This window comes from Lygodium microphyllum, chromosome 14 (assembly GCF_053477565.2).
Source record: "Lygodium microphyllum isolate KBCC chromosome 14, Lygodium_microphyllum_v1.1.10, whole genome shotgun sequence".
Taxonomy (NCBI): Eukaryota; Viridiplantae; Streptophyta; class Polypodiopsida; order Schizaeales; family Lygodiaceae; genus Lygodium; species Lygodium microphyllum.
In genome coordinates, this window is record NC_141148.1 from 27,217,998 (window position 1) to 27,362,176 (window position 144,179).

At 40.6% G+C, this 144,179-nt stretch overlaps 1 protein-coding gene across 2 annotated transcripts; it reads right to left on the reverse strand.

Moving 5' to 3' along the window:
* Positions 1 to 1,855: 1,855 nt before the first annotated feature.
* On the reverse strand, positions 1,856 to 116,857 carry LOC148025430 (C2H2 and C2HC zinc fingers superfamily protein). Of its 2 annotated transcripts, XR_015693095.1 has the most exons (12): positions 116,555 to 116,857; positions 116,022 to 116,096; positions 115,899 to 115,929; positions 115,570 to 115,652; positions 76,590 to 76,622; positions 68,177 to 68,255; positions 68,041 to 68,093; positions 51,003 to 51,057; positions 27,929 to 28,011; positions 2,664 to 2,757; positions 2,066 to 2,155; positions 1,856 to 1,987 (listed from the first exon to the last, which is right to left on the reverse strand). XR_015693095.1 is itself a non-coding variant. In XM_087692558.1 (11 exons), exons 1-10 carry the CDS (start codon positions 116,558 to 116,560, stop codon positions 2,665 to 2,667), a joined length of 591 nt encoding a protein of 196 aa, XP_087548684.1. In that variant the 5' UTR covers positions 116,561 to 116,857; the 3' UTR covers positions 1,856 to 2,155; position 2,664. The 2 variants fall into 2 exon arrangements, 1 of the variants encoding a protein (XP_087548684.1); XM_087692558.1 differs by having other exon boundaries at positions 1,856 to 2,155.
* Between the last annotated feature and the right edge of the window lie 27,322 nt (positions 116,858 to 144,179).

The window sequence follows — 144,179 nt, forward strand, 5'->3', positions numbered from 1 at the left end:
GACTTCCTTGGTTTTCATTTGGTTTCTTTTCGCTGCATGATCCGTGTTCGTGACATGTCTTGTAACACCTCCACCGCCTTGTACTCTCAATTTCACACGCTATTACTTGCTTTCACAACTCACCAAGACAATGGGATGATAATTAAAAAAAGGGGACATGTGGAGCTTTCCATTGCCATGTCTATCACTCCACGCACACTCACACTTAGTCGCTACCTTACCTTATTTTACTTGTATGGTTAATAATCCCTAGATCAATGTTAAGGACTTTGGGTTTTCTTGGAAACACTTCAAGACTAGCTTAAGCAAGATGTATGAGCTCTAATCTTAGAAATAATAGTCAATCCTCTCTAATCACAACCCTAAAGTTGAAACTTTAAGTTTAATGCCTATCAATAATGTTTATAAGTGTATCTACTAACTCTTGAGACATGTATTTCCCACAATACCTCAAAGGATCTCTAAGCTCAAGATTGATGTGATTTTGCAACAAGGCACAAGGTCTATTTTTTCTATCATATAATACTTGCTCTACTCAAAGTTGGGTTTGAAGGAAACTTGCTATTAATCCTCAAGAGGGTCCAAGAAGATATTGTGCAAGCATTTCAAATGTTCTTGCATTGCATAGTTAAAGTGGATTTCCTTAAGACAACAATTTGCTCCAACTTTAACTCGAGGATTTCCTTAAGACAATCTACAGACACTCTGCACTCGTGGCTCTCACAGTTTGCACAATGGGCACATTGAGGTTGGCCCTCACAAACATTTGGTTGGTGCTTAAGAAGCATGGCTAGGTGAGGAGCGTGCTCGCAATGCAGTTGGACTTTTCCAAGAAGGCTTGAAGGAAAGAACCCTAGAAGATACAGTTGAAGATGCACTCCACTCCAAGCACCCATCGCCCCATGAACAACTCTAGGGGCATGTACAGGTCGAGCAAGTGTGTGAGCATGTCGAAATCTCTGGGTAGGTATAGCCACACTATATCTTGATGTGTGCATCTAGATGGAGCCAACATCCCGCAAAATTACGAGATGGTTTTACTAAAACAGTTACCTATCTACCCACAAAATTACAGGTTGCTTCTACTAAAACAGTTACCTATCTACCAGGTCAACACATTCACCATTCTATCAACGCTATCATTCTAGCAATCATCGTAAAGGCCAAGGTCCAAAAGAGTCGTTGAAATGCTCCTTGAAATGCTTCATCAAAGTGGAGAAAGTGATCTCAACCAAGCGACTACCTAAATACCTCACCCAACAAATCTACATCCATGACATTTTGAAAACAAAATAAACTAGAAGAAAAGGCCCATCAACGTCAATACTAGCCTAAGAAGAGCACAAACGAAGTATGTGGCAAGAAGAGAGAATTGCATACTGGAATGTATGATTACACGAGCAACATGATGTTCTCCAAAATGAAACAGATTCATTGAAAAACTACTGAAGAACCTCAAGGCATTTGAGAGATGCTTTTTATAATTTGCAACACAAACCACTGGGTATGCCACCTCCATAATACTATCATGTGATGGCACTTCCATTAATGCACTACAAATTGAGACCAAGTTTTTACCAACCATTCTCAAAAAAGATGAACCTCCCAACGGAAAAGTCTATACAATCCATATAATTCAACAACTCTCCACAGGCAGTGGCAGAAAACAACGCAAAAGTCTAAACAATCCATATAATTCAACAATCCATATAATTCAACAACTCTCCACAGGCAGTGGCAGAAAACAGTAAAGTACTCCAAATATGAAATCAATTCTCAACAATCAACTTAACCACCAAAGCATCTGTAATCAAGATGATGCTCAAATATGATAAGGAAAACATTAGAGGACCCAAAATCAAACACACAAGTGCTGCAATAAAAATTCTGAAATCATAAGGTTTCACTATGATAGACCATATAAAACTGCTATCCCCACAGCACAACCCACTTGCCAACCGAGTATATTCATGTTTCCCCCCCTTCCCTGCATTGCCTTCTACGTTTATCTTTGATCAGGTGAACACAAAGCACAGAACAAGCAGAGATACTACTTTTGTCTTACCTGTGCACTCCACCGCACATGCAGTCTTACAAGCACTCTTAACATAAGCATTTTAAAACGTTTCCTGATAATTTGAGAAAAACCGATAACCTGCGTGATAATCCAAGAACTTGATGAAGAAGCACATCATTTCAAATACAAAAGCTGGCTGAAGTAAAATGACAATCGAGTGAAGAACCATCCATGAAGTTACATAATACTGAAAGACCATGCTTGTAAAATGCATCATGGAATCAAATTGTCTATTTTTTGCAATCATTAAACACAAAACTGGAAGACTGAAATGTCGGTCATACTAGTGGCATATATTGGATAATAATAGTTCACTACGGTATTTGCAACAAAATTATTTTCTCTCTCATCTACTTATGCCTTTCGCATTAAACTTACAAAAAGTTTACATTTGGAAACATCACATCACATAAGCAGTCTGAAAAGAAACTTGGATACACAATAATTAACATGATTATGCTGTTGGAGGTGGATTGGATTGCATACAAATTCATCTCACAACCATGAATATACAAGGTGAAGCATTCATTTTGATACCCCACTCGAAATGAACGGATGTAGTGGCACAACAGCTGTTGAAACTTACCTCATTGTTTCTTAGTGGATCCAAATCCACCAAAACCCATCATTGCTGTCATCTCAGAATCGTCAGGTAATTCCTCTTCTTGTACCTTCTCTTTCTGCAAACACAATGCCACCACAAAATAAGAATACATCAGAAAAGGTTTTCATTTGATATCAATCTCTTGATATATCTTGGTTCCAATCTCAGCTAAAACAAGATCTCTAGAATCCCCTGAGAAAGCATTATCAAACTTTGACAAGTAATTACTGCATATATCAATTCACGCAAAGGTGACCGGGCAAGTTTATATTCACATAGCATCTGTCTCGAAGAACAGGTTTTGTGCATTTCCGCAGGAAGGATTGAATGGCTTTAGCAGCTAGTTTCCTTGTGCTTCCTTAGGGTAGAGTTCCCTGGTTTTCTCCACTGACTTGTAGGGAATTTCTTGGAGAAATGTATCTATTCCAAAGAATTTGAGTTTCAGTTGATGCAAGACTATGGTTGGTGTGGACATGGGAACCTCAATTTCTTGCTTTAGGGAGCAAGTATATCATCACAGAGTGGTTCATGATCGTATGAAAGGCCACAGATCGTGCTCATTTGGTTGGGTTCAAACTTGGTATGCTTGATGTCATGTATGTTGGGATAAAGGCCTGTTTGACCTCCGTGTAAAGTACACGCACATTATTTAGCTGTACATGTGAATGCACCCTTACGTGCCCTAAGTATAAATACATTTTATTCTTTGTGTACCAACACATTGTTGGTACACTCAAATCTAATCGTACTTTCACTCTCCCTCTCTGACTCTCTCAAACTGTCACTCTCACTCTTCTCGAACAAAGTCAGAGTGACAGCTTGAGAGAGTCAGAAGGCATATTGTTCCTAAAGGATTGTGAGGATGCTTTGCAAGAAGATAAACCCGCACTAATGTTTGATGTAGATTGGGCCACAATCAACAAAAAGGCTCTGGCTTACACTAAGATGGGTGTCACTGATGACATCTTGACAGACATTAAGGGTTTAGATACAGGTTATGCAATATGGGAGAAGCTGAAAACTACCTATGAGATCATCACCCCTGTTAATCAGGTGCATTTAATGTGCAAGTTGGTGAATATGCAACTCGATGAGTCAAAGCCCGCAGCTAAGCACTTGAGTGCATTTACAGGCATTTTAAATCACCTAAGGATGCAAATTTGGATTTTGAAGATAAGTTGAGGGCGATCTTTTTTATCATGACATTGCCTGACTCTTGGGAAACCTTGGTGGTTTCTCTCAGCAATAACCCTAATCTCTCATATGATGAGGTGAGGGGCTCAATCTTGAATGAAGAAATTAGACGTATGTCTAGTGGAGAAGGCAGCAACTCAGCTTATTATGTAAGAGCCAAGGCTGAAAAGAAAAATACAAATGCATGACAGAAAAACAAGAGCAAGAGCAAAGGAAAGAAAAAGAGTGAGATTACTTGCTATCACTGTGGTCGGAAGGGCCACAAGAAACCCGATTGCAAATATTACAAGAAGGAACAAGAGAGAGAAGAATGCACGAGATAAAAATAAGGCGGATAAGACACATGCATCTGAGGCAACCTAAGGCAAGGAAAAGACCAATGTGGCCTCTAGTGTAGTCATAGAGGGCTTTCAAATATAGAGGCTAATGTATTACGTGCAGTTGATTATGATGCCCTTATATGTCACATGTAGGATATGCAGATTACCGAGGCTCATGTGATTGATGTACTTTTGTCAGTTGATGATGGTGTCACTCAGACTTGGATTGTAGACTCTAGTGCCTCTTTCCATGTAGCTCCTTGCTTGGAGTATTTTGCTATGTTCAATGCAAGCAGTTATGGAAAGGTATATCTTGGAAATAACCATGCTTGCAACATTGAAGGGATTGGCATTGTACACTTGTCTTTAGACAATGGGCAAGAGCTTGTGTTGAAAGATGTCAGATATGTACCTGGCATTAAAAAGAGTTTACTATCTGTTGGTCAGCTTGACTTGCATGGTTACACTACACTGTTTGGTGGTGGATTGTGAAAAGTGAAAAAGAATTCTATGCTGATCGCAAAAGGAAACAAGAAGGGCACTTTGCATTGTTTGTACTGTCAAGCTTTGAATGGCAAGTTTCTTGCAGTTGCTGAAATTGGCAATCACTTGGAGTTATGAAATAAGAGATTAGGCCATATGAGCCAAAAAGGACTTGATGTCCTTGCCTCTCTAAAGAGAGTTGATGGAAAAGGCTCTAAACTTGACTTTTGTAATGAGTGTCAGTTTGGAAAGCAAATAAAAATTTTCTTTTACTTTGGTGTCTCTCATAAGTCCAATGTCTTGGACTTAGTACATTCTGATGTATGTAGTATGCCCGTGAAATCGTTGGGTGGTGCTGCATATTTTATCTCCTTTATTGATGACTATTCCAAAAAGATTGGGTATACTTGTTGAAAAAGAAAAGTGAAGTATTTGCTGTTTTTAAAACTTTTCATGCATTTGTGACCACTCAGACAAGTAGAAAGCTGAAGTGCTTGAGAACTGATAATGGGGGTGAGTTCACATCTACTGAATTCAAGTCTTTTTGTGACTAGCATGGTATTAAAATGGAGCTTACAGCTCCTTACAGCCCTTCTTCGAATGGAGTGACAAGAGATATAACAAGACTTTATGTGAAAAAGTGAGGTGCATGCTGTCCACTGCTATCTCCCTCATGAATTTTGGGGAGAGGCACTCAAAACCGTGGTTCACATTTGCAACCGCTCTCCAAACATGTCGTTAAATAATAGCATCCCTGAGGAGATTTAGTCTGGCAAATCGGTCTCATATGACCATTTACGCATATTTGGTTGTGATGCTTTTGTGCATGTTAGAGATGAGCTGAGGAACAAACTTCACCCGAAATCCACCAAAGGCATTTTCATGGGCTATGGTGGTAAGGGTGAATTTGGCTACAGAGTGTGGTTACCTCAGTCCAAGAAAATTATTCCCAGCCATAATGTTGTATTTAATGAGGCAAAATTGCTAAAACATACTTTGGCCTCTAATGAAGATATGAAAAATGTCAAATTTTAGAGTTTGCAGCCACCTATTACTTCAAAAAATGAGCCTCATGGTACTGTACCACAAGCTAAAACTGATGATCAGCCAGTTATTTTTGAGGCAGATGATGATGGACAGCAAATAGGAGCACAAGGAGATCATGGACAGCAAGATAGACTTGCTGATTATGAAAATGCAGGTCCTAGTAATGAAAATGAAGGTGCTGTACAGCATGAACACCATACTGAAAATGGCGTACAGCAGCCCATAAATGTTGAAAACAACATACCTCTAGATATAAACCCAGTTCCTGAAAATGTTGATCATTAGGTACATAGGTCTACACGCGTAGGAAGGCAACCACATAGCTTTGACCCCTCCTTGCATTATGTAATGCTTACAGATGAGGGTGAGTCTCTTACATACAAAGAGGCCAAGTCATGGGAATTCAATAGTAAGTAAGAGCTAGCTATGCAACAAGAGATTAAATCTCTATATGCAAATGATACTTGGGATCTTGTGTCGTTGTCCAAGTACAAATGGGTGTACAAAGTAAAGACAATTGATGGGAAACCCAAGTACAAGGCAAGATTGGTTGCCAAAGGGTATGCACAGAAGGAAGGGATTGACTTCCAAGAGGTCTTCTCACCTATTGTGAAGATGACCACTCTACGTGTGCTTCTTACTCTCACTGCTATATTGGACTTAGAGCTATACCAAATGGATGTAAAAACAGCTTTCTTGCATGGTGACATTGATAAGGAAATCTACATGAAACAGCTCAAGGGCTTTGTAGTTCCTGGAAAAGGGCAGATGGTGTGTAAACTAAAACGCAGCCTGTATGGGCTAAAGCAACCACCACAGCAGTGGTACAAAAAGTTTAATACTTTTATACTATCTCATGGGTTTACACACAGCCACGCAGATCATTGTTTGTACATGAGAAAGGATACAGATGGCAGCCCCATCATACTTGTTTTGTATGTGTATGATATGTTGCTAGCAGGGAAAAGAAAGACTAGCTTGGATGCTCTCAAAAATCAGCTGAAATCAATCTTCTCGATGAAAGATTTGGGGAATGCAGAGCATATTTTGGGCATGAGGATTTGTAGAGATAGAATGCAAAAATTGTTTTTTTTATCTCAAGAAAAGTACATTGACAAGGTACTGGACAAATTTAACATGGCTGAAGCTAAGCCTTTTGGAATACCCTTACCTCCTTATCTTAAGCTTAGTAAAGCCAACGGCCCAAATGATGACGTGGAAGCAAATGCTATGAAGGGAGTCCCTTATGCATCAGCTTGTGGCTCTCTTATGTATGCTATGTTTGCTACTCATCCAGACATTGCTTATGCAGTGGGAGTTGTTAGCAGGTTTATGTCAAATCCTCACAAAACACATTGAGGACTGTCAAGTGTATTCTTCGATACCTAATGGATACACAAAGAAAGTGTATTTGCTATGGGGAAGGTGCACTTAGTTTGCAAGGTTATTGTGATGCAGACATGGCAAGTGACTTGGGCACTCATAGGTCCACCAGCAGTATTTCTTTACAGTTGTTGGTGGGGCTGTTTCTTAGTGTTCCAGGTTGCAAAACATCATCCAACAATGTATGCATGATGATAGCTGGCATTAATGGCCATGATGACAGAATTGAGACATGGATAGTTGAATAAATGAGCCCTAACATTGGCATGTTTATGACAATAATGAACTTCTCAATTAGTGGAGCAAGTACAAAGTCATGCTATATTGATATCTATTGATATGATAAAGGTGTTCATTGCAGATAATACAAGAACCTAGACTAGGGTGGTGCCATTGAGGCATCGAGTTGCCATGATCTACATGCCGATGGCATGGCACCCATAAAGGCATCACCAACGCTAAGCTAGAAACATAGAAGCTAAGAATAATAATAATGACATGGAATTATCACGTGTTCTTGATGCTGATTTCGATAGAAATGTGACAGAAGCACTCTTTTTTTTTTCAAGAAAAGAAAATTCTATTAATAGCATCTCAAAGGAAAACCCATCGAGGGAAAGTATAAAATACGAGGAATTCTATAAATAGTGCTTAGACACATCACAAATGCAATGGTTGTGTGAACATCCAATCCGGTGGGCTACAAACTTCATCATCATTGACATGGAGAAAGTATTCCAAGACTTTCTCAATGAGTACAGAGAAAGCCATGATTCGAACTAACTACTTGCTACAAGAGAAGTTGCCTTGTGTTTGTGTGTGTGTGTGTGTGTGTGTGTTGATTTTATCATTAATATACTCTTTTAACTTTTATCCATGGCTCATTGTTCTTTTGCCAAAATTGTTTGTCCGATCCACCATCCATCACCCACAAGAGTTTATGAGATCTGTGCAATGAGAAATACAAGATGGGATTGATTTCATAAACTAATCTATGATGTTGCACGTGTATTGCTTCCTCTTTGGAGCAACAAACAACAACAACGAGCTTGAGGAGGACTTCAAGGAGAACACAAAACAAATCACAGGTGGCGACTTTGACATAATGAGAAGGATAAAGAATGATTTGCTAACATTTCACAATCGCTCTCACCATTTTGGCCAATCCACAACTAGGCTTTGGGCAACACACCTAGTTTTCAATCCATATCTACTATCTTGAGAGTTAAATATTGATTTCTACCTAACCTTGATCTCTTGAATTCGAAAAGAAACACATCAACATTTGTGTCTTCTCACAAGATTGTAGCTTTAGGCCTTGTAAAAGAAATCGAAGTATATGAGCTCTCTTTCACACAAAGAAGAGAAACAAACTCAAAGCAACCCAATTGTAGCACCTAATGCTCTATCATTCCAACCTCCAACTTTTTGAAAGGCACTTTTGTTCCCTTGAAGCTTCACAACTTAAACAAGGACAAAATTGAAATGGAGAAGGTGCATGACATTCCAAAAATTACATAAAACGAGCATGGCATCTACTCTATGCTTTACAAGAAGCTATCAACACTAGTCTATCACAGGCGTGGACAAAGCAGGGTCACATGGCACAAGCATAGCTTTTCCATATAGCAATCATGCATCATGTGAAGATGGGTATGATAGTATGATTGAAATGTGATTCAAGCCTTGGGGCTGAATTATACATTGCCTTAAATTCAATTCTAAAAATCAACAAAAATGTATCTAAAGTAACTACGATAACAACCTAAATAAAAAAGTAAAATTTCATTATTTCAACAGCTTTAGATTCTACAAAATAGTCACTACCAATAAGGCTTTCAATGATCAAGACATAACATTGATTTACCAAAGAAAATTTAGACTTTGATTTCAAGTCATTTGAGTCGAGACACAATTAAAGCACCAATGGTAGGCAGCTGCTCTGCACACACCACCTATTTTTAATTAAAATATCAAGTTTTGGTGCTTTTTTAAGTCATTTCTATCCCCCAAAAGTGATCAAGCTTGAAATTGGATATTATACTCTGGATTTCATACGTTTTTCATATGTCTACATAAGTCATTTCTCCCTCCTGAAAGTGATCGTTTGAAATACAATATCATACTCCGAATTTCTTACGTTTTTTATATGTCTGCATTAGCAATCATACGAATATGATAAAAACTATGCACCCAAGTATGTTTTCTAAGTTTTGTAATATCTATGCATATTGCAACTTTGTTACTTGCTCAACGCTCATTGTGTAACTCAAAGTAAGCAAGGCAAAGAATGTGAGAATGACAATACCTTGGACTTAACCAACTCGATCAATTATCACCATGAAAATTAGGAGAGAGAGAGAGAGAGTGAGAGAGAGAGAGAAGTTTACAACATATCGAGAGGGGAATCAGCCCCTCCCCCTTTACAAAAGTTTGTTGAAAAAAACCATGGGCACCAAGTGCATGAACCATATACAAAAGGGCCGCATTGCTACAATTCTGAAAATTAGGATTTTGAAACCCTAATTTCTACAAACTCGGGCAACAAGCTGATTTACTTCTTTAGTATCTAGATTAGATCAAACTAAGTAAAAAATGTTTCTTGGATGAGAGATAGATAAAAGAATACAAAGAATATGGCTAAAATTTCAACATGAGAGCTTATTCCAAATATAAGAAAAGATCTCCAATATATAGGTGTGGAGCTTGGGTGCTCAATAGTGAAAAGTAAAGGCTACAAATGACAAGTGTTTGCTGAAATTGATAGCTGTAGGAACCTCAAAATGACATGTCCTCTTCTAGATACTATATGTCACTTTTCTAGAGAAAGTAACTTCCAAACCTTCTACTCTAAAAATCTCTCAAATGGTTAAGAATTTGAAATAGCTACTGATGATAAAGTTGTTTCTTGCAAAATTTCGAAACCTTTGACGGAAGTAGAATTTCCATTTAACCAACTTTTAAAAATAGTAACCTCCTAAATTTTAGGAGTCGCCAAATTTAGCTTCTAAAAAACTTCATTATATAGGTTCACCAGTTCATGGTTTATTTCTTCAATCATGAGCATTTGGTTTTACTTTGTTAAACTACTCATTATATGGGTTTCTAGTCAATATATTATCTAAGTATAAAAGTCTTAGTCGTCTCAGTCTTTTGGTCTGACCACCCCCAACTAAACTTTTAATTTCTCTTGGATATCTCATCAATCACAACCAAAGTACAATTATAGGGCGTTTTGGCCATTGGCCATCTTTAAATAGAAAGATGAACATTTAATTATATTTTGAAACACTTAAATAATACAAATCACCTTTCAAAGTCCATGAGCATCAAATTAATTTATAATCATTAAGCCAATATATATTGGTAACAATTGATATATAAAAAATTTATTGAATCCCTCCCTCTAGAATTTGATCTTGTCCTCTAGACATTGCTTGAAGTATTTCTAATCCTATAACTTCTTCATAAGCTATAAGTATTTCTAGATAGTCTTAAAAAAACTCTTCTAGCATCCATTTAAAATCTAAATGAAAGTAATTATATTTTGAAACACTTAAATAATACAAATCACCTTTCAAAGTACATGAGCATCAAATTAATTTAAAATCATTAAGCCAATATATATTAGTAACAATTGATATAAAAGATTTGTTGAATCCCTCCCTCTAAAAATCGATCTTGTCCTCTAGACATTGCTTGAAGTATTTCTAATCCTATAGCTTTTTCATAAGCTATAAGTATTTTTGGATAGTTTTTAAAAAACTATTCTAGCATCCATTAAAAAACTATTCTAGCATCCATTTAAAACTTAAATGAAAGTAATTTTTAAATTTCAAAAGGACTTTCCTAGAAATGTTTCTTTCTCGTTTTCTGATCATATAAAAAACTATTTGCTTTGGTTGAAGTATCTTCTCATGTTCATCAACTTCAAGTGAATCCTCTATTATAAGTTCCAATAGTAAAAGCCTTTCATAATGCTTCAAAAGATAGATATAAAAAGCATTGTGAATTCTCCAACATTCTGAAAGTTGTAACCTCGAACAAACATCATTAATCTTCTCAGTGACTCGAAATGGCCCATAATTTCTTACTGTGAACTTAGTGACTTGGGTTGAAGACCTGTTAAAGCTTCTTAGATAAGCTTTGTCAAATTTCAGCCACACCCAATCTCCTCCTTGTAAAATCAATTGTGTTTGATGTTTATCTATTGTTTTCTTTTGTTTTTCTTGAGATCTTTGGATAGGTCATCTAACTTGGGTAAAAATGTATCCATATCACGAACAAACAGAGCTTCTTAGATGAGCTTTGTCAAATTTCAGTCACAGACAATCTCCTTCTTGTAAAATCACTTGCGCTTAATGCTTATCTGTTGTTTTCTTCTGTTTTTCTTGAGATCTTTGGATAGCTCATTTAACTTAGGTAAAAAAATATATCCATATCACCACAAACTCATCGGCATGAAATATCATCCCCTTGGTTTTGAAAAAATGTAAAAAGAGTGATTTTTTATATATGATCTCAAATGATATTGTACCTATAGAAGTATGAATTGTATCATTATAAGCATATTCTACCAAAGGCAAATAGTTTTCCCATTGTTAGTTGGCTTCATCGCAATAACACTTCAGTATATCCAATATTGTGAGATTAACTATCTCACTATGACCACTATGACTATCTGTTTGAGGATGATAAGAAGAAACAAAGTTAAGCTTCGTACCCAAATTTTCAAAAAGAGCTTGCCAAAAGAGACTAGTGATTCATAAATCTCTATTACCCATGATGAATTGTGATAAACCATGATACTTAAAAATTTATTGAATAAATATTCTAGCAATATGTTGAGACATGATAGTCTTGATGACTGGAATGAAATAAGCATGTTTACTAAGCCTATCAATAAGAGTTCATATGCCATCATTATCGTTTTATGATTTTAGCAAGCCAAAAATAAAATCCATAGCAATGCTTTCCTAAGGTTGGCTCAAAATTGATAATCTTTTGACACACAAGATATTCTTTGATAAATTGTTCAATGTCTCATCAAAGACTTAGCCAAAAAAAATAGATTTCAAGTACCTTGGTTCCGACCAAAATACCACAATAAGCCATGTAAGCAACCGCATGACATTCTTCCATTGCTTTAGCCCCGAAAATTTTAGTAGCAAATAACTTATTCTCCATTTTTTTAAATCCATTTTTAATAATATAAAAGTTTATCATTTTACCAAGTTATAAACTCTCTTAAATGATTTTAAAATCTTCATCAAAAGCATACATGTCCCTCATACTAGTCAAATTTGTATGATGAATCACGGACACTGTATGAATCTGAGATCTTGATAGGGCATCAGCTATCTTGTTTTGCTTTCCAAGAAGATGCAATATTTCAAAGTTAAATTGAGCTAAATAATTGACCCATCGAATATGCTTTTCAAAAATCTTTGGTTGGTTGAGAAAATGTCTTAAATTATCATGGTCCGTCTTGATGAGGAATTCTCCACCTGAAAGATAGTGCCTCCAATCTTTTAAAGCTCGAATAATAACCATTAACTCCTTTTCATAGATAGTAGCATTATTTTCTACATTTTCCAACCTGCTGCTAGTAAGCAACTACATCCCCTTCCTAGTTTAAGACTAGACCAATGCAATCTCCTAAAGCATTACATTCCGCAAAGAAATGTTTGAATAAATTAGATATAATCAAAACAAGTCCTTTGCTGATGTAGATCTTTAGAGCTTCAAAAGCTTTATTCTCTAATTAGATCCATCAGAATGCCACTACTTTATTGGTTAAATTATGTAATAGTCTAGCAACCATTGCAAACCATTTAATGAGTCTCTTGTAATAAGAGCATTATCCCAAGAAACTTCGAACTTCATGAACACTAGTCAATTCTAGTCATTTTACAATAGCCTTGACTTTTTCTCAACCCATCAAAATCCCATCTTTGGATACAATATGCTCCAAGTGGTAAATCTCTTCTAGGGAAAATTCGTTATTTTTGCCATTTACATAAAGTTTGTGTTTGAGAAGTTTTTAAAACACTATTTTCAAGTGTTGCTTATTCTCTTCTTGATCTTTTGAATGAACCAAAATATCATCAAAGAAAGTACATATAAACTTCCGATGTACTCTAAAGATTATTTCTATCATTCTATTAGAGGTTGCAGGAGCATTGGTAAGACTGAATGGTAGCACAAGAAACTCATATAAACCAAAAGCTATCTTGAATGTTGTTTTATAAATATCTTGAGAAGCAATCCTTATCTAATAGTAGCCACTCTTTAAGTCAATCCGACTAAATACTTTGGATCCAACCACTATCCAAGATATCATCAATTCTTGGAATGGAAAATCTATTCCAAATTGTAATTTTATGGAGGCATATGTAGTCCATACATATGCTCCAAGATCCATCTTTCTTTTGCACTAGAAGAACTGGAGAGCAAAATGATGAGGAATTGGATTATAATCTCCTTTTGTTCTATTGGACTCACACAATAAGGGTGGCCTATTTGGAGATGAGCTCCCAAGAATGAGATCAATGCGATGGTCTTTTAGCCTCTCTAGTGGTAACTCGTCAAGTAAAGTGTCTACAAAACAATTCTTAAACTCCTTTAAGAAACTCAATTCGTCCTCATTCAAATCTAAAATGGACTCTACAATTCTAGACTCTTTGTTAGAATCTTTAACAAAAATCAAGTATGAGAAAATAGACTTTTTCATTGCTTTACAAATTTATACATGGGATAAGATGGAGATAGAGTATCCTTCCATTCCCACATCAAAATAATCTCTTATCTCAATTCATAGTTTCCAAGAATGGAAGTAACTGCAAATTCCATTCCTTGAAAAGCGGCACCTGACATTTCTAGCATTCCAAACCTCTTCTTTCATAGATGTAGAGCTTCACAATCCAAGGACGGATATAATGATATGTAGCCCTTGTATCAAAACGAATGAGAATAGATTGATCTTAACCCAAGTCATAAAAAGCTTTCTTTTCTCTAACAAAGTTTCATCTTTGTTGCAAGGATTCCTTAGATACAATATTTGCTTGAGATGTCTTTTGGGGCTGGTTTTTCTTCTTTGCCTTATTAGGACATTGATCAGCCATGTGTTCTTTTTCTCCACAAGAGAAACATTGTCTTTCTCTTGTATATTCTACTAACTGCTGATATATTAGCTTCTTTTTGGATAGCAAAGATGGTCTACCTCCATCCTTATACTTTGGTTATTATTTATCTAACTTTTTTTGTCAAACATCTTAGTCATCTTCCTTTATGGTTCTTTTAAGGCTTTACAAAGCATCCATGGCATATGGAGTCCTTCAACCTCTAAGGTCGCATCTTGGGCTGCTTCCAAAGTATCAGGCTTTGCCATCTTGATAGCTCGTTGTACCATCGAATGTAATCCATGGATAAACTTTCATATCTCCATATTGAAAGAAACTTCATTAAGAGATGTAAAGTTAAGAGAAACAGCAGCAAACATCTTAACATATGTTTCAACATTATCTTCATGGCTTTCCTTCAGCTCATCACATTCTTGTTGCACATTGGCTTCAAAGGATAAAGGTAAAAACTTCTTATTCAACATCTCAAACTCTTTCCAAGACTTGGGTTCCTTTTCCTCTTGAACAACTTTAAGCCACCAATTTAAAGTAGCATCGTTCGGATGCATTTTAACCATCCTAATTTTTTACTTTTCTGTATAATCTTCACCACCAAAAGCAGCATCAAATTGTCTAGTAAAAGACATAGCTTTTTGAGAATCTCTTACCATAGAAAACGACAAAATTGATGCACTTCTCTCCAAACTTGAAGTCTCTTTTAGCATCATTCTCCTTTGTTAAAAGTATCTTTGGAGATTCAGCTACCATGCAAATAGCCAGTTCTTTGACTTTCACCTTGTCCTTCTCCATGAAGAGACTCTTGAGACAAGAGGAGACAACTTGTGCATAATAAGCCTTTAAAGTCAGCGCTTAGATGGATCCTCGAATGATAGGTGATATGTTACCTTTCATAGACTTAGTTGCATCAATAACATTGATACCTTTCATACTAAGATAGGCCTTTGCGGCCATAATACCGTCCCACTCAAGAGCCTTCTTGGTAAGAAAATCTTCAAAGACCTTCGCTTCAGTCCACGCTTTAGCCATTCTTTCCATTAACACTTGAATTTTTCGATCGGCTTTCAACTCTGTGTATCTTTGTATCTTCTCATAATTAGAGAAGCATACAGATACAAAGTATCACAAGCCTTCCAGTTGATCATTAAACTTCTCCTCTTCGCCTCTTACCATGATTAGAAAGTTGAACCTGGAATATCTTGTCACCCAAAAAAGTTATTGCAAAGGAGAATTCCTTGCTATAATACCAATGTAAGCACGGAAAACAACATCAGAATGACAATACTTTGAACTTAACTAACTCGATTATTCATCACCATGAAAATTAGAAAAGAATAAGAGAGAAAAGAGTTGACACCACGCTGAAAGGGAAATTGGCCCCTCCCCCTTTACAGGAATTTTTTGTTAAGTCGAAGCGGAAGCAGATCGAGAAAGATAGCTGAGAGAAAGCACAGTAATCAAGGAGTTTAAGGACTCAAAGCTAAAGAGTGTTTGATAGTGATAGAGTGAGAGTGAGCTGTCGAATGGATGTGTACCAATGTGGTACACACAAAGAATGAAAGAATATATTTATACTTAGGGTATGGTACACTTACACCCGTTAGCGTGAGTTTACATGTGTCAAGTAATATATACACGGGAGAGCGTGTAAAGGGCCTTTACATCCAACAATCTCCCACTTAAAGGTCCTAAGTGAACCTTTAACCAACTCCCACAAGTCTAATGCAATGCTCATGTGGAGCCTTTACAAGACATTTAGTGAGACCATCTGCAGGGTTATCTTGTGATTTGATCTTAGTTAAGGCGACTAGACCATTATCCAGAACATGTCTAGTAAAATGATACCAAGCATCAATATGTTTGGTACGTACATGAAACATGGCATTCTTAGCCAGGCATACAGCGCTCTGGCTATCATATCTAAGTATAGGTGTTTTGGTAGGCAACCCAAAATCCTTGACCAAACAACCAAGCCAAACTGTTTCTTTTGAAGCCTCAAAGCTGAAATATATTCAGTTTCAGTGATAGAGAGTGCTACTATTTTTTGCAACCTAGAGCACCAAGAAAACGCCCCACCCGTCAAGATAAAGATATACCCGCTAGTAGATTTGCGACTATCCAAGTCACTTGCCATGTCTGCATCACAATACCCCTGCAGATCCAACATACCCTTGCAATAGCAAATACATTTTCTTTGTGTACTCTTAAGGTACCGTAAGATACATTTCATTGCTTCCCAATGTGCTTTGCCAGGATTTGACATGAACCTGCTTACAACTCCCACTACATAAGCAATGTCAGGTCTAGTAGAAACCATAGCATACATGAGTGAACCACAAGCTAAAGCATAAGGAACACCCTTCATGGTATTGGCTGCCATGTCATCTTTTTGGCAACCTGCTTTGCTAAGCTTAAGGTATGGTGGAAAAGGTATACCAAGAGACTTAGCATCAGACATAGAAAAATGATCAAGTACTTTGCTGATGTACTTTTCTTGTGAGAGAAACAGGAGTTGTTGCTCACTATCTTATGTGACACGCATGCCCAAAATATAGTCAGGTGGATCCAAATCCTTCATAGAAAAGGCTGAATTCAGCTGCCTTTTCAATGCATTAATCTCGCATTTATGCTTTCCAGCAATAAGCATATCATCCACATAAAGCACAAGTATAATAAGGCTTTCATCATCAGCCTTCTTAATATATAAGCAATGATCTGCACTACTCCTTTTAAAACCATGTGAGAGGATGAAGGCATCAAACTTTTTATACCATTGTCTAGGAGCCTGTTTCAAACCATACAAGCTTCTCTTAAGCTTACATACCAAATGCTCCTTTCCATGTATGACAAAGCCTTTGAGTTGTTTCATGTATAGCTCTTCTTCCAGATCACCATGCAAAAATGCAGTTCTAACATCCATTTGATCAAGTTCAAGAACCATAGATGCTACAATAGCAAATAACACTCGAAGAGTGGTCATTTTGACAACAACAAAAAATACTTCCTGAAAATCAATGCCCTCTTTTTGTGTATAGCCCTTAGCCAAAAGTCTGGCTTTGTATTTGGGTTTGCCATCCACACATTTTATTTTATAGACCCATTAGTTAGGAATGGCTTTTCTATGTTTGGGCAATGTAACCAAATCCCAAGTATCATTCTGATACAATAACTTCATTTCTTCCTACATAGCTAGCTCCCACTTTTTCTTTATACGTAAGAGACTCACCTTCATCTGTGAGTAAAATGCAGTCCAAAGAAGGATCAAATCTTTCTATAGGTCTTCTAACACATGTAGACCTTCTTACCCAATGATCTGTGTTATCAAGTAGTGGATCCACATCCAAGGGAATGTCGACGGCCTCATTGTTTGGCTACTGAGTTGCATGTTCAGGTTGCTGTAATACAATTTCAGGCTGCTGTAATTCATTTTCAGCATGCTGATTTTGGTGCTCAATCTGATGTTCAGCCTCCCCTTGCTGCCCATTTTCATCTGGCTCAATGATGATACGCTGATTGTCATAATCAGCATCAAAAGGAGCTGAATTTTCAGTGGGCTGATGGCTGCTCTAGTAACTGATCATGCTGAAATTTAACTTTCTTTTTGTCTGAGTCATTAGACGTGACATTTTTCAGCAGCTTTGACTCATTGAATATCACATCCTGACTACGTAGCACCTTTTTTATGCTTGGAACCCAAACTCGATAGCCCATTTCCCCTTCATCTCCATAACCCATGAAGATGCCTCTGAGATTCCATGTCAAGTTTGGTTCTGCTATCAACAGCTACATGTACATAGCATTCACAACCAAAGACTCTTAAGTAGTCATATGAAGCACGTTTGCCAGACCAAACCTCTTCAGGAATGCCACTATCAAGTGCACGATATGGAGATTGGTTGCAAATATACACCGTGGTTTTAAGTGCCTCTCCCCAAAACGATTGCAAGAGATTACCAATGGACAGCATGCACCGAATCTTCTCACATAACATGTGATTCATTCGCTCAGCCATACCATTAGAAGATGGATTGTAAGGAGCTATAACCTCTCGTTTAATCCCATTGTCACAATAAAACTTATTGAATTCTTTAGATACATACTCTCCCCCAAATGCTCTTTTCCATGTATAGCAAAGCCTTCAGGCTATTTCATGTACAGCTCTTCTTCCAGATCACCATGTAGAAATGCAGTTCTAACATCCATCTGATCAAGTTCAAGATCCATAGATGCTACAATGGCAAATAACACTCGAAGAGTGGTCATTTTGACAACAACAGAAAACACTTCCTGAAAATCAATGCCCTCTTTTTGCGTATAGCCCTTAGCCACAAGTCTGGCTTTGTATTTGGGTTTGCCATCCACACATTTTTATTTTGTAGACCCATTTATTAGGAATGGCTTTCCTATCCTTGGACAATGTAACCAAATCCCAGGTATCATTCTGATACAGTGACTTCATTTCTTCTTGCATAGCTAGCTCCCACTTTTTCTTTAATTCACATGATAAGGCCTCTTTATACGTAAGAGGCTCACCTTCATCTGTGAGCAAAATGCAGTCCAAAGAAGGATCAAATATTTCTATAGGTCTTCTAATACGTGTAAACCTTCTTACCCAATGATCTGTGTTATCAAGTAGTGGATCCACATCCAAGGGAATGTCGACGACCTCATTGTTTGGCTGCTAAACTGCATATTCAAGTTGCCGTAATACAATTTCAGGCTACTGTATTTCATTTTCAGCATGCTGATTTTGGTGCTCAAGCTGATGTTCAGCATGCCTTTGCTGCCCATTTTCATCTAGCTCAATAATGATACACTGATTGTCATAATCAGCATCAAAAGGAGCTGCATTTTCAATGGTTGATAGCTGCTCAAGTAATTGATCATGCTGAAATTTAACTTTCCTTTTGTTTGAGTCATTAGATGTGACGTTTTTCAGCAACTTTGACTCATTAAACACCACATCCGGGCTGTGTAGCACCTTTTTCATGCTTGGAACCCAAACTCTATAGCTCATTTTACCTTCATCTCCATAACCCATGAAGATGTCTCTATGACATTTCATGTCAAGTTTGGTTCTGCTATCAACACGTACATGTACATAGCATTCGCAACCAAAGACCCTTAAGTGGTCATATGAAGCAGGTTTGCTAGACCAAACCTCTTTAGAAATGCCACTGTCAAGTGCACGATGTGGAGATCGGTTGCAAATATGCACTGCGGTTTTAAGTGCCTCTCCCCAAAACGATTGCGAGAGATTAGTTGTGGACAGCATGCACCGAATCTTCTCACATAACGTGCGATTCATTTGCTCAGCCACACCATTAGATGATGGATTGTAATGAGCCGTAAGCCCTCGTTTAATCCCATTAACATCACAAAACTTATTGAATTTTTAAGATACATACTCTCCCCCATTATCTGTTCTTATGCATTTTAACTTTAAGCCCTTTTGAGTATTAACCAATGAATAAACCCTTTTAAAAGCATCCAATGCCTCACTTTTGTGGTTAAGCAAGTAGACCCGTAGCTTCCTAGAATGGTCATCAATAAAAGACAAAATAATAGAAACCACTATGAGTTTTTATTGCCATTGTACAAATATCAAAATGGACTAAATCTAGGATATATGCTTTTCTAGAGGCTCCATGAGAGTATGGACTCTTTACATGTTTACCAAGAACAGAATCATCACAAAAGTCAAGCTTTGAGTTTTTCACATCAACTCTTCCAAGTGAAAAAAGTGGCTGCAAACCCTTTGGCTCATGTGTCCAAGACGCTTGTGCCATAACTGCATGTGTGACCATAATTCAGCAACTGCAACAAACTTTCCAGGAAGTGCCTTGCAGTAGAGGTATTACAAAGTTCCCTTTTTACCACCTCTAGTAACTAGCATAAGTCCTTTCTGCATTTTCCACATACCACTACCAAAAGTAGTGAAGTAACTTTTGCTGTCTAGCTACCCAGCAAAAAGCAAGCTCTTCTTGATACCAGGTATATACCTAACATCATGAAGAATTAATTCCTGACCATTTTCTAGAGGCAAGTGTATGGTGGTTATTCCTTCAATATCATATGCATGATTGTTGCCAAGGTAGTCTTTTCCAAGATTACCTTCTCCATAAGTAGAAAAACACTCCAAAGAGATGGAGTTACATAAAAAGAAGCACCACTGCCAAGAATCCACGATTGTGACAAACCATCATGAGCTAACAACAAAGTATCTATCACATCTGTTTTAGTGATATACATGTCCTTCACTGTCATAGCAAGCAGATCTAAAAATGCAACCAGCAAATCAGCATCTTTATCATTATCTATCTCCTCAATAACAACACTAGATACCACATTTACTTTTTCTATCTCTTTGGGGTTAGAGCTGCTATCGTTGTCATTCTTTTTGCCTTTTGCATTAGCCTACTTCTTACGTTCTTATTTCTTTTTAAAGTACCTGCAATCAAGCTTTTTATGCCCTTTGCGACCACATTGATATCAAGTTACATCTTGCTGTTTTTCCTTGCTTTTGCTGCGATTTTTGCTTTTATTTGCAGCATTATACCTTTTTTCATATCTTCCTCTTACATTGTAGACTGATACACTGTTTTCCCCACTTGCCTTACGTCTAATCTCTTCATTCAGAAAGAACCACGCACACTATCAAATGTCAAGTTGGGGTTATTGCTCAATGACACAACCAATGCTTCCCATAAATTGGGTAAAGTCATGAGCAAGAAGATAGCCCTCAATTTAGGATCAAAAGCTGGTAAACTTGCATCCTGTAACTGACTCAAAATACCAGTGAAAGCATTCAAGGTTTGGACTCATCAAGCTTCAAGTTGACCAACTTCTGCATGAAATGTACCTGATTGACAGAAGGAGTATTTTCATAAGTAGCCTTAAGCTTTTCCCAAACTACATAGGCAGTATCAAGCCCCTTTATATCAACCAACATGTCATCTGTGACGACCATTTTAATGTAATGGCATTTTTATTCATTTTAGCCCAATCTTCATTTGACAAAGCAACAGGCTTATGTTCTTCTAAAGCATCATCACAATCCTTTAAAAAATGTATACCCTGCATATGATATTTCCATCACAAAACCATTTCCATCAAATTTACGAATCTCAAAGAGATTCTTTGTGTCAAATGTAGATGCACTACCAACCATTTTCAGCAATACACAACTGCAATAACATGCTGAAAGCTTGCAGCCAATAGCAAGGTTTCTGAATTGTAACAGCAAGTACACACTCTTGTACTTCTAAAGTGTCAAAGAAGCAAATGTTTAGCTGCAAATTTCAGTCTCAAAGTATCGATTACAACATGTGCATGAATCAAATCTGATACATTTGCATTAAGGATAGCTCCCATTTCAGTATGGTACATCACCAAAATTCCCAAATGCAATGACCCAAATGCTGTATTTCCCACTGTTTCACTGCATAATGAGTATTCAGCAATGCATGTACCAAGAGAAAATGCCCTTTTTCAATATTTGAAGCATCCAAAACTATAAAGACTCCCACTCAACAGTGAATTTGCTGCAAATTTCATTGTCCAATCTCAACACGACTCAAAAATACATCACCAATGTGAAAAGCCCCAAAATTTCTGCAGTGAATCTGCTTCAGTTACATAAATACATCTTCCCGAGCATCAAATGCAAGCTAATGTTGCAGAAATTTCTCAATTTTTGTAAAAGCCCCAAACTTCAAGGTCCCACAGTCCACAATTTGGGAAAAGCCCCAAATTTTAAGACACAGATTTGCACAGATTTGAACTCTATGCTTATAGGTGTGAACACTTGGTAGAAGGGGAAAAAATAAGGGAAATAAAAATTAAAAGAAAAAAGTGTCGTTGACCTTCTGCCCGCCGTTCGTGAAGCCCCGTGCAGCCTGCCCGTTGTGTCACACGCCTCCAGTCGCGTCACGCAGGTCGCCCCATCACGCAGTCTCATCCAATCGCCTCGTCACGCAGTCCCGTCAATCGTCAATCTACGACTCACGTCAGTTACACCTGCACACGACTAGTCGCCTGGCCTGACTATTGACGCCTAGCACTTTCGGCCTGCATACGATTGTTGACGCTTGGCACTTTAGTTACATCCGACCAATCAGCCGCCTGATACATGCTCGTCTACTCCTCAACAGCCTGATAGACCGATTGCCTGCTTGCATGAGCCATTAGCTCTGATACCAGTTTGTTGAGTCAAAGGGAAAGCAGATCGAGAAAGAGAGCTAAGAGCAGGCGCAGTAATCGAGGAGTTTAAGGACTCAGAGCTAAAGAGTATTTGATAGTGATAGAGTGAGTGAGAGTCATCGAATGGGTGTGTACCAATGTGGTACACCCAAAGAATGAAAGAATATATTTATACTTAGGGTACGGTACACTTACACCCATTAGGGTGGGTTCACATGTGTGAAGTAATATATACACAGGAGAGCGCGTAAAGGACCTTTACACCCAACAATTGAAACAAAACCACAAGCACTAAGTGCCTGAACCATATACAAATTTGCTACAATTTTGAAAATTAGGATTTTGAAACCCTAATTTAATGATCATACATATCATGTAACATGTTCATGTGACATGAAGGCTTGAAGCTTTGAGTGAAATTTGAGTACTCTTCATGTTACAAAGTTTAACACCAAGTAGTACATTGTTGTGTTTCATCATTCCAATCGCAAAAAATACTATGTTTTTTCACATCTAGCCATGTGCCCTGCTACCTTAAGCCCTTTGTATCAAATTTCTACTCCGACATTGGTGGTTCACTTCACACAAGATCCATACTTAGAGGATGACACTCTTCTATACTCTCCCTGAGCCTACTCCCACAAGAGACAAATTTAACTCTTATAATGAGCAAAACACTTATTTTATGTTTCCCAAAGCTTGTACACATTTAACCATCAAAAGCAAGGTGTGATTGTTGGATAGTCTCCACTCCTCTCACATTTGTATCTTCTTTTTTATTCATTTAGTGTTCATCTATTCATCAATTTCTTCTCTTTCTCATTTCACATTCTTGTGTGAGTTTACTATGTGTTGGTCATGTTCCTATACTCTCTATGTTCAATGAGTTGCAAAGAAAATCCATTTTGACTGCAATATATGGATGCTAACCCAAGCACTAAGTATCATATGTGGTATTATATCTGACATTGATCATATGTATCCCTATACGTTGAAGTGTATAGGTAATTATAGTGGGAATACATGTATAAACAAGTCAATGGAAATAATAGAGACCAATGTCGCAAGTGTCATTTAGTTCAATGATTTTTTATCACATGGAAGACACTTACAATTTACAAACTTTGATCAAGGCTCCAGGTTCAACAAAGCCATAGAGATCTCAAGCGTTTCTTAATGCTCAAGCGGAGAGTAGCACCTCCCCTTCCTCAATATAAATGGGCTCAAAGATCTAAAGGTCACTTCATGATATTGTATGTTCATCTGAACTATTATTCGCTAACAATATATCTACTTTGGAACTTCTATCATGAGCAATCTAGACATTTCAATTCGCAATTGTATATGGATGCTTACCTGGAAACCGAGCATCATATATAGTATTGTACGTAATACTAATAATGTACATTGCTATTATTGTTGTATGGAGGAAATATATCACTGGACATGGCAGCAACAATGACCAATTTTACCAGTGCCTTTTCATTCAATGTATTTTAGATACAAATGCCTTTTCATCACACTTGCATGCAATTGAGGGCGTTAGCAATTCTTCAAAAGGTGCATATATCATCAAAATGTGTGTAATGAACTCCTAGTTCTTTGGGTACTCGAGACATTGCAAGAGCTTGAGCAAAATATAGTAGGCGAAACCAACCTTCCTTCTTCGAGAGGGTGGTAATGACCTGATTAATCAATAATATAGTAGTCATTTGATTATATAAAACTAAAATGCATAATTTACCACCTAATCTTAGACAATAGACAACCACTTAACCCCAAAATTTTTGCCCCTTGCGGTACTTCTTCTAACTTGTATTGCTATCTAGATAGAATGCATTCCAACTCCTTGAATCTCCTTCACTCTTCAATGGTCTCTTACAGTCAAGAATGACAACAAGCCTTTAAACCAATTCACTCCTTGAAATTCTTAGGGATTGGCCTTTGATTGTGCTCCTTGGGCAACCAATTCAGCCCCAAATGTCTACTGGGCCACTTGAATCTCCTCAAATTGCCCCAATTTCAACAAGCTGAAATTCTAGACTCTAGGCCTTCATTTCTACGCACGCTTCCCAATATGGCTGTCAAACCCTAATTTCTTCTATAAATTAGATTTTACAACAAAGGTTAGTCAATATCCCCATCTCCAATGGCTGATTTTGCTAGAAATTGGTGAGGAAGAATGGGAATAGGTTGAAGGATGAGAGAGAATAGTGAGGAGAAAGGGACTTCTAAATTTTTTCATGAGAAACTAGAGAGAATCAAGTGCTGCCCTACTTAGCCAGCCATGGAACTTGTCCCACACTACCAAGTCGTTTTCAAGGCTTGGAGAGAGGGAATTCTAAATTTTTTCGTGAGAAACTAGAGAGAATCAGGTGCTACCCTACTTAGCTAGCCATGGAAATTTTCCCACACTATCAAGACCTTTTCAAGGCTATCGTCACTATTCATAGGGCCTTGGATTGCAATCACCTGGTCCAAAACCCTACCCTAATAGCTGCAAATGCTCCCTAATTGGTGGTACCAACACCAATCAACTCCACCGATTCTCCATTCTCTCTCTCTCTCTCTCTCTCTCTCTCTCTCTCTCTCTCTCTCTCTCAACCTCAACCTCAACCTCCAAAAACATTTTTTCCACTTGTATGGGCAAGTTTTGCCGAGTGGCAACCTTCCAAAACAACTTCCAATATTATCTAGCTTTATTAAATTAATTTTCAAAATATACTTTTGAAATATAATTTAATAACTATTCGTGACTCAAAAAATAACATGATTGACCAACAATTAAATTGGCTAGACCAATTTATCACCCCCAAGTGATCCCAAGCATCCATTAGCTTGGAATTGGTATTAATTAATTACTAATGTCAAATCTCTAATGTCACCACTAACACTTTGGACTAATTAAATGGTCTAGGCCAAATTTTAACACCAACTACATATCCAATATAACTTGTTAAAACTTTTGCCTTTGGCACTCACTGATATTTCAGATCCCATGTCCCACATTGTGAAATAACTAACCTGTACCTCACATGTGCAAGTCACATTTACACATTTGATTAACTCTTTAATCAAATACTAAGCAAAGTACCGAAATTTCACATCCTCGTGATAGACCTTCCCCTTGAAATTCTTACAATCGTCCTCAATAGCACTACAATGTGCCAAAGCAAAACATACTATAAGTGAATTATCTAAAAGACATCATAGTCAAAACAGCATTGGCCACTGTTGTTTTACCATGCTAAAGTCAAACACTTGAATGAAAATTTCCAGCCAACAAAACCACAACATAAGACTCCTAAAGAATCCAAAACTACTTGTAGAAACCCATAGAATGCATTCCCCATTGGTATATCTCAATTGTTCTAACCAAACAATCATAGCGAAATTGAATGAGCATAAACCATGGCTGAACTCCCAATGGCATTCATAAAACACAATATTGTCCACAAAACCAATTAAATACCACTGATAACTAATGATCATCCATTGAAAACCAGCAATTGATAATCAATCTTTGATGATCATACACTGACACATAGTTATGCAAATGTATAGTTTAAGAGTTGCACATGAAAAATCGTACCATATGTATACCAAATAGCAATGAGTAGTACACTAAATAGTGACCTCAAAATAGATATACTATCCACATAGTACCTCAAATGCATGCTGAATACATCTGAGATCCACTATACATGAGAGTTATCCATCATTGGAGAAGTGAAAGTGCTACCTTTCCCTTGAGCATCAGACAATGCTCTAGACCCTTGCTTTGATAAACCTGAGTGGCTCTAACTCAAAAGCCTCGAGGTAAAGCTGCAACAATTGAGGGCCATGTCACCCTCTTCCATCCACTTAGCATCCATTGGTCAATAATTCTGAAACTTCATCAAATGCCTTCTAGAAACTTTTCCTTTAATCTTTCTCTCTTTATGTGCCAAGATGTACTCAGGTACCAATATCTCATCTAGCTCCTCAACCTCTCGCTAAAAATCAGCAAATATATCCTCAAGCACATCACCATGAAAAGGCCTCAACAAGCTCATATGAAAGGCATCGTGTATCTGCCAATGTAGAGGCGATTTCAGCCTATAGGCAACATCATTGATTCTCTCCAATACCTAGAATGTTAGCAGTCATGTGTGTCTTGTGTGGTCATCTCCTACCTGTGAGCCTTAGTCTTAGTTAGACGAGAACATTAGGAGCTCTAATATTGTATTTGACTCTCAATTTATACATTTTAGACACTTTATAGATGGAGGACACATTAGTGCACTTCTTTTTGTGCACTTCTAGCTGTTTTTTAGTGGTTTGACCACATTTACGGTTTTTTCTCTTTTTCACCTATATATAGGCAGCCTACCCTCCCAATTTCATTATCCATTATGCATCATTGATCCTTCATGATCAGCCAGCCCTCCTCATTCTCTCATCCCTCTACTACCGTCTGGCGCCCACACTAATGCGTAGAGCTGCCTGTTGGGGCTGACACTTGCAACCTTCTACCTTCAGCCATTGCAATCACATTGTTCCTTCTCTCTCCTACATTCTCTCTTTGTCTCCTCTTCGTATTCACTTTCCTCTTTCCGTTGTGCACTCTCATATGGTATCAGAGCCATGAGTGGGAGCCAAAGATTTTGAAGAGGAGCATGTTGTCCGCGACAAAACCAGCTGGGCGCCATCCACACATGTTGCAGTCCCTGAGTTTCCAGCCCATAGCAAGCTGCGTTTGGCATCAACATCATGTGTTTTGCATCCAAGCGCTACTTCCCAAGTTGTGCAGCCATCTTTCAGTGTTGGGCAGCATTACAACAGCCTGGGTAGCCTGTTTACAAGCAGCAGACCTGCATTTTACAGCAGGGAGGCCATTGTTCCTATATGGGCGGCCTGTTTTCGAGTCGCCAAATCTGTGCTCTGTACAGGTTTTGTTCCTACCTGCTGCGCTGCATCTCATGCAATCTCAGCTCCATATCCTACCTACGTTTTGCACACACGCTCTTCTTCCTGCAATTGGGCCAGTCTCTAGCAAGCTGAGCAGCCTCTATTAGACGGACAGATTTACTCTTTTTAACTGTGTTTCACACTAGACAGGTTCTTTTGACCTAGGTGACATCATATTTCGTTTGGACAGCCTCCATTGCAGGCCAATATCAAGGCAGATTTGCATTTATTGTGGGTATACCATTTGAAGGCACTTGTCATCCTTTTACCACTCTTCTCTCTCCTCAAAGGACACTAGTGTTGTTGGAAAGCTGTCTTGGACACATGCAAGTGTTTTTTCGAATTTTAAGCAGAGACTGCACATTTTTATGGTAGATCTCACCAATTCTGACGCTTGAGAGCCACATTTGGTGAGACCAACTTTAATTTTAAACATTGTTTCACCAAAACTTTAGTTTGTACAGAACTTTTCCACAGTCAACACCAATTGGATAACCATAAAGACACATCAGACAAGAAAGTAGCTTACCTTTTTCTCTTTCTTCCTCTCTTTCCGTTGCCTCTTTCTTTCTTCTTCCTCTTCTTGTTGTTTCAAGATTCGAGTGTCCAGATCTACCATAACAAAGAGTGTTAGTCTCAAATAACAAATGTCAAGATCTGCTCATCTAGAATCTGGAGTAAGATGTTCAGATAAGAAGGCAGCTTTTAAATATCTCAGAAGCCATAAACTTTGCACCATGGGGAGGAGTGAATTCCTTCACAAGTCTGGGCCATATAGTTCCCAATCAGGCTATGCATGATGGCCAGACCTAGTATTTAGTTCACAATGTTGGAAGTTTCTTAAGTCTATGTTTCCTAGTGCCCTGCGTTTCAGAGATGGCAACTAACAGTTTCACATGTTTAGAAACATTTGAGAAAAGTTTAGAAATGGGATGATAAAGCTCAAAAACAAAACTAACAATTCACAGAAAGACTCGTGGTTCCTATGCAAGTTCTTACAATTCATAGAAACATTCATACAAATGCAGCAAGCACAAAACATGTTTCCTTGTAACAGTGGGTTCTTTTGTCTGTAGGAGACGTCAAGATGTCTGCAGCAGTGAAGTGGCCTTCCTACTTTCACAAGAAAAAATAGATCTTCTTCCAATCATCAGAAGATGCTTTAGTGGAGCTTTACAAGCATTTGTACCCCAATGCAGACGTCAATCTCTTCTTTTCAGAATCGACCATTTCTCCGATACATTGTCCCTCCAACAAATCCAAGAGATCGTATACTCGTTGAAATCATTTAAGAATTCCCTCTTTTTTTGGGGGGGACATTATCCTTTGCCAAATATTCAGAAAAAAGGGAGATATTCAACAGAGTGCTGTAGTCCATCCTCTATCTATATGGGAGTATGACTTTCTCGGTTCTGACTTGTTATTAGGACTGACCACTAGAGTTTCTGATAGTTTCTATCAGCAGAAAAGATTCTAAAATAGCAAAAGAAGTGGGTGAATCTGTATATTATAAACTACAGACATAAAAAGAAGAATACCCAACTCAAGAAGGCCACAAGCTTGTTACTCAAGCAACAGCTGACTCCAGAATAGTACCCAACTCCTCCATAGCAGCTGGCTGCAAGAGGAGACACAAGATGATGGTTTATACGGCAGAGCGACCACATCCTTTAGATGGATGCATTACCACCAATATAAGCCTTGATGCACCTACCAGGTCATCAAGATGGGCATCACAAGGATAGGATTTCAGAGGACATGGATTTTATCAATAGCACCATTTGGCACAAAGATGACCTTCTGCAAGGACATCTTCTCTTGCTAACGGCAGTTTCCTTATAAGACCAAGATCATAGCAGCCAGAAACCTCAGAAACATTTAGAAACGAAACGTTAGAAACGTGTTTTGTAAGTTTCTTTCGGAAGGCAATAAAATAAGAAACACATGATTTTTTTATGAAGGGTTTTTTAATAGTTTTAAACTAGGGAAAGAGGTTTTAAACCTCTATTGAACTCTCTCTTAAACAAAAACAAGTGAATTCAGTAGAAGTGATAAAACATGAAACACTACAATCAATTCAGAATAACACATTACACATCCATGATCCATCACCCATTGTTGACTATTCTCAAAGATTAATCTTTGAATAAGCTATACATGATGCATAAGTTATCCTGGATGCAAATGCTCAGAACATGAACCCTCAAGGAAATACGCTGAAGTTGGGGGCATGAGTTACCATACTTCTCCCACCAAGTAACAGGCTTGAGTAGTGAATCTTGAATGCTAACCCATACACTCCCAAAGTAAGGGTCAAGAGGATCTCTATATGCCACAAGCTGCCCCTAAATTGTCACAACTCTATAGAAACAGAATTTGTATCCTTTTTCATTAATTTGTCTATATAATGATTTATTAAATTTGTTTCCTTTGCACTAATTAGATATAAGGAAAAGTGCATTGGAGCTGGCCATTGATGAGTGGTCACAGGTTATGGTGGACCCACGCGGTGGGTTAGAGAAAAAATAGTTCACACTTCCACCTATATGGCCCGATTGGGCACTTGTGACCAGAACTCACGCATATCAAGGTTAGACTCGCACACAGAAAGGATTGATGCCTTGAAGTGTGGGCTAGATCCGCCAAAACAGACAGTTACAATCAACAAGATGGCATGATCATGAAATGCTTGTACAATGTGCATGTGTAGGCTGAAAGCTTGAAATGCACATTTCTTTGCATAGGAAAGTCACATGAAGATTCTGATACCGTTTTTGCAATGTACACTGAAAAAGCTTTCATATGACACCCATATTGGGGGGTCCCTAAATTTTAGGAGATCCCTAAATTTTAGGAGCCTCGAATTCGCCTAAAAATGCTAGTCCTAAAAAATAGGAATGTCATTCTAAAAATAGTAAATTCTGTGCTCTGACTGTGCTTACTAAATTTGGTTGTTTCTATTCTTGACAATATTCAGCCCAAAAAGGAAGGCCATAGAGAAGAGACAAGTGTCAAGACACTTGTCACACAAGTTTCCAAGTGTCCCACCACTTGTCACATCTCATGACATGTGGCTGGACACTTGTCTTGTGCTACTCCACTTTCCCCTTTTGTACTAGCTCTTCCCTCTCCTATAAATAAGAGTTCGTTTTTCTTCATTCAGCATCATTTTTCTTTGCTGTAAACTCATGTACAGCATCCACAGATAGCCAGAAACTGGCCCCATCCATCCCCATCATCTTCCCCCACTTCTCCATTATCAAATTCTTCCATATTCCCTCTTCTATCACTGCTGTTTTACAGGACAGCAAGCCTGTAAATTCATTACAGCACCTCCTTCTCGAGCTCTTTCTCCCATTTTAGCAACAAGAAGCAAGCCCTATCCATGTACTGCTGATCAACGATGGAGAAAGGCTGATTTCCCCTCTTTCTTCTCTCATACTGTAAAGAAATCAGTTATTATCATTGTATAATAGATAATGCATGTGTATTTGTACATCTTTGCATGATCTTGTGAGAGTGAGAATTACTTCTACTCACTCTCAGGTTGATTGTAACTGAGCTCTTCCCTAAGGGACTTAGGTTGAGCAGAAATACATTCCTTCGGGGGGGGAGGGGAAGGGTGCCCATCTTCAACCCTCAATCTTGTCTCCGTTACTTTTACATTTTCATGGCTGTAATTTTGTGAGTAATTTTCATTTTCAGCTATAAGTCTTCATTCTCTTTTATATTAAATCTCGAAAACAAGCGAATATCATAATTGTTAAGCATACTACGTTGTTCGGGGCGTTTACAATGGTATTAGAGCTTTGGCTCGGTCCTCACCCCAACACTGGTAGTGCTTACAATTATAAGTTTGTTTGTTTTCAGCCCTTGCATTGAATGCTTGAGCATATTCTTCTTAGAGTCTCAATGGATCAACCGAGTGCTATCCTTCAAGCCATTCAAAGTCTTAGAGAGGAGAATCAGCAAATTCGTGAGCAACTTCTTAAACTAGAAAAAGTTGAGAATCCCAAAGAATTCAAGGAAAGAAGCCCATCTGCTTCAAGGAGACAAAGCCATACCAATGAAAGGAGCCGATCAAGAAGTCCAACTACTTCTAAGAGGCATTCCCATTCTACTTCAAGACAAAGAAAGAGATCGCGTCGAAGCTCATCCTCTTCTTCAAAGTTATCTCGCACCTACTCTGATGGACCCTCTTCTAGTGACGAAGAGTCACACCCTTCTTGTGGAAGACCTCATCATCGTCAAAGGCGTTGATATTCCTCACCCTCGTCTCCATCTTCATCCCCATCAAGCACTTCATCATCGTCAACCTCAAGATCCGGGCATAGACGAAGGCATAAGAAGAAGAAGAAGACTAAGTCACTATCTCAACTTGAAAAGAAGATCAAGTTCAGTATGTATGATGGTTCCCGAAATCCTAATCTTCTTCTGAAGTTTATTCGTCAATTTCAAATTTTGTATGGTCGTGACAAATATAAAGAAAAAGAAAAGATTAAGTTTGCAGCTTTATATTTGACCGACTTAGCCCATACTTGGTGAACGGCGTTGGAATATGATCATGCTGCCCCAAAATCATGGCGGTCCTTTATTCGCATGATACAAAGCCAATTTCTTCCTGTTCATTTCAAAAGAGATGTAAAAATGGAATGGGATCGGCTTTGGCAAAGGAAAAATGAGTCACTTGGTGACTATACCAAGAAATTTTGGGAGCTACTTTTGAAGGTCTAACATTTCAAGAAGATCAGCAATTTGGAAAAGCTTAGGAGGTTTCAAGAAGGTTTGCATTTTAAACTTCATACAGCTCTTAATCATTATCATTGTTCCAGTCTTAGGGAACTCATTGACCATGCTAAGACATGGGAAATGGAGCACGATGGCAACAAATCATTCCAAAAGAATGATAAGAAGAGAGTAGCTGATGATGAGGAGTATTCAGCCCCAAATGAAGGACAAAAACAACGGCAAAAGCAGCCATCAAATCAAAAGAAGATGGAGCCCTATGCACCTCCTAATGCTCCTCAATTTCGCTCTAATCTATATCCATAAGCAAAGCAACTTTCCGAAGAAGAAAAGCAACGCTTCATGAGAGAAGGGAAGTGCTTTAAATGTGGACAAACAGGCCACATAGCGAAGCAATGTCCAAACAAAGGACAAAGCAAGGTTTCTGACAACAAGCCTAAGTCGCCAGTGAAAATCAATGCTATCAGTGATATAGTTGCAAACACAACTCACACTCCAGAGATGCGCAAATTATTAAAAGCTTGGAGACTGTTGCAAGGTAAACAAGCACTATTCTTGATAGATCTTGGGGCGAATGAAAATGTCATTTCCTTGCAATTAGCTAAAGAGCTTGGATTAAAGAATGAAGAGATGGACACTCCGGCAGAAGTTCGCGAAGCTTTAAATGCCGATGAAGGTGACACAGTGAAGACTGTGACACCCTGCATTGGCAAGCTCAAGTTTCAAATTCAAGGCTACAATGACGAAGATACCTTTTGTATCGGAGACCTTGATGGTTGCGATGTGATTCTTAGCATGCCCTAGAATCATAGAGTAGATTCAACCATCTTCTCTCAGAAAAAGAAAGTAGAAGTCACCAACAAAGGTAAGAAGTATGAGATCCAAGCTGGAGTTTCTGGAGACACCATACCTATGGTAAGCCATATGCAAGTCTCTAGAGCAACTAAGGATTGTGTTCAATGTTGTTTGCTTTATGTCACTGATGTAAAAGATAATATGAATGCTCAAAACCAAGAGCGACTTCAGCTCTTGGAAAAGCATAAAGATTGTTTTTCGGAAGATCTTCCTTATCCGCTTCCCCCAGAAAGGCCAGAAGACCATCATATTGATATTATTCCGGGCAATTCTCCTCCTAATATAGCACCATACCGTGTGAGCCGTCCTCAACAAGAAGAAAGCACACAGAAAGGATTGATGCCTTGCAGTGTGGGCTAGATCCGCCAGAACAAACAGTTACAATCAACAAGATGGCATGATCATGAAATGCTTGTACAATGTGCATGTATGGATTGAAAGCTTGAAATGCACATTTCTTTGCATAGGAAAGTCAGATGAAGATTCTGATACCATTTTTGCGATGTACACTGAAAAAGCTTTCATATGACACCCATATTGGGAGGTCCCTAAATTTTAGAAGCCTTGAATTCACCTAAAAATGCTAGTCCTAAAAAATAGGGATGTCATTCTAAAAATAGTAAATTATGTGCTCTGACTGTGCTTACTAAATTTGGTTGTTTCTATTCTTGACAATATTCAGCCCAAAAAGGAAGGCCATAGAGAAGAGACAAGTGTCAAGACACTTGTCACACAAGTTTCCAAGTGTCCCACCACTTGTCACATCTCATGACATGTGGCTGGACACTTGTCTTGTGCTACTCCACTTTCCCCCTTTGTACTAGCTCTTCCCTCTCCTATAAATAAGAGTTCGTTTTTCTTCATTCAGCATCATTTTTCTTTGCTGTAAACTCATGTACAGCACCCACAGATAGCTAGAAACTAGCCCCATCCATCCCCATCATCTTCCCCCACTTCTCCATTATCAAATTCCTCCATATTCCCTCTTCTATCACTGATGTTTTACAGGGCAGCAAGCCTGTAAATTCATTACAGCACCTCCTTCTTGAGCTCTTTCTTCCATTTTAGCAACAAGAAGCAAGCCCTATCCATGTACTACTTATCAACGATGGAGAAAGACTGATTTTCCCTCTTTCTTCTCTCATACCGTAAAGAAATCAGTTCTTATCATTGCATAATAGATAATGCATGTGTGTTTGTACATCTTTGCATGATCTTGTGAGAGTGAGAATTACTTCTACTCACTCTCAGGTTGATTGTAACTGAGCTCTTCCCTAAGGGACTTGGGTTCAGCAGAAATACATTCCTTCCGGGGAGGGGATGTTTTTGCCCATCTTCAACCCTCAATCTTGTCTCCATTACTTTTACATTTTCATGGCTGTAATTTTGTGAGTAATTTTTATTTTCAGCTTTAAGTGTTCATTCTCTTTTATCTTAAATCTCGAAAACAAGTGAATATCATAATTGTTAAGCATACTACGTTGTTCAGGGCGTTTACATAAATTATATCCTACAACACAAGATTTTGCTGCACTTTGCAAAGATAAGAAGTCTATCCTAAGTTGCATCATGCTTTTGCCCCCCACAACAACATAGATTGGGCGATGAAACCAATCCTATCTATCCTACCATATCTCCTTGATTTCATCCATTTTGCAAGTGGATAGAAAGATTAATTCCAAGTAATAAGTTATCAACAAAGTCCATGGAAATTTAAATTAGAGACACTTAAAAGTTAAAATATAAAATGGACCAAAAGTTTAAGAATAAAGATTTCTACCTAGGGCATGAGATAAGTGTATATGTATCAAAGGCACCACCAACTTTGACCATGAACTCATTGATGAGACCCATGGTGAACCCCTCCAATTCAAAAAGCCCTCATAGATGAGATCCTCAAACAAGAATCCCTTGGGAGTCTCCCTTTTAAGCCATGCAAGCCACCTAGAATCAACAATGATGCATCTGAATCCAATCCGACCAACTTCTGTAGAACAATGAAAAATTAAGTAAAACTTGTGCTACAAGGCTTTGCCAACACTACATCACAATTGACCCTAGAACTACCAAGGGCACATTGCTTGCGGCATACAAAATTCACTAACAATTCAGCTTTCTTTACCACATCAGCCACTCATACAAGCTTCCATATGTCCTCAAGTGTGATGCACACGGTACCCAACAAATGTGTGGAAAGTCTCTCTCTATATAAGACCCTACTAGTTTACAATTGGCTGCATTATCTGTTATCTCATTAATACCACATTTGCAAGGCCAACCTCCACCCGGATCCTCCGCTGTGTGAGCCTCAGCCAAGCCATCTGTGCTCATCAAGAAGGTAGGGCCAAGACGACAAGAAACCAAGATATTAATAAAAAGCCATCGTTTGGTATCAGACCATCCATAACATAGTATGGTATATCTTTACCTCACCCATGCAACCTTGAAAGGCTCCAACTCCTAAATGTCTAACACTTTAGCCTTTAACTCCTGTGTGTGAAGTGTCTCGAAGGAAAGGGGGTTGAAGGTCTCACCTACCTCTGCCACTACACTCAACATATTGATGAAGTTTGGCTTTCATCTATGGTCAAATGGCACATTACATTCGAAAAAGTACTACCTAGCTGCCCTTCTAGCCTTTTCATGCTTCAGTTTCAGCCAAATTTTTTGCAATGTCTGTTTCTTTCCCTTTTGTTTGGTAAGCATGCTTTGAGAACTAGAGAGCTAAAATACATTTGCACTTAATTTTGCATTTTGAGAGGGAGATGTGATAAGATGTAGCTAAGTTGATGCAGCTCTAGATGACCCAACATTCTGAGATGAATCTATAGCAAAGGGGCTGCCTCATATGAATGTTTTCCTGTTCTCTTTGAATTCCCAACCAAGATCTTTTTGCTCGATGGAAGGCCTCTGGATCTTCACCCACCACAGCAATCACATCGTCTGGGATGTCACCACTACAGGCAACAATTCCTTGCCCAAGAATATTCAAGAGATTGGATTTCAACCGTGGAGCACTTCCTTTGTAAACATTGTTGACGTCCATACCTTTGTTCCATCGGAGGCCCAATTTTTGCTTTCACCCATGATAACCTCCACCTCTGCCCATCTTGGAATTTTAGAACGTCCCATCGTGGTTCATGAGAAGAAGAGGGTAAAAGAGAAGGAAGAGGAGAGGGAAGAAGAGACAAGAAAGAAGAAAGGGAAGAGAACAAGGAGAGGAAGGGAAGAAAGGATAAAGGACTTAGAAGCAAGAAGAAAGAAGAAAGTAATGCAGGCCAGGGAGAAGTGGGTGAAACGAAAGATAGCAACTAAGAAAGTGGAAGCCGTAGAAACGGGACAAGCGTCTCCTGGACAAGAGCAAGACAGCAGGCATAAGACTTTGCATAGGATGGACATGGCAGAAGCGGATAGTCGACGGGGTAGATGGAGCAGGACAGAGGAAGGAAGACAACAGGCGGGACAGCTGCACACGCGATGGGTCATAAAAGGTATGTCTCTTGTGATTTTTTTGCTTTTTTTGTTCCCCCCCCCCCCCCCCATCCCCCCACATTAACCTTTTGTTTTTTCTACAATCTAACTCACATTTTTGAGGGGTCCCCTCTCCCCAGATTTTTTATGCAAGGAAATGTTTTCTACTTTACAAAATGTTTCGTAAGTTTCAAAAGCAAAGAAACGTGTTTCTTTCCTAATATGATCACAATACATGGATATACATAGATCATCGGAGATGAAAGATATTATGGACCAAATGCAAACCTCCCCATACTAGCTCCAAGTGTAGAAAGGGGATTGTCTCAAAGAGGTACGAGAGGAGGATAGTGTCAAAAGTGGTGCAATAATGGAAGCATAGAAAAGTGACTAGCTTAAAACCGCAATGCATATTTGAAACCGATCTCCACTGTATGCACTTGAAAGTGGCATCCTTGAAGAGGTTTGGTCTGGCAAACCTGCTTCATATAACCGCTTAAGGGTCTTTGGCTGCGAATGCTATGTACATGTACCTGTTGGTAGCAGAACCAAACTTGACATGAAATCTCATATAGGCATCTTCATGGGTTATGGAGATGAAGGTGAAATGGGCTATAGAGTTTGGGTTCCAAGCATGAAAAAGGTGCTACGCAGCTTGGATGTGGTATTTAATGAGTCAAAGCTGCTGAAAAACGTCACATCTAATGCCTCAAACAAAAAGAAAGTTAAATTTCAGCATGATCAATTACTTGAGCAGCCATCAGTCATTGAAAATGCAGCTCCTTTTGATGCTGATTATGACAATCATCGTATCATTATTGAGCCAAATGAAAATGGGCAACAAGGGGATGCTGAACATCAACTTGAGCACCAATATTAGCATACTGAAAATGAATTACAGCAGCCTGAAATTATATTACACCAACCTGAACATGCAGTTCAGCAGCCAAACAATGAGATCATTGACATTCCCTTGGATGTGGATCCATTACTTGATAACACAGATCATTGGGTAAGAAGTTCTACACGTGTCAAAAGACCTATACAAAGATTTGATCCTTCTTTGGATTGCATTTTGCTCACAGATGAAGGTGACCCTCTTACGTATAAAGAGACCTTATCATGTGAACTAAAGAAAAAGTGGGAGCTAGCTATGCAAGAAGAAATGAAGTCACTATATCAGAATGATACTTGGGATTTGGTTACATTGCCCAAGGATAGGAAAGCCATTCCTAATAAATGGGTCTATAAAATCAAATGTGTGGATGGCAAACCCAAATACAAAGCCATACTTGTGGCTAAGGACTATACACAAAAGGAGGGCGTTGATTCTCAACAAGTGTTTTCTGTTGTTGTCAAAATGACCATTCTTTGAGTGTGATTTGCCATTGTAGCATCTATGGATGTTAAACTTGATCAGATGGATGTTAGAACTGCATTTTTGCATGGTGATCTGGAAGAAAAGTTGTACATGAAACAGCTTGAAGGCTTTGTTATACAAGGAAAGGAGCATTTGGTATGTAAGCTTAAGAGAAGCTTGTATGGTTTGAAACAGGCTCCTAGACAATGGTATAAAAAGTTTGATGCCTTCATGCTTTCACATGGATTTAAAAGGAGTAGTGCAGATCACTGCTTATATATTAAGAAGACTGACGATGGAAGCCTTATTATGCTTATGCTTTATGTGGATGATATGCTAATTGTTGGTACATAAAAACCAGATTAATGCATTGAAAAGACAGCTGAATTCAGCGTTTTCCATGAAGGATTTGGGAGCAGCTAAACATACTTTGGGCATGCGTGTAACACGAGATAGAGAGCAACAGCTCTTATTTCTCTCACAAGAAATAGTACATCAGCAAAGTACTTGATCGTTTTTCTATGGCTGATGCTAAGCCTCTTAGTGTACCTTTTCCACCTTATCTTAAGCTTAGCAAAGCAAATTGCCCAAAAGATGATAAGGGAGCCAGTACTACGAAGGGTGTTCCTTATGCTTCAGCTTGTGGTTCACTCATAACAAAACATTCTTCAAATAGAATTTCACAAGAAATACCTTGAGCCACAAGAGTATTTATCGAAGTCTTGGAAGTGGACTTCGCTTTTTTGTTCTCATGACATTCACAATCACCTCTTGAAAATGACCCGTTTGATGGCAAGCGAAACAACGGTCCTTTAAACGATCCTTGCTACAAGTAACCTTATGCTTGCCATTTGTTTTCTTATGCAACTCTGAGATTGGCTAACGAGTTGCTATTGGGGTGGATGATTTCTTTGACTTAAAGATTACAACAGCTTAATGGAAACCCGCAATCAACTGGCTACCTCAACTTGCAGCTAAAGTGTTATCAATTTTTTCTACATACCTATAGATATCCTCGAGCAAGTGAAGAGGATTGTTGAGCACTTCATTCTAATAGTTTGAGGGCAATCCAAAAAGGTATCACATGTAAAGCAATGCTTAAGGATCGTCCAAGGCAATCATTTTATGTAATAAATCTTTAAATTCCTACGAGCATGCATCCAAGCTCTTCTTTTCCACATCAAGCTCAAATAATTTTCGAAAATTTTCAATTTGAACACCAATCACAAAGCATTTTCAAAAAACAATTTGAAAATCAGTCCAAGTCATCAGCTTAGGGCATAGACCCGTTCATCAAGCTCATGCTTTCCCCTTTCATATGATTCGTATCTACCCGATGCACTAAGCATCATAGAACTAATACAAATCAAAATATGCCGTACATTTGGCCAGTCATGAATTGATGTTCGTTTCATAATATTTATTCTCCCACATTCCTTCTCCCCTTTAAAGGAATCGTGTTGGAATTGAAGAAGCAACATTCTCATGGCTGTGGCTTCCACAGCACAAACAAAGAATAGGAAGCACGAAGCTCGGCTAATTGTCGTTGCATTTCTTTTATTTCAGCTTGGAGACACGCCAGAGGGACAAATATCCATCCGATTTGAAGAATGAAGAAGCTTTGAAATGCTGCTTGTGCAATTGTTCGAGTTCGCAAATGGGCATCCTCCATGTGCTAAGGTTCAATGGGAATAGGCACATTGAAAGAAGACACCCCGTGAGAAGACATGGGGTCCATAAGAGAAGAGGTTTTGGAGAGAGAAATAGAAATGATGATTTAAAAATCAGGAAGTGCGACAAAGGAGAGCAAAAGAAGCAAAAACGGTTTGCATTTAATGCAAAACTAGAACCTTTTTTTTGGTAGCAAGTGAGGGGGTAGTCTTGGTCATGAGTTAGCCATATTAGCCAAATCTTGTTTTTTTAAAGAGAGAGCATTGTCCCCCAAAGCACATATGGAAAAATAAGACCCCCCCCCCAAGACAATCAACTAGATGGCTAAACCATCGTCCCTCCATGATTGACTGTTCTGTCTGCCACTAACGTCACAACCAAGTCACACGACTCCTCGTATCCCCCCATCCACCTATCGATGACTGACTGTTCTGTCTCAGCCTCTCCCTCTCTCCTTCATCAGCATGACCGCTATTCCTAATCCTACAGATAAAATTGACAACTGACCATCCTATCTACCATTACCATCATAGCCAGGGTGCCCAACTTCTCCCAACTCCCTATCCACCTACCGGAGACAACATTGTTCTCCCTATCTCCACCTCTCATCTCAATCTCTTTTACTCTCCTTGTTTAGCGTGGCCTTTATTGGTCCTATAGATAACATTGATGACCAATAATGTGCAAAGCCAAAAGACAAAACAATTCTCTCTCTTTTTGCCATGATAATCGACATTTTTCCCTCTTCTCTACCACCACGTCGGTTGCCACAAGAATAATTTATATGCCCTTCTCTCTCTCCCTGATTCCCTATCTGAAATCCTAAACTAACAATGATATTTGAGCAATATTTAAGGCCAATGTTGATGTTAAAATAAACATTAACATTAAATGTCAAGTTAAAGTAACATTTGGTGTTACACTAGCATTTAAATCAAGAATAACATTAACATTAAATCCCAAGCAATGGATGTCAGTGTCAACCAAAAGGCCGATGTTTATCATAGCCACAAAATTTCGGCCTCCAATGATGGTGTGCCATCGTCCTAGAGTGGCAACTCCCTAGACTCCAATCATCAGGAATTGCCAAAAAATCTTATGCACAAACACCGACTCAACACAAAACGGAAACGTAAGTACAAAACAAAAAACATACCTTGCTCTTGTATCCACTGCCCGCAACACATGCCTCCCACACACACATCTCACGCCAACAATGTAGCATATCACCCTTAACAAGATAAATGTGTACCTCTCAAGCATGAACCATCACTGTTCCATGAGCAAAACTGATTTTCTGCACGTCATCAGATCTGGCGTCCAATTGCACATTGATGCTCTAATACCAATGAAACATCCCCCTATGATCCAACCTGCACATTGAGACACGACAAAAGCCACACTCACCACAAAGGGGACTGTACATCAGGCTCACCTTCTAGCTATAGAGCCAAACGCGCTCACCCCTGGGCCTAGGAACTAGCAGCACAGTGCACTCCATGCCACGACCACATCCCAAGGGTTGGCATCCCATACCACCAACCCACACCATCCCAGTGTACGAATGCATCATCCAACAGGCAAAGAGTCCAAGAGTGGTAATCACACAAATGAATGTGTGAATGTGTACAATAGGGACTAAGCGGCCCTAACCGTAAAGTGTCCTTAGTCCATTCCCACTAAGTCACTTCGTAACAAGCATGACATGCTACTAGCACCCATCCAAATGTCCAAGGAGATGAAAGAATTGCTAGTGACTGAATCAAAGATCTATCCACGACTAGATAGAAAGCTTACCCTATAGATACAAAACACAAAAATGTGCAAATTGAAGTGCAATAAGGTTTCTCATTAAACCTTTTATATATCACTATTGCTAGTAATTATAAGACTGGTGCCTTACAAGAAACTAGTTCAAGAGGAGATATAACTCATAGTTCACCAATGTTTCCAACATTGGATTAGCATACCAAGTATCAAATAGTATACTAGGTGTTCCCATTACAGTCTATTACAAAATAAAATGTTTGTAAGCTATGACATGGATGAGAGCTATTGCATAGAGCATACAAATGTGTCAATGAAAAAAAGTCCAAATCCTCAAGATGCCAAGGACAATACTTTCATTGCAATTTAAAGTTGATTCTTGTGAGAAAACTAGAAATTTGATGAGAAACCAATCACAAGTATAATCTTTGAGTAAAGATATCTTTTGTTGCATTACTTAGTGACTCTTTATACAAGCATTAGGCTACAACTAGTACATTTCATGTGGCCACTCTTTAGTGCCAACTCATCCATCCACTTATCCACCCACTTCGCTATCCTTATTCATCTACTCTTCTAAGTCTAGTTCATATACTCATGCATCAAATATGTTAATAACCCCCCTTGATGTGTGGTCATTCATTATCGATTGTTTTGGATTTTAATTTTTGTTGCATTTAGAGTAGGATAGGATCAAGAAATCGAAACGAATCACTTTAGGGGTGTTGCTATATAACAAGCCCAAACAAAGGAAAAATGGGGAAAAAGAGTACTTAAATGTGTTAATACCACAAGGGAGCAAGCAGAGAGGTCAAGGCTATGCAGAACAAGGGTTTAAGGCCCCAAAGGCAAGGGGGAAGCTCATTTTCACCATTAGCAATGAGAGAGAGAGAGAGAGCTTGAGAGAGCTCTTGAGCTTCAAGCGAATCGATCAGCTTATAGAGGAGTTTTTTATGCATATCAAGTATATAAAATTACTAGAGATGTGGTGTGACTACAAAGTTACTTTTGCTTCCCCTTCCTCCCCCAAAAGTCCCCTATCATGCCCATAAGCATGTGTGTAACATAATCAGGATGTTAGTGAATGATTTTTGACTAGTTTGATTTTGAAAGTTGTTCCCTTGGCTACATCATTAGTGGAATTTGCAGCTTGTTAGGATTTGATTGTCTAATTGATGTTCTTGGCATTAGGCATTGTTGGCTGTTGTCTTTGCTTCTTCGTCTTGTACTTTTGCACCTAGCTTTGGCCTTTTGTTTTGGCTCTAGCTTTGGCTTGATTTTTGTGGATTGATATACTTGATTTAAAATTGGGAAGGTCTTACCAACATGGCATTCTTTATCCATGGGTAGTGTCTAATCCCCAAAATGATTTACATGCATATATTAGCTATTTATCTTTTATTCATGAAATGCAAGATGTGTGCACATGGAGCCACAATTACATTGTGCGGGAATCATACAGATGACAGGTTTCATGCCCAACTTGCTCATATAAACTAGCACTTGATATACAACAATAGTATTGAACAAGACACATATGACTATTAATGAGGTCTTAACTTTTCAGCCTGCAAAGCACATGAATGGTTCATGGCTCAAGGAGATTGAAGCCATTCAACGTTCTTATCCTCTTCTTCTCTTTGGCTCTGGTGCTTCTCTCCTTCCTGGCAAGCAAGCTACACACCTTCTTTAATGGAGGTGATTTTCCTTGCAATATTCAGAGGTTGTCCTTGCAAGCTTCTCCTACTTTGTTACCCCTAGCTCTAATAATATCGATGGCACAAGAGATTACCATGAGCCAAGTGAGCTCTTGAAGACTTGCTTGCAAGGGACCACCATGAGCCAAGAGATTGCCTTGTTTGAGAGATGGTCTGAGAGCTCCACAGCCATGCGTATCCTTCCTTGTACTCCCAATTTGCCGAGCGCATGGTAGAGCATGTAAGGCCCACGAGGGTGCGCCTGCAGCAATACAAGGCTTCATTCTAGTGTGGAGGAGTACATGGGCATTAGGCTGGACAACACATTCACATTGGGCATCTTGTGCGTGATGGAGCTTTGCCATCTAGGCACTTTCCAGTACTGCTAATGTTGTTGCCTTGTTTGTAGCATAGTTGATGGCTTGACCTCTTTGGCTATTTGAAGGACATGCATGAAGACCTACCAAAGTTGCTTATCACATGCTCAATTGTACCCTTGGATTATTGGAGAGATGCACAAGGGCTAGGTCAGGCCCATTGTAGTAGGTCCCTCTCCTCTTCAAAAAATATATTATCCATGTTTTTCCTCTTTCAATACAAGTTCAATACAAGGTGAAGGGCTTAGAATATTTGCACTTAGGGTTTAGGATGAGCTGTGTGGATATGGTAGTTGGGCCGTAAGGTGGGTTCAAATCTTGCTATCCACTTGAGCAATTTCTTGACTATACTAAGATGATGATAAGAAGAAGTAAACTAATGGCCTAATCCTTATGAATATCTAAACTTGATTCTATAACTAAGAAGAGAGCAATCTCACAAATGAGCCTTCGTAGAGAATCAACAAAATAGAGAGCATATTCCACTAAGAACTAAACCCTACCATAGCTAGTCATAGCTTAACTTGGCTCTAATACCATATTAGAAAACATGGATCTAGAGCTAGGACATGGCTATAAAGAATCATAAACTAAATATGCCATGATAAAAATGGTAATTAATAGAAAATAAGAAATTAATGAGAAACCAATCAAAAATATAAGCTTCAAGTAAAGATAGCTTTTGTTGCATTACTTAGTCCCTCTTTATATAGCATATTAAAACACTCTTTACAGCTGATTAGCATTTTGAAACAGTCCCAAAACACGCTTAATTAATGAAAAACACAAATTTGGTGCATAGTTTGATAGAGTTTCAATGGTTCCCCAAAACCCTAATTTTTTGGGACACCCTTCAACATCTACAAATAGACAAGCTGCCCACCATTCAGCCTTATCCTTTTATGTAAGTTTCTCACTCTACCATGAAAATTTCAGCCATCAGCCACCTATCATCTACTATCCAACTATCACTCACTGCAACCCATCACTATCTAGCCCTAGGCAGCTTGTTTTCAGCCATCGCCCTCTTGTTTGGAGGTCTCCATCTGTTGCGTCATCATAGCACCTGATTAGCCTGCGTTTTCAGTATCTAGTGCTAGGCGACAAACTGCTGCCATCTCTCCCACTGAGCCACTACTCCAAGACCTAAGTTTTCACTTTCCAGCAGCAATCTACATCAACAAACACCTCTCCTGTTGTTGCCTAAGTTCCCTGAACTCTATAGCGATTAGCATTTGGTGTTTCCTACACTCCGACACTCCAACTGGTGGTTATTGTACTTGGGATCCGTCTCCAATGGACGTCACTCTCCAACACTGCATTGCTTTTCCCTTGGGCATTCTATACACTCTTATATTCATTTACACCATTCATTCACTTCAAAGTTTCTTCTCTGTGTTTCAGTTTTGAGATTTTTACATTTTGCATTTTGTGTTTTGCGTTTAGGGTTTGAGTTTTGCTTGTCTCTATTTGAGTCTTTGTGTTTAAGTCCTAGTCGTACATGTTTTTCCTCAATGCAAGCCCTAGTATAACTTCACATGATATTAGAGCCAACGCTCTTCTAAAGAGTATCCTACGGTGATTGTGGACTCGATTCTCACTCATAATGTCTCTGGCACCTTCTTCTTCGGATCCTGTGACACCCTATCAAGCTTCTCCATCATTGGAGGCTTTAAGAAGGCATTATGATCTCGAGGAGGTAGACATAGCTTCACCTTTACCATCTTCTTCTTTTCGTTTTAGTCATCTTACAAATGAAGAGTTTGAGTACTTGCGCATCACGTTTAGTTCGGTTTACACTCCTCCAACGAGTGCTACTACATTTGGACCGATTGGTGAGATTGGCCATCTCTCTCATCTTGGAAGGACCATGACATTCAGCACATCTCACGATCCATCTCCTTTATCTCGGCCAAGCCTTATGTCAAGTTCGTATAACCCTTTTGAGTCATATGATCCAAAACCCTCTGTTGTTTCTCCTTTTGGTGTATAGGAGTCAAATGGTTTTTAGTACATTACATTCAATAGAGAAGACTCTCAAAGCAAATACCCTTCATCATGTATGTCTCTACCATCTATTATTTGAGCAAGCAAACCACACTTCTAAACTTTGTCCCATCCCACCACTATCTTCTCCACATTTTGATCTACTCGCATCTTCATTCCAAAATCTTAGATTACATTTCACTTCCGCTCAAAGCACACTAGGGATTGGATCTTCCATCTCCACTCCTAATATCTTCTCATTCTCCCTCCCACCATCTACCTACCCTCCATTCACTCCACCTCTTAGTGCATTGTTAGGAGGAATGCCACCCTTTAGCATTGTACCTTCCACATACCCCTACTTTACCACATCCTTCCACTCTGGGACACTTGTGATGGGCATCCCCATCACTAACCCTGAATACTCACAAACCCCCCACCCGACCTTTCAAACATAAGGATATCCATATTCTGCATATAGACTATCGTCACACATCCCTTGGGTCACTCCTAAGCAAGGATTTCCATTCTCTACTCTCAATGTCCCTATCCCCTCACCTTGAACTCCACAGGCGGTTACCATGCCCATACCCAATCTATCCTTGCCTACATTTGGATCTGCTATGCACACTTCATGTATGCATGGTGGGCACTATGGGACAAGTGTACTTCACTCCATCTCCCTATCCACCCTACCCCCATTACACACCTTCTCCATCTCCTAGCATTATCACTCCTGTTGCAACGGCCAAGAATGCCTTCACGGATAAGACTCGTTTTAACGGATAGAATTTCACCACTTGCTCTAACTTCATGCAACAATTGCTTGAATCTCAAGGACTTTGGAACCTTGTTATTAATAACAAGCTTATGTCGAACCCTCAATTAGCTTACTCTGATCACATCCATCAATGATAAGCCCACAATGCCACAACCAGTGTTGAGTTAATGCAAGGGTTGCTTCCTGAGTTTCACTCTCAATTACAGCATTTTGTCCTCGCATTTGAGCATCGGTGTCATCTCATTGACCGCTATGTGGCTTGAGATGGCACTCAATGTATCAATCTCGATTTTGAGCTTCAGGAGTTTTCCATTAAGGAAGGAGACAATTTGAAAGTCAAGTTGGCCGAAAATAGGCGGTTATTCGCCGAGTTCATCACTACTTGCTCTCCAAAGTCAAACGACGATCAACTTATATTCTTCTTGAATAAGTTGACTGAAAAATATTTTAATTTCATCTAGCACATTATCTCACAGCCTAGATTGCCAATCTTCTACGAGTTTCAGTATCCGTTCTTGCATTACGTGAGGCTGGACGATCAAGTCCACAAGAAATCCTCATCACAGTCTTATTCAAAGCAAAGGGGGTTGGTTGCCTCTTCTTCCGAAGGAAAAACCAACAAGGGCAAAAACTTGCAAGATGCGAAGGCAAGCCAAAATAAGAGTGACACCACTTCCCTCGAAGGAAACAAAAAACCACAATCCCTTTGGCAACAAATTCCTAAGAAAAATGCATTTTGCACACACTACCAAAGGTCAGGCCGTGTGGACGATGAGTGTCGTACCAAGGCCCAAGGTCTTTCTCCTAGAAAACCACAATAGAGTGTTGTGACTACCTCCACTCCAGCAGGCCAATCCAATGGGGCTACACTTCCCACTGTTGCATCATCTGCCCCAATGGCTACTAGACATGTGGCACACAAACAATCTAAGCACAGTCTCTCCTTCACTACTCTTGAAGGATTGGCTAATTGGTCTACTAGTGACTCACCTATTACAATTTACGCATCCATTCCTAGAATATCCAATGCACTTTCTAGAACCACTTATCCACCTCGTTGTACGTGATGGTGGCCACACACTTAGCCTTTCTCTTTTTAGACTTCCACTGCATACTTACATACTCATTGCATTGCACTTAGCTTTGCTTTCTTTTATTTTATTTTCAATTTTGTTTTTTGGAGCGTCTCATTGCTCACTGCTCACATTTATGCTTGCAAATTTTGATCTCTTTTGCAGGGTTTTGTATTTTAGTATGAAGGGCTAACATGCACGCTTGCACCATGTTGTGCTAAGAATTGCTCTTAGCCACTTAAACAGCCCCAAAACATGCTTATTTTAGGCTTATTTTAGCCAAAACCCTAAAACGGGGAGCGGATCAAGAGAGTTAAGTGGGAGAGGATCTAGAACCCTACTTTTCTATAAATTGGCAGTCAGCCCTCCACTCTTTCCCCAATCTCGTTTTTGCAGGTTTCAGGTGTTATCAGCTTGTTGCCCACACCCCGTTCGCAAGGGACATCTCAGCCCTTGCTGTCCATCACTGTTCCCTACAGCCTGGCACTTGTTTCCAGCCCTCCACATACTGATTGCTGCTGTTTCTGCCTAGGGACTAACTGCTGATCATCTGCCCTGCTGTTGTACAGCCTGCCACGTCAGGAAACTGCTGCGTTTGCAGGCCCCAGTTGCCGCCCTGGCAGTTTTCTCTCCTGCTGCAATCACTGCAGTTTTTCTCTCTCCTATAAGCTGTCTTACCTGCATATTTAGTCTTTCTCTCTCCTGCAAGCTACCCTACCTACGTTTTTAGTCTTTCTCTCTCCTCACTGCTGGCAGTTTTCTCTCTCCTGCTGCAATCGCTGCAGTTTTTCTCTCTCCTGTAAGCTGTCTTACCTGCGTTTTTAGTCTTTCTCTCTCCTGCAAGCTACCCTACCTACGTTTTTAGTCTTTCTCTCTCCTCACTGCTTTTTGCATCAGATCCAGCTTCTCACTGCTGCGTTTGCTCGTGTTCGACATCTGGAGGCTGCCTTGCTGCGATTCGGGATCCGTTCGGAGAAAGACACTCTCCAACTCATTACCCCTACCCTGATCCTTGAGATACAGGAGTTCGAGGTTCAGTATTCATTCACTGCATAGTGTGTTTGCTGCATGAGCATCGTATTATTAGTAGTTATATCATTTCATTTATTAAATGTGTTCATTGTCTCTGAGTTACCCTAACCCTAACCCTAACTGTGTTATTTTATCAGTCTGTGCTTTGTCGTACATTTTTTGTTTATACTTCTGTGTTAGGGTATTTTCTTTACACACCGGTCCTTTTTAAGCTAGAGAGAGATTATGCACGCTATTCCTTTCATGGTTCCATCTACTTGGAGTTTTACTCTTCTACCAACATGGAGGCTTCCCCTCCCTCAATAGATCGTGTAGCATCTCTCTCTTGATGCTATCATAGCGGAGACTTCTATCCTTGCTCTTCTTGTAGGGTTGCTTTATCATTTTCATCCATATGGTTCTCAGCACCACATGAAAACCAACATCATTAGACTCCTCTTCCTTCTTCGACATCGACATCGACATCCAGGTTCAGAGGATGCTCCTACCCTTCTTGGTATTCTACAAGTTTCAACACTTATCTTCAACATCGGCATTTTCCTGCCTATTGTACCTTCCCCTATGCATTGCATAATTTCATCATCTTTGTACTAAGGTGCTCGGAAAAGTGAACGATTTTCCCACGAGGAACACTCTCCAAGTGACACCCACTGCATGAGTATTCTTCAACATGTAGCATACTATGCATCCCATTTTGCAGAGCACCACTAGACGGATCCTAAGCTATTTCCATCGACAAATTACACCACCATCCTTGTTCACACAATACTTCTTCACATTTTTCTTGTCATCGATATCCTCGAGTGGTTGGGTAAGCTTGTATTGTTTTATGATGTGTTGGGTATATTATCCCTACTCCCATCTTCTGGGTCAATGTTACTTAATCGGTTGCCATACCTGAAATTCACTTTCCACAACCAAAAAAAAAGGCGTGCAATATGGTTCCATGTGCCTTTGTAGAGCTTGGTGGGCCATTGAGTAGCCAACGAGCATCCTTTGTCCGATGACCTATCCTCTCTAGGGTGACTACCTGGACTCCCTTGGCAAGATAACCATCGCCTCTATAGTCTTGATAGGCCACTGGGCAACCAACATGCACCCTTTGTCTGATACCCTAGCTGCTTTGGGGTAGGATGCCTTGGGGTAAACTTTGCTCACATTTCCTTTTAGGCTCAATATCGGGCTTGAGAGGATGTGTTGAGCTAAAATACGCTTTACAATTGAATTAATGAAAAATGCAAATTTGATGCACAGTTTGAGAGAGTTTCAGTGGTCCCCCAAAACCCTAATTTTTTGGGGCACCCTTTAACATCTATAAATAGACAAGCTGCCAACCATTTAGACTTATCCTTTTGTGTAGACTTCTCACTCTAACATGCAAATTTCAGCCATCAACCACCTACCGTCTGCTGTCTAGCTCACCAACTACAACCCACATCACTATCCAACCATAGGCAGCCTATTTTCAGCCATCGCCCTCTTGTTTGGAAGTCTCCAACTGCTATGTTATCATAGCACCTAGTTAGCTTGCGTTTTCAGCATCTGGTGCCAGGTGACAAGTTGCTGCCATCTCTCCCACTCGGCCACTATTACAGTACCTGCGTTTTTGCCATCCAGCAAGTTGTCTGCATCAATAAACACCTCCCCTATTGCTGCCCCAATTCCCTAACACTCTAATGATCAACATTTGGTGTTTCTATACTCCGACACTACGACTAGTGGTTACTGCACTTGAGATCTGTCTCTGGTGGATGTCATTCTTCAACACCACATTGCTCTGCCCTTGGGCATTCTATAAACTCTTACATTTATTTACAACATTCATTCACTTCAAAGTTTCTTCTCTCAATGTTTGTCTGTGTTTAAGTTTTGAGTTTTGAGTTTTGCATTTTGCGTTTTGCGTTTAGGGTTTAAGTTTTGCTTGTCTCTATCTGAATCTTTAAGTTTCAGTCTTGCTCATACATGCTATGTTTTCTCAGTGCAAACCCTAGCATATCTTCACACTTAGTTATCCTTATCCATCCACTCTTCTAAGCCTAGTTCATATGCTCACGCATCAAATATGTTAACAATTCTTGACTAAAGATCTACACAATATAGCATATTTGATTAGGTAAAAGGATTTCCCCTGAGACAGTGGCTACTTGGAAATTAGTTTAATATAGCATATTGATTCTTTACTAAAGATCTACACAATATAGCATATTGAATCAGGGAAAGGGATTTCCCCTAAGGCAACGGCTACTTGAAAATTAGTTCAAGAGTCAATTATTTAGCTTCACCTTTGAAGACATTATCCACCACAAGCTCACCGACATGCAACATTCCCTCATATCCAACTTTTAGCAATTAAAACAAGGTGCTAAGGAATTCTGCAGCTGCTTAGGGTCTCTGGTAGATTGTGTCAGGTCTTCTTCACCAACCTTTACAAGAAAGAAAAGAATGGACAGCAACACAGAAGTCTAATGCGAGCCAAACTTACCCGCAAAGAAATGGAACACCCATTACCAGTCTGGTGATGCTCACCAATATGGATACAAATTTTATTTGCGAAGTACAGGAAAGTTAATGACTGACTTTAGAGCCCTTAATGACTTGCACGATCACCAAGCTTACAAATGGGCTAGCTCATCATAAGCATATGAGTCCAAAAAGAAAAGCTAATGGTGTTGAATTTTTCAATTATGAAAAATTTCCTCATGAAATCCATACACACATTGGCATATAGAGTTTTACTTGTTGCTAACTTTCCAATGAGCCCTATAAACCACGCATCAACCCACTTACCTTGTTCTGTAAACTCTGTCTTCCTCCTTTTCAAAATGTCAAACCGCTCTTGAACCTGAAGAAATCAATGGCAAAACCCTCTTAATTTCTAAATATAACACCAAAATGAACCAAATGCCGTATTTAAGACAAAAAATCTCACATTTTGTAAGCATGATGCATTCAGAAATCTAGACACGAACCTAAAGTATAAAAGACAATAATTGTGAGAGTGTGCAACGGAAGAAGAACACAAACACGAAGAGTGAAAGGAAGAGAGACACTGATATGAATGCAGAAAATAGAAGGAGAAATCTGCACTGATCTGAACATGGAATGCTGAATACAATCTGGACTGATCAGTCTGTGCGTACAGGCTGAAGCATCAATGCAGGCACCAGATCAGGTTGATGATAGAGAAGTATGCAAGATCAGGTTGATGATAGAGAAGTATGCAAGATGACAAAGGTAGAGTGCTCAAAATCTACCAAACACTGTGCAGCCAAGTGGTTTTTTGGGGTTTTTTGTATTTGAGTATTTTTTTGGGGGAGCTTTTTCCAATTCTTATTAAAGTTTTACATCTCTTCATTTGATGGTAAAAGGTTATCCCAATACTTGTTATTTGAGAAGTTGGTTTTTGCTTTGCTGCAAGAAGGCCAATCTCAGCAAAACAGATCCATTATGCATATTACAAATCAAGCTTTTGTGACTAGTTAGAAAGGTCAAGAAAAAGCTACCTTTTCTACTATTAAGCATAAATCTAGACAGATTATTCAAGCAAAGAAGGTTGATAGGATGAGAAGATAAATAAGAGTAAAAGCTTTTGAAGGTATTGTACGACAAACATCTTTCCATTCAGGATTGTCCTAAACTAGCTACAAAGGAGACTAGTATAGTTGGTTGCAAATGTCTCTCATTCTAATCCAAAATCTGCAAATGTTGTGCAAGATGTAGAATGAGCATTTAGTGCACAATGGAGGCATGATACTTTACTAAATGATTCTTGCATGTCTATTGTGGATTCAAAGGTATGCTGTTTTCATAGTAGCATCACCATAATTGCACTAATACTTCGTACTGTACTGTACCACAGGTACCATACTATACCTATTCGTACCATACAGTATCCACTTAGTGGATACTTCTTTGCTCATCTGATCCACACTTTGGGATGAGTTGAATACTCCTTATGTTAATATGATTTTTGTATGGGATTATTTTGATTGAGATTTAAACACCATTCCTAGCTTTTTTTGTCATTTTTAAAAAAATATGTTTTAAGTGGCTGTTGAAAGAAAATAACATTTTTTTATCATATTGTACCTTTTAAAAAATAAGGTACCATTCGGTACCATATTTTACACCATGGGTACTGCTCAGCATATTACTTTCAAGATAGTTAGTTGACTTCCCTTGAGGCTACCCTTAAGGGTAGCATTGTGATGTGTGTCAATAACTACTCTTATCCTATTTAAGAAGATGGTAAAATTGAGTTCATTGTTGCTAATGGTAGTATTTTCACACTTTTCAATGTTATATATATGCCAAATAACAAAACAATTTGTTGTTAGTTTCTGTAGCTTGTCAAGATTGGCTTCATCATCAAATTTGTGGATCGCAAATGTATTGTTCATGATCTGTCATGTGGTGATACAATTGTTGCATCTGATTCGCTATATCATGGGTTGAACTTCGAGATATGCTAAGGTTTGAAAAAAAAAACATTGAGTGCACGACCACGACTGAAATACAAAGAACTCAAACACAAACACAAAAACATAAAACACAAATAGAGAAGAAAGAGAACTTCGAGGTGAATGAATGAATGATGTAAATGAAGGAAAGAGTGAAACAATATGCTCCAAGGGGAGAGCTGTCCAACAACCAACGACTCTCGTGAAAGCAAGCTGAGGAAAGTGTCGATGTGTGTCATCCACCAAAGATGGATCTTAAGTGCTCTAACCACCAATCAAAGCAAAGGTTGATGAAGAAAAGTCTTGAGATCGCAAAAACAAGCTCAAAGGCCAAGGGGCCAAGGGTTTGTCCCATAAGCAAACACCCTAACTTTAGGAGGATTTGTATCTATAAATAGGAGACTACCCAACCACTTCTCTTCGTCCCTTGTTTTGCGCATTATCCTAGTTTCTCCCAACCTCCATCCATCAGGTGTCTCATTCAGCTTCTTCCCATTGGAGGTATGAGACCATAAGATGACAAGAATTCATTTGGTACAAACTATGCGCAACGAAGTGGAGCGGATTAACTGGAGCATCCTCTAGCACATGGAAACATGGCACCTATTTTATTGATCACTCTCTTCCAAATTAGTCAAACATCTTATGTTATAGCCCTTCTTTAGCTTGTTTACATCTAAATCATCCCCCAAGCCACTCATTCTAGCCCTTGTTTCTACCCACAACTATACATCGCCGCATTTCTGGCAAAAGGTATAAAACTTATTCTTTTAAGACAAGTAATGCCAAGAGAGTCTTTGTGAGATTTGGACCTTACCACTCCCTTTCTCCTTCAAAGACGGAGATTGAGCATTGGCATTGGAATGTGGTCCATATGTAGGAGCAATCAAGGGTGGGACACGTTCTAAATAGGTAGGTGATTCCTTTCCACTCCCTGAATCCTTCAATGAACAAGGTAGTTCTTTAGCACAAGAAAAGGGTTTGTGCAATTAAGCAATTGGGGAAGGTGGTACAATGTGCACAAGGGGGATTCCCCACACAACAAGGCCTCAAGAGAGAGTGATGCACTTGCGGATATGGTGGGGGTGCATATTGCACATGTGGCATTCCTAAGCAACAAGGCAACAAGGTGCAAAGTGGTACATCTCTAAGTGTCTAGTGATGGCCTAAAACCTAAATGTACATTAGAGACAACGTGAGCTAAATTCCATGAAAGTAGCTTGCAGCCACTTTTGTAGCAAATTACAAGGCTAATGTTAAGGTTAGAGCTATCTAATAGCCAATGACTCTTATGGGAGTAGGTTGAGAGAGGAGTCGATATGTCTTGTTTATCGGAGATGGATCTTGAGTTGGAGTAGAGACTAATAAAGAAAAGTGTTGGAAACACAAAAACAACTTGCTATAAACAATGATGGTGTCAGCAAGCTAGGGTAAAACACAACCTATAGAACTCTCCAAGCCAAAAGACAATAGCTAGAGATGATCACAGCAATCGGCTGAATGAGGCACTTGCTGGACACAAGTTGAAAAGAACTGGAGTAACCTACAAAACAAGGAATGGAGAGAAGTGGCTGAGCAACCTGTTGGAGCGTGCGGGTAGCGGAAGCGTGAAGATTTGCAGCAGAGGAAGTGAACAGGTGAGTGAGAGTGAGAATAAGAGTGACGAACAGATTTGGGTGTACCAACAATGTGTTGGTACACAAAGAATAAAATGTATTTATACTTAGGGCCCGTAAGGGTGCATTCGCATGTACAACATAACAATACACGTGTAAAATACAGGGAGGTGAATAAAGGACCTTTACATCCCAACAACCTCCCACTTAAAGGTCCGAAGTGAACCTTTAACCAACTCCCACTAGTCGTATGCAATGCTCATGCTGAGCCTTGCCTAGACTTTTAGTGAGAACATTTGCACGGTTGTCCTGTGTTTTGATCTTGGTCAATGTGATTAGACCATCCTCCAGAATCTGTCTGATAAAGTGATATCGCACATCAATATGCTTTGTGTGTGAATGATACATGGCATTTTTAGCCAGATACACAGCACTCTAGCTATCACATCCCAACACTGGAGTACTCATAGACATGCCGAGATCCTCTGCGAGTCTGCTCAACCATATAGCTTCCTTAGAAGCTTCAGTATAGCTGATATGTATTCAGCTTCAGTAGTACTCAGTGCGACAATGTTCTGCAACCTGGAGCACCAAGAGACGGCCCCTCCAGCAACTGTAAAGACATACCCACTAGTGGACCTACAAGTGTCTAAGTCACCTGCCATGTCTGCATCACAATAACCCTGCAAATTAAGTGTACCCTGCCCATAGCAAATACACTTTCTTTGTGTACCCTTCAAATATCTAAGAATACTCTTGACAGCCTCCCAATGTGGTTTGCCAGGATTTGACATAAACCTGCTGACAACTCCCACTGCATGAGCAATGTCTGGACGAGTAGCCACCATAGCATACATAAGAGAGCCACAAGCTGATGCATAAGGGACTCCCTTCATAGCATTGGCTTCCATGTCATCTTTTGGGCTGTTGGCTTTACTAAGCTTAAGGTATGGAGGTAAGGGTACTCCGAGAGGCTTAGCTTCAGCCATGTTAAATCTGTCCAGTACCTTTTCAACGTACTTTTCTTGAGATAAAAACAGCAATTTCTGCGTTCTATCCCTACGAATCCTCATGCCCAATATATGCTCTGCATTCCCCAAATCTTTCATGGAAAAAGCTGATTTCAGCTGATCTTTGAGAGCATCCAAGCTAATCTTTCTCTTCCCAGCTAGCAACATATCATCCACATACAAAACAAGTATGATAGGGCTGCCATCTGTATCCTTTTTCATATACAAACAATGATCTGCATGGCTGCGCGTAAACCCATGAGAGAGCATAAAAGTGTCAAACTTTTTGTACCACTGCCGTGGTGCTTGTTTCAGCCCATATAAGCTGCGTTTTAGTTTACACATCAGCTGCTCTTTTCCAAGAACTACAAAACCCTCGGGCTGTTTCATGTAGATCTCCTCATCAATGTCACCATGCAGAAAAGCTGTTTTCACATCCATTTGGTACAGCTCTAAATCCAATACAACAGTGAGAGCAAAAAGCACACGTAGTGTGGTCATCTTCACGACAGGTGAGAAGACCTCTTGGAAGTCAATCCCTTCCTTCTGTGCATAACCTTTGGCAACCAATCTTGCCTTGTACTTGGGTTTCCCATCAACTGTCTTTACTTTGTAAACCCATTTGTTTGGAAGAGGCTTTCTTCCTTTGGGCAACAACACAAGATCCCAAGTATCATTAGCATACAGAGATTTAATCTCTTCCTGCATAGCTAGCTCCCACTTATTGCTGAATTTACATGACTTAGCCTCTTTATATGTCAGAGGCTCACCCTCATCAGTAAGCATCACATAATGCAAAGAGGGGTCATACCTATGTGGCTGCCTTCTTGGGCGTGTAGACCTGCGTACCCAATGATCTACATTCTCAGAAATCGGATCTACATCTGGAGGCATGTTATTTTCAGCATTTATTGGCTGTTGTAAGCCATTTTCAGCATGCTGTTCATGCTATACAGCACCTTCATTTTCATTTCCAAAACCTGCATTTTCATAATCAGCAAGTCTATCTTGCTGTCCATAACCTCCCTGTGCTTCTATTTGCTGTCCACCATCATCTGGCTCAAAGATAACCGGCTGATCATCAGTTTCAGCCTGTGGTACAGCACCATGAGGCTCATTACTTGAAGTAATAGGTGGCTGCGAATTCTGAAATTTGACCTTTTTCATGTCTTCATCAGAGGCTAAAGTACTTTTCAGCAACTTTGCCTCATTAAACACAATATTACCGCTGCGAACAATTTTCTTGGACTAAGGTAGCCACACTCTATAGCCAAATTCACCCTCATCACCATAGCCCATGAAAATGCCTTTGGTGGATTTCGGGTCAAGTTTATTCCTCAGCTCATTTCTAACATGCACAAAAGCATCACAGCCAAATATTCGTAAATGGTCATATGAGGCCGGTTTGCCAGACCAAACCTCCTCAGGAATGCCATTATTTAGGGACCTGTTTGGAGAGCAGTTGCAAATGTGAACCGCAGTTTTAAGTGCCTCTCCCCAAAATTCATGCGGGAGATTAGCAGTGGACAGCATGCACCGCACTCTCTCACATAGAGTCCTATTGTATCTTTCAGCCACACCATTTGAAGAAGGGCTGTAAGCTCCCTCTTGATCCCATGCAAGTCACAAAAGGACTTAAACTCATTAGACGTGAACTCATCCCCATTATCAGTTCTCAAGCATTTCAACTTTCTACCTGTCTGAGTGGTCACGAATGCATGAAAAGTTTTAAAAACAGCAAACACTTCACTTTTCTTTTTCAACAAATAAACTCAAATCTTCCTGGAACAATCATCAATAAAAGAGGCAAAGTATGCAGCACCACCCAACATTTTCAAAGGCATGCTACATACATCGGAATGCACTAAGTCCAATACATTTGACTTACGGGAGACACCAGAGTAAAATGAATTTTTCATTTGTTTTCCAAACTGACAGTCATTACAAAAATCAAGTTTAGAGTCTTTTCCATCAACCCTCTTCAAAGAGGTAAGGACATCTAGACCTTTCTGGCTCATATGGCCTAATCTCTTATGCCATAACTCCAAATGACAGCCAATTTCAGCAACTGCAAGAAACTTGCCATTCAAAGCTTTACAGTGCAGACAATACAGAGTGCCCTTCTTGGTTCCTTTAGCAATCAGCATGGAACCCCTTTTTAATTTCCACAAACCACCACCAAACAATGTGGTGTAACCATGCAAGTCAAGCTGTCCAACAGATAGTAAACTCTTCTTGATGCCAGGCACATATCTGACATCTTTCAACACAAGTTCTTGCCCATTATCCAAAGACAAGTGTATGGTGCCAATCCCATCAATGCTGCAAGCATGATTATTTCCAAGGTAAACCTTGCCATAACAGCCTGCATCAAAAGTAGCAAAACACTCCAAGCATGGAGTCACATGGAAAGAGGCACCAGAGTCTACAATCCAAGTCTGAGTGACACAATCATCAACTCACAAAAGTGCATCAATCACATCAGCCTTGGTGATCTGCATATCCTGCATGTGACATACAAGGGCATCATAATCCACTGCACATAATATATCAGCCTCTGCATCTGAGAGCTCCTCTATGACAACACTAGAGGCCACATTGGCCTTTTCCTTGCCTTTACTTGCCTCAAATGCATCTGTCTTTTCCTCTTTCTTCTTTTTGTCTCCTGCATTCTTCTTTCTCTCTTGTTCCTTCTTGTAATACCTGCAATCAAGCTTCTTATGGCCCTTCCGACCACACTGATAGCATGTAACATCACTCTTTTCTTTTCCTTTGCTCTTGCTCCTGCTTCTCTGTCTAACATTTGCATTTTTCTTTTCAGCCCTGCCTCTAATATTATAAGCTGAGTTGCTGCCTTCTCCACTAGACTTACGTCTAATTTCTTCATTCAAGATCAAACCCCTCACACCATCATATGTGAGATTGGGGTTATTACTGAGAGAAACAACCAAAGTCTTCCAAGAGTCAGGCAATGTCATGATCAAAAAAATCGCCCTCAACTTATCATCAAAATCCAAACTTGCATCCTTGAGCTGATTTAAAATGCCAGTAAATGCACTCAAGTGCTCAGCTGCAAGCTTGGACTCATCCAGCTGCATATTCACCAACTTACGCATTAAATGCACTTGATTAACAGGTGTGGTGATCTCATAGGTAGTCTTCAACTTCTCCCATATTGCATGACCAGTGTCTAAACCCTTAATGTCTGTCAAAATGTCATCAGTGACACCCATCTTTATATAAGCCACAGCCCTTTTATTGACTTTGGCCCAATCCGCCTCAGACATTTGTGCGGGTTTATCCATTTGCAAAGCATCCTCACAATCCTTTAGGAACAGTATGCCCTACATACGATCTTTCCAAAGATCAAAACCCTGACCATCAAATCGCTTGATTTCCATCAAACTTTTAATGTCAAAACTGGAAGAAGTTGCAACCATTTTTCACAAGTACAAGTGTAAAAGCACTGAACTGCAAGAGCACAAGCTAAATCAGCAAATACACTGCTGTTCTTGCATAACCAGCAATAATCCTCTGCTGTTTTGACATAAACCAGCCACTGCACAGGCAAATAATGCAGAAATTTATCAAATTCTGCACAGAATTCCAAATTTCCAGGTCCAAATGTGTGCAAATGTTAGCCAAACTGACTCAGCTGAGCAAAATTACATCAATACATGAAAAGCCCCAATTTTTCTTGGTCCAATGCCAAGAAATTTTACTCGGATGAGCAAAATTCCAACAAATTTGAAAAATCCCCAAATTAATTGAGGTCAATGCGCACAATGTCTGCAATTTCTGGCACACAGATGTCACTGTCAAGCATAAACAGCATCAAATCTGGGAAAAGCCCCAAATTTCCAGTTCAAATTTGACCAAATCTGAGAACAGTGCTTGCGCGCGCGAACTCCCGTCAATGGCAAAGGGGTTGGTTGCAGTAAACCTTAGAAAAATTTTAAAATTTTCTGGAAGAAAAATGTGTCGAACTGCAGCCGTTGACCTGCGCTGCCCGTCAGATGCCACGCAGCCTTGCGTGAGCTGTCGCCTGTTCAAAAACGTGACGAAACTGCATCGCGTGACCTGTGCAGCCTGCGCCTGGCTGCTCGTGACCTGTTCGACTGCCTGCCTGGTCAAAAATTGACCTGTCGCCTATCTATCAGGCTGTCGCTTGCACAAATGTGACCTGCAACACTGTCGCCTGACTGTCCAGCACATACACATGCCTGAAAACAGTGACGACCTGACCTGTATGAGTGACGACTTACTGATTTCTCGCGAGCGAAGACCTGGTGATGTCTCACGCGGACTTTGAGGAGCGCGAGCACCTTAACCTCAGCTTTGATACCAGTTGTTGGAGCGCGCGGGTAGCGGAAGCGTGAAGATTTGCAGCAGAGGAAGTGAACAGGTAAGTGAGAGTGAGAGTAAGAGTGACGAACAGATTTGGGTGTACCAACAATGTGTTGGTACACAAAGAATAAAATGCATTTATACTTAGGGCCCGTAAGGGTGCATTCACATGTACAACATAACAATACACGTGTAAAATACACGGAGGTGAATAAAGGATCTTTACATCCCAACACAACCTTCTATTTATAGATGTAGATCCACCCAAAGTTTGGGTGTTTGCTTATGGTACACAAAAACTTTCATAATCTTTGAGTTTTGGGGTTGTTTTAATGAGCTAATGAAGTTTTAATGTATAATCCATCTTTTTTAGCTTAACATATACAAGCTCAAAAATTCTAGAAAATGTGTGGAAGATATGGTATGTTTACTTGCAAATTTGTGAGCTATTTCAAATGCAAAACTTTAACGCGCATGTTTTGTTCATCGATGTTTTGCTAATTTGTTATGCCTACAAAAATCTAACATTGCATCTTCATTCCCTACTCTTCAAGCACTTATTTCATTTTCTTTAGGGCTGCATGTTGGGTAAAATGCATGTAAAAATTACACGGTGCAATGAACAGAATCTGAGAAAGAAATAAAGAGTACACAACAAATAAGAAAAAAAAAAAAATTATTTAGCTCCAAACAACTGATACAACTATGGCCCTGTCCACCCATGTGTTCAAGATCACAGCCAGGCAGGAATCAGCCTGGTGCAGTTGGACTGTGTGCAGTCGGACTGCATAGTCGGACTGCCACATGGCAGTCCGACCCACTGCAGGCTGTCGGCTGCTTTTAATGCAGCCGACTGGGCATTATTGGCGCCCTATTTCCTGGCTGATTCTGGCTATATATTGCCGACACTTCCAGCAATCTGACACTCTACTCTGTCGCAGATTACAGACCGGTGCCGTGCAGATTTCTGTCTCTGTTCACAGATTTCAAACAGCAGACAGTGCAGACTGCAGCAGACTTCGAGGTGGACAGCAGGTCGCATCGTCGAGGTGGAGACACGCAGTCCAGCGCACTGCGCCCGTGTATATCTTTGTATTCAGCATTCTATATACAGCAAATCTTCATCGTCCACTGTCTCTTTCTCTCCCTTCTCTCTCTGCGTTCTCACTCTCTCAGTTCTACGCTTCTGCACCGCTGCACTCTGACATGGTATCAGAGCAGTGTTTGAGGGCTGACTGAGCGCAGAATCAACCTGAAGTGGAGTTTCCATCGCGACACAAATTTGCGTTTTTTGCGTTTAAGGGCAGATAGGAGGGCTGCGCCTTGGAACAAGGCTGAAACGAGTGTGGTCGCACAGGAAAGGAGTACAGGTGGTGGATTTGCTGCTGTTTACTGCTGTTTGACACGGAGGAAGTTTGAGTTTTTAACCTAAAAGTGCAGGTTTTGCTTTTTCATCGCCTCCGACGGGTGAAGAAGCTTCGGGACGCGGAAGAGCCTTAGCAGGCTGAGTTTTCCCAGTCAGAGGGGGCTGCTTTTGCGTTTGAGAAGGCATTGCAAGTGAAGATGTCTACAGAGATGGACTTGGAGTTCCAGGCGATTATGGACCGGAAGGTGCCTGTCTTACCGGCTCTTCCTACAGATCAGAAGCTCGACGGCGACAACTACCGCATTTGGCGCATTATGATGTTGGCCATCCTTGAGTCCTATGATCTGGCACAGTTGGTACAGGAGGATATTGACCGGCCTTCGGTAAGAGATGAGTCCAAACTCTCTTCCGATGCTCGTACAGAGTTGGCCAGGGCCCAGTCTCATTGGGACAAACTAAATGCCAGGATTCGATCGTTTCTCTTTCTATCATGCACTACAGCCGTGATCGCTCACATCGAGCACTTGACGGTGGCTCGTGAGATATGGCTGGAGCTTGATCAAATGTACAATCGGATGACCCTGATGAAGAGGGTTTCTTTGGAGGTACAGATGCGGACCTTGTCCGTCAATAAGTCTTCTTCGCTAAGGGAACACATTAACAAGCTAAGGCAGCTACAGATGCAGGTTCAGAATGCGGGGAAGCCAATTTCCTCCGAAGACATGGCGATTACACTCGTCCCAGTTGCCGCCACGATTCGGTACATTTTACTCTGCCCTTATTGCTTCGCGGCGAGAGTCTACTCTTCGCTGGGAAGAGTTGGTTCCTATGGTCTTGGACCAAGAGGAACAGTTAAAGGGACAGAATGCTTCCAGGACGGAGGCGTTGACAGGTCAAGCCTCTCAGAAGAAGGGGAAGGACCAAAAGAAGAAGAAGGGGGATAACAAGTCCAAGAAGGACAAGGAGAAGGACAAGGACAAAGACTCCACATGTCATATTTGTGCAAAGACTGGCCATTGGAAGAAGGATTGCCCTGACAAAGACTCGAAGGACACCAAGAAGAAGGATACCAAGGATTCTGGAGCGGTGGCTACACCCTCATCAGCTGCATTTCTACATCTAGTTGTCATTGAGGACGCTTCACCGAATGCTTCTGATGCTGCGATGACGGCTCCCCAAGCTCGAGAGTGGATTGTTGATAGTGGTGCCTCACGGCACATGACTCCTTCATCAGATGGTGTTGCCCAGCTGCGACCTTCGCGTGGGCAGGTTCTCATTGGAGACAGCTCTTCAGTTTCTATTGCAGGTCGGGGTAGGATGTAGCTTATTCCGGGGACGAGGTGGCACCCATACCTCAGAGGTTTTGCATGTACCAGGATTAGGATACCATCTCCTTTCAGTTCATAAGATTTGCTCCCTTGGTCTTTTGGTGGAGTTTGACAGTTGTACTGTGCGAGTCCTTGATCGTGAATCGAGGAAGGTTCTATCATCTGGATATGAGGAGAACGGCATTTACAAACTGAAGTCTTCCACTGCCCTCTCTACTCTTCTTCTTACCTCACAGTCACAGTCTGAGTTATGGCATGCTCGGTTTGGTCACCTGAACTATGACTATCTTCGGAGGGCGTCACGTGGACAGCTTGTTCGAGGGTTGCCGGATATAGTGGTGAGCCAGCAGCCATGTGTCTCCTGCATACGAGGGAAACAGCATAGGGATGCCATTCCCCACACAGCTTCGCGGCGGTCTACTTCACCGATGGAGCTAGTATCTACGGATCTATGTGGCCCTATTAGGAATGAGTCCCTGCGTGGGAGCCCGTACTTCATGTTGATCGTGGATGACTATAGCAGGATGACATGGGCCTATTTTTTGGCACTAAAGTCAGAAGCTTTCTCGCACTTCAAGGATTGGCTTCTCTTTGAGGAGAACCGATCAGGCCGGAAGTTGAAGACCTTGCGATCCGACAAGGGAGGTGAATTTGTGTCTAATGAATTTGCTCGATTTTGTGCAGATAGAGGAATTCACCAGGAGTTTGCCAATACCAATACTCCTCAAGAAAATGGTATTCTAGAACGGAAGAACCGCAGTGTGATCGAGATGGCGCGCACCATGATGGAGCACCGACAAACCCCTCAGGTTCTGTGGACCGAGGCTGTGGCTACTGCAGTCCACATTCTTAATCGATCCCCTACTTCGGCCGTGGAAGGAATGACTCCATTTGAGGCTTATTTTGGGACAAAGCCAAATGTTTCTTACTTTCGAGTCTTTGGGTGTGATGCCTATGTTCACATTCCCAAGGCTCACCGTGATAAATTTGAAGCGGCTTCCCGAAAACAGGTATTTGTTGGCTACAGCTCCCAGTCCCAAGGCTACCGACTGTATGATCCCGTCAAGCGGGATGTGTACACTAGCCGTGATGTGCAGTTTGTGGAGGTTCCGGCTTCTTCAACGGGTGAGGAGCACCCCGTTCTTGGAGATCCAGGGGAGAGTTGGGCTCCTTCTACAGTTCCACTGGAGCTCGTGCCTTTTGATTATGATTCTGTTTCTGACACAGAGTCTACTGTTCCACCGGACACCTCTGAGGAGTTACCACCGGTGGATATTCCAGAGTCTTCTGCTGATGGAGAACGACGAGGGGAGGTTCGACCTCCTCCTCGCTGGGCCCGTGACACACTCCGTGATTCAGGGATCGAAGGGGTTCCTGAGGAGTGGGGACCGCAGGATGGTCCGCGGCGGTCACGGAGGCACCAGGCACATTCTTCGGAGCTTGTTTGCTCCAATTATTGTTTGATGTCCCGTGTTATGCAGGATCGAGAGCCCACCTCCGTGAAGGAGGCTTTACAATCCGCCCCATGGAAGAAAGCTATGGAAGCTGAGTTGGAGGCTATTGAGAGGAATGATACTTGGTCACTTGTGCCACGCCCCCCGAAGAAGAAGGTGATTGGAGTCAAGTGGGTCTTCAAGACCAAATATCTCAATGATGGTACTTTGGATAAGCACAAGGCTCGCCTTGTTGCTAAGGGTTTTGCCCAGCGCCCAGGGATTGACTGTCATGACACCTTTGCCCCCACAGCTCGTATGGCAACCATTAGAGCTGTTCTTGCTTTGGCTGGCCATAGGAGATGGCCTGTTTATCAGTTGGATGTGAAGTCGGCCTTCCTGAATGGTGATTTGAAGGAGGAGATCTACGTTGAGCAGCCTCCTGGCTTTGGTTCTTCAGATGGGAAAGTCTACAGGTTGAAGAAGGCCCTATATGGCCTCAAGCAGGCCCCGCGAGCTTGGAACGAGAAGATTGATTCGTTCCTCCAGTCTCAGTTGGGATATCGGCGGTCCAAGGCCGATCCACAGTTGTATGTTCACACTTCAGAGGATGGTTGTGTGCTGTTTGTATTATATGTTGATGATTTGATTGTCACAGGTGATGATGCACAGCAGGTCCAGGAGACAAAGTCAGCTTTACATCAAACGTTCGAGATGACGGATTTGGGGCTACTCCATTTCTTTTTAGGCCATGAGATTTATCAGTCTCAGAGGGAGATCTTTCTCTCCCAACAGAGATATGTACAGGAGCTCTTGGTGTCTTTTGAGATGGACGATTGTCGGGCCCTCTCTACTCCTATGGATCCGAACTGGAAGGCCACTTCCCATTCAGCTTCTCCTTTGGCGGATGCGTCCCGCTATCGACAGTTGATAGGGTCCTTGATTTGGCTTCTCAACACCAGGGTTGATCTATGTTTTGCTGTTGGGTTCTTGGCAGGGTTCATGAGTGAACCTAAGACGGTGCATTGGCAGGCTGCTCAGAGGATACTTCGGTATCTGAGGGGGACGTCTGATTTAGGGATTCATTACCCCGCAGGGACAGATGGGTCAGATCTTGTACTTGCAGATTGGAGCGACTCGGATTGGGCCGGTGACGTGAACCACAGGCGGTCTACAACAGGTTACTGCTTTACTTTGGGTGCAGGTGTTATTTCATGGAGTAGCAAGAAGCAACCCACGGTAGCCCTTTCGTCTACTGAGGCGGAGTATCGGGCCGCGTCTTCCACCACATGCGAGGTTGTGTGGCTTCGGAGATTGTTGGAGGAGCTTGGGTGCCCCCAGACTCGTCCTACATTGCTGCGATGTGACAATGAGAGTTGCATTGCCTTGGCAAGGAACCCTGTTTTTCATGCCCGGACGAAGCACATTGAGATTCAGTACCACTTCATCCGAGAAAAGCTTCTGGATGAGACCATCACTGTGAAATATTGCAAGACGGAGGACAATCTTGCGGATTTGTTTACGAAGGCGCTTCCTCAGGCTTTACTTCGGCAACATTCCAGATCCCTCAGGCTTCTGCCTTGCCCCGGCTTTGAGAGGGGGTGTTCGAGATCACAGCCAGGCAGGAGTCAGCCTGGTGCAGTCGGACTGTGTGCAGTCGGACTGCATAGTCGGACTGCCACGTGGCAGTCCGACCCACTGCAGGCTGTCGGCTGCTTTTAATGCAGCCGACTGGGCATTATTGGCGCCCTATTTCCTTGCTGGTTCTGGCTATATATTGCCGACACTTCCAGCAGTCTGACACTCTACTCTGTCGCAGATTACAGACCGGTGCCGTGCAGATTTCTGTCTCTGTTCACAGATTTCAGACAGCAGACAGTGCAGACTGCAGCAGACTTCGAGGTGGACAGCAGGTCGCATCGTCGAGGTGGAGACACGCAGTCCAGCGCACTGCGCCCATGTATATCTTTGTATTCAGCATTCTATATACAGCAGATCTTCATCGTCCACTGTCTCTTTCTCTCCCTTCTCTCTCTGCGTTCTCTCTCTCTCAGTTCTACGCTTCCGCACCGCTGCACTCTGACACCATGTGCTTCCACTGTGAAGCTTAGATGGCGATCTAGATAGAAGATAGGTGAAGAGCTTAAGGCTAGCTGGAACAATTCTGACTAGGTGAAAGATAGATAATGGATGGTTGTGAAGGGGTTTAGCTTTTATAGCTCGCAAAGACGATTGGGTCGGCTTGACTGTTCTACCATATGAGCCTCCACTAGTCAGCCACGGAACATTCCCTTTACCGTCAGACCGAGGCCGCTGCCCTCAGATCCCAAAATAGGAGCCCTTGATAACTCCCTTACTCCGCAACTCGATGCAATGTGCCTGGAGTTGCTACCAGCTTAACCACTCTGTCTAACCCAAAGATTAGACCCACAACGGTCACCTCTTTGCCATCCGGTCACTTACCTATACTTTGTGACTTTTATAAAAGATTACTCTAGGCATACATGAGTGTAACGTTTGAAAGCTAAGTCCAAGGTGTTCTTATACTTTAAATGATTCATATATATAGCTAGAATTTTGTCAAGATATAGAGTGGGCCTTTCCATTTTGATCCAAACAGATAGAGTATATATCCAAAGAGTTTAATACATTTCTCACTAAATATGGGATAAAACACCATTTTACAATACCATATGCACCTTAACAAAAAGTTAAGGCACGATGTATTTCAAAAGTCAAGCTTTGCCACATGGTTTTTGGCTTAAGGTTGTTATTTATGCAACTTATATGCTAAGCAGATATCCCACCAAAGCATTGCAATCTATCACGCCATATGAGGCTTGGACCACCCATTGCTCACTTATATTTTGTTTGGTTACATGGCTTATGCAGCATTGATACTTATGCAAACATCATGAAAAATTAGATGACAAGGCTGTTAAATGCATCTTTGTTGATTACAATTTTGAAAGCAATGGATACACATTATTATATCATCCCCTAAGCGTATTTTGGTCAATCATGATGCCATCTTTGTGGAAGGTATACGTAGCCTTTACTTACATGTACCAAGGAGACAAATGTGTCATAGGACAGATGTAACATTGTGCTGCCCCTTTTCAATGGTGGCAATCAAATGTAGAGCACCAAACGAGCCCATTTGTCTACATATTCCAATTTCTAACAACTCCATAGATCAGCATATTTCTCGTACAGATGTGAATGATGCATTTCTTCTTGAGAGAGACAAGATTGAGAAGTGTAGGGACTATGCCAAAATGCTAGTACAAACATTTTATGATAGTATATTGGTGTATCTTTGTCTTGTCATACTTGTTCTAGCTCTCATAGTGTAATTTATGCATTAGATTGTTATGCAATGGTTGCTTCTAGTATGTGTGATGAGGATGAACTTGTTACTTTTAAAGAGACACAAAATTCAAAGAACTGGATGGCTTCTGTGGAATCTAAGCATAATTCTATTATCAAGGATGGCACTTAGTTATTGCCTAACTTGCCTCCTAGCCAAAAGGCCATTGGTACCAAATGCATTTACAAGTCAATCCATAATTCAAATGATAGTGTTAATCACTATAAGGTTAGACTTGTGATAAAGGGTTATGCTCATGAGAAGGGCATTGACTTTGACAAGACCTTTGCCCCCACTTTCCCTTGAGGACAACTCGAAGCATTTGAGCACTAGGAACTCATAATGGTCTCAATGTACATCAATTGGACATTAAAACTGCATTTTTTGAATGGTGATTTGCATGATGAAATATATGTATGTCAACCTCACACTAGATTTACAAACCACATGACCACTTCCCATCAACATTTTTTCATACATTTTAGCCCTCAAACTTATACCCACATGCATCACTCTAACTGTCAACAAATCAATCTTTTAATTTCAGAATCAAAATTCAAGCAGCTCTATCTTTCCACATTGAATAAGCGCATTCTTGTCTGGCTTTCACTAACCAGCTTATTCTTGCTAGTATTCACCCAACTACACGTCAAATCCTATCGATAGTTCTATTCATCAGTCGTTCACCCCAGTTGGTATGCACCACCCTCACTGCTAACCATTTCAATCCGTAAGTTCTGCAACTCTATGACTCTTCAATTGGATAAGATGCACAATCATGTGTGAAATCATACAAGCCCAAAATTCCTAAGTGACAGCCTTATAAATACACTGAAAAGAACTATACAGATGCATTAGAACGCAATGACATGCAGTCAATAAAATATCCCAATACCTGTTTCAAAGTGGCTCTTTCAACCCGCATGGACATTCCCAGTGCTCGTTGGTCTGCAAAGAGAGGCATATTTGACTTAACAATATATATATATCGAAGCCATAATAGGTGATACAAGCAAATGTCAAACACATACGTTTTTTTCCATTGATATGGTCCAAATAATTTGCAGAATCCTTTACAACGCATTCACACACACTGCAGTAATAACCTGCCTGCAAAACAAATAAGTCTACATAAATGCAATCTGTTACCCAGATTCTCCTTTCACATGATTTTATCCATAAGACAAGGCAACGGCATCAGCTGCCATTGCCACCAGGCATACAGTCAAAAGCAAAGAATGTCCCCTGTCACAACATAACCTTAACTTTTCTCACTCCTTTGTGTCCAAATGCTTTCTTTGAGAAGAATCCACATGTACAAACATAAGATGATTTATCTGTGTGCAAATTATTTGAAGCCAGGCTAGGTTAAAGGAACACGGCATGTTGTTAACAATTTCATACAAAACTGAACAGAAGGTGATCATTCCTGAAAAAGATAATTGCAGCTGAACAAGACCAGTGAATCTCCCCAGTGGGGTATAGTAAAAGCTCATTAACCAATGTTCTTGCAAATTTGTACTATGAAAATTTTGTCAATCATTTAGATCCCACCAGCCATTATTTCAAACAGCCTCAAATAGCACAAGGGCAATCCGTGTTGTTCAAAGCCACTTCTACAGCTCAATTAAGAGATTCATCTTAAATTGGATGAAAATTGTGGCACTTACATCTGTAATGTGTGTGGTGGACAAATTTACACTGATGGACAATATGCATGTGAGCAGGCATATTTGTATGTAATTACTGCCTCATTTCAAAAGCTTAAGTTGCCACATTTACAAAACAAACACTAAAATTGTTGGAGACCCTGTTGCATTTGGCATTTGATCAAAATCCTTATTTTTTCAAATTGGTTAAAGTGGGTTCATGGTACATTTTAGTACATGCAAGTACATATCATCTATAAACTAAATGTTAGGATAAAAGTCTAGATAAGATAAGGATAGGCAAACATGTGGACAAAAGGATCCCATAGTTATCCTCTTTTGTAAATATCTCAGATATTTTAGAGTAGAAGCTCACCTATCTCATATGTAGCATGTATATATACAGCTACTAGCAATGAAATCAACAACTGCAATTCATTCTACTTTCCACATTGTCTCTATCTCTTTCTCACATTGTGCACAGTATCCTCTCATCTACTAATCCTCTAATCCCTATTTTTCACTACATGGTATCAGAGCCCCATGTCCAAGTTCTCTAGCTTATCATATCTTCCTCTCAATCACAAATCATTAATCCTCCTTTACTCTAATTCTTCCAACGGCTCTCATCAATGCCACTACCTCTTACAACCAACACATCAAGATTGACAAACTCAATGGCCCTAACTATCAAGTCTGGAAGCTAAGGATGGAACTCTACCACCTATCTCAAGCCAACCTCTAAAATATTATCAATGGCAAGGAAAATCACACTTAACAAGAAGGAGCAGACAAGGAAGATTGGATGCAAAGAGATGCAACTGCAAGAATGGAGATACTTGTCCATTGTGGAGATTGGCAAGTACAACTAGTAAGAACAATACCCACCACAAAAGGTATTTGGGATTTCTTCAATAATACCTATGAGCACACAGATATTGTTTATCAAATGACCATGATCAAAAAACTATCTACTGCCACTATGCATGAAGATCACTTTGCCACGAAATTCTCAGAACAGTGGCAATCCCTGTTAGATGAAACCATAATATCTAGTTTAGTCATCTCTGAAGAACTACAAGTTGTGTTTCTCCTCTCCTCTTTGCCTCTATCCTAGAGAGCTCTTACTACCACTAAAAGCTCCACTAATAAACTCAAGTTTCAGCCTCTAATCAATAGAATTAAGCAAGAGCAAGTCATGAGAGATACTCTTTCCACTTCTTCTACTCAAGATTTCAAAGCCCTAGCTGTAATTGCCTACAACCCAAAATATCTTCATAAAAGAGCTCACTCGCTTCACCAAAAGCCCAAGTTTTCTCCTCGGTCTAACTTCAAAGGAATCCTTTGTAATCCTCATTACAAGCCCAACTCTCATCAGTCATTCCAATCCTTATCCATCTCAAGAAATCCTCACTATCATCTCATATCTAATGTCTGCAAACGACAAGGTCATATAGAAAAGGACTGTCGGTGAAAAACTAGATTCAACAAACATCACTCAAAGAGGCAAGCTCATTTGGTTAGCATTGGCAATTATGACACAAAAGATCAACCAAAAACCATCATCAATCTAGCCACAAGTGTCCGGGTACCTCATTCAAACCCCAAAGAAGAATATACCCGGTTCCTAGACTCTAGAGCTACTCATCACATAACTTTTCATAAAGAATGTTTAGTCAATTTCACAAAGATATCCACTCCACTCGGTGTTGGCATGGGGGACAACAACATCCACCAAGCTCAAGGCTATGGCACCATTCAAGTGGAGCCTCCCTTCAATCACATAATCAAGGTACATAAAGTCTACTATGGTCCCAATCTTAAGAAAAATATTTTAAGCATTAGTGAGCTCACTTCTCAATCTTCTCTCATTGCTCACTTCTAAAAGGCCAATGCATCTTGCAGCTACTTTCACCTTCTCTCACGGTCACTTGTCCAAAACTAGGTCGGCTTTACACACTTGGCTATTCACTTCTCCAACCCTCTGCAAATGCTTCTGCTAACTCCACCTCACTCACCAATACGCCACAACATGCTCTTCTATGGCACTTTCGACTTGGTCATGCCTCTCAACATGTTCTCCAACAACTTATCCTTGAGAAACTTGTCCTTGGCATTCCACCTTCTCTCTATCAACTTCCATTTTGTCAAGCTCGTGCTCTCAGCAAAGCCAGACATCTTTCTTACTCCAAATCCTACTCCATTACACCTCAACCCCTTCGATTAGTACACTCCGATATTTGTGGTCCTATCAATCCCGTTTCTCTCACAGGAGTAAAATACCTCATGGTACTCATTAATGATTACTCTAGATATATTGTGGTATATTTTCTCACTAGAAAGTCACAAGTCTTTTTCAAGTTCCAAGAATACAAAGAAGCTGTTGAAAATAAGCACGAGTTATGACTCAAAGCTCTTCGGACATACAATGGAGGAGAGTACACATCAAATGAGTTCGAAGACTATTGCAAAGCTTTTGGCATTCAACATGAGCTTACCAAGTTGTATCATCCACAACAAAATGAAGTTGCTGAACATAAAAACTGTACTCTACTAAATGTTGCAAGAGCTATGCTATCACTAACATGTCTTGGAAAAGAATATTGGGAGAAAGCAAAGGCTATAACAACATATCTTCAAAACAAGTTGTACTCTACCTCTCTACACAATCACACTCCCTGTGAACTATGGTTTGGCCACCCTCTTGACCTATCACATTTGAAGGTATTTGGATGCATTGCTTTTCTTGTCAACACGGATCACAAGTCTAAATTCTCTCCACGAGCCACACAACTTATCTTTACGGGATATGGTGAGCCCTATGGTCACAAAGCTTATCGGTTTTATAACCCAGACAACAAGGTATTCCCTTATGGTGGAAGGGCCATATTTAGTGAGCTCGTCTCTTCCCAAAATGTTCCACCATCACACAAACTCAATCCCTTACCCTTTATCCAATTGCCCCATTTGCCACCACATCTTCGCATTTATCACTTGGAAAATCTCATGATGGGTCCGGGTCCACTATATCCACTGCCACACAATCATCTCTTCCTGTTACTTCCCTTGAACATTCCCAATTATGCAACTATCACTTATCCAGTCAAAAGCTTCCTCACCACTTGCCACATGTGGACAAGCCCTAAAACCAAACAAAATGAATTATTTTACCTTCACTAGATCCTAAAAGCTCCCCTCTAGCTCACACCTTACTCAACCCAAAGCCATCTGGCACCATACTCAACGCAGTCTTTAGTGCCAATCACGCTTGCTCCACTCAATAACTCACCTGCTACAACAATTCCACCTTCCATGCTACCCTCTAAGCATACGCTAGATTCTAGCGAGCACAATATGCCTCCCAATCTACCTCATCAACTCTCCACATAGGTAACCAACGCCATAACTCCTTCTCCAGCAACTAATAAAGCTCCTCATTGTTGAGCTAAAATATGCATTACTTGCTGATTAGCCTCTTAAACAGTCCCAAAACACACTAAAAATGCTCTTTTAGAGTAAAACCTTGAAACCCTAAAACCGGGAGCGGTTCGAGAGAGTTCAGTGGAAACCCTAAAACGGGGAGCGGTTAAAGAAAGTTTAGTGGAAACCCTAATTTTTGGGACGCCCTTCCACATCTATAAATAAACAGGCTGCCCCCATTCAGCCATCATCCTTGTTTTGTAGGTTACACCAGCCCACACACCCTCTGCTGCTGTTGCCGCCCAGTTTCCAGCCTGCAGCCCGCCTCCATCTACTGTCCAGCCATCATCGACTACAGCCACATCATCTTCAGCCTATCCATTGCTATAGGCGACAGCTCTCAGTTGCTGGCGACCGCTCCAAACTGTCACAGACTGCTGTTCAGCCTGCTATCCATCATCTCCAGGGTCAGCCAACCTGCGTTTTCAGCATTGCAGGCCCTGACACTCTCAGACACTGTTTTGGCCTGCTATTTACAGCAGACTGTGCACAGTTTCCAGTCCCCCGATCGGTGGTACACTACTGCGTTTACCAGTCTGCTGCTGCCATTCACTATTCAGCACTCCTACACTCCAACTGGTGGTCACAGACTTGGGATCCGTCTTCGGTGGACGTCACACTCCGGCATTGCTGTGCCCTTGAGCACACTGTACACTCTTACATTCATTTACAGCATTCATTCACTTCAGAGTTGTGTTCTCTCTCTCCCTTCTTCTATTTGTGTTTGAGTTTTTGTGTTTGAGTTTTCGTGTTTGAGTTTTGAGTTTTGCGTTTAGGGTTTGAGTTTTGAGTTTTGCATTTAGGGTTTGAGTTTTGCCCTCTGTGTCTTTGTGTTTCTGTCGTGGTCGTACACTCTGTGTGTCCTCAGTGCAAACCCTAGCAATCTTCTTGACACTCATCCATCTGAATCACGCAATCCAAGCTCTCCAACTGCCTCCTCACAGCTATATCCATCTCACCTGCCCCATGCTACCATCACTGCACCTCTAAAAGCCCAAACTACTACCACAAATCCAGAATACTTTAGTCTACTCACAATTGCATCAGCTCCTCAGCAATCTTCTCTCTTATCCCCTGATAAGCTTCCCATAGCAAATCCCACAAGAAAAGCACACTCAAATTCCATTCCCACTCTTTGAAGGTTTACCTGAATAGCTGCAATGTCTTCCACTTCTAGCAACTCCCCTCCTACTGCTCTCATTATAACTACCCTTCAACCTCCATCTCCAATTTTCCATTCCATGCCCATTACTCTCTTCGGCTCTTCCAACTCAGACAATGATGACGTCATCTCCACTACCAAATCCATGTTACAAGAGCTTGAATGACCTTCATATCCAAGCCAACATTGCCATTGTACAAGCTCAACATCCACCTCCAAATAACATTCATGAGCCACCCAAGTGCCCTTCTATTAGTCAAGCACTCCAGAGTCATGAAGCCTCTCAGTGGCAAGCTGCAATGCTCAAAAAATAAAAGGCTCTTCTTCAAAACCATACCTAGACATTGGTCCCACGTCCTCCTAGAGAATCAGCAATCAACGCCAAATGGGTGCTTCGTAAAAAGCTCAAACCGGATGGCACTATTAACAAGTATAAAGCTCAACTTGTAGCTCGTGTTTTCAAAGATATTAAAGGCCACTACAAAAGTACATTCTCTTTCATACTGTCTATGACCAAACAGCATTCCTAAGCCACCCAATTGCCCTTCCATCAGTCAAGCACTTCAGAGCCATGAAGCCTCTCAGTGTGGCAAGCTGCAATGCTCAAAGAATACGAGGCTCTTCTTCAAAACCATACCTAGACATTGGTCCCACTTCCTCCTAGAGAATCAGCAATCAACTGCAAATGGGTGCTTCGTAAAAAGCTCAAACCAAATGGCACTATTGACGAGTACAAAGCTCGACTTGTAGCTTGTTTTCGAGGATATTGAAGGCCTCCACTACGAAAGTCCATTCTCTCCCATACTATCTATGAATTCCTTATGGATATTAGCTTCCATGGCTGCTCATTTCAAATTAATTCTACATCATGTCGATGTCAAAACTACCTTCTTACATGGTCGCTTAGAAAAACAAATCTATATGTCCCAACTTCCAAACTTTGTCAATCTCAAATTTCCTATCCATATTTGTCTATTGCATAAAGCTCTCGATGGCTTGAAACAAGCACCAAGGCAATAGTAAACTTGCATTCATACTCACTTACTACACCATGGCTTTAGAAGCTAAATATTGATCATAACATCTATATTCTCCTTAAAGGCAACACAAGCATTATCCTAGGTCTCTATGTTGATGACATCCCTATCCTCACTACCTCTCATCATGCAATGTCCAAGGCCAAATCCATTATATCTTCCCAATTTGCTATAACAGATTATGTTCCTATGCATTATTGTATTGACATTGAAATCGAACAACCACATCCATAAAAATGCATCAACACACCTACATTATGTCAATTCTCTCACGTTATTCCATGCTCGATTATAACCCCATGGTCACTCCTCTTGCCCAAAAACTCCAACTCACTTCGTCTTCATCTCATTCTCTTCAAATGTACATGCCTATGAAATGGAAACTATTCCCTATATGGAAGCACTTGGATATCTCAGGTATCTAATTACTTGTATTCATCCAAACTCATCTTATTCAGGACGTATTCTTTCCAAGGCCATACATCAACCCACTTACGAACATTGGAAGCAGCTGAAGAGTGTCTTGAGATACCTCAAGGCCATGTCTCATGTGGGGCTATGTTTTACTAAAGACATCAATGACTTTCTTTTAAAGGCATATTTAGATGCAAATTGGGGTGGTGATCTTGCTGCCCAAAGATCTCTCACAAGTTTTATTCTTACTCTGGCAGGTGGTCCTATCTCATGGAAGACCAAACAGCAACACTCAATGGCACTTTCTACTACGGAAACCGAATATGTGGCATGCGGCATGACCGCCCAAGAAGTTATTTACCTTAAGAAACTCTTGGAGGATATCAGCCTCAACAAATTCCTATCTTCACCGATAACAAAGCATATATCTATGTGGTTCAAGGTCACTAAATTAAGTCTCAAACTCCGCCATATTGATATGAGATATCATTTTGTATGTGAATTAATAGAAAATTCCCATATCACCCTTGAATATCCACCATCCAATGATAATACTACTGATTTCCTCACCAAATCAGTTCTCCACTTGAAGCACAAAATTGCAATGCAAATCCTTTGTATGCTCTCACAGGGAGGGGAAAATATTCTAGATGGATGTAAATCATGTTCAGTGGTACTCTCTTATTTTTGTCTTTGCAGTTGTATTCAATTAAATTTCCTATGGAATCCTTTTGAGGGAGGATGTTAGGATAAAAGTCTGGATAAGATAAGGATAGGCAAACATGTGGACAAAAGGATCCCATAGTTATCCTCTTTTGTAAATATCTCAGGTATTTTAGAGAAGAAACTCACCTACCTCATTTAATGTACCATGTATATATATAGCTGCTAGCAATCAAATCAACAACTGCACTTCATTCTACTTTCCACATTGTCTCTCTCTCTTTCTCACATTGAGCACGGAGTTCTCTCATCTATTAATCCTCAAATTCATGTTTTTCACTACACTAAACATCTCTACAACAAGCGGAAGTTTCTTATCATCCAATGTCATGCAATATGGTATATACTACGACTTTAGGATCTGTAGGAAGCAAGCAGATTGTGAATAAGATCTCAAGTTCTTGGAACAACAGCTGCTGTAACTCCTCTAATCAAGTTGAGCATATGCCTGTATTGTTGGATTGGGTTGCACCCATTGTTCCAGACTAACAGCACTGCATCAGTGGTTCACGGAGCATTAAATGAAAACTACCACCTAAACATACAAGAATGCTAAACAATATTTTCCTATGCTTGTCGGAGTACATGCATCTTTTGAATTTCGGAGACAATGAGTGGATACTTTTCAACATCAAGTAATCTTACACTAAAAATATAGCACAGAATCTTACAGGTTGACCTAGAATTGATTGCAAGCAGAGATGACTTCTCTTGGCGGACCTGCAGATAATTACACTTTTTCCCCAGTAAACCCAGGTCCTCACACATTTTAGCAGTAAGAATTAGAATTGGAAGGAGGTTTTGGCTTACTATACTGAATATAGATACCTACAGAGAGACATTAGATAAGGATCACTCCTGCCAATTTACCTCAAAAAGAGTCAAAAGTCCAGACATTAAGTGCATGAAAATTACAAACTTGCCATGCAAGTCCAACTCTCTTAGCTAGTCTCAAGGAGATGCCATGTTATATACTAACCTGTTGACTCAGGGGCGCAACTTGTGTCACAACCTGCCACAAAGCATAAAAAGTCCAAATCCCAAGTTTAATCACAACTTGAACGAAATCATAGAAAGAAGGGGGGGAGTTGTTTTTTGGCTCCTTTTGTGTGTGTGTGTGTGTGTGTGTGTGTGTGTGTTTTGTGGGGGGGGGAAGAGCAATCTGCCATAAATATCAATGATATGCTTAAATTCTTGTGAAAATTCAAAACTGTTTATCACAAAACAAATCAAGAATTAATGCAGAAGGCTTACAGCACAAATTGGACTTAGCTAGCATCTGTAGTTCTTCAAAAGACTTTAAACAAGACTAGTGGTGAGCCTTATGCAGCGAACTAAATCTTTCAAAAGCTATCCCTTTTGCATTTGACAAATACAGGCTCCTTTAGCAGAACATTTGTCCGTTGGTTAAAAAAGGAGATACTCTCTGTTCATACATATTCATCAAAGGAAAAGATATACACCAACACACAGAACACTGACTGGTTGCCATCTAAAGGCCAAATACTATGGATTATCAACAGCAGTGTCTAAGTTTGAGGATTCTAATCGTTTGTGTTCTCCGAATGGTCATCTCTTGTATATGAGCCCTATCATTTAGTGGGGACATCAGAAGCTCTTCCACTTTTGAGTTTTGGACACTTTCAGAGTCCACCATTTTAGACTGTTAGAGGGTCCTCTCCTGTACGGGGAGGTGGTGCACAAGTTCAGGCAGCGGCAGACCCAAGCACACTTGGGCAGTTATATGAGTAGCACAGAAAAGCAGCAGGTCAGACGGGCAGCATGGGCAGCATGGGCCAGAAAAACAGGCAGGCAGGTCAGCACATTTTTTGTGCAGCAGGTCCACCATTTTCAGCTGGCTGGTGTAACTGCCTATTTATAGGCTGCAAGCTTTCATGGTTGTATACATTCCGTCAGTGAGAGTTGTGACGTCTTCTCAGCATGATACATCCAATACTCACTCTTGTACATAATCTGCTTCTGATTTTTGTCTACAACATTCATCTCTCTCTCTCTCTTTTCTGTGTTTCGCTGTTGGTCTCAGCCTGTGCATCCACTTCTGCACCACTGCACTCTGACATGTATCAGAGGCATGAAGGGCTGTAGCAAAGTGGACAAATCTGCAGGAGCTGTGTTTTCAGCATACAACTGGGAGCAGGAGGGTTCTGCATCAGGCTACAGCTAGAGTAAATGTGCCTCATCAGTGGAAGGAGTGCTGTGTTTGCTAATCGGGAGGGCTGCTTGGACCTGCATGGTGTCAAGAGGAGGTGTGCAGACCTGATTTTGCTAGAACCAGCAGGAAAAGTGCTGAGAAGCCTGCATTTTCAGCTTTTGGAGCAAATCTTGAATTTTCATCACCTTTGTCAATGAAGGAGACTTAGTGATTGAGCGAGGACCTAGCTATCTGCGTTCTTGGAGTCAAATGGGGACGCTGAGAAGTGCAAGGCCCTAATGGACCACAAGGTCTACATTCACTTGCACTTCCCCAAGATCAGAAGCTAGACAGCGACAACTTCAGCGTTTGGGCGTATAACACAACTAAACGAAAGAACAGAACACCAAAGAGGGGGGAGAGAGAGAGAGAAAGAGAAGAGAGAGAAAGAAAGAGAAGAGAGGGTCACGGATCTAGAGTGTTATCAAAGAGCAGTCTGATCAAGAGCCTTCATAAACAAATTCACCAAGTTATCCTCTATCTTGCAATATACCACTTCAATAGTCTCATCCAAGAGTTTCTCCCGAATGAAATGGTAATATATCTCGATGTGCTTTGACCTAGCATGGAACACAAGGTGTCATGCCAAAGCAATGCAACTCTCATTGTCGCAACGAAATGTAGTAGGACCTGTATAAGGGCAACCACGCTCTCCTAGTAACTTGCAAAGCCACACTGTCTCACGTGTGGTAGAAGATGCTGCTCTATACTCCACCTCTATAGATGACAAGACAATTATGGACGACTACTTACTACTCCACAAGATAGCACATGCACCCAAAGTAAAGCAATATCATATCGTTGACCTCCTATGGTCAACATCTCCAACCTAGTCTGAATCTATCGACCATGAAGAACCAAGGCCAAAACCACGACTGTATCTATGTACCTGCTGAATAATGAGTGCCAAGGTAGAGAATCCCCTTCAAGAATTGCAAAATCCTCATAGCAACCTACCAATGAACTAGCTTGGGTTCACTCATAAACTTGCAAGCAAACCAACAGCAAAGCACAAATTAATCCAAGTGTTTAGGAGCATATAAATGACCCAATCAACTACCTAAAGCAGGTAGCATTTTCCGCTAGTGAATCTGCACGGATTGTAGACTTCCAATTCCAATCCATGGGAATAGAAATAGGCTCAAAACCCTCCATCTCAAAGGTTGTCAAAAGCTCTTACACATACCACTGCTGAGAGATGAAACCCCCCTCAAGTTCTACCAGATCCCATGACCTAAAAAGAATTGGAGAAGTCCCATATTCGTCATCTCAAGCATCTCATGTAGTGCCTCCTTTGACCGCTTGACCTTCTGGACATGGTTACCTATCAAAATGAGATCGTCCATGTAAAGCACGAACAAAGTGTACCATCCAGCTGATGTGTGGATGTGCAATTGGGGATTGGCAATGAAACACCAATACCCTAACTTCCCTTGGAGGAACGAGTCTATCTTCTCGTTCCAAGCATGTTTGAGGCCATAAAGGGCCTTCTTCAACCTATAAAATTTGCCATCGGATGAGGAAAAACCAGTAGTTGCTCAACATAGATCTCCTCCTTTAGATCTCCACTGATGAAGGTAGACTTCACATCTAGCTGATAAACTAGCGATCTCCTATGGCTGACTAATGCAAAAATGGCCCTAATAATAGAATCCGAGCCGCAGGAGCAAAGGTATCATGGAAATCCATCCCTATCCGCTGCGCAAATCTTTTAGCAACTAACTGCATCTTGTGGTTATCCAGAGCGCCATCACTGTGGTATCTAGTCTTAAAGACCCACTTGACTCCAATCACCTTCCTATTAACAAGCCATGGCACAAGATCCCAAGTACCATTTCGCTCTATAGCCTCCAACTCTTGCTCCATAGCCTTCCGCCAATGCGTTGAATACAAAGCCTACTTTACAAAACTAGGCTCCCTATCCTATACAACATGAGTCATCGAAGAGTAGGTAGTACAAACAAGCTTGGTGGAATGTGTCTAGTTCCTCCGAGATCACCGCACACCATCCTATGGCTGCTACTCCTCAGGAACTCCCTCAATCCCTTCACCATCAAGTGTATCACGTGCCCAACAAGGAGGAGATCAATACTTCTCTCGATGCTCTACCTCTGAAGATGTCTTCGAAATATCAACCACAACCAACTCAACGGGTGAATCCAATGGTGAAGTAATCTACTCTTCCATTGATAGCAAAGCCTCAAGGCAAAAACTCCAAAGACACTAGCTCAGGTGCCCAGGTGTCACCTAAATCTCCAAGTACGGGATGCTTAGCACCCCCCTCTACAGCTGAAAACTCCATGAACTAAACATCTCAGCTCGTATAGACCTCCCATGAAATGGAATCATAAAGCATGTATTCTTGTGACTACGAGCTATATACCACAAACACCCATCTTTTGGAAGTCCGCTCGGACTTATCTTGCTCTTTCTTCGGGATGTGAACATAGGCATCACACCCAAACACCATGAAATAAGACACACCTACTTTTAGGCCAAAGTAAGCCTCAAAAGGTGTCATACCAACCACATCCAATGTAGGTGATCGATTAAGGATGCGGAAATGGTGGCCACTACCTCAACTCATAGACACTATGGTGTCTACAAATCCTCCATCATAGTCCGTACCATCTCGTTCACACTCCGATTCTTCTGCTCCAATATGGCATTCTCATGAGGTGTGTTCATATTGGCAAGTTCCTCATGAATGCCATGATTTGCATAAACCCGGCAAGCTCATTGGAGAACTCTTCGCCTTTCTTGGACCGCAAGGTCTTCAGTTTCCTACCAAACATGTTCTCCTGAAAGATCAACCAATCCTTGAAATGTGAAAATGCCTCAAACTTCAAGTCCAAGAAATATACCCATGTCATCTTGCCAAAATCATTAACAATTAGCATTAAATACGAACTCAATTCAAGGAACTTCGTCCTGATCGATCCACATAAGTCCGTCAAAACAAGCTCCAAGGGTTCATTTGCCCTTCATGAAGCCTTGTTGGGAATCACATCTCTATGTTGATTGCCACAAATGCACAAAACACATGTCAAGTGGCTCACCCCAATCTTCAACAATGCAAGAACAAGCTAACCACAAGCTGCATTCTTAAGGTACTCATAATTAAGGTGAGCAAATCAAACGTATCATAGCTCAATCTATATCGAAAGAAGAAGAGAGGTGAAGGCACATGAAGTCTGCATCTTGTAGACTCCATTCTCCTCATGACCTACACAAAGAACTTGTCTTGAATCTCCATTAAGAACACAAAAGGTATCACCAAAATGAGAAATAAACTTATGAACTTAATGATTTAATTAAACTTCATGGAGATTTTTAATTAAAATAAACTTTAATTATGGTACCCCTAGATCTTAGCATGGTGACCATTACACTAGCAATGAAGGATTTGACACTCGGACATGCGATTCACAAGTCTGTGAACCATGTGGTACATGGCCAAGGCTAAAAGAATAATAAGGTGCAACATGAAACTTTCATTCCACCTTAAAATTGAGTTCATTGAAAGTTTTGTCTAGTAAATTACTCACTTAGGATACTTAAGCTATTAAGCAAGCCCTAAGCTAAGCTAAAGTTTCACATAGTGAGTAGCTCACTCATAATTAATAACTAAGTGATTAATTAGCCCTTAATCAAAAATGTGATATGATTAAAGAGCAATCGGTTACTTATTTGGAAAGCTTATCTCGACTATTTGGGGCTTTTTCTTTCTCATTTGATAAGGCCCAAGTTTGCAGATAGTCACTCTTCTCTTTCTTCCTACAAAAAAGAGCAAATTTCAGCCATGGAATGAGCTTACAGCATAGATGGAGTGTGGATAGCGACCAATTTTTCTCCTTTTGGGGTAGGGATTCCATTAGGCAACCTCATAACTCCATATACAACAAGATATGCTGCTCAATGTTAGGTGTAAAGCCCCTTTGGGTGTAAACTCCCGCGTGTATAAACTTATAGGTGTGAACATACCCTTTACTTATACCCTAACATATAAATAAATTTTTATTCTTTGTGTACCGTCCAACACATTGGTACACTCTTACTCGATTCTCTTAGCTCTCTGCTCATTCCAAGCTCACATTGTTGCAATCACTCTAGCTCAACAAACAGGTATCAGAGCCACAATGGTTCACATAGACCACAGTCAATAGTCAGTCGCCAGTTGCAAGCTCGACGGGGCAACAACGATCATCAGACCTAGGTGACACGCAAGCAATGGAGATTGAGGTGACTCTTACAGACAATACATAGGAGCGTGACTAGGCGACAAGAGAAGCACAAGGAGTTGAAAAGTAGGCGAGCAGACAAACGAATGGCGACAGGCGATAGGTTGTCGCGTCAAACGGCACATGCAATCTGCTCGTGACCAAGACCAGCACCCAGGACAAATGCCAACAGGGTTGTAGGCCACATGACGGACTGAAAGCCCCACGATTTGCACGTGATGGCTGAAGGTTTCATGATTAGCACGCGATGCGGGGTTGGACGTTGTCAGACCGGCTAGGTCAATGGCCCCCAATTTTTTTTAAAAATCAAAAATTTCAGTTTGTTTTATTTCCTCTCTTCCGAGTGTCGCGCAAGCAACCACATAACACAAATTTATACAAATCTGTTGCTTGAAATTTGGAGCTTTTCCTAAATTTGATGCTAGACACATGTTTCAGTGATTCCTGATCCACAAATTGCAGATATTGAGTACATGAGTATCGAAAATTTTGGGGATTTTCAAACACAAGTGAAATCTTTGCTTGATTGAGCCAATTTCTTTGAAATTTATACACTTCTAAACCTCAAAATTTGGAGCTTTTGCAAAATTCATGAAATTTCTGCAACATTTGCCCGCACTTGATGCTCGGGAAGATGTATTGATGCAATCGATTCAGATATTTGTCAATAAAATTTTGGGGGTTTTGCTGAAATTTGAGAATTTTGGTAAAAGTGATGTCTGAAATGTACATTGGAAACATTGTTGATGCAATGTTGGTGATGTAAGCAATGAGATTCATTCCCACCTATGAAATATTGAAAATTTTGCAAAGAATCTTAGTTTCTTTTGTGTATCAGAAGTACTTGGTCACACACACAGCAGTATTTAAGTTGGGCAGCTTCCATTGAGTTGATGTATTGTTGAACAGTTGTTTTGCAACATTCTTAGTGATCATTTGCAGATCTGGGATTATTGTCAATCACATGGCGAAGGGAAAAATGCAATGACCAATGTTAGGCATGGTTCTCGACATGGACAACAGGCTTAAAAAGTGAGAAATGACCCAAATGTTGGCACTTCAATGCATAAAGAGGTTGATGACCAGCAAGGGGCTGAAGAATTCGAATGATAGCTTCAAGGATCGACTGCATATAGCAACAAATATTTTTTCTCAATTGGCAAAGAATCCCCAATTTTCTCAATTCGTGAATGCCCCAAGGAAGGACAGCAAAGGCAAAGAGAAGAAGACACCTTCTACAGCTTTAAGACAACCACAAGAACCAAAGAAAATGCTGACTCCTTTGAAAGAGCCCAAAATGGTTGATAGGACTGTCATAAGGACATGTACTTTGAAACCCCATTTAACATGTGGATTAATTTTTAATCACATGGTTAAGTAAATGTTGCACATGTGAGGTGTGACTAGGGTTAGAGTAAATTTACGACCTTGAGACCCAAGGAAATCACAAGATGTCAAAGGCAAAAGCTGCTATAAGTTATACTACACATGTAGTTGGTGGCATCTAGTGCCACTTGTTAGCCTAGATAATTTATTTGGCCATAAGTGTGACACTAGAGAAGTGGCGTTTAATGGTACCTAACACCAATTTGATGATCAAAGATGGCACAGAGACACTCAAAAATGAAAGTTACCTAGCCAATTTAATTATTGCCTTGTCAAATCATTTTTCAAGGCACCGAAATAATTATTAGATTAATCTTTAGTATTTAAAGACTAAAAATTAATATTTAATTATGGAGAATGCTGAAAATGGGATTAGAAAGCTGCCACTTGGCAAAACTTGCCCATGCAATGATTGATGAATATAATAGGAAAATCGCTCTCACTCATAAAGGAAGGCCACATATTCTTGATGTAAAGTTGAAGGGACAGTCTATTCCTCTTGTGTCTGCTTCACCCATTTATTCAATAATGAAAAATCGCATTTCCGTGTACTTTGTTTTGTGAATGATGTTAGCAAAGATGATGCTAAGTCTAGTGTTTCAATGCTGAATAATGAGCAGGCAAAACTGTTAAAAGAATTCCACGATTGTTTTTCTAACCCCCTACTTAGGGAATTACCACCTGAAAGGCCAGAGGATCATTCTATTGACCTTGTGCCTAGTACTACGCCTCCAAACAAGCCGCCCTATAGAGTGAGTGATGTCCAACAACAAGAGTCAAGTTAATGAGCTATTCGAAAAAGGGTCGATTCAGACCAATTCATTACATTTTTGCTCACCTGTACTTCTTGTGCTAAAAAAGAATGGTTCATGGCAAATATGTATTGATTACCGCGCCTTGAACAAAAACACCATTAAAAATAAATTTCCTATACCAAGGATAGATGATATCCTTGATTGGTTGGAAGGAAGTGCAATCTTTAGTAGAATAGATTGGATTATATGAATTCTTAGTGATGCTCTTTGGGCTTACTAATGCACCTACGATGGTCAATCACACGATGAATCGAATTTTTCAACCCTACAAGTCTTTCATTGGCATAATCTTTGATGACTTCGTAGTCTTTTCAAAAAATGAGACAGAACATTGGATGCATTTGGTTATTCTTTTAAGAAACTTAGAAAACACAAGCTAGTTATTAATGCAAAAAAGAGTGAATTCTTCATATCAGAGATATATTTCTTAGGGCATATTGTCTCAAAAGATGGTGTTGTGATGGATCCTGCAAAAGTGGAAGCAATAAGCAGCTCGCCTCATTTGAGAACCTTGCCTGATGGACGCAACTTTTTGGGGTTGTGTTTGTACTATAGAAGGTTCATCTCCACTTTGCTGAAATTGCTTCACCCCTTTATGCATTGCAAAAGAAGGAAGTTCCATTTACATGGGCTGATAAGAAAATTGCAGCATTCAATAAGCTGAAGAAAAGCTTACTTCGGATCCAGTGTTGATCTTGCCAGATCTCCGAAAAGCTTTCGTTGTTCAATGTGATGCATATGGAAACAGCATTGCTGCAATTCTAATGCAAGAAAGCCATGTTTTGGCATATGAGAGTAGAACTTTATAGGGTACCGAGAAAAATTTGCAGGTTTATGAGAAAGGGTTGCTTGTTGTAAATCATGCTCTTTTCACTTGGAAACACTATGTACTAGGGGCTGACCTTGTTGTACAAACAGATCATCAAACTTTGTGATATTTTCTCACTCACATTAAGCTATCTGAGAAGCATATGTGATGGGCCAACTTTTTATCCATGTTTCACTTTCAAATAGTGCACTAGAGGGTAACAAGAATGTTGTGGCCAATGCATTGTCTAGGAAACCACAAGTTTCAACACTGTCTATAGCATATCATCATGAGTTAGATGAGATGAAGGCACAATATCCAGAGGATGTGGACTTTGCTAGAGTCTATGATCTCTTATCAAACGATCAGTACCACGAGCATTATACTCTTAGAGAAGGCTTTCTTACGATGCATGGTCGATTATGTGTTGCAAAGCAGTTAAAGGCCAAGGTTACGGTTGAAAGTCATGCACCTCCGTATGCAAGGCATCATGACAATGAAAGCAATTGAGAGTTTCTTTTATTGACTAACCTTGAGATGTGATGTAGATCACTTTGTGCATACATGCATTGTATATCAAAAGGTTAAGTTTGACCAACAAAAGGCATTGGGTTTGTTGCATCCCTTGCATATTCCTAATAAACCATGGGACACGGAACACCATAGCCATTGATTTTATCTTTGATCTTCTTGGGACACCTACATGGAATGATGGCATAAGGACCATTATTTGCAGGTTTAGCAAACATGCTCATTTCATTCTAGTGAGGAAAAATATGATTGCAAATCATATGACAAGATTATTTATGCAAAACATCTTTAAATATCATGGCATGCCACAATCTATTGTGACTCTCCCTAAAGTTCTCATCTTCTTTTCATCTAGAGATAGATGGGCAGTCTGAAGAAGCAAATGCAATTGTTAAAAGATAAGATCTTTAATCAACAAGTATGTCAAGAGTTTGAATGAAGCTTATGCTAAAGTAAAAATAGCTCTCCGCTTTAAAAAGGTCAGGTTTAAAAAAACAAGGGTAAAGAGCATCCTTTCCCTAAACTCAGCATGAGCTATTTCGCGAAGGATCAATGGGGTGACTTACAAATTGACGCTACCTAATCATTGGAAGATTCATAATGCTTTTCATGTGAATCTTCTTAGGCCTTTCCAAGATGATGTGCCTAACAATATCAATAATGAGCTGCAGCCAAAGCTTAAGGAACCTGATGAAATCTTAGTCCCTAAGCAAATATTGGTACATAGGGAAAGGAAGGTCAAGGGTAATGTAACCGGCCTTCCTTCCATGGATGGATGGTAAATCCTTGATTACAACTTAATTACAGTAGCAAACAATTAATGCAAATTTGAAAATACAAATTTACCAACTAATCTTGGACAATGCACACCCGATTGGCCCCAAAATTGATGCCTATTTTAGTATTTCTTTAGCTTTATTGAAGAAAAAGTTGATTTACAATGGGATTCTCCCCCTTCGCGATCCAAACTCCTCTTGCTGTCCAAAGTGACCAATAAGTCTTCGATCTATTTTGTCCCTTAATTCGGCCACTTAATTGGCCTTAACCCACTTCATAGACAATAGAAATGCCCCAAATTCAATGGCTAGCTAGTCCTCCACCTTAATTTAGTTGAAGTTCACCTTTAGCCTTGTTGAATCCAACTCTTCACGCTCCCAATTTCTGGCACACTTCCCAAGGCTGCTGCTAAACCCTAATTTCTGCTATAAATTAGGATTTACAACAAAGAAATTTGCAATTTCTCAGTCTCCAAGGGTCCAAATGCTGAGATCTTCAAAGCAAGGCTGTGAAATGGCTGAGAGATGAGACAGAAAGCTGTAGAGAGAGAAAATTCAGAGTTTTGTCGCGAAGAATGACTGAAAATCAGTCAAATGCAGCTACTGCCTTGCCACAATAGCTTGTAAATGCAAAGAACTGAAGAAAATCAATCATTTACTGTTGTTGCCCTGTCTCAACAGCTTGTAGATGCTGTCATCTGTTGTTGATTGGTCTTCTCCTGCCCCTGGCTGCCTCAGAAGGTCCTCCAATGGCTGCAAATCAAACCAGCAACATCTCCTTCCTCTCTCTTGCAGGCTGAATACACTAAAAATGCCTCTCTCCAACCTCTAAAGACGTTTTTCAGACTTGCATGGGCATTTTTTAACAAGTGGCAGCTTTTTCAAATGGTTTTTCCAGCATTAGCCATAATTAAATATTAATTTTTAGTCTTTAAATACTGAAAATTAATCTAATAACTATTTCAGTGCCTTGAAAAATGATTTAACTGGCCAATAATTAAATTGGCTAGGCAACTTTCATTCCTGAGTGCCTCTGCACTATCTTTGACCATCAGATTGGTGTTAGGTACCATTAAACACCACTTCTCTAGTGTCACCAACTGACACTTATGGCCAAATGAATGACCTAGGCCAACAACTCGCACCAGATACCACCAAGTACCTGTGTAGCATAACTTATAGAACTTTTGCCTTTGACATCCCGTCATTTCTTCGGGTCTCAAGCTCGTAAATTTACTCTAACCCCAGTTACACCTCACATGTGCAACATTTACTTAGCCGTGTGATTAAAATTTAATCCACATGTTAAGTGAGCTTTCAAAAATATATGTCCTCATGACAAGTAAAGTCTCCCGTCACTATTTGGTGAAGTTTCAAAACTATGCACCTCTTGATACGAAATGGATAGAGAAGGAGGATTTCATAGAATCGCCTCATTTGTTACAACTTTACCTTGATGCTTTTCAGTTGAAGCCAACTTCAATCCAAGCTCATTCAAGCTTAGCAGAGCTTAGATCTAGAGCATTGCATGACGCTCAGGAGGGGGGGTAGTGCTTCTACTTCCTTAATATAGATAAATTCACATATCTAGAGGTTGTTTGGAGATCTTTCAGATTTCATACAAGTACTTCTATGATCAACCTACTCGACACGTGTGCTTCTACAATTATATTTGGTTATCTACTAGTGCAATGAGTATCATTATCATAGCTGTGGATTTATACAGTTGTGATTGGTTGTATACTAGTGCAATAACTACTATCTTTATTCAAAAAATATACACTGTCAAATCATGGTATAGTAGCAACGTGCTTGGTTACATTGAAACATGTATGGATATTTATACATTGGCAATTAATGGAGTAATAGCAGCATGCTTGGTTGCTTGAAAACATGTATAAACAATTCTACATTGACAATACATGTAGTAATGGTAGTATGCTTGGTAGCTAGAAAACATGTATTGGTCATTTAGTATACCGTGTTGGATCTTTGCTACGTGTAATCGGGGTTGTTTGCGATATTTCAAGAAGAGGGTTTGTCACTAGAATGAGAAATAAACTTATGAACTTAATCATTTAATTAAACTTCGAGAAGATTTTTAATTAAAATGCACTTTAATTCTAGTACCCCTAGTTCTTAGCATGGTAACCATTACACCGATAGTGAAGGATTTGACACTAGGGCATGCAATGGACAAGTGTACGGCCCATGTGGTACATGGCCAAGGCTAAAGGAATAAGATGCAACATGAAACTTTCATTGAATTAAAAGTTTACAGCTTAGAGTTGAGTTACATTGAAAGTTTTACCCAATAAGCAACTCACTTAGGGTGCTTAAGATTAAGCCCGCTTGCAGCTAAAGTTTTGTCTAGTGAGCAGCCCACTTATGATTAATGACTAAGTGATTAATTAGTCCTTAATAAAAAAACGTGATATGATTAAAAAGCAGCTAGTTACTCATTTGAAAAGCTTATCTTGGCTATCTGGGACTTCTTCTCTCATTTGAAAAGATCCAAGTTTGGAGACATCCGCTCATCTTTCTTGCTGCAAAAAATTACAGATTTCAGCCGTGGAATGAGCTTACATTTTTCTCCTCTTGAAATGGAGATTCCATTCGGCAACCTTGTAACTCTATATACAGCAATATATACTACTATTTCAAAGCTAAATGTCAAAAAACAAATTATGACAGCACTATGGGTTGAGATCCTTCCTTCTTCTTTGAGATCTCAAGCCTAGTACACTTTCTAGGCAATTTTCTCGTGAAGAAAGAAACATTCTTTCAATTTCATCACAAGAAACCCCTTCCCCCCTGTTTATGAGAGGAACGGCATAGGACTGCATGGAGACTATACAAGGGAGTTATTATAGAGAGGGTGTGCAGCAATTGAAGGAGTGAACAGGTGAGTGAGAGTGACAAAGAGAGAGAGAGAGAGAGTACGATAAATGTATTTATATTTAGGACACGTAAGGGTGCATTCACATGTACAACTAAATAATACACGTGTACCATTCATGGAGATGAATAAAGGGCCTTTATCCCTACAACCTTCCACTTAAAGATCCGAGGTGAACCTCTAACCAATTCCCACTAGTCATATGCAATGCTCATGCTGAGCTTTGCTTAGACTTTTATGAAAACATCTGCAGGGTTGTCTTGTGTTTTGATCTTGGTCAATGTGATTAGACCATTTTCCAGAATCTGTCTGATAAAGTGATATCGCACATCTATATGCTTTGTGCATGAATGATACATGGCATTCTTAGCCAGATACACAACACTCTTGCTATCACATCCCAACATTGAAGTACTCATAGACATGTCGAGATCCTCTGCAAGTCTGTTCAACCATATAGCTTTCTTAGAAGCTTCAATAGCTGATATGTATTCAGCTTCAGTAGTACTCAGTGCTGCGATGTTCTGCAACCTGGAACACCGAGAAATGGCCCCACCAACAAATGTAAAGACATACCCGCTAGTGGACCTACGAGTGTCTAAGTCACCTGTAGTGTCTGCATCACAATAACCCTACAAACTAAGTGCACCCTGCCCATAGCAAATACACTTTCTTTGTGTATCCTTTAGGTATCGAAGAATATACTTAACAGCTTCTCAATGTGGTTTGCCAAGATTTGACATAAACCTGCTGACAACTCCCACTACATGAGTGCACGAGTAGCAACCATAGCATACATAAGAGAGCCACAAGCTGATGCATAAGAGACTCCCTTCAGAGCATTGGCTTCCCCGTCATCTTTTGGGCTATTGGCTTTACTAAGCTTAAGGTATGGAGGTAAGGGCATCCCAAAAGGCTTAGCTTCAAGCATGTTAAATTTATCCAGTACCTTTTCAAAGTACTTTTCTTGAGATAAAAACAGCAATTTCTGCTATCTATCCTTGCGAATCCTCATGCCCAATATATCCTTTGCATTCCCCAAATCTTTCATGGAGAAAGCTGATTTCAGTTGATCTTTGAGAGCATCCAAGCTAGTCTTTCTTTTCCCAACTAGCAACATATCATCCACATACAAAACAAGTATGATGGGACTGCCATCTATATCCTTTTTCATGTACAAACAATAATCTGCATGGTTGCGTGTAAACCCATAGAGTAGTCATAGAGTAGCCTTGGTAATCCGAGAGCTCCTCTATGACTACACTAGAATCTACATTGGTCTTTTCGTTGCCTTTGGCTGCCTCAAATACATCTGTCTTATTCTCTTTCTTCTTTTCGTCTCCTGCATTCTTCTTTCACTCTTGTTCCTTCTTGTAGTACCTGCAATCACGCTTCTTGTGGCCCTTCTGACCACACATATAGCAAGTAATATCACTCTTTTCCTTTCCTTTACTCTTACTTCTGCTTCTCTGTCTAGCATTTGCATTTTTCTTTTCAGCCCTACCTTTAACATTATAAGCTGAGTTGTTGCCTTCTCCACTAGACTTACGTCTAATTGCTTCATTCAAAATTGAACCCCTCACACCATCATATGAGAGATTGGGGTTATTGCTGAGAGAAACCACCAAGGTCTCCCAAGAATCAAGTATCATGATCAAAAAGATCGCCCTCAACTTATTATCAAAATCCAAATTGGCATCCTTGAGCTGATTTAAAATGCCAATAAATGCACTCAAAGTGCTCAGCTGCAGCCTTGGACTCATCCAGTCACATATTCACCAACTTGCACATTAAATACACCTAATTAACAGGTGTGGGGATCTTAGAGGTAGTTTTCCGCTTATCCCATATTGCATAACCAGTATCTAAGCCCTTAATGTCTGTCAAAATGTCATCAGTGACACCCATCTTAATGTAAGCCACAGCCTTTTTGTTAACTCTGGCCCAATCTACATCAGACATTTGTGTGGGTTTATCTTCTTGCAAATCCTCTTGCAAAGCATCCTCACAATCCTTTAAGAACAATATGCCCTACATACGGTCTTTCCAAAGGTCAAAGCCCTGACCATCAAAACGTTTGATTTCCATCAAACTCTTAAATATCAAAAACGAAAGAAGTTACAGTCATTCTTATCATGAACACAAGAGTAGATGCACTGAACTGCAAGAGCACAAGCTGAACCAGCAAAATACACTGTTGTTCTTGCCCAAATAGTAATAAATCTCTGCTGTTTTACATAAACCAGCCACGACACGAGCAAATACTGTAGAAATTTTACAAAATCTGCACAAAATCCCAAAAAGTCAATCAATCTGACCCAACTAAGCAAAACTTCAGTAAAACATGAAAAGCCCTAATTTTTCTGGGTCCAATGTCGGGAGATTTTACTCGAACGAGTAAAATTCCGACAAATTTGGCAAGATCCCCAATTTAATTGAGGTCAACACACACAATGTCAGTAATTTCTAACACGAATGTCACTGTCAAGCACAAACGACATTAAATCTGGGAAAAGCCCCTAATTTTTAGGCCAGATTTGCACAGATCTGTAATATGTGCTACCATGCGTGAACCCCCATTAAGGCAAGGGGATAGTTGGAAAATTAAAGAAATTTTGATTTCTTTTTTTTTTTCAAGGGGGGGGGGGGGGGGGGGGGGGGGGGGGGGTGGTGGTGTCCGTTGACGTTGCTCGTTGCATCGGCAGTTGATGCTGCCTCCGTCACAATGGTCGTCGTCCCACGCACAGTCGTCCCCTGGTCCCTGTTGCACACCATCACACTGGTTGCCACACGCGCAGCACCTGCCGCTTGATCCTGGTCCACACCCGCTGCCCGATCGCCTACCACTTGGTCCACACACTTGCACGCTGGCAATTGGTCAACTGTTGGTAGCACCTGCTCCTTGCAGGTCATTTTCAGCACAACCTGTGCTACACAAGCCACAATGACCTCTTCGCGAGCTGCTTGCACTATCAACTGCCATTGGTCTCGGAAAACGTGCACAAACTTGAGCTCTAATACCAATGGTAGAGAGGATATGCATCAGCTGAACGAGTAAACAAGTGAGTGAGAGTGGCAGAGAGAAAGAGAGTACGATTCGATTTTTGGGTGTACCAACAATGTGTTGATACACAGACTAAAATGTATTTATATTTAGGGCACGTAAGGGTGCATTCACATGTACAACTAAATAATATACGTGTACTATACACGAAGGTGAATAAAGGGCCTTTATAACAACAATTATCTCAACAAATGCTCCACAAAATTGGATTCAAATGCTTCCCATCATTTTAGGGTTTGGCAAGTTGAAGAGTTCATTAGCAATTTTGAATGCTCTACAACTGGTTGGAGGCCAACAGTGAAGGTATCAAGGCCATTGTGCACCCGTGGATCGGTTATATCACAAGAAATCGCTGAAATACAACCATTTGTAACCAATTTCAAGCATATTTCAATAATCTAAAGAAATACCGAAAGGGGCGTCAAGCTTTGGGGCCAACAAGTGTCAATGTGTGGTGCAGGAGCACTCTAGCTCTAGCTATTAAGCTAAATTAAATGTTTGATTACTGAATTTACTATTAAGCTGAATTAAATGTTTCCTAAAATGTGGTTTACTGCCCTTTGAGCTTTCAAAGGCTGGTTTCAAAAGGAGTCATCGAACTCGACCATAAGGCCAAGTACACAAATCTTGCTTGCCAAAAGGAGACGATATCCCAAACCCAACACATACAGAATCTCCGATGTATGAGCACCACCATGCCCATCCAAAACCAACTACATACTACCTTTGCTTTTGATAGGGACCAATGAAAATTTGCCTATGCATCGAACGTATATAAGCAATACCATTTGCAAAAGGAGTTGTGGCACGAAGCACCATTGTCCATAATCCTCTCATGAGGCTATGGGGCCAATAAAAGCTGCATTAGAAATTGCCAACATCCAATCCTCAATTACCTCCAAATATAGAAAGGCTATTAATGAAAAAGTAGCCACCGCTCCTATGTCCATAAATTTCTTCTTAGTATCCTTCTTGTCCTCAAGAGGGCAATCCTTCTTACAATGACCTATCTTGCTACAAATGTAACAAATAGACTCCTTGGCTTTGCCTTGCTTGGTCTTATCGTCCTTCTTCTTCTTCCCCTTCTATTGAGAAGATTGTTAGAATTTACCAATCGTGGATAGTGCCTGATGTAATGCGTGGTGTGGACATCTTGTGTCTCAGGACTTTAATACAGTGACACTAGGACCTAGAGTTATATGATATGTACCCTTGTAGGGCATCTAAGTGGCCCTTTAAGTGTCCAAGATCAAAGTTTGAGTAGGAATGATGTGGCTTTTGTTCCCAAGAGCAGCCCCATAAATTTCGTGTTGAATGCAGGTTCCTATAGGGCAGGGCAACTTGGCAAGGAAAGCATGCTTTTTGTCATGCTGAAACTCCAGAAAAAATAATGGAAAAGCAGGGTGGAGACAAGAGTAAATAGGCAAATGCTTGTGGATGAATGATTATTACAGATCTGGGTGAGATTTGGGATTATTTTACTGCTGTTATACAAGGAATTGCAAGGCTGAAGTGCTGTGATCAAAGTTTAAAGAGGATTTTTCCTTGATTCATGTGCTATTTTTTGCATGTTGATTACCCCCCCTCAAATAGCGCCCTGCCTTGCTCCGGCCCTCTCCTGTGCGCCCGGCCCTCTCCTATGCTCCCCGCCCTCCTGCATCTAGTGCTGCCCAAGGCCTGCTCATCACTCTCAATCCATCTCAAACCCTAGGCATCTCTGCTCACATCTGAAGGAGTCAAAATTTTGAGGTTTTGCCTAATTCAAGGTCCTTTGCACGCAAGATCCCCAAAATCGCCAACCTTGTGCAATTTCATCAACATTTTCACAAGAAATTTGGGGCTTTTCTGATTTCTAGGTCCGGCACACATCCCACGGTGCAATGAAGTTACTAATTGCTTTCAATCTGCATCCTGAGGAGATAATTCATTGAATTTTAAGGCTGTAAGTATAAAATTTATTCGATTTCTTGAAATTTCTTTAAGAAAATTTGGGGATTTTGCATTTCACGCATGGCAAGGCAGAAAACAAATGCAAGAACTGCATTTATTTGCTGATTGGTACAGTTTGGGTATAGAAAGTTTATGCAAATTTAGGGATTCACAGCATTAAATTGCTGAAATACAATTTTTCGGGCACGCATTCCAAGGTACATCAGTGCATTGATATTTTTGTTGGAGGAGAACAGCAGCATCTCAACTTGGGAGAGTGTGCAAACAGTAGAGAGAGAGTGTGGTCACCACTCGACACTTGATTGATTGAAAAAGTGAAGTACAAAGTACAACCCTTAAACTTTAGGGGTGTGTAAGTGACTTAAAGTGTGGTCACACACAGATATGTGTAATGTGCAATAAGTGACCAAACTGTGCAACATAAATACACAAATGAAGAATAATGTGACTCCGGGAAAAACCTCTCTTACGGAGAGTAAAAAGTGCCCCATTGTCCTACATGTAGATCACCGATACTCCTTGTGAGTGTAGTCGTGAGTAAAACCCAACAAACCCCCCTGGAGTAGTAAGTGATAAGCATACAAGGATCATCCACCAAAGGAGATCAAATTTAAAGCATTGCGAAATGCTTGAAATTTGTCATGAGGAAGGGCTTTGGTGGAGATGTCTGCCACATTGTTATTGGTAAGACAATAGACAAGGCTAATATCTCCTGTATGTAACATCTCTCTGACAAAGTGATAATGTACCTCAATGTGTTTCATGTGTGCATGAAACTAGATTCCGTACCACTGCAATGGCACTCTGATTGTCAATAAACAAAGGAGTAGGCTTCGTGACAAATACATCAAGATCAGCCAGCAAACATCTCAACCATACACATTCAATTATAGTAGTGAAAATTGCCTTGTATTCAACTTCACAAGACAATGTGGCAACAAGGGGATTGTTTCTTGCTAAGCCAAGAAATGCAAGAAGAGCCAAGAAAGATAATTTCCCCTAGAGCGACAAGAATCAAAATCTCCAACCCAATCAGAATTACTATAAGTATGCAACTGCAACGGCCCCCCCTTAGCACAAAGCAATCCAAGAGTCCTAGTGCCTTGCAAGTAATGGAAAATACGTTTCACAGCTTGCCAATGTGACACGTGTGGGCTGTGCGTATATCTGCTCAAGGCTAAAACTGCAAATTGAATATTTGGCCTTGTGTTGCATAAATAAATGAGGCGTCCAAATGTTGGAGCATATGTATGAATGTCAAATGTATCACTGTCATCATGCAAAGACAACTTAATTCCAGTGTCCATCAGTGTGCTTACTTGCAATCCTGGAAGCCAAATCTCTCAAGAAGTTTATCAATATATCTTGATTGTGATAATCCAAGGCCTCTGGTATCATGAATAAACTGAATGCCTAAATAGTAATGCAAAGACCCCAAATCTGCCATATTAAATGTTTGCTGTAAACTTTTCTTAAATGCTGAAATTTGATCAACATATGGCCCTGTGAGCAGAAGATCGTCCACATAAAGACAAATAACCACCAAGGATCTCTCCTCTTTGCATACATAAAGTGTAGGTTCTGATGGGCTGTTAATGAACCCTTGACTGAGTAAGAAGGCATCAATTTTGGCATACCAAGCTCATGGAGCTTATTTCAAACCATACAAAGCCTTTTTCAACTTGCATACCAATTGTTCCGATCCTTTAAGTGCAAAACCTATGGGATGTTGAACATACACTTCCTCTTGAAGTTCCCCATGTAAAAATGCAATTTCAATGTCAAGCTAGTGCACAATCCAACCACAACCTGAGGAAATAATGGGATGTCAAAGACAAAAGTTGCTATAAGTTATGCCACACAAATACTTGGTGGTATCTGGTTCCAATTGTTGGCTTGGGTCATTCATTTGGCCATAAGTGTCAATTGATGATACTAGAGAAGTGGTGTTTAATTATACCTAACCCCAATCTAATGGTCAAAGATGGCACAGAGACACTCAAGAACGGATGTTGCCTAGCCAATTTAATTATTGGCATATCAAATTATTTTTCAGAGCACTAAAATAATTATTAGATTAATTTTCAATATTTAAAGATTAAAATTTAATATTGAATTATGAATAATGCTGAAAAAACCGTTTAGGAAGGTTGTCATTTGTCAAAAATGCCCATACAAGAGTGAAAAACGTCTTTAAAGGCAAGACAGAGGCATTTTAGTGTATTCAGTCTGCAAGAGAGAGGGAGGAGATATTGTTGGTCTGATTTGCAGCCATTGGAGGACCTTCTGAGGCAGCCAAGGGGAGGAGAAGACCAATCAACAGCAGGTGACAGCATCTACGAGCTGTTAAGATAAAGCAACAGCAGCAAATGACTGATTTTCTTCAGTTCTTTACGAAGAAAGTGTAAATTTTCTCTCTCCTTAGCATTCTCTCTCATCTCCCAGGCTTTCTATAGCCTTGTTCCGAAGATTACAACATTGAGATCACCAGAGTCTGAAAAATTTCAGATTTTCTCCTGTAAACCCTAATCTGCAACAACAAAAATCAAGGTTTAGCAATAGCCGTGAGAAGCATGCTAGAAATTGGAAGCTCCAAGACTTGGATTCAATAGGGCTAAAGCTGTTTTTAGTCAAATTCAAGTGGAGGGACCAGCAAATCAATGAATTTGGGAAATTTTCCATCCCATCAAAGTGGGTGAAGGCCAATTGACAGCCTGAATCAAGGGGCAAATCAAATTGAAGACTTACTGGTCATTTTGGACAGCAAGGGGAATCCCATTGTACATCAACTTCTTCTTCAATTAAGTTAAATAAATATCGAAAAGAGCATCAGTTTTGGGGCCAACAAGGTGTCCATTGTCCAAGATTATAAGTTAACTTTTTTTTCTCAGTTTTGTAATAAATGTTACTACTGTAACTACATTGTAATTAGGGAATTACCACCCATCCACAAAAGGAAGGTTGGTTACACATAGCCTTTTGCCACAAGCCTAGCCTTGTATTTATCAATGGATCCATCCACTTTTTGTTTCAACTTATAGACCCATTTAGTACCAATCGCTTTCTTTCCAACAAGCAATATAACTAAATCCCATGTTTGATTCTTTATGATAGAATCATATTTAGCTTGCATTTGTTGCCATCCAATGCACACTTTGTTGTACCACCTCAAAAGAATCAAACTCATCATCATCAAGTGTGTTTGTTGCCATAACAAACTCCGTAGCATTAGCATGATCATGTAGACATGTTTGTCTTCGAGTACAACCAGCAAGAGGAGCATCCAAATGACTATCTTGTAAAGTATGCAAGTACCATCTAGGTATATGTCTAGCCTCCTAATTATGTACATGCTCTTGATGAACCTCCTTTTCAACATCTTGCTAAATATTCAGATCAGCCATAGGCTGAATTTCTATAATGGAATAGTTGGCTGAACATTTTGTTCATTTAATGAAGCTCCAACTGTATCATTAAAAGAAATAGACAGCAGCCCTTCAAACACATCTTTTGCAGCCTGATATGTGTCATAACCAGCAAGAGAGAATTCTGATTTTTCATCAAAAATCATATCTCTACTAACAAAAACTTTCTTGGAAATAGGATTGTACAATCTATGCCCTTTGCTTTCACTACTACACCCCACAAATATACACTTGACAACCTTATTGTCCAACTTTTTTCTCAATACTTTGGGAATATAAACATATGCATGACACCCAAGAGTATGAAAGTGGCCAACTAAAGATTTACGGTTGTTCCAAGACTCAAAAGGCACTATATTTTTCAATGCCTTAGTAAGGCACCTATTCAAAATGTGACAAGCACACATAATTGCTTCCATCCAAAATCCATGTAGCAATTTTTTAGCTTTCAGCATACATCTGGCCATCTCCATGAGCGACCGATTCTTCCTTTCTACAACCCGATTCTGCTATGGAGTACATGTAGTAGTATATAGATATCCAATGTCTTTTTGCTTTAAAAATTTATTCAGCAAGGAGGATATATATTTCCCCCCTCGGTCTAAACGAAGAGTCTTTCTTAATCTGACAGCCAAATTGATTTTCCAAAAGTGCAATAAAAGCCAAAAATGCATCATACACTTTGGATTTTTTAACCAATGAATAAACCCAATAAAAACGTATAAAGTCATCAATGAAGGTGACGAAGTAAGTCCATATACATCTGAATGCATAATCTGCAACCTATGGCCATAGCTTTTAAGGCAACATCACGAGGAAAAGAAAACCGATGCATTTCTCCCAAAATGCATCCCTCACAAATATGCTCAAGACGTCTCTCCAAGAGAGGTACGCTTTCCAACGCATAAGCATCAAACTGCCATACTTCACATGCCCCATTCAAGCATGCCATAACTCCACCAGTGATATAGCAAGAGTAATAGTAGATACCAAATAGACTAACTGATCAATTAAATGAGCAATGAGTACCAAAGTGAAGAATTCATTATCCCTCACCATGCATTTATCATCGTCAAAGGTAACTTGGATTCCACGTTTTGCTAAAGAAGAAATGAGCAGCAAATTCTTCTTTATCCCTGGCACACATAAAGCATCTTGGAAATGAATAGTAGAGCCATCAATGGCTTTCAAAACAATCTCTCCACCACCTCTAACAAGATAAGATGCATTGTTGGCACATTGCACGGATTTGCCAATAGGAGCTGCAACAACATTAATAAAAAAATCCTTGTGGGATTTAATGTGGTTAGAAATACCACTGTCAAATAACTGAGTGCTAGCATCCTCTGTAGAGCTGAACACTCTATTTGCCCAAGAAGAATCATATTTGCAAGTATAGAAACAATAGTCACGATCAATGACAAACGACACGAGCTCTATAGTAGTAGCAATAGAAGGTGCATCTAAAACTAACATCCCAAACTCATTTTTCTCCTTGGCAATGTGTTTCTTCCATTCTGTGATATAATGACCTAGCTTTTTACAATAATGGCACTTACCCTTCTTGGCTTGTGTATCCCCCTAGCTTCTTGTTATTCTGTGAAGTTCCAGAACTTCCAAAACTTTGCAGAGCATTCTCGGACTAATTGCCCTTCCCCTTCTGTCTTGCCATAAAAGCTCGTTCAGAAGCTACAACATCCACCCCACTATTCTTCCTTGTTTGTTCTTCTTCCAACAATTAGCTAACAGATTGAAAAAAAGTAAGTGGCTACATAAAAATCTGCATTGTAAGATTCAATGCCGTATGAAAGGCCAAATAAGAAGGTGGCAAAGAGTTCAAAGTCATAGAGATCATCTAAGCATCAGAATAATACTCATCTACATTCATCAATTGCTCATGCAAGTCTTGAATTTTATTAAGGTGATCTTACATAGCATCACCATCTTCCATCTTCACATTTTCAAGCTCCTCCTTCAAAAAAGAAATGTGAGTATCATTTTTTTCAGCAAACATATGCTCAAGTATAAGCCATGCTACTCGTGAAGTAGCAGCAAAACGGATGTGCGGGTTATTGATCGTTGAACTACCAATGCAATAAGTGACAATGCTTGGGCATCCCTAGTGTCCCGAGCCTTCTATGCAGCTGTTCTTTGGGGTGGTGGTTGAACGAGAGCTTGCCTTTGACCACGATCTCCTTGTGGAGGAGTTGCAAGAGCCATATCACCAAGACATACTTCTTTCCCACTAACATAATCCCAAAGATTTTTAGCAACAAGCACATTTTTCATCATGAAGGACCACAGAGAATAGTTGTTGCCATCCAATCTATCCTCTTTTGATACATAAGTGAAAACATCACTCTATCCTTGATTTGCCATGATAAATGTTACTCTCCAAAATACAGAAGAGCAATAACAAAAGCTGGCCTGACCTGGAAATCTGCAAATTTCCAAAAATTACAGCAAATGCCAAGCCGTAATCAACTAAATAGTGTCAAACTTGACCAAGTGTGCTGAAATTTTTCTTCAAATTTCAGCAAGCAATACCCTACCCAATGCAATATGAGTGCTCAGCAGCACTAAAAACACAAAAGCCCCAAAATTTGACCGTCCAATGTGCAAAATTTAAGTCAATTTCAGACTAAAACTTCAATGTCTACCAAAAATACAAAAGCCCCAAATTTGCTAGCCCAAATGCCTGCAAATTTCATCAATTTGTGCACTGAAGCACTTGCTAAAGCAAAAATTGGCCTTTCCTTGCAAAAGCCCTTTGCTTTGGGTCTGATACTCTAAATAAAATGATAAAATATACCTGTGGCAGCTGAAGACGAGCTGGATGTATGCTGATGTGGTGATGTGGCAGGGCGGAGCTGTCAAAAACAGAGCAGGAAGAGCTGAGCAGGTCACGAACAAGCTGGAGCTGGTAGGCAGACTACAAGCAGCGGCCTGCAAAGCTGGCAGGCTGGCAGAGCTGCAGACTAGGCGGCAACAGGGCAGGCGGAGCCACTAGCATCACTAGGCATAGGGCAGCACAGCTGGTTGGGCAGGTAAAGGTCTAGAGCCCTTCAAGGTTCGTGCCATCAACCAAACTGGTACTGTCGTACTCGAGACTCTGGAAGGCGAGGGCATAGGCTTCTTCAATGGTAGTCACATCAAGAAGTATTATCCTCCCACGCATTCTCTACATGAACCACCAATGTTAAAAACCCCCTGTCAAGGTATGAGTAGCCACAATCACGAAGATTGACAATGAAAATGAGGAAGCCATAGAACCTTCTTACCTCTACATCACGGTCACTTCTAAGCAGACATGCACTTTCAACACCTTGATTGACAAGCTGCAAGGCAATCTGCAGAATGGCGACCTGAGGTGGCTGCTCGTCACTAACCAGCTGGAGCTCAGCTGGCGGGTGAAGCTGCTACAGCTGAGCTGGCGCTAGACAAGGCTGATCTGGCTGCAAGGTGGCCGAGGTGGTTCTGATACCACTTGTGGGAGAAGAACAGCAACAGCTCAACTTGGGAGGGTGTGCAAACACTAGAGAGAGAGTGTGGTCACTACTCCACAATTGATTGATTGAAAAAGTGAAGTACAAAGTACAAAGTACAACCCTTAGACTTTAGGGTTGTGTAAATGACTTAAAGTGCATCCACACACAAATGTGTGTAATGTGCGGTAAGTGACCAAACTGTGCAGCATAAATACAAAGATGAAGAATAATGTGATTGGGGGAAAAAAACCTCTCTTATGGAGAGTAAAAAGTGCCCTGATGTCATACGTGCAGATCACTAGCACTCTTATGTGAGCATAGACGTGAGTAAAACCCAACAATTTTGTGTGAATATGGCACACTTTACAAGGCATTTCTAGCAAAATTTGTTTTGTGGTAGTTTTGGACACTTTTGAAATTGCATTCTCTTTCCCGTGTTGGGATTTCGGTACTCGTGGGAATACAGTTCATACTTCAGCTTGGCAATGCTTGTTTGCAAATTTTATGCATTTTATCATAGCAACAACCAACAAGGTCACCGTGATCAAAGTAACATTTTGGGCATCCTTACTCAAGAGGACAAATTGGATGGCTCCCATTACTCCTTGTGGAGTTTCATGGTGCGCAATCTATCAATTACAAAAGATCTTTGGGATTAGGTGATCAGTGATTTGGCTAGATTGGGCAGGGGATTGCTCCTCGGATGCCTCAAAGAGGTGCCAAAGAACAGCCAACTGCCCTTTTTGCTACCCCCATTCCTCCTACAGCCGAACAAAGGAGATGGGACTACAAAGATGCACATGCGTTGTCTTTACTTGCTCTATCCATCTCACATTCGATCTTGCAAGACCTCAAAGGTGGGATGGGATGTTCTTGAGCACGTGTTTGCAACTAGGAATGTGGCCAAAATCTCTTACTTGAGAAGAGAGTTGGCAAATGCACACACAGATGAGGGTGATGGCATGACAAATCACCTTATCTACATTGAGGATTTAAGAGAGTAGTTGTGCTGAATATTGATGAGGTGATATCCGACGAAGAGATAGTCAACATTACACTCAACTCTCTTCCAGAGTCTTATCTTGATTTCCATACCTCATTGAATTTGTCTTTGAGGGAGGCACAACAACCCCTCACATTCATAAAGTTAACTAGCCTCTTGTTACAGACCCGCAAGAATATGGCTTTGAAATCAAGTGATGTAGCTATGCTTTCTAGGTATAAAGGCAAAGGCAAAGGCAATCAACAAGGGAAAAATCAGCCTAAGGCTGATGTGGGATAGCCATCTGGCATGGCAGCTCAAGACAGAGACAACGGAAAGAAGAAGGGTAAATGCCACTACTGCAAGAAGCCCAGCCACTACATAGACAAATGCAGAGATATGTTAAGAAAGGAGAAAAAGGACTCTGGCTTGACTATGCAAGAAACATTAGCCACTAGGTCTTCGGATGGTGATGCTTTAACCAACTTTGTTAAGGAGGATTATTCATTTCTCACTTGCAGTTATGATACTTCTATGGCCGATTCAGCATATAACGCTACTGAAACACAAAATACATGGTATTTTGACAATGGGGCATCCAGGCACATCATTTCCTGGAAGTGTTTGTTCACATCCATGCAATCAGCCCCTAAGCAAAAGAGAGTTTCTTGTGCAAACAACTCTAGTTATGATGTTTGTGGTATTGGTACAATTGTGACCACTACTACAAATGGATTTGATTTTCAGCTTATGGATGTATTATTTGTGCTTGGCATTACTAAACCTTTTTTTTGGTTTCAGCCTTTGATAAATAAGGCTGTCACATCATCTTTGAAGATGACAAATGTATTGTCAGATAGAGAGCTAGATTATGCTCTTCGTTTGTCAAGTACTTTGTACAAAGGTCCCTTCTTGTTGGATACTTATGAAAGGAGATCTCATCATGCTCTGATAATCAGTGCACTTACTCCCACTATGCAAATGTGGAGCTTTGGCATGCTCGATATGGTCATATAAGCTTTGGACCTTGGTAGTCTCATGAGACTTCAGCATTGTCAAACGGTGGAGATGCTTTGCCTCCAATTGATACTCCACCTCCTCGTGCATGTGAGGGGTGTATACTTGGAAAAATGCATCACTTTGCTTTTAAGCAAGATGATGCAATGCATGCTCTTTGGAAATGTAACGAACACACTCTGATATGTGTGGTCCTATGCAAACTAGAGCTCTTAATGGTCATTTGTATTTTGTTACTGTTATAGATAACTACTCTCATTACAAGAGTGTATAGCCTAAGGGCAAAGTGAGACTTCACTCGCACATTCTTATTGATGTATCCCTTTCCCCTTATTGAGGGTAGATCATTTCCAAGTTTGTGGATAGCTTGCACACCACCATTTCAACTTATATGGAGACACAACAACCAAATTCTTTGAAGTTGGCCATAGAGTTGGCTACTACCTATGAAAAACAGGAGAAGCGCAAGAAGACAGGTCAATCCAACCAATCCACTACTACTAAAGCCAAAGAGAAGGGCAAGTCCACGTACTCGAGGAGATACTTTTGAGAAGGCAACTACTTGGGAGGAGCAAAAGAAACTAAAGGAAGAGAAGTGTTCCATGTGCAGGCAAGCAAACAATGTGTATTGCCAAGAATTGTCCCAAGAGGCGTGACTCGAAGGACAAAACTTCCAAGTCAGGAGTCAAGTCCATGGAGGTGGCCACACCTTCATCTATCACAACTTCTACACAAAAGATAGCACCTTTGGGAAATGTGGACTCTTCTTTCTTGCATTGGCATAATCCTATGCTCAATGCAAGCAATGGTCAAAGGCCATTCAATTCTTTGCTTGGTGGATGGTGGATCATCCAAGAATTTGTTTGTCCAAAAATATCACCTCCATACGATACTCATCACTACAGCATAACCCCTGAAACACGCTTTTTGGCCAAAGAGAAAGGCCAAAGCTAAGAAATCTCACTTAAGGAAGCAAGTGAAGGCCATCTGGCTCTTCACTAGGTGGATGGTGGATTGTCCAAGAGTTTGTTTGTTGAGAAATATCGTCTCCATATGGTACTCACCAATATGACATGACCCTTGAAACATGTTTTTCGGCCTAAGAATAAGCCCAAAGCTAAGAAGTACCACTTAAGGGAGCAAGTGGAGAGTGTAGCTATCCAAATAGAAGATTTCAAGGTTCGAGATACTCTGAAAGTGGCTCCTCTCCTCAATGCAAATGTGATTTTGAAGCATCCATGGCTCTATGACCACACATGTTTGGGTGATCATCACTCACACTACATCCTCATTCACAATGGGACTTGGAAGGTGGTGAAGACCTTGCAACACTCTTGCACCCTTAACGGCTCAAGCTCAACAAGTGGCAATTATTTCTTGCGAAGAAGGTAATTTGCAAGGGCGGCCATGCTATGATGGTGTATGTGAAGGAGCTTGAGAAGGAGCATCCTTCCTCTTCATAGCAAGGAGATGTGGATGAGACGGGGTTGGCATTGTTGTAAGAGCTTGATTCTCTTTTCTTGGATAAGTTACCTTGGAAGTTGCACCCAGGATTGAGTTAGAGTCCTAGGAGAAAAACCTCCCTCAGAAGCACCCTACTGAATGAGTACAAAGAACAAATAGAGGACCCTTTGGAGCAAGGATTGATTCAGATCAGTTCACTACTCCACTCTTGTTGGTCAAAAAGAAGAATGGGAGCTCATGCATATTTGTGGATTATACGACCCTCAAAAAGTGTACCAAAAACAAGTTTATCTTGCCAAGAATAGATGAGTTATTGGATCGATTAGTAGGCTCAATGATTTTCATCAAGCTAGATTTGAAGTCTAATTATCACCAAATTCAGATTGCTCTAGAGGATATTCCTAAGATTGCATTTCAGAATATATTTAGATTCTTGGAGTTTGTGATGCTTCCTTTTGGGCCATCCATTGCACCAAGTTACTTTTCTAGACTCATTGCTCTAGTGTTGCAACCTCATCTTGGGAAGTATGTTATTGTTTTCCTTGTTAATATCTTGGTCTACAATAAGGCTCGAGAGGAGTATTGTGATAATTTGCAAAGGGACCTGCAGTTGCTATATGGAAAACAACTTTTCTTTAACAAGAAGTATGAACTCTATATGATGTCGATCTCTTATTTGGGGCACATCACTTCTGCCGCGGTGATTTCAATGGATCCAAAGAAGGTCAAGGCAATCATGGAGAGGCCTCTTCCTAAGGTAGGTTTGTGTAACACTATAGGAGTTCTAGTGGACATGGATGCAAGAGATAGACAAGGCTTTCAAGGAGTTGAAGGCTATGTACTACGTGGATCTTGTGCCAAGATTGTCAGATCTCAATAAACCAGTGCTGATTATGTTGAGCTAAAACACGCTTCAGAGCTGATAGGCATTTTAAAAAATGCCCCACAACATGCTTAATTAATGAAAAACACAAATTTGTTGTGTGGTTCAAGAGAGTTTAAATGGTCCCCCAAAACCCTAATTTTTTGGGGCACCCTTCAACATCTATAAATAGGCAGGTTGCCCACCATTCACCATCATCCTTTTGTGCAGATTTCAGCCATCATCCACCTACCATAAACTATCCAGCCATCACCGACTACAACCCATCACTATCCAACCTTAGGCGGCCTGTTTTCAGTGATCGCCCTGCTGTTTGGAGGTCTCCATCTACTACAACATCATAGCACCTGATCAGCTTGCATTTTCAACATCTAGTGCCAAGCAACAGGCTGCTTGCCATCTCTTCCACCAAGTGACTACTACAATACCTAAGTTTCTAGTGTCTAGTAGGTCGTCTACATCACCAAACACCTCTTATGTTGTCGCTTGATAGTTCTCTACCTCAGATGATCAGTTTTCAGCCTTCCTCTGGTGGTACACTATTGCATTTATCAAATTTCCGCCTCCAACAATTGTGTTTTGGTGACCAGCCTATTGCCCTTCATTATTCGGCACACTCTGACTCCAACAAGTGGTCACAACACTCAGGATCCATCTTTGGTGGACATCATCATCATGTTAGCAGATCAGCTCATGTGTGAGTCTGAGCTACAGAGGCTTGGGCACATTATTTAGGTTATTTGGGCATTTTTTATTGTGTCATTTTATGGTCATATTGGGCATTTATTGCTGGCTGACCAGCATTGAATGCTGGCCGACCTGACATATTTTATGGCATTATTTGTGCCTATTTATTCTGGGCTTCTCCTCCTCAGTTGGTCAGTTCACCACCTGGAGTTCCCGTGGAGAAAGGAGCTGGTGCCGGTGCCCATGTAGCCAGTGACTCACTGTTGTATGCAACAGTCTCGTGTCTGATATATGGATTCCATTTCTCGAGCATACATCTGAGTTCTCATCTGTATTGTATTCTTTCTTTCCCTTTCTCTTTTGTCTTGTGTTTTAGCAATTTATTACAGCTTATGTTTACGCTTCCATTGCCGCACCACTTCTGACATGGTATCATATTTTAGGATTTGTGCTCCTGCTGTGTTTTCTTGCCGATTTTAGGACTGTTTTCACCCTTGTTGATGAGGTGACTGCTGCTCCATACAGGCGACCTGTTTTACCTGCGTTTTCTGCAAATTTGCCATGGCCTACTGTCTATAGCCCCTCTGCTGCTTGCGTTTTCAGTTTTCAGCCTGCTGCAACAATTTTTCAGCCTATTTGTGGCAGTACTCAACCTGGGTTTTGGTGTTCCCGACTCCTTCCTGGCTCGATGACTATACCTTCAAGTCGTTTTGCTGTTTTTGGTAGTTTTTGAGTGATTTGTTGATTTTTTGCAACAGCTTTTGCCTTCTTTTGGTCACATTTCGGGTTATACTATATGTGAACTCTTGTTTTTTGCAGTCTGTGCTCATGTTTTGATTGTGTTCCCTCTCCAAATACCTTCTTTTCTCTTCTCCTCTTCTAAATCCTCTACATATGGCTCCTCCGTGCTCATCCACTAATGATACATTACATGGAGATTCTAGTGAGGCTCTTGTAGCTTCACAAAGGGGTTTGAAGATAAAGAAGTCGAAGGCCTAGTGTTATCATTGTGGCAAGAAGGGCCACTTGTGGAAGGACTGCAAAGAGTTAGCGGCTTCCAAGAGGAAAAAGGAGCAGAAGACGAAACAGGGCATGGACTCCTCCGATGCGTCATCATCTGACTTAGATTTCGACTCAAATCCTCAGGCCAAGGCGAAGTCCAAGGCACGGAAGGGATCCTTTTCTTCAGATCATGGGAAGGGCTTGGTGGCCCCTTTCTCAGCTGCTTTCTAGTAGTGGTGGTGAGATCATCCCTCACAACTCTCCAGTGCCAGAGAGAGTGTGAGAGGGTGGTGAGATGGGGCAGCCGCACCTCATCTATATTTCTATACAAATGCACAGGATCTAGAGAGGGATGTCCCTGACGCATCGACCGAAGTCTCACAGGTACAAATCCTGGAGCTAGGATTAATATCTGGGTTCACGATGGGTTGGTTCTTTGCCAGAGAGCGGGTGGCTTTCGTCTAGAGCTCACATGAGGGGACACTTTGGCGGTCTGGCCAAAGAAGGGGAATCCATGGTCATTTATGTGCTGTGGCATTGGTGATAGGATGATCACGTGTGCTACATCAGCGGCATTGTTGACAAACATTGAGAGCTATTATGATCTTCTCTATTTTTCGGAGCTGGTATAATCGACATCGACATCAAGTTCTCTCCAAGGCACCTTGGTCGTGGCTTGATCACCCACTCCTTAGATATCCATGGTTCTACTTGGTGGTTCTATGTTGTATGGTTTATCATTCATTCTCATTGTGCCATTGTGTTGTATCAGATCACCCATGATCTGAGAGAGGGTGTTAGCAGATATGTCAGCTCATGTGTGAGCCTGACCTTGTTAGAGTTCATAGCCTGTTTTTTAGGCAGCAGCACAGTCGGTCCAGCAGTCGGACCAGCTGCACAGTCGGACTGTGCAGTCGGACTGCCACGTGGCAATCCGACTGCCTGCAGCCATTTTTATCCGGCTGCGCCCCATTTTTTAGCCCCGTTCTAGGTGATTTTTCGCCTATTTATTGCTGACGTTTTCAACAGTCTGGCCATTCTTCTCTGTCGCAGATTACAGACCGGTGCCGTGCAGATTTCTGTCTCTGTTCACAGATTTCAGACAGCAGACAGTGCAGACTGCAGCAGACTTCGAGGTGGACAGCAGGCCGCATCGTCAAGGTGGAGACACGCAGTCCAGCGCACTGCGCCCGTGTATATCTTTGTATTCAGCATACTATATACAGCAGATCTTCATTGTACACTGTCTCTTTCTCTCCCTTTTTCTCTCTGCGTTCTCTCTCTCTCAGTCCTACGCTTCCGCACCGCTGCACTCTGACATGGTATCAGAGCAGTGTTTGAGGGCTGACTGAGCGCAGAATCAACCTGAAAAGGAGTTTCCATCGCGACACAAATTTGCGTTTTTTGCGTTTAAGGGCAGACAGGAGGGCTGCGCCTTGGAACAAGGCTGAAACGAGTGTGGGCGCACAGGAAAGGAGTACAAGTGGTGGATTTGCTGCTGTTTACTGCTGTTTTACGCGGAGAAAGTTTGAGTTTTCAACCTAAAAGTGCAGGTTTTGCTTTTTCATCGCCTCCGGCGGGTGAAGAAGCTTCGGGACGCGGAAGAGCCTTAGCAGGCTGAGTTTACCCAGTCAGAGGGGGCTGCTTTTGCGTTTGAGAAGGCATTGCAGGTGAAGATGTCTACAGAGATGGACTTGGAGTTCCAGGCGATTATGGACCGGAAGGTGCCTGTCCTACCGGCTCTTCCTACAGATCAGAAGCTCGACGGCGACAACTACCGCATTTGGCGCGTTATGATGTTGGCCATTCTGGAGTCCTATGATTTGGCGGAGTTGGTACAGGAAGATATTGACCGGCCTTCGGTAAGAGATGAGTCCAAACTCTCTTCCGATGCTCGTGCGGAGTTAGCCAGGGCCCAGTCTCATTGGGACAAACTGAATGCCAGGATTCGATCCTTTCTCTTTCTATCATGCACTACAGCCGTGATTGCTCACATCGAGCACTTGACGGTGGCTCGTGAGATATGGCTGGAGCTTGATCAAATGTACAATCGGATGACCCTGATGAAGAGGGTTTCTTTGGAGGTACAGATGCGGACCTTGTCCGTCAATAAGTCTTCTTCGCTAAGGGAACACATTAACAAGCTAAGGCAGCTACAGATGCAGGTTCAGAATGCGGGGAAGCCAATTTCCTCCGAAGACATGGCGATTACACTCTTGTCCCAGTTGCCGCCACGATTCGGTACATTTTACTCTGCCCTTATTGCTTCGCGGCGAGAGTCTACTCTTCGCTGGGAAGAGTTGGTTCCTATGGTCTTGGACCAAGAGGAACAGTTAAAGGGACAGAATGCTTCCAAGACGGAGGCGTTGACAGGTCAAGCCTCTCAGAAGAAGGGGAAGGACCAAAAGAAGAAGAAGGGGGATAACAAGTCCAAGAAGGACAAGGAGAAGGACAAGGACAAAGACTCCACATGCCATATTTGTGGAAAGACTGGCCATTGGAAGAAGGATTGCCCTGACAAAGACTCGAAGGACACCAAGAAGAAGGAAACCAAGGATTCTGGAGCAGTGGCTGCACCCTCATCAGCTGCATTTCTACATTTAGTTGTCATTGCGGACGCTTCACCGAATGCTTCTGATGCTGCGATGGCGGCTCCCCAATCTCGAGAGTGGATTATTGATAGTGGTGCCTCACGGCACATGACTCCTTCATCAGATGGTGTTGCCCAGCTGCGACCTTCGCGTGGGCAGGTTCTCATTGGAGACAGCTCTTCAGTTTCTATTGCAGGTCGGGGTAAGATGCAACTTATTCCGGATGGACGAGGTGGCACCCATACCTCAGAGGTTTTGCATGTACCAGGATTGGGGTACCATCTCCTTTCAGTTCATCAGATTTGCTCCCTTGGTCTTTTGGTGGAATTTGACAGTTCTACTGTGCGAGTCCTTGATCGTGAATCGAGGAAGGTTCTATCATCTGGATATGAGGAGAACGGCATTTACAAACTGAAGTCTTCCACTGCCCTCTCTTCTCTTCTTCTTACCTCACAGTCACAGTCTGAGTTATGGCATGCTCGGTTTGGTCACCTGAACTATGACTATCTTCGGAAGGCGTCACGTGGACAGCTTGTTCGAGGGTTGCCGGATATAGTGGTGAGCCAGCAACCATGTGTCTCCTGCATACGGGGGAAGCAGCATCGGGATGCCATTCCCCACACAGCTTTGCGGAGGTCTACTTCACCGATGGAGCTAGTATCTACGGATCTATGTGGCCCTATGAGGAATGAGTCCCTGCGTGGGAGCTCGTACTTCATGCTGATCGTGGATGACTACAGCAGGATGACATGGGCCTATTTTTTGGCACTAAAGTCAGAAGCTTTCTCGCACTTCAAGGATTGGCTTCTCTTTGAGGAGAACCGATCAGGCCGGAAGTTGAAGACCTTGCGATCCGACAAGGGAGGTGAATTTGTGTCTAATGAATTTGCTCGGTTTTGTGCAGATAGAGGAATTCACCAGGAGTTTGCCAATACCAATACTCCTCAAGAAAATGGTGTTCTAGAACGGAAGAACCGCAGTGTGATCGAGATGGCGCGCACCATGATGGAGCACCGACAGACCCCTCAGGTTCTGTGGGCCGAGGCTGTGGCTACTACAGTCCACATCCTTAATCGATCTCCTACTTCGGCCGTGGAAGGGATGACTCCATTTGAGGCTTATTTTGGGACGAAGCCAGATGTTTCTTACTTTCGGGTCTTTGGGTGTGATGCCTATGTTCACATTCCCAAGGCTCACCGTGACAAATTTGAAGCGGCTTCCGGAAAACAGGTATTTGTTGGCTACAGCTCCCAGTCCCAAGGCTACCAACTGTATGATCCCGTCAAGCGGGATGTATATACTAGCCGTGATGTGCGGTTTGTGGAGGTTCCGGCTTCTTCAACGGGTGAGGAGCATTCCGTTCTTGGAGATCCAAGGGAGAGTTTGGCTCCTTCTACAGTTCCACTGGAGCCTGTGCCGTTTGATTATGATTCTGTTTCTGACACAGAGTCTACTGTTCCACCGGATCCTTCTGAGGAGTTACCACCGGTGGACATTCCAGAGTCTTCTACTGATGGAGAACGACGAGGGGAGGTTCGGCCTCCTCCTCGCTGGGCCCGTGACACACTCCGTGATTCAGGGATCGAGGGGGTTCCTGAAGAGTGGGGACCGCAGGATGGTCCGCGGCGGTCACGGAGGCACCAGGCGCATTCTTCGGAGCTTGTTTGCTCCAATTATTGTTTGATGTCCCGAGTTATGCAGGATCGAGAGCCCACCTCCGTGAAGGAGGCTTTACAGTCCGCCCCATGGAAGAAAGCTATGGAAGCTGAGTTGGACGCTATTGAGAGGAATGGCACTTGGTCACTTGTGCCACGCCCCCCGAAGAAGAAGGTGATTGGAGTCAAGTGGGTCTTCAAGACCAAATATCTCAGTGATGGTACTTTGGATAAGCACAAGGCTCGCCTTGTTACTAAGGGTTTTGCCCAGCGCCCAGGGATTGACTGTCATGACACCTTTGCCCCTACAGCTCGTATGGCAACCATTAGAGCTGTTCTTGCTTTGGCTGGCCATAGGAGATGGCCTGTTTATCAGCTGGATGTGAAGTCGGCCTTCCTGAATGGTGACTTAAAGGAGGAGATCTACATTGAGCAGCCTCCTGGCTTTGGTTCTGCGGATGGGAAAGTCTACAGGTTGAAGAAGGCCCTGTATGGTCTCAAGCAGGCCCCGCGAGCTTGGAACGAGAAGATTGATTCGTTCCTCCAGACTCAGTTGGGATATCGGCGGTCCAAGGCCGACCCGCAGCTGTATGTTCACACTTCCGGGGAAGGTTGTGTGCTGTTTGTATTATATGTTGATGATTTGATTGTCACAGGTGATGATGCACAGCAAGTCCAGGAGACAAAGTCAGCTTTACATCGGACGTTCGAGATGACGGATTTGGGGCTACTCCATTTCTTTCTAGGCCATGAGATTTATCAGTCTCAGAGGGGGATCTTTCTCTCCCAACAGAGATATGTACAGGAGCTCTTGGTGACTTTTGAGATGGAAGATTGTCGGGCCCTCTCTACTCCTATGGATCCGAACTGGAAGGCCACTTCCCACTCAGCTTCTCCTTTGGCGGATGCTTCCCGCTATCGACAGTTGATAGGGTCCTTGATTTGGCTTCTCAACACGAGGGTTGATCTATGTTTTGCTGTTGGGCTCTTGGCAGGGTTCATGAGTGAACCTAAGACGGTGCATTGGCAGGCTGCTCAGAGGATACTTCGGTATCTGAGGGGGACGTCTGATTTGGGGATTCATTACCCCGCAGGGACAGATGGGTCAGATCTTGTACTTGCAGATTGGAGCGACTCGGATTGGGCCGGTTACGTGGACCACAGGCGATCTACAACAGGTTACTGCTTTACTTTGGGTGCAGGTGTTATTTCATGGAGTAGCAAGAAGCAGCCCACAGTAGCCCTTTCGTCTACTGAGGTGGAGTATCGGACCGCATCTTCCACCACATGCGAGGTTGTGTGGCTTCGGAGATTGTTGGAGGAGCTTGGGTGCCCCCAGACTCGTCCTACATTGCTGCGATGTGACAATGAGAGTTGCATTGCCTTGGCAAGGAATCCTGTTTTTCATGCTCGGACGAAGCACATTGAGATCCAGTACCACTTCATCCGAGAAAAGCTTCTGGATGAGACCATCACTGTGGAGAATTGCAAGACGGAGGATAATCTTGCGGATTTGTTTACGAAGGCGCTTCCTCAGGCTCTACTTCGGCAACATTCCAGATCCCTCAGGCTTCTGCCCTGTCCAGGCTCTGAGAGGGGGTGTTAGAGTTCATAGCCTGTTTTTTAGGCAGCAGCACAGTCGGTCCAGCAGTCGGACCAGCTGCACAGTCGGACTGTGCAGTCGGTCTGTGCCACGTGGCAGTCCGACTGCCTGCAGCCATTTTTATCAGGCTGCGCCCCATTTTTGAGCCCCGTTCTAGGTGATTTTTCGCCTATTTATTGCTGACGTTTTCAGCAGTCTGGCCATTCTTCTCTATCGCAGATTACAGACCGGTGCCGTGCAGATTTCTGTCTCTGTTCACAGATTTCAGACAGCAGAGAGTGCAGACTGCAGCAGACTTCGAGGTGGACAGCAGGTCGCATCGTCGAGGTGGAGACACGCAGTCCAGCGCACTGCGCCCGTGTATATCTTTGTATTCAGCATACTATATACAGCAGATCATTGTACACTGTCTCTTTCTCTCCCTTTTTCTCTCTGCGTTCTCTCTCTCTCAGTCCTACGCTTCCGCACCGCTGCACTCTGACAGACCTGTAGAGGCTTGGGCACATTATTTAGGTTATTTGCGCATTTTTTATTGTGTCATTTTATGGTCGCATTGGGCATTTATTGCTGGCCGACTTGACATATTTTATGGCATTATTTGTGCCTATTTATTCTGGGCTCCTCCTCCTCAGTTGGTCAGTTCACCACCTGGAGTTCCCATGGAGAGAGGAGATGGTGCCGGTGCCCATGCAGCCAGTGACTTACTGTTCTATGCGACAATCTTGTGTCTGATATATGGATTCCATTTCCTGAGCATACATCTGAGTTCTCGTCTATATTGTATTCTTTCTTTCCCTTTCTCTTTTGTCTTGTGTTTTAGCAATTTATTACAGCTTATGTTCACACTTCCATTGCTACACCACTTCTGACACATCACTCTCCAACGCTGCATTGCTCTGCCCTTGAGCATTCTGTATACTCTTACATTCATTTGCAGCATTTATTCACTTCAAAGATTCTTCTCTCTGCGTTTCTCTTTGTGTTTGAGTTTTGAGCTTTCGCGTTTTGCGTTTTGCGTTTAGGGTTTGAGTTTTGCTTGTTTCTATCTAAGTCTATGTGTCTCAGCCTTGGTCGTACATGCTATGTTTCCTCATGTCAAAAGTGGATGCAACAATGGAAGCCTTCATGGAGGAGGGTCTTGGTGCCAAAAAAATAGGCTCCGAGTAGCACTACTAAGTAAGAGGCTAACACATTATTGTCTTATGTTATTACTTCTCTTTAGTGCCAAGCTTTTAGATTAAGGCTTAGGTATGACACCATATAAAGAAATGCTCAAGCAATTACAAAAATGCAAAGTGTACAATAGACACAAAGTGTAATGTACAACTCAAGATGAAGAGAACTCAAAAAATGAATGAATGAATGAATGTTGTATGTTGAACATGATACAAAGAGACCTTAACATTTCTATTTCGAGGACCATGTGAGCTAAGTTGAGAGTGATATCGAAGATGCCAAGAACAACAAGAGTGTGTCACACTCATCATGGATTCCAAAATGCAATAGCCACAATCCACAGTGACGCATGACGATTGGATGATGATGGCAACAAAACACACTCCAATAATAGTAAATACAAGGCATGGTGCAAGCAATGATGACATCAACACTCTGGATGATCTCAAAAGGTTGGGCGACTATAAAGAGACACAAAAATTGCTTTTTGCATGCACTAAGCATGCTTCACATGAGAATGTATAATTGTCATTATTTACTATTAACATCCTGTACCTACAAGAATGGCTTATTCGCATTTGTGACACTGCTTCTATTCAACTCTACATTAATAGTTTTGCTTCTACCTAAAGCACATCTCTGTGCATGTTCAATAGAACGGGTAAACTCCATTGACAAAGCATCTACAAACGCATTTCTCAGCATATGAAAAGACATGTTTCCATCCATGTTCGACAATACAATTAAAATATCATGTAGAAAAGGTCGACCTATTCATGTAAAAAGGCCAATCTACTTGTCAGTTTCATTGTTTCAAGATCCTATGGTTCTCATTTGACTATTGCACCAAGAGACTGTCAACAATCTTTAGTGGATAGAATAAGATGTGCATGGATACTATCAAAATCAAATTGTTTACATTTACAATTGCATGGTTAAGGAAGGGGAGGATCAAACTCCTGAGTGTGGCATCACTATCCCTCGTGCTATCTCCCATTATGTATATGGTTGATCATCACAATGTTGTCACAATAAGTGAGCATTTGAAGAGCTCCCACGACGAATATAAACAAGTGAACAACTCTCATTGAAAAATGTTCCTCACACACACACGCAGAAAAGCACTTCCCAATGGGAACCCAATGCCTAACCAAAACTAAGATTAGAAAAATTTAAACACTGCCAAACTACGAAAAAAATATGAAACTTAGAGGAATTAAAAAAGAACCACCATAGCAATACTATAATTATTCTATTGATAAAATCCCTTACAAATGTTGAAGAAGAAGATTAACAATGCAAACCTGTGTTTTGCCCAATCGGGAGGTGAGATCAACTTCATAGTCTCGATGCTTTAATGGTTTCCTTTGAATAGGAGGTATACGAACTACAGACAGGGCATGTCATATGTATGATAAGTAAACCCCATTGTAAATTCTTGATTCATAACTGGAACTATCCCGCCTTTAAAAATGAAAAATTGTTCCTTGTAAAGATATACATGTATTCATCTTAAGGAAAATGGAGCAGGTGGTCTCCTTTGCATTTCAATAGACGACTTGATATCACCCATGCTTATCAACTTCATATTGTTCACAAATACTATTTTCTACAAGAAGTCTATACTATTCACCTTTCGGCCGGTGCCTTTCTCCTTCATGCTCCTGAATCAAAGAGGGAGAGAGAACCTTTACAAGCCATTTGAGAGAGGTAAAATTAAAGAAAAGTCAGAAACAGAAGAATGCAGTGTGTTTACATCGCGTTCGCGGGCCCTCTCCAAATACTCCTCTTTGTTCCATTTGCGACGATATGTGTTGTCTACTCCACTGGTCTGGCAATAACAGCAAGAGAAACAATCGTCACACAAAATACACAGAGAACGATCAGAAATTATGATAGCAACACAACTGCGCATAAGATGATGACAATGGGGGCAGTGCCACCAGCAAAAATAATAATGAGGGAAACAAGAACAACAAAGGACGATTCATGGTCATCCCTGACTATAAACGTGAGGAACAGTAAGAGCAAAGCCTTATACAAACAATCCAGAGATGGAAAAGGATGCGATCTGACCTGCAAGATCAAAGATGTACGAACAATAATAATGACAAGACAAACCCAGCGCGACGCGATGAGAAATAACGATGATAACGGAAATGCACAGAAATGATACTGCGGAGATACCCCCGACCCCGACAATAACAATCAGAAAAAGCCAAAACAACAAAGATAAATTCAGATGATTCAGAGAAGGAGATACAGAGACAGGGGAGGAAACCATCCAACCTGCATGATCAAAAGATGGATAGCTAAAACCAATCCGCAATCTTCATGTCTGAACGACAGTAGCTGTCCCGCCCTTGCTGAGCCTGCAGAATTTCCAAACAAAGAGAGAGAGGCACGTGCTCGCTGCAGTCAGTTTCTACAGGTCTCGCGTTAAGGGGCCAATTCTGTTTTCGAAGTGATGGCACCAGCGAGGCCTGTCGAGGGACAGTGGTGAGACTGGTGAGACGAAGAGGCTTTGAAATTTCACTGTTGTTGTTGTTGTTGATTCAGTAGGACTGCCCGTCACCCGTTAGTGCATCGCAAGGAGGTTTTAAGTCACCTTGATTCGTTTTATTAGAATTGAATAGCTTAGTGAAGATGGTAAACTCTATTTGTGAACGTATCTCTTAAACCCAATTAAATTCACACGTGCTCCACCACCTAACTACTCTCCACATGGCACCTTCTCCTCGTGCAAGGCTCGGCATGGGACCTTCCATGCTCTCTGCTACTACGAAGGGCAAGATGGTCTAGTGATCAAGATGAGCCAATGGTACACGAGAAACTTGAAGGGAATGAGTAATTGCAAACTAAAGCTAGGAGCTCAAACATAAGAAGAAGGAAGAGGGCACCAGCCTTAGTGTGGAAATAGAAGAAAGGTTGCTACAAAGTGAATCATCTATGGAGGGACAACAAAATCCGTATGTTGCTTCATCAAAATAGAAATCCATAGGTTCACAAGAAATGTTCAACTCTACTTGGAAGCTAATCTCCAAGTTGTGTCTAAAATCTTGGTGAGCTACCTCTAAATAAAGATGGAGAGAAGGAAGGAAGGCCCTACCACAAAAATCATGCTTCATGCAAACAAAGTCTATGCCAATGTCCTTAGGTTTAATGCCAAATTTGTTATGGTATTCTTCATAGGGAAGCCTCCAAAGCTCATTGAAGCAACCACTTGGTTTAATACAATGCCTAAAGGGGAAGACACTACGAACCAGATATACAATGGGGGTAGGGGATTCTTCAATGTGGTTTTTGACAAAGCGAGGAGCTACATAGAAAGTGCAAAAGCAAAGGGTGTATTTTTGGGGGCTTGATTTGGTCTATATTATGCCATGGCAATCGGTGGAGATGGGCCAAGATTGTCTTAGAAAGGACTGCCCAATACGAGTCAAAATTCCTGACTTGCCAATATACCTTTGGAATTTCCTTCCATATATTGCAAAAGGATTGGATCAGTCCTTATACATATCACCTTTGGCCCATCCCTTTTGAAATAGGATTTGTCTACTATGGGATATAATGCAACAAAAACCTTACTTCATCAATATCACTGTCCCATGTATTGGGGATCTCCAGCTCAAGCTTAGCTAGAGTAAGTTTGCATGGATCTATTATTATCAGTGCAGCCAATGGTGTCATTATTTTAAAGAGTGTCAGTCTCTACAAGAAGAAGACAATGCTAAGCCTACCGCAAATAAAGACATGATGTGGGTTGTTGTGGCTAAGAAAGGCAACAACCATGACTTGGCAAAAGGGGGAAGTAACAATGAGAAAGATGGTGAATGGCAATTGGTCCATAAGCATAAGGACCAAATCCAATGAAGGGAAGCAAAGCCTAGAAGTGCTAGATAATACTTGGGTCAAGCAATTGCTGCAAATTAAAAATATATGGTCCAAAGCCATGATACCAAAGGGGAGAAATCGTCAAGCTAATGCATTTGCCAACATTAGCAAAGTTCCATTGGAGCATTTGGAACAAGAATACCCAAGCTTGGATGCTAAAATTCATATGGCCGGTTCCTCATGGCATCAAATGGCAAGACCCTAATTGGCCTATGGCCATACATGAGCAAGCATTTTGGGAGAGTCCACGAGTATGTTTTTCAATGACCAAGCAAATTGGGAGAGAGATGAGAAAGGTTTTGGTAGAGCACAGAATAAACAAAGTCTCTCTAACAATGACCCCGGACAACATTAGGGTGGCAAGTTTTAATGTTAAGGGATTAAATGGCACAACCAAAAAGGGGCTTTTTTGGAAATGCATGCGTTAACAAAACCTTGACATGGTTCTAATATAAGAACACAAGCTACATGTCAAGAGTCATGTGATTTTCTCCCATGGGGATTACATTCACTTCTATGGAGGGAGTATGGGGGATGTGTTAGGATGCCACTTTTGTGAAGACTGAGACTATGCCCTATTTGAAGTTCAATTCTCAAAGTCGTAGGGGTCTAGTGGTGAGTATATTTTGGAACAATGAAATGTTGGATATTATTAATATTTATGGGCCAAATAGTGCAAGTGAGAGAAGTGATTTATGGCACGAGCTGTCAAGTCTAGAAGTGAGGAGAAGTTTAGTCACATGAGATTTCAACATAGGGCTCAACGAAGCAAATCCCTCATCACAAGCAACTAGAATACATAGGGAGGAGTTAGAAGATTGGGGCAACTTTGTTGATAAATTATGTTTAGTGGACTCGAGTGATTTCCTACAAGATGGTTGTGGACTACAAACTATAACTCTCTTAGTTTCCTTCCCTACTACTGTGCCAGATTTGGATAGTTGGTACTCTTCCGTGGAGGGAGAATAGGTACCACAAATTGTGGAGAAGGTGGATTGTAGTACCCTACTCTTTAATCATCTACCGGTCTACCTAGTATCAAGTCATTTTAAGCCACGATGGTTCTAAGGCCAACATATGTGGTTGGAGCCAATCGTAGGCATTTAATGCAAACTACTTTCAATTATTTTATTGATGGTGACACCAACATCATGCAAGACAATGTTGTTAGGGACAAGGTTGATCCTTGGGTGCAGTTTGCTAACATTCTCCTTCTGAGTATTTGTTGGCAAGGTATTTGGCTAATTATTGCTTGTATGAGACATCTCATTGATTTTGAAGTAGAAGAACTCAAGCAAGCTCAATTGATCAAATATTCTGCCTTAGTGAGGAAATTTGAAAATTTTGATCTGGTGTACAACAAAAGGCTCATAAGGGACATGCATAATATATCTTATGGGTCTATCAACTCTCTTAAAAGGAGAGGAGCTAAGGAAAGTATTGTGGTATTGCAAACAGAGGATGAGACCTAGGAAATAAATTAGTAAAATGTTGCAGTTGTTTGCAAGATGCATTTTGAAGTGCTCTATCAAGCTCATAATGGAATAAACTAAAGGGCGGTGCAATTGATAAGATTTTGGGCTTAGTCAGTAGAGTAGTCACGAATGAAGATAATGCTTTGTTACTTCAAAGATTTTTTGTTGAAGAGCTGGGGACTACACTAAAGAGTTTAGGCAAGAGGAAAACGCCTAGATATAATGGAACATCTGCAAAAATGATGTTGCATTACTAGGAGAAAGTCAAGTATGCAATATTAACTAATCTTGTCGATAGGTGTTGGACCAAAGGACAACTTCTTGAGTCATGGATGTGAAGTATCACCACTTTGGTGCCAAAGTGGGCCGTGTGTACCCAACTAAATCATTGGCATCCTAGCTCACTGATGGTAGCCATCTATAAAATCTCTACAAAGGCCTTGGCCAACAAGATGGGACCAAAAATGTAAAATGTATAAATATGCATCATTATGGCTTTATTAAGGGCAAAAGTCTATTAAATAATGTATTGAACGTCTTCATGGCTTTTGATTGGGCCACTATTTTACTATAAAAATTTATCATAAAGCAAGTTCATGTGAAGAAAGCTTTTGATAGTGTTAGCTAGGGATACCCAAGGTAGGTGATGTTATAGATGGGGCTCCACCAAAGGGTGGCCAACTTGTCATATATTCCCTTCAAAGGGGGAAAGCTTTCATTTCAATTAGTTGAACTCTTATAAAGCCTATTCAAATAAGAAGTGGTGTTAGGCAAGGGTGCCCATTGAGCCTCCTCTTGTTTGCTATAGCAACTCATATTGTGTTTTGTTTGGTTGACAATATGGTGTAAGAGGGGAATCTGTTAGGGGTTCGTTACCATGGCATGGGGGCTGGGGTTCTCAAATGACATGCTAATGATGCTTCAAGGTAGTGATAAAAAATTAGAGAATGTTATGGATATCTTGAAGTGGTACAAAAAGGTCGTGAATTTCAACATCAATATAAAAAAGTAATGTTTGATCAATATGACCAAGGATGATTTGATGAACTTAGGTTGGAGAGGAAGGGTTGTTAGTATAAGTATAATATTCAAATACCTCGGATTCCAAAGGGGGAACCAAGTTATTGACCAAGCAAAAGTCCAATGGATCCTGGATAAGGTCAAGAAGAAGTCAAGTATTAGAAATCTACTATTTTGGCCACTTCATATGAAGCTTAAGAACTTGAAGATCTTTGTTAAGAGTGCATGATGCACATGTACATTGCATCCCCACACACACATTGCATACATAACACCTTGCACTTTCGTAGCATAACTATTGTGTACTCAATAGATCTCTAATGCGTTTTCTTTCTTTCCCTTAACACCACACTATTCACAAGAGGGGGGGGGGGGGGGGGGAGGGGGAAGAATATTACTATAGACAAGCTTGAAAATGTATTAAAAGAACATTTGGCAATAAAGATACCACTTGAAACACAAGGATTTTACTCAGAGGGTCATCATGGGTGCCTTCACCCCACATCGAGTAGGTTGCAAGTTAGAGGTATCTCAAATGGCATTATGGATATGGTGACCAAGAAACAATGGAGCATTTGTTCTTAGATGGTTGTATTGCTAACCAAGCATGGTCTCATATTTTGCCTCACCTGCAACAACATGACTTGGAAGTAAGTCAAATGTAGCTTTGTGTGTTTGATGAAGGGTTTTGTGGAGATAATATGGAAGTGCTTGCATTTACACACTAATTGTACTATTACTTTGTAGGAGATTTAGAATTCCATAGTTAGTATGGTGTTCCAAGGCAAGAGGATGGAAATGAATGGACAAACAATCAAGAATATGGTTTGGTGGATATGGCACACTACCAAGGTGCTAGGTCACATTAGTCATGAGAACTTGGCCAAGAGGACAAGTGTGATATGTAACTAGCTAGCCTACTTTTGTAATGCTAGAAATTTTTTTAAGTGCATTTTTACCTTTTCACATCCAAAACACAAAAGCAAAACATGTAAAGTAGTTTGTATATTGAGAAGGAATAAACAAAGCAACTCACTACTAATCATTAGTTTCTACAACACACACACACACACACAGAGGTGCTTTGGCATGTGCTTCGATACAAACTACACACTACATGCCCTTGATTTCCTCAAAAGAAAGATGTTCATGAACATGGAATCTATGTAAAGCTAACCCTCCTCAATTTCAATGCTACTCATTAGCCTCAAAGCAGGCATTCCCTCATGCGTCCACATGATCTTACGGTGTCGTGCCGCTACACACACACCGTGTAAAAAAAATCTAGAGTGTGGCTTACTTTTAGATTTAGAGAGCCAATGCCACTTTAGACATTAGTATTAGTGTCCATGGTTCAAAATATTAGATTTTTTTGGACAAGTTTTTAGTAAAATTTTGATATTCTAAATATTGTCTCTTGTAAAAATACATAAAACTATAGATAACTTCTAGATTAGGAGGACATGTAAAAGAAAGCATGTAGCTTTCAGCCAAATTAAGAGGATTTTCTGTAAAAAAAAGAGATTAACGAAATCACGCAACGCGCGATCGCTGTTTTCAGGCAGTGAACAACACTCCGAAAGTAGGAGATGAAGAAGGAGTGATCTGGCAGGATTCTAGTCGGGTATCCTGATATTTAACCCCCCTTTCGGAGCCATTGGAAGCATCATATTGGCGATCTGAGCAGCATAAAGGAAGGTATTATTTTGTACACGTTTTTATCTATTAGAGTTATATTTTCTCATAATGCTGAAAGAAACTGACAGGCTTCATCTCTGTTAGTATTCTTCTATATTTTCTAATTCTTTTTGGGAGTATTCTTCTACATCTTCAATCTCTTCGAACCCCTTGTCTTCCATCTACTTCTCTCCTTGAATCTACCTACACCCGCTGTCTCTTATCTTCAAGAACTTGGCTTGAAACCTTCAACCCTTCTCTTATCTCTACCATCTCCGAAGTCTAAGCTCTTGAACCCCCATACATTCTTCTCTTGCCAAACCCCTGTGGTGACCTTCAATCCTACGCGCTGCGACATTGGTGAACCCGACGTGAAGGTCGGTGTAAGAGAACTCCAAGATGGGGGATTCTTCAGGAGATACTCTACAATAATTGGTGCGCATACTGCAGCAGACTCAGCAACAACAAATCCAAATGTTACAACAACAACAACAAAGGCAAGACGAAGAGAAGATTGATTCCACAGCTATCAAGGCCCTAGAGGAAGTTGGGCATGAATTAAAGCAATTTAATGGTCAAAATGTCTCTGTTTTTATTCGCTTATATGTTGAAAAAATGCTTTTCTTTGGTGTACCACACTATGCATGGAGACGTTATTTTGCCAGACTAGCAAAGCATGGTCTTCAAGAAAGAATCCATGGTCTTTTTCAACAAGATGCGGATTGGGCTGCATTCAAAAAAGCCCTACGCGAAGAAATTCTTCATAGAAGACTTTGGCCTAGTGACGAAGAAAAGTTTCACTTAATGGGTTGAAAAACCCAACAAAGGTTTAGCTACAACAGCTCTATACCTTGAGTTTGAAAGTAAATTTGGACAACTTGATGCTGAAGACTAACAAAGTATGGAAGGTCAGAAGATTGAATTATTCCTTAAGGTTGCAGATCCCATTCTGCAAGAGAAGCTTGCTGATCCCCTAGAACATGCTACCTTCGAATCAGGAGTCAAGACTGCATGGACAAATGTTACTGATGCAGTTAACATGATTGCTCGAAGAGAGCAGATGCGACTAAGATTGGGCTCTACTTCAACTTTAACAACTCCATTGATGGAGCTTGTTCCACCTTCAAAATCCCCTATTCCTTTGACTAATCAACCAGCTCTTTCTTCTTCTGTTCATTCTAAAAATGATGTAATGGATGAACTTGTTAAAAGCATGCGTGACCTTCATCTGAATCTTATAGAAATTAGTTCCAAAGTAGAGAAGTTGAATGTCAAAGTCGAAGAGCGAGGACGAGCATCAACTCAAAGACCCATGAGTGAAGGCTTTAAGAGGCGTTGTATTTGGTGTGACAGGCACTAACATGACAAGAGGGAGTGTTCTGCCTTCCATGAGGCTAAAGCATAGAAGCTCGTCTTTTGGAAAGACGGAAAAATTCATGCGGCTAAAACTAGTTTTCCACTAGAGCCAAAATTTGGCAATGGTGGAATGAAGAAAAGATTAGAAGATTTAGCTGTAAAGAATGCCTATGCAGCAATTGATGCAGCTATCTATGGGCTGCAAATTGAGCCTATTAAATCAATTTTGAAAGCATGTAAAGCTAATGTGCAATCTAAAGTATGGATGCAGTCTCTAGATCAAATGGAATGTGGTAAAGCAGCCAAAGAAGATTTGGCTAACGCTAGTCAGTATATTCGAGGAATAACTGGTTGGAAAGAGCCGGTAGATTCTTTTTCTGCCTTTGCACATTTGGCTAATGTCAATCATAAAGAAGTCTTGATTGAAGAAAAGAGAAGAAGAGAAGATGAACCAAGGCCTTCCTCTTCTCGCCCTCCAAAATGGGTAACTAGAAGAACACTTGAACAACCAAAGCTTGCTGAAAATATAACCCCAAATCCAGAGATGGAAGATGCGCCACAAACAAAGAAGACCAAAGAAAAGAAGAAAGGCAGGTAGCCACGCTACAAATTGTAGTCTGACATAGAATTTGCAACCAATCTCAAACGAGTCTTAGAAGAACGAATTCTAGGAAGCAAAATTGAATTCACCTTAGGCGAAATTCTTGGAATTGCCAAACGTGAATTCCATGATGTAATTATTAATGTAATCAAAAGGAAAAGACCATATGTTGGTGATGAAGAAACAATGCATGCTTTTTTGCAAGCTCTTCGAGTTTTTGTGCAGGATGAAGAGAAGCTGACTTCACAAGGAATTCAACGTGAAGTAGTTAAAGAATTAATTGCAGCAATTGAAGCTCAAGATAAAGAAAACATGAATGCAAAAATTAAAGATGTGAAAGCTGAAAATGTGATGGTTGGCTGGTCCAAACCAGTTGGGTAGTCCACCTCTCAAAAATAAGGCCGTCTATAGCACATGCATGAGGAAGAAGAGGCTTGGCTCATTCCAAGCAGTCACTACTCCTGTACACATTGGGCAAGAGCAACAACAAAGATAGTCGTCAAAATTGGAGAAAGAGAAACACCATGTATTGCACTCTTAGACCATGGCTCAGAGATAAACGTCATGGCAAGGAGTCTCTATGAAAGTGGCAGATGGCCCATAGATATTGATCCAAGTTGGCAAATGAGAGTTGCAAACAACTCTTCTGGGGAGTTATATGTTGCATGTCCTAATGTGCAGGTAACTATTGGAGATATAAAAGACAATTTTCACTTTTTTGTTCAAGACTCTTGTAGTTACCCTATTATTTTTAGGCAACCTTACATTTCTGAAGCCCACTTGGAAACAAAAGCTCTTGATGATGGCTCTTCCTATGCTCAAATCCGAAGCAAGGATAATGAACGAGCTGTCCAATTTATTATTGTCTGTGTTAACCATCATCAAAACAGAGATCGACTATGTGATTATCATGTGCCTCCTAATGCCTGAGAATTCAAGGGTTTTCGGGCTGCACTACTATAAAGGGAGGCTATGATAGTGTGTCATGTAAAAAGATTGAACCTCCTCATGCAATAGGAATTGTGTCTCTAGCAAATTTATATGTATGTACAGCCAATAGTATGGGATGTTATATGTCTCTTTTGGCCATGACTAAGGCTAAAAGAAAATATTTATGTCATGTAAAAAGGGAGCTAAAAACTTATGACATGAAGGCTGAAAATGAAGATATTTCGGACATTTTTTTGGACTGATTACTACTGACACATTGGCTGAAATATATGTAGCTGCTCATGCTGAAAATCAGTCCATAGAAGTATGTACATTGGATTTTTATCAACAATTCAAGAATTTCTTGAACAGGAAGACAATGGTTTACTCAACAAGGCTGAAGCACAAGTGGAGACAAAATACAAGACAGTGGATAAGAAACTCAAACTTGTGGCAGTCCCACTGCTTCTTGAAAGTGAAGGGCTCCTTGATAAGGTAGCAAATCAACCAAGTCTTTGTGGTCCTTCCAACATTGGTCACAAGTTCACATCTGAAAGTGTAAAAGAGCTCAAAATAGGTGAAAATTCTTTCCTTTCGTCGGCTGAAAAACACTCTTTTATGCAAATGCTAATGAAACATGGAAAAGCTTTTGCTTTTCAACCAAGTGAAATAGGCTGTGTGGATCCAAATATTGTGGCTCCTATGGTCATTTTTACGGTCCCACATGTGCCTTAGAACCTCAAGCCCATTCCCGTTCCAACGGCGCATCTGCCCAAATTATTGGAACTTCTAAATGAGAATATCAGAATGAAGATTTTAGAACCTTCTTCAGCACCTTACTCAAACCGATGGTTTACTGTGCCTAAGAAAAATGGATCTTTACGATTCATTCAGGATCTACAGCCTGTCAATCGTGTCACAATCCGAAATGTTGGTTTGGGTCCAATTGTTGATGAGTTTACTGAAGCTTTTGCAGCTAGAGCAATTTATTGTATGGGAGACCTATATTCAGGATATGACCAATTTCAGCTTTCATTAGAAAGCCGAGACATTACCACAATGAAGACACCTCTTGGATTGGTCCACATGCGCACTCTACCACAAGTTGCAACAAACTCCATAGCCCATATGATGAATGCCATGCACAAAGTCTTAAGGGACTTTATTCCACAACTTACTCTTCCATTTCTTGATGATGTGCCTATCAAGGGATGTGAAGTCAATGAAAAGAATGAGAAGCTTGACAAAGATGGTTGCAGGACATTTGTAGTTAACCATATTCAAGATTGTGATAGGATTTTGACAAAGCTAGAAGAGGTACATCTTACCCTTTCTGAAGCTAAGCCGATTTTTGGAGTAGAAGAAGTCCTAGTGGTCGGTCATCTATGTGACCCCTATGGACGCAACCTTCTCCAATCAAGATAGATGCCATCAGCAGAATGCAAGAAAAATGCACAAATATTTCAGAGGTGAGAAGATTTCTTGGCACATGTGTATTCTATCTCATATGGATACCACATTTTTCTCATGTAGCCGAAAATCTTTATTAATTATTAAGAAAAGGCCAAAGATTCTCTTGGAATAAAGAGCATACTCTCACTATGCGTAAATTAAAGAAGCTATTAATTTCAGCCCCCACTCTCAAAAGGGCTGACTATTCAAATGGTCAACCCATCATCCTTATTGTGGATACAAGTCCCATTGGGATAGGATGGGTTGTTGGCCAAGAGGATCTTGAAGGTAACAGGTATGCAATTTGTTTTGGAGCAAAAGTTCTCAATGAACGTCAAAGAAGGTATGCACAAGTAAAAAGGGAAATGTGGGGAGTTGTAACAGCATTAAAGTGTGATCGTGAATACTTTATAGGTGCTTCCGTAGTGGTAGAAACTGATTGTCTTCCACTCTTGGGGATGATTGCCAACTGCTCTACACCCGACATTGCTATGCTAAGATTGATTGCATATATTAAGTCACTCAACCCCGAATTAAAGCATATTGTAGGAAAGGCGAATCCAGTTGCTGACATGCTATCACGTGCAATATATAACAATGAAGAAGATCTGATGGAAGAAGATGAAGCTGAAGAATCTATACTTGCTAAAATTCGTTCCATGGCTGCCGGAAATACATTTTCACTTAGTGCATATACTGGTCCAAAGTTGAAAACAACAGGATGGTCAACTAAAATCCAGTATGCTCATTGCATTGCTCAAGTTCTAGTTCATTTCCTTGAAGAAGATTATGAATAAGATTGGCTAAAGATCGGCCAATATTTGAGCACAATGAAGAAGAAGGAGACTTGGACTGATGAGGAGTTCAAACATATCAAGAGGAAAGCTTATGGCTTTTTTCTTAAAGAAGGAGATCTATGGAAGCATGCAAAGTAGAAGAAAGGAGCGCCTGTCCGAGTTTTAGGTAACAAAAGATTGCAACAACAGGTAATGAAGGAATTTCATGAAAGCCTGTGGGCTGGCCATAGAGGCATATGGGGAACCTTTAGTAAAGTCAAAGAAAAATATTGGTGGCAAAACATGTATCAGAACATAGCACATTTTGTTGAAACCTGTTATGTGTGTCAAATGTATTCTATGGTCAGGTATCGAGATGGGTTACAACCAACTTATCCTTTGTCTATACATTATAGATAGGTTATTGATCTTGTAACCATGCCTACTGGAATATGGAATACATGGTATTTAGTGCTTGCAAGAGAGGATCTAACCAATCAAGTTGAAGGCAAAACCTTAACAACTAAATCCACTCAAGCTGTTTGTCATTTTTTGCTTGAAGAAGTGTTTTGTAGATATGGTTGTGTGGGTAAAGTAACTGCAAATAGAGGAGAGTTGGATGCTAATGAGGCATGCAACTTCTTTGCTTAATTGGGTATTAAGTTGGCTTTAACTTCATCCTATAACCCTGAAGGCAATGGAAAGAGTGAGAGAGGTCATCAACCTATTCTCAAAGCTCTAGCAAAGTCTTGTAGAGGAAAGATCAAAGAATGGCCTAAAATGCTACCATTTGCATTATGGGCTGACTGGACTACTCACAATTTAGTGACTGGCTATATGCCAGCTGAACTTATGTATGGACAACAACCAATTATGCCAATTGAAGAATCTATTCTAACATGGAGTCTTCTACCTTGGGAGGAAGGCATCAGTAGAGAAGAGTTGCTAACTTTGCACATATGGCAGCTAGAAAGAAGGCTTGAAGATGTTCAAGCAGCTATTGAGAAGCTAAAGACAGCAAGACTAAAGAACAAAAGAAGATTTGATAAGCGACATCAACTTCGGCCAAGAGCAATTCAAGAAAATGACTGGGTGCTTGTCTATGACAGCAGTCTAGACAATCAATACAGTGCTTCTAGGAAGATGGTAAAGCGTTGGTTTGGCCCATATGTGGTAAAGGTTGTTCATGACAATACCACATATTCATTGCCTGAATTGGATGGAACAAGCATGAAGATACCCAAAGTTGGAAAAAGAATCAAGCTCTTCAAACGAAGAGAAAGTTCAACATATGAGCTAGAAGACTTGAATATAATTCAAGAGCATGGAGACATAGAGGAAGAAGAAGAGGCAGAAGATGAAGACATTGACATGGCAGAAGATACTTGTTCTGACACTGCAAATCCGTAAGACTTTAGCACATGCCAAAGGATGTGTAGGTTAGGAGGGGGTGAATGTCGTGCCGCTACGTGCACACCATGTAAAAAAAATCTACAGTGTGTCTTCCTTTTAGATTTAAAGAGCCAATGTCACTTTAGAAATTAGTATTAGTGTCCATGGTTCAAAATATTAGATTTTTTTGGACAAGTTTTTAGTCAATTTTTGATCTTCTAAATATTATCTCTTGTAAAAATACATAAAACTATAGATAACTTCTAGATTAGGAGGACATGTAAAAGAAAGCATGTAGCTTTCAGCCAAATTGAGAGGATTTTCTGTAAAAAAAGAGATTAACGAAATCACGCAACGTGCGATCGCTGTTTTCAGGCAGTGAACAACACTCCGAAAGTAGGAGATGAAGAAGGAGTGATCTGGCAGGATTCTAGTCGGGTGTCTTGATATTTAACCCCCCTTTCGGAGCCATTGGGAGCATCAGATTGGCAATCTGAGCAACATAAAGGAAGGTATTATTTTGTACACGTTTTTATCTATTAGAGATATTTTCTCATAATGCTGAAAGAAACTGATAGGCTTCATCTCTGTCAGTATTCTTCTATATTTTCTAACTCTTTTTGGGAGTATTCTTCTACATCTTCAATCTCTTCGAACCCCTTCTCTTCCATCTACTTCTATCCTTGAATCTACCTACACCCTGCTGTCTCTTGTCTTTAAGAACTTAGCTTGAAACCTTCAACCCTTCTCTTATCTCTACCATCTCCAAAGTCTAAGCTCTTGAACCCCCATACATTCTTCTCTTGCCAAACCCCTGTGGTGACCTTCAACCCTACGCGTTGCGACAACGGAATCCTTTTTTCCCATGTAGCACCTTCCCATCATGATGATTCAGCCATCTCTACCTCATTACTTTTCTTTTTTCTTATTTTTCTTCAGCATTATTAAATCATTTTTGTCCTATGGGTCCTCTAACTTGCTTCATCCATCCTTGATCAAAGATAAAAAATACTATGTACATGGACCTTGTATTTTTAAAAAATATATTGCACTAGTTCAACATAGGCACCCAACCTCAACAAAGACAGATATAGTTTAGATGATTGCAAATTGGATTTGCAAATATCTATGAATGACCTACTCGAAGAAGAATTGCAATTTCAAACATCTATTTAAGTATAACCATTGCATGGTGTGGCTCCCATACAACCATTGCAACTAGCTCCCAAATAGCTAGGTCCTACATCCCAGCATTTGAGCTGAACTTGTGTGTGTTAATGCACATGACATTGATGATGATGGTATGGAAGTAGATTAGTGCAAGTGCATCAATTGGAGGTATACCCTGCATATGAATGTCGTATGGTACCATCCTTCGCCAAATGTTCACCCTATTATTGGGGGTTAAAGGCCACTTTTGCCTAGCTACCTATATTTACTTGTATACAAATCCACACACCTATACATTGCAGGTGGCAGCTACCCATTACTATCACTTTATTCTTTATTCTCCTAGTGATGAGTAGAATGAAGGAAGCATGCACAATGTGACAGTTGGAGTTCCCACATATTGGTCTCTCTCTTCTTGTTTGAACCTTCATAGCTCTCACTCTCTTCTTGTTTCCAACTTATGCTCCACCTTTCAATTGATATTAGAGTGGGCATTTGAGGAGCTTCATTGACATTACATTCAACCTGAGAAGAGAGCTTAACTTGTAGGTTTCATGGCAACCCCATTTCAATCCATTTGAAGTATACATTGGCTTCCTTACCTTCAACACTTGCTCCAAGCTAGGTAAGGAGCTTCTAAGGGCTTAGCTGAGCCTTATTAAGTGCTTACTAAGCAAAGAAGTAGCGATTCTATTCATTTTGAGTGGATACAAAGCATGCTGTAGAAGTCGTGGATAGATATGATAGCTTGATAACACTTTTATATTTTGGCCATAACTTTTGCATATGATATTAGATTGAGGTGTTATATAGCTAGAAACAAAGACCATGACAAGATTATAGAGTGATCACTCACAGAGTTGATTATGTGTAGTCTTTGATTCTTTGTTTTTCATAGAACATAACAGTTTTGCTTTAGATAACAAGCTTATAGGTTACAAAGATTTATGTACTGCATGCCTACATGCTACCCAAGTCTTCCATATACTTATGTTGATGCTTGACATTGATGTTTATACCTAGATATATTTATAATGACCTTTGAAGCTTGGATTTAAGCTCCGTTGAAAGTATTTCGGTGTTAGCCAATTTGCTTCAGTGATTCTTTGCTTCGCGGGTTGAAGACATATTAGATGTATATGCTCGACTATGTATCATTGATGCACTTGGGCTTCATGGATATTATATGCTTGATGAATTAAGCCTCATTGTACTCTTGAACATTCTAGATTCACTTCTAGTGGGAGATGCTTGTATTTACTTAGTAGAGCTTGGTTCTTTAGAGATAATGGGAGTCTCTTGCTTATGTATACACTTAGTTGATATATGCATACACTATTCTTGTAGATACTAACTCTTGTGGATTGATTTGCTTTTGAACATTTGGATACCTAGTACCTATCATTGTTAATTGGTTGTCAATGGTGGATACTTGACACATATTGGTTGTATGCATCTATGTATATGACATTCTGTATGCTTTGATAGTTTTTTATACTTGGTTGTTACATTGCTAGTTGCATTCTATATATCTTGGATTGCTATTCGATTGGCAGTGATAGCTTACTCCAATGGCCATTTGCCTATTGGTTTATGGTAATTTGTTGTAGTTTTATGGATAACAATGTTGAATTTTATTTATGAGAAATTTCATTGAGTACCAACACATTGCTTATTGCATAATGTTTGTGGAGAGCTATATATTTTTTTGTTTCCCACCTCCTGCATGCCCTTTTGGCTCAGTTTTGAGATAATTTTTCTATAAATATAGCAATCTATACTCTTGTACTTTATAGTCCATTATAGTCCTTATGGCAAGTACTTTTCATGCATCAATCCGATAGTGCTATTTTCAACCTTGAAAGCTTGATGGTAACAACTTCCAATATATAGAAGATGCAAATATGTCAAGTATTGGTGCAGAAGAAGCAAGTTTGACCATTAACAGCAAAGGGCATAAAGCTGGAATATTGGGATAGAGATGATTGGAATGACCTTAGTGAGTTATGTAAGTCCACTATTATATTGTCTTTATTTAAGTAGGTGTACTTCAATGTTATCTCTACTCAAGGTGGTGCATATGAATCATGGAAGAACATTCTTAATCTTTATGATAAGCAAAGCCTTGTATCTCTAGTTGTATTGGTCAAAGAAGCTTATAGATCTTTGCATGAAGGAGGGAACCCTTATGTCTACTCATTTGAATGAGTTTCACTCTATTTTTAGCCAGCTTATCTTACAACACATCAAATTTGAGAATCACATAAAGTCTTTGTTCTTGCTTGTCACACTACAAGAGTCATGGGATACATTTTGTATTGCTATGAGTACTAATCATCCTAAGGGCGGTTTTAAATGCAATGATATAGAGAGTGCTCTACTAATAAAAGAAGTAGACATGAAGAATATTGATGTAGCCTACATTTCTCATGCATTGACTATTAGAGGCATGAATGGTGGAAATCACTATAATAACTGTGGTAGAGACTCACAACCCAATAGGGGCAAATCTCAGTCTTGTGGACAATCTCTTAGTAAGTCCCATGGTCGTAGTCCTCTTTGGCATATTATTATTACATGCAATGAAAGGTAGAGATCGACTGGAACTATAAAAGCCAAAGTAAGAGCAAAGCAAGAGCTATGCCTAATGAAGCAAGAGAGCAAGAGAGAGGGACCATATGTGGGAACTCTAACATTCACAATGTGTGACTAGCCTTCCCTTATTTAATAGTCACAAAAAAAAAAAGAATAGAGTGATAGTAATGAGCTTCTGCCACACGTGTAGTGTATAGGTGTATGGTCATGGTGTGTGAAGTAAATATAGGGTGATGTAGGTATAGGCACCTTTACCCCCAATAACTCCCTATTTAAAGGTGATGTGCCTCTAATGTGAGGAGAGAATAAGAAAAAGTGACAAAGTACAAATGTACATAAGGTACAATAGGATGAGAAAGGTCCAGATCTAGCCAAGCAACCAATGCTAGTACCGAGCATAGGGTCATCATTTTGACCATAGAAGAAAAGACTTTATCAAAGTCAACATCATGTTCTTGCTTGAAATCTAGCCTTATAAGCAAGATTGGGGCATCCATGGATACTTTTCAACTTGTATACCCACTTGCATGGGAATGCCTTCTTTCCACTAGGTAAAGGAACTAAATTCCGTGTATGCTTTGTATGTAAATAGTCAAACTCTGAATGCATAGCCTTGTCCTATGAGTGACTATAATCTCTATGCATGACCTCATCATAAGAGAGGCTCACTTGCATCTATCACCATAACGTAATCCATAGAGGGCATAAAGTGCTCAGAGGTTGATTTCTAGCTCTAGTAGAGCATCTCAAAAAAGACTAATCTTGCACAACTAGCAGATCATGGGCCATTGGTGCATCAATTGTTGCAGGCTGTCTAGTTGGCTATACAGGAGTAGGAGGCTTCTCTTGAAAGATCACCATGTGTACCTCAACTACTTGTTTAGGTTGCTTATGCATCTTTTTCTCATGGAAAACTACATCATGGTTGTGGATAACCTAGCGAGCATGCAGTTCCCGTAAGCAATAACCCATCTCACATGTATCCCCATAACCAAGAAAGATGCATTTCACAGACTTAGGATCCAACTTATTGTGCTTGTCCTTGGAAACATGGCAGAATGCCTCATAACCAAAGATGCACAAATGAGCATATGATGGAGGTTTCCTACTCCATATCTCCTCTGTAACCTAGTAATCAATAGCAGTCTAAGTAGACTTGTTAATCAAGTGTACGGTAGTAGTAACTATCTCAACCCAAAAGTGTTGTGGTAAGCTTGCTTTACTAAGCATATTGTGGACACTCTCATGAATTATCGTGTTCATGTGTTTAGCAATACCATTTTGGGGAGGGGTGTAGGGGGCAGTCGACTAATGCTTAATACCTTGCTCATTGCAAAACTACTCAAAAGCTTTCCAGATATACTCACCTCCATTATCTAACCTTAGACATTTTAGTCTATACCTAAACTAGTTCTCAACAAGTGCAAGCCAATGCTAAAAGGTAGACATGATATCCAATATTTGCTTAATAGCATAAGCCCAAACCTTACATTAGTAATAATCAATAAAGGCGACAAAGTACTTCGCACCGCCTAGTGACTGACAAGGCATGGGACCACATACATTTGAATGGACAAGAGCCAAGGGTGTACCCATGTGCTTCATGCTAGACTTCTTATGCATACTATGGGTCTTCCTACCAGATAAACAATGATCACAAGACTCAAAACACTAATAGTCTAGGGACAAAAGATACTACAAACTGGTAAGCATTTTTATTTCTTTTAAAGACATGCACCCAAGGCGACCATGCCAAATAGATACATTTAAATTTATAGCCACTCTTAAAACATGGTCAACTAACCCAAATACAAGAAAGGGATGGAGGGTACTAGACTTAGCATCACGTGCAATAACAAGATTCCCATGGGTAATCTTCCATGAGGAATCACCAAAAGAGACAAAGTAATCTATATCATCCAAGGTAGAGCTGGGATCCTAAAGAGACTTGGGCATTGGTGACTCGGTTAATATATGCTACTTATATTCATCTAGAATGACTAATGGTTGGAGAGGGCAAGTACCCACTGCAATAGTATCCATAGGATTTCTCTTGGTTTGGATCCGTTTCTTAGGGGTTAATCTATTAGGAATTGGTTTGCATAATTACGGTTGGTTAGTTTAGAAACAGTGAAAAAGGTTGAATTAATCATATGATTGAATTCATCAAATAATTTGATCAATTCAATAATTTGATCTGGTTACAAAAGAGTTTTGTGTGAAAATTGAATGCGAGTAGTAACCAGGTGAGGATGCTACGTGGCAGTAACAATAAGATGGGCATTGGCAAAAGCATAATATGCTAAAAAGAATATATAGGAAATCTTATGGGGAATCCTAAGTTAAGTGGATTCCCCATCAAAGTTTTTCATATATAAATATTTTTAAACAAATTTTTTATCCTCTATTTTATTGATTAAATAGTAATAGATTTAAAAAATGAAAATGATACAACACCTTTTATCCCGAAATTATCGATCAAGAAAAAACGGTGACTACTTGGCTGTTCCACATGGGTAGAATCATGTTGGGGTACAAACCGATACCCAGAATTGGTAAAGGGAATACAAGTTCATCAAAGAGCTCAACTTGATCTTCCTTAGCATATTTAAGAAACCATCCAACCATGATCCCAACTTATAACTTGCATCTAGCAATGAAAGGAAAACCCTTTATCCATTAATGTATCTTATAAACAACAGCAAATCACTCGAGGAAAATCATGAAATTTTTGTAAAGGATAGAAGAGGTTCTGTATCTTTGCATCTTAAGTTATCCATCCACCATCACCATCACTGTAAATCTCCAAAAATATAGCTCTCGAACAAATTGAATATTCAACCACCATGAACTCATCACATAGAAATTAACACAACACAAACACAAAACACACATCTGAATGACACCTCCAAAAGAGAGATATATCATTATGAATCATGAAAGATACATCCAAAGGTATCAGTGAAGATGGTCTCTCTTAAAGGTTTGGTGGTTACGAAAATGATCCATGGATAAGGATTCATCTACAAAAGTTTTTGGAGGGTTCTGGAAAAATTGAAGGTAACACATCCTTTTTAGCAAGACAAGATATTTGCTAGGTAAACAAAGGGCATGAAGATATAGTACATCCAGTTGTTGGGAATCAATGTTCACATTTACATTCATGCATAACTTTGCAATGGCCTTTGGATCATTATGTGAATGCCTATGCTATTTTCTAATACACTTGACTAGCAATCATCCACTCCCCTGGAATTAATGGCCAATTAATCTGCAATCTAGTAAGAGAATCAACATCCTCTTTGTCTAGGAATCTTCGGATCGAATCCTGCATATCCATTAACCAAATGAGGGGGTTGAGAAATAGAAGTAGGAGGAGGAGATGAAAGAGGAACTGGTAAAAGAGGATGAAGAGATGGATAGGAAAAATCATAAAATGAGGAATGAGATAAAGAGGGATTAGTTGAAAATTTAGGCAAATCTTGTAAAAAAGGTGTAAATTGATAAGCATGACAAGTGGAGGAAATATGTATAGATGGGGAAGGACAAGATAGAGAAGGGGAAAATACTCGATCTTCAATGAAAGAACAATAAGTAAAGATCGAAATTTGAGGGGCACCTTGAGGTTGAAAAAGGTGAGGTAAAATGACTGTTGAGTTGGATTTATAAAGGGAAAAATAAGCATCACATCTATGGGCTATCTATTGATAATAAGATAAGCTAGGAACTGAGGGACCTAAGGTGGATCGTTGATGGTAAGAATCAAAGAAAGATGAATCAAATGGATGTTGTTTGGAAAGATAAGCTAAAAGATCCACCCTTAGTTGGTTAATGTTCTGCATATGAATAAAGGCTTTATTCTGTCTTTGATTTAGGATCACATAATCAATCATTGTATGCCAGAAGTGTTAGGGAAATCAGCCACTTTGGAGGAATAACACTGAAACCTCTTATCTATCCACAACTCCAAATGTTTGACATACAAGGCAGCTTGTAGGACCGCATCCCCAACATACCAAGCTAGATCTTTATCATCTGGAATCCGTAGATCACCTCGCAAATACATATAAGACATCAACATTGTATCTGAAGTCACAAAGTCTTCAAAAACCATTCGAACTACTTTAGTCAATAAGTCAGAAGACTAGACCCCACTCCATTCATCCTCTGGAAGAGGTAGATCCATCGTTGAGAGCTTAATATAGAAGGCCAGCTTCTGTTGCTAATAATGCACAAAAAATGAGTGATCTGGAGGAACATACTCTTGGAACTACTCAAACGTGACCATAATAAGTCCATGCTGGGCTGAAGCCTTTCCACTTTAGCTTAGAACAAAGGGCATAATGTGGCTTGTCTTTGAAGAACTGCCAAGTTTGCAGGGGACAAAGAAGGAACTAGCTGCACAATAGGACTTTGTGAAGAAGAACGTGATTGAACCAATTGATCGTTAAGTTGTTGAATTTGAATGTTGGTCTATTCTAGGGTGGTATTAGCTAATTTAAGCTTCTTTGTGTGGGCAGCTATCAAAGCTTGAAGCTCGTGAGATTCCTTTAACAATCTATCCCACTCCTTAGTCACATTAACCACTTGGGATTTAGTGTCAGCCAACTGAGTTTGCAAATTAGTAATTTCCATTTTTTGAGCATCGATGATCCTAGTTTGCTGTTCCATCTGGGTACAAAGGTCAGAAAATTGTTCTTGAGAAGAAGTTAGCTCTTCATTTTCTTTATTCGTTGGTCTATTGAACCTTGTCATAGTAATAAGAATAGAGCTGTTGGATACAAGCAGTCCACCAAGAGCTCAATACAACTCTGGATATCTTTGCATAGGAAGGGAATTACATCTTCAGACCACGTGTTGTATAGAAGGAATGGAAATCTCCAGAGTACCATCATGAGGATGTGCTCTAAAAATATTTAGTGTTGTGAGGAAAGCTGCAATACTAAACTGGGGGAGGAGTACGAGGCCCCATTCAAATGGATTATACATACACCACACACACAGACAATCACAACGAATGCCTGTAAAACAACATGATAAGAATAAGGTATCAATCTGAATAAATTGACACGGATGCGACTGACTAACTAACCACTCTAAGCAGTTCACATCCTAGAAAAAATTCGGCATGACCTCTATACATGTGTAATCAAAAGCTTCATGCGATGTAATATAATCAGACACCCGAATCCCCGTATCAGGCAGAAAATAAAAATAAAAAGACATACAGTATCCCCGAGTCGTCCATATGACCAAGACAAAAAGAAAAATTCTCAAAGGAACTAATCGCGTTGACATGACACTGGAACTATTAACCACCATCAACGACAAAAGACACTAGATAAGACTCTACCGTTACCTATTCCCACGAATCGTGTTTATTAAAAAGGGAATGTGTAGTGTAGGGGAATTAAATATAATGAAGGATTCATTTTAAGAAAGTTATTAATAATGGGCGAAATTTTATTAGGTTATAAACCTTTAAAAGAAAACGACAATTCCTTCTTATCCTTTAGTTAAAATTATTAAGTTTGAAATGGTGCTTGTTAACATAACCCTAACTTCGGACCTTGACTTGGGTCTCTAAATGCAAAATCATTTATTAAAAATTAAATATATATTTAGCACTTTTTTAATTAGTTCATACACTTGTGACGACGAGTTTATTTTTAAATAAAATTAAATGTGTCTGTAGCGCACGAAGCACGTGTTAAGTGAATGGTGGGTTGATTTTAATTTAAAAAATATGCGTGTTTAGCATAGACACACGTGAAAACGTGTGTGGATTAAAGTTTCTTTTAATAATTAATCATGGTTTTGGGAGAACCAAAAGTAAAAGGAAAGGAAAGAAATACATGGCATGGGTGTGTATGCAATGAAAAACTTGGCGCACTCGTCCATTGATGTGATCCAAGCACTGAACAGAATGCAACCACAACGAAATCCAACAAGCAAGCCGACTGGTTGGAAAATTGAGAACATAAGCTAAAAATGAAACACCATATAAAATTTTTCAATATGCATTTAATGTGGTGATTAGATTTTCAATTACAGATCCATGGATATAGTCTAGAATGTGTAGATTTAGATTTGGGTTTTTTTTCTTTAAAAAAATAATATTATTAGTTGGTTTTTTTGTTTTTTTAGTTTATTATTTTCTAAAGATTTCAAATTTTTATACTTAATTTTTTTAAACTTTTTAGTTAATATGTGTGATGTAGGATATTTGGTGGAAGTTGAAAGTTGTTTGGTCGTTTGAATCAATGAAAGTGTGGTTGAAATGAAACAGAAAGATCCACTTGATTTTCCGTAAATTTTGGGAAATTTTTTGCAAATTTTCGGATTGTTAAAAGATTTTTGTGAAAAATAGACTCATTTAGGAATTAATTTCTTATGAAAATAATAATATTTTTGTGTGTTTTGAAGGTTTTAGCTCATGTCAACTAACTATAATGAAAGAGGAATTTTTTTGGAATTTATGGAAATTTCTTGGGATTTTTCACTAATTTTTAGTATTTTCTTTTAAATATTTTATGAAATTTTATGGTTTAATGAGATTTGTTTATTTTTTTAATTTCTTAATGGCATTTTCAATTGCTAGAAATTGTACCAGTTTTTAAAAACATTTTTGGAAATTTAAACTATTTTTCTGGAAATTTTCTCATTTATTTTGTATTTTAATTTTCTATATGTGTGGAATGGTAAAAAACATGAAGAAAATTGTGTTTAAATTTTAAGGATTTTTTGGATTTTTAATTTTATTTTTGGTATTTTAATGACTTTTTTAAAAAAAATTTACACGTTTTGCCAAATTTTTAATGAATTTTGTAGGTTTTCTAATTTATGGGAATACAATAATCAAAGTCGGGACAACGAGGTACTCGACAGTAGCTGCGCATGAAGGGCAGCTCCATGGCACGGGTGAAACAAGATGCGCATCCTCACGCGTGAATGTGGGCGCGTCTAGCATGTAAAAAATCCAAAACATGGATGAGCACGCGAATGTTCGCAAGGACGACGCTACGAAGTGTTAACATGGAGGTGGGAGGCGGAACTTAGAATCAAAAGGGTGTGGGGTGTGAAAGATGCCTATCGAGGGGGGGGGGGGGATAGGGTGTTGTTTCGTTTGTCTTTACATCTTCTTTGGTGTGGTTTGGGTGGAAAGGGGGGCCGAGGGGGGGGCGGGGGAGGGGAGGAGGTGGAGGTGGAGTGGAGGTGAAGGAGATGGAGGCGGTGGGGGTGGAGTGGAGGAGGTGGAGGGGAGGTGAAGGAGATGGAGGTGGCAGGGGTGGAGTGGAGGAGGTAGAGGGGAGGTGAAGAAGATGGAGGTAGCAAGGGTGGAGTGGAGGAGAGGCGGGCGGGGCAAAGGTGGAGGCGGATAGCTGGGTAGAGTTAGGCGTATGGCATGGCAGAGGACGCATGGGGTGTGGAGATGGCGGGTGTGGCGAAGGGCATTAGGGGCAGGGAGGGAGGCCCCAGGTGGCGACGGGGAGGGATGGAGCGGGCGGGGCGATGGATTCGGTGGTGGAGGTGGGAGCGGGAGGGGCTAGAGAAGAGGAGAGAAGAGGAGGAAGAAGGAGAAGAGGGGGGAGGAGGAGGGAGAAGGAGAAAGGGAGGGAGGAGGAGAAGGGAGAAGGAGTAGGTGGAGGTGGGGAAGGAGGGGGGAGAGAGAGAGAGGGGTCGGGAAGAGAGAAAGAAAGAAAGAGAGAGAGGAGAGAGAAGAGGGAAATGGGGGGGGGGGGGGGGTGAGGGGTTGTGGGAGGGGTAGCTAGGGGGGAAAGTTTTTTTTAAATGTAATTGAATAATAATAATAAGAATAAAAGACAAGCATCCCTCGGTCCCACGCTTGTGTGCAAGCGGGGGGTAAAAAAATTTGCGTTGTCGGGAATGTTTAGTAGGTACGAACATGCGTAGGGATGGAGGATGGCAGGACGAACACGACATGCACATTCAAAGACGAAAATGAGGGCGTTCGTGCATGAACCCGTGTGACATCGGGACACAAAATGAGACAAAAATTAATTCTCAAAAATCAATATGCCGAAATGAAGTGTGAAAAGAAGGAAAAGTGGGTAGGCCAACGGGCCGGATAGGCCTATCATATTAGAATGGCATTCCAATAGAGATAGGATCCATTCACCTGGGAAAAACAAAAAAAAACATATTCGAAACGGGAAAGAAAAATTAATACGAAAATATTTGACACTAAACTCGATGAACTGAATATGGAAAATGTCTGTAGGAATAGGGCGGATAGGATGGGAAAAATTGAACACAATTCTAGGGATGGGAAAGCGCGTTTGTATGGGAAAAACCACAAAAACACAAATAAAAATAGAGTCGAAAATTAATATGGAGAAATTCGTGCATCGGAATGGAGGGCAACGAAAATGAAAAATGTCAAGGGATGTGAGTGGAATAGGTTTGTTCGGTCAAAATGCAATTTTGAGGGCATTAGGGGACATTCACATGGGAAAAAGAAAAAAAGAACAAAAAAAATGCACGAAAAAAGTAATAAAATAAAATCAATAGACCAGATCAGGAGGGGAAAAAGGAAAATCATGTAGGGGACAAGCGAGACATGGTTATGCAATCAAAATTAAATTCGGAGGTAATTAAGGCAGGTTCAAATGGAAAAACATTCAAAAACACACACACAAATACTCAAAATTACAGAAAAATTAATAACAGGCAAACTATACATCAGAATGATAGGCAATAAAAATGAAAAATGCCTAGGGGAAGGTATAGGTAAGGGTTGTCACATCATATTGCAGTTTTGTTGCGAAAAATGTACATTTGCATTGAAATACGTGAAACGAGCAAAAAATTCTTCAAAAATTAATAACTCAAGATCCGTGGCTCGGAATAGGGGGTTGTAAAAAGGATAAGTGGTTAGGTCAAAGGGACAAAGAGGGATATAAGGTTGGATGGGGTTTCAATGAATAAAGGATGTGTTTACATGAAAAAATGTCAAAACAAGGGATAAAGGGAAGAAACGGAGATGCAACGGCCTTGGGAAGGGGGTAAAGGAGGATGGGGGTGGGTGCGGAAGGGACCCCATCAGAGTAAAAGCAGGACATGGCATACATGCATGATCAAATCATGGTAGATGCATAAGGGTATGCAACATAGACATGAAAGGATGTGTCCCCACACTTAAGACCTTATCGAGAAGGGTGATCTGAGCAATAAGGACCTAAGACCACACATCAAACCAACCGTGAACATCCCCACACTTAAAACATGACTGTCACCATGGAGAAAAAGAAGGCATAGGGTTTGAAAAACTTGGCCCATGTTGCCGAGAATTAAAGTGGATTGTCGATGCCACGTACTGTCTCGCCGTCGGCTACTGTAGGAGGTACCAAAGTGTCTTCATAGCACATGTTCAACATGGCATGGCGTAGCACCTAGGGATGCATCTTTGCGGAGGGAATCGTGGGAAATTGTTGATGGCAAAGGATAGTGTACTCGGCTCACAGTTACTCAAATTGGAATGAAAGAATAGTCACTTGCCCCACAACAGACATCGCTCGTTTAGAATAATGATGGAAACACAGTCTCACAGCCGACTTAGAAATCGACAAGGGAAATGGTTCAGAGGGAGTATGCTAGTGTGCATTAGTGTGTCCCACCCCATTTGGCATAGGTGCAAGCAGAAAGACCATGGAGCCTTGTAATGCAGGGTACAAAATAGGATGACGTGTCCTAAGGTGATGGCAGAGACCCATCCCGTATGTGTATAGGGAAATGAGAACGTACCTGACGCCAAGTGTTGTAACATCCCTCAATTTACACCTCTCAATAATTGTTTGAGAAAACATCAGTCATGCTTAGTCCCCCCTCTGTCTCATGCTCTGTTAATAGATATAGGAGGACAGTTCGTTCCTGAAACCCATTGATGTTATCCTCACTGTTCCTTGTGTAGAGGGTGTATGCCTTGTGCGCAATTGATGGTGCAACTGTGCATCCCAACATGTGTTGACATACGGTGTAAGAAGGAAGGCCAGGGAGCCTTATAGTGTTGTGCATGCAGGAACAATTTCCTTTGTGCATTGAGAGACCCATCCTATGCATGCAACTCTCCATTCATGCATCTCACCTCTTTGTTGGATATAAAGGGCCAGGACTAGTCACTCACCCCACCCTTTGTCTCACACTCGGTTGATGAATACAGAGGGCATCCTGTACTCACATCCCCATTTGGTTAGGAGGATGAAAGCTTACATTGCTCGAAGTTTGTTGATGAAGATTAGCTTTGTTGGGTTGATGATATAAATGTGGATTGGTTGATGAAGAGGCCTACCCAGGGAGGTAGCCAACAAGGTCAATACTTGAATTGCATGTTGGAAACTTAGTCTATTGTAGGGATATGAAGCACTAATGGAGTTACAAGATTCAACACACCAAGAGAGGTGGCTTGAAAACTTCTTTTGTAAGAGTTCTGCTAGAGATTTGGCTATCCTGGACTGTGGGGTGTTACCACCTTTTCCACAACCAGCTTTCTATCCAAGGGTGTGTGTCACCTTTTCTTGGAATGAGGCCTGTTATGACAGGGAATTTTTTCCTTTTCTCCCATAATAGTTTTATTTATTTTTCATTTTATTTCTATTCTTTCACCCTACTCTCGAGGGTGCTTCCACCTTTTGTCGAAGAATAGGTTGGCATGATAGGGACCGAAGGTGACTAATGAACATCAAGCAGAAAGACAAGGAGGATATCAGAGACTACATCACCCATGTGTGGAGTCTCTTCAAGAGGATCCCAACTGGTGAGCGATCTACTGAAAGAGTGGTCTCCATAATCTTCATCAATAACTTTATAAGGCCTTGTGGCAGGTAATTCAAGCTTGTAGCGAGATGCGCTAGCTAGGGTATTTGATGAGGCAATTAGAGTGGAAAACCAGCTCAAAGAGAGAAGCTCCAAGAGCTCAACCTGAGAGGAGACTAACGCTAGAAACTCTGAGAGAATTTCAATATCAAGTGAAAGATCAGGCCCAAGTACTCATGATAGCGGACTAACTTCAATAACCTCAAGAGTCTCTTCATTAAGAGATTCTCTGAGGCTGGATAATCTGATAACCTTCTAGTAGGAATGCCATGTATCAGAACCATCCTCGCCACCTTTGATGCATTACACAGAAAGGAAGCCAAGGAGGAGGGAAAGATGGCAGTGAGGGGCTAACAGAGCGAAACCACATCATCAGGATCAACAAGAGGGTTATCAGGAGCATTAGTAAAGTCATTTCAACCATCGTGCAAGGAAGGAGGAAGCTATCGACGATGATTGTCAGGATCCCCAAGGAGGGTAATACTTCTTGAGGCTATAGCCATTAATCAGGAAAAGGGATAATCCGAAGTGTCGACTGTCTGGAAAGCCATTAGGATTGTCGGCAAGTACCTTATACGGACTCATCCAACGTTGTTGAAGCTTGCCTGGAAACTTGCCAAATCAAGAATCATAAGCTAGGACTAAGTTGCCTTCCTTGAACTCCTTGTACTTGATGAAGCTGTCATGATAGGCCTTTCTGCGAGCTTGCATGGCTTCTGTGCATTGTAGGGCCATCCTGTGAG

Excerpts from the sequence above, each read along its gene's own strand:
- LOC148025430 (XM_087692558.1), bottom strand. Across the intron at positions 115,930-116,021 it reads AGAGGGCCCGCGAACGCGAT|GAGCATGAAGGAGAAAGGCA; the intron begins GTAAACACACTG and ends TCTTTGATTCAG. Across the intron at positions 28,012-51,002 it reads GACAGAGTTTACAGAACAAG|ATCTGGACACTCGAATCTTG; the intron begins GTAAGTGGGTTG and ends TTGTTATGGTAG.